Source organism: Acomys russatus, chromosome 4 (genome assembly GCF_903995435.1).
Source record: "Acomys russatus chromosome 4, mAcoRus1.1, whole genome shotgun sequence".
NCBI classification, from domain to species: Eukaryota; Metazoa; Chordata; class Mammalia; order Rodentia; family Muridae; genus Acomys; species Acomys russatus.
The window spans coordinates 16849738-16976216 of NC_067140.1; the positions used below are offsets into that span (position 1 = coordinate 16849738).

The 126479-nt window shown below is 49.6% G+C and overlaps 3 protein-coding genes across 4 annotated transcripts; 2 read left to right on the forward strand and 1 right to left on the reverse strand.

Moving 5' to 3' along the window:
* Positions 1-19812: 19812 nt before the first annotated feature.
* Positions 19813-67987, forward strand: Slc9a8 (solute carrier family 9 member A8). The gene is given in 17 exon segments (XM_051143833.1): positions 19813-19832; positions 23188-23248; positions 23250-23367; positions 31458-31538; positions 36740-36798; positions 38790-38873; positions 40688-40789; positions 41748-41782; positions 46676-46819; positions 50889-51027; positions 53261-53366; positions 58377-58493; positions 60715-60797; positions 62344-62455; positions 64999-65219; positions 66740-66886; positions 67797-67987. Coding segments are annotated over 17 exon segments (1731 nt in total). The 5' UTR covers positions 19813-19818; the 3' UTR covers positions 67905-67987.
* Positions 67988-75659: 7672 nt separating this feature from the next.
* Spata2 (spermatogenesis associated 2) lies at positions 75660-79584 on the reverse strand. Its single transcript, XM_051143834.1, has 2 exons — positions 79095-79584; positions 75660-78471 (listed from the first exon to the last, which is right to left on the reverse strand). The coding sequence occupies exons 1-2, from the start codon at positions 79410-79412 to the stop codon at positions 77245-77247; spliced, it is 1545 nt and encodes a 514-aa protein (XP_050999791.1). The 5' UTR covers positions 79413-79584; the 3' UTR covers positions 75660-77244.
* Positions 79585-93880: 14296 nt separating this feature from the next.
* Rnf114 (ring finger protein 114) lies at positions 93881-107074 on the forward strand. 2 transcript variants are annotated; one of them, XM_051143854.1, is made up of 6 exons: positions 93881-94052; positions 97729-97879; positions 101656-101762; positions 101989-102103; positions 104647-104754; positions 106849-107074. In XM_051143854.1, the coding sequence occupies exons 1-6, from the start codon at positions 93910-93912 to the stop codon at positions 106912-106914; spliced, it is 690 nt and encodes a 229-aa protein (XP_050999811.1). In that variant the 5' UTR covers positions 93881-93909; the 3' UTR covers positions 106915-107074. The 2 variants fall into 2 exon arrangements, with proteins under 2 accessions (XP_050999811.1, XP_050999812.1); XM_051143855.1 differs by having other exon boundaries at positions 101992-102103.
* Positions 107075-126479: the final 19405 nt, after the last annotated feature.

Genomic DNA, 126479 nt, shown 5'->3' on the forward strand with positions numbered 1-126479 from the left:
CACATGCACCATGCATGGCAGGTGCATGAAAGTCAAAAGACAACTTGTTGGAGCCAATTCTCATCTCCAGGGACAAAATTCAGGCTGGGCGGCAGCAACTGCTTTCACTTGCTGAGCCATCTCCTCAGCTCAGGAAGGCTTGCTTCCTGCTGAGACAAACTAGTGAGGCCTAAAGTTCAAAGGTCCCCATGCCTGAGTCTCCAACCAGGAAACACTGAGTCCTGGGAACACGAGGCAGCACCTGAAGGCAAATCATGTGGTCTCCACGTGTTGACCTCATTCTGCTCTAGCTGAGGTCACTGTCGTGGGTGGTATGGTTTCCCCACCCATCCCCACCCCCACCCCTTGACTCTCACGGTTCTCACTCATGAGAGCCCAGGGTGGGGGTGGGGGTGGGGTGGGGTGGAGTGGGATGGGGTGGGGTCCCATCTAAGATTTTGTCTCAACTCCTGTGTGTTGAGAACGCATTTTGTGAGAAGATTTTGTGGAGGAAGGCACTCCCCTGGGAGCAACACTTGACCCATGATTGACAGAAACTGGTGGCTCCCTTTGTCCTCAAGTGAGTGTACTACTTCATGTCCCAAAATCCCCAGTGCACTGAGCCCAAGAGTCCAGACTGGCAAACTCCTAAGTGGCTGCTCTTAGGCTAGCTCTCTCCCTCCCATCTCCTCCTCCTACTCTCCAACTGAGTTTCTGGGGTTTGTCAGTCTCCCAAGCAAACTGCTTGCACACAAACACGACCCCCCACACACACACACCCTCGCCCCACCCACCCCCACTCAGATCTAGTTCCTAAGGTTGGTTTCTGACCTGCACAGCTGAACCACTCTAAGGAGCACCAAGTACAGGCATTCTTTATATAGAGGACTCAGTGACTAAGAGCATTTACTGCTCTTGGAGAAGACCCAAATCAATTCCCAGCACCCACTCTACATCCTGGCAGCTCACAGTCACCCGTGACTCCAGCTCCTGGGCACTCTGAGACCTCTGGCCTCCTCCAGTACCTACCCTCACATATGGACACGCATAATTAAAAATAAAATGGTGGCGCACACCTTTAATCCCAGCACTAGAGAGGCAGAGGCCCTGGAACTCTTGAGTTCTGCGCCAGCCTGGGATATCGAGTGCCAGGACTGCCAGGACTACATAGACTCTGTCTTTAAAATTGCCTCATAACTGCATTTTCTCCCAGCCTGCTTTGCGCCTGAAGCAGGGCATGTGCCATAGAAGGTAACACGGTGAGTACAGCAGAAAGACCAGACAACAAGGAAATCCCTCCCAGGCTATTCCCGAGCAGGATGCAGATGCTGCTTCCTCCAGTCAACTCCTGCCTCCTCCCGGGTCCATTCATCACCAAGCTCGGACATCTCCCACCCTTTCATCAGCAAGGCCTCCAGATAATACCACTCGACGTCATCTTCCTGTCCCTGACCTTTGAAAGAGAGCTATCCACCAGGGACCTGTGATGTATAGACTTTGATGTGCTTTCCTGGCACAGAAACAGTGGGAACAGAGAAGTTCCCGAAAGTTCATTCATTTATTCACTTGTTTACCCGCTTATTCACTCGTTCTGAGAACAAATACTGAATGCGCACTGGGCGGGGAGCTCTGTGTTGCAGACAACAGAGTCCACCAGAGGACTAAGGCTGTCTGTAGCTCAGTTGCTGGAGTGCCTGCCGAGCAAGCTTAAGTCCTAGGCTCATTGCCCAGTACCCCAATAAGCGAAGCGCGGTGGTACATGCCTGGGATCGGAGCACGTAGGAGGAGGGGGTAGGAGGACCCAGTTCGAAGTCCTTTTCAGCTAGGAAGGAGTTTGAGGCTAGCTTGGGCTACATGAGACCCAGCCTTAAGAGCAAAAGAATCAAGTAAAGCCAGCTGAGAGGAAACCAATTCATTAAAAGCAGTAGAGGAGCTGGGAAATGGCTCTGGGGTTAAGGCCTTTTGATTTCCCAGCATTCACGTGGTGGCTCACAACCGGAACCCCAGCCCTGGCGGAGTCTGGTCTTTGCAGGCACCAGGTGTGTAAATGGTGCAAAAATATACTTGGCAGGTGAGCACACCATACACATAAAATGCAACAATATTTTAAGTTAAAAGCGCTGGCGGCAGTGGCGCAGTCCTTTAATGCCAGCAGAGGCAGGCAGATCACTGAGTTCAAGACCATCCTGGTCTACAAAGTAAGTCCAGGACAGCCAGAGCTGTTACACAGAGAAACCCTGTCTCAAAAAACAAACAAACAAACAAACAAACACAAAAGGCGCTGGAGCTGGAGAAGGTGGCACACACCTATGATCCCAGCACTTTGGAGGTAGAGACTGGGATTGCAGAAAGTTTGAGTCTGTCCTGAGCTACATAGTGAAACCTGTCTCCAAACAAGGCAGGACAGGCACACACTGACGGATGAGTGCCTGCATGTTAAAGACACCGCAGAAGCAGCAGGAGCCTTTTCCACTGCTGCATGGTCCAGCAGACCTGCCGCTGCTGTGCCAACGCCGCCTCTGCTCAGGGCTGGAACCCAGAAAACATTTTATGCCTTTTTTTTTTTTTTTTTGAGACAGGGTCTTGCTGTGTATTTCTGGGTGTCCTGGAACTCACTATGTAGACCAGGCTAGCCTCAGACATACAGAGACCTACCTGCCTCCTCTTTCATAGTGCTGGAATTAAAAGTATGCCCCACCATACCTGTCTTTTTTTACAAATTAATCTTAAAATTATGTTTATTTAGTATATATGTATTGTATTGGAGATTGAACTGGAGGCTTCACATATTTGAGACAAGATTTCTTCTACTGACCTATGTATGATCTAGGTCCTTTTCTTAAATTTTTTATTTTTATTTTTATTTTTTTGTCTTTTGAGACAGTTTCCTTGTGTAGCCTTGGATATCTAGGACATGCTTTGTATACTAGGCTGGCCTTGGACTCACAGAGATTCACCTGCCTTTGCCTCCTGAGTGCTGGGACTACAGGTGCCATCACATCATGCCAGGCTTATTTTTTTTTTTAAATCTCTCTATGAATCTCTGAATGGCCTTGAGCTCACTGGATATAGCAAGCTGGCCTCAAACTCACAGAGATCTACCTACCTCTGCCTTCCAAATGTTGGGATTATAGGCTCCCAGCTAAAAAAGTATTTTAGGGACCGGGCGTGGTGGCGCACACCATTAATCCCAGCACTTGGGAGGCAGAGGCAGGTGGATTGCTGTAAGTTCGAGGCCAGCCTGGTCTACAAAGTGAGTCCAGGATAGCCAGAGATACACAGAGAAACCTTGTCTCAATAAATAAATAAATTTAATTAAATAAAAAAGTATTTTAAAAATTACCCTGTTTTGGCCTGGAGAAATGGCTCAGAGGTTAAGAGCACTGTCTACTCTTCCAGAGGTCCTGAGTTCGATTCCCAGAAACCACATGGTGGCTCACAACCACCTGTAATGAGATCTGATGTCTTCTTGTTGTGGGCAGGCACACATGTGGGCAGAATACTGTATAAATAATAAATCTTTTTTTTTTTTAACTACCCTGTTTTTAAGCTGGGGGTGATGGTGCACGGGTTTAATTTCAGCACTCAGGAGGCAGAGGCAGACAGATCTCTGTGTGTTCGAGGCCAGCCTGGTCTACAAAGTGAGTTCAGGACAGCCAAGGCTACACAGAGAAACTCTGTCTCAAAAAAAAACAAAAAAACAAAAAAACAAAAACAAAAACAAAAACCAACAAAACAAAATGGAAAAAAATTATCTTGTTTCCTTTTGTGTTTTTGTTGGTGTCAGTATGTCACCCGTATAAGGATACAGTTTTTGTTTTTGTTTTTGTTTCTGATCATTATCACTAGGCCCACAGTCCTCCAGGAGCCTAGCTAAGTATTCAATACACATCTGTTGAATGAATACTGTCCTGTACTCAGCAGGCTTACCTGAGTTGAACAGTGCCATGGCAGACTCTTTCCTGGGTCGAAAGTGCAACTCTGCATCAGTCTCTGAGAGGCATGTAGGAGTCTATAGATAGAACAGAACACCAAAGCAAACCTGAGTCACCAGATAAGGCAGAAGGCACAGGATCTGGTAGCACAACCTATAATCACCATGTTTGAGGAACTGGAGAATGGAGGAGTCAGGGGTTCAAGGTCATCCTCAGCTATATATGAGTCTCTTGTCTTAAAACAGAAACACCACACCAAACCAGATGGAAATGACATTAAACAACGTAGGAATCCAGTGAGTCAGGACCCTTTCCCCCTCCACTCCCAAATATAAACAGGTATGGGACAGAGGAGGGGACCTAAAGGACCCACCCAATTCTTAACAGGTTTCTCATGTTTCAGAGAGCAAGAACTTGAGCAAACAAGGGCGGCTTCGTGTTCAGGCAAGAGCTACTCAGACAATACAGTCCCCAAACAGGAGGACAAAGGCCACTCACTATTGCCACAGTACTGCAGAGAGGTGGGGCTGGCTCACCTCCCACCCCCAAGTGGGATCAACTTGCCTTTCTGATTCTGAAAGTAACATTAGCTCATTATTATAAGATACTTTCTTTTGAATTTGTGTGTGTGTGTGTGTGTGTGTGTGTGTGTGTGTGTGTGTGTGTGTGCTTAGGAGGCCAGAAGAGGGCGCCAGATCCCTTGGCTAGGTTGATCTACAGAGCGAGTTCCAGGGCAGCCAAGGCTACACAGAGAAACTCTGTCTGGAAAAAAAAACCAAAACAAAATACCACCAACAAAACCCAGGGGCTGGACCATGATCTGTCAGTTGAGTGTTTGTCTGACATACATGAAGCCCTTGGGTTAGGCACCCAGCACTGCATAAAGCCAGGCTCAATGGCACATGCCTGTAATCCCAGCACTTGGGCAGTAAATAGAGGGACGAAAGACAGGATTCCAGGTCATCCTAGCTACACATAGAATTTCAAGCCAGCCTGGACTGCCTGAGACCTTGTCTCAACACCCACCACCAACAAAGAAACCAATTAGCAACAATTTTAAACAACACAGGGAATGTTAGGAAGTGCAAAGATATGAGTTCAAAGCAGTTTCAAATTATCTTGGACAGCATTCACTGCTTAAATCAAATTTAAGCTTGGAGGTGAGTCTGTGCTTTGATTCCACACTGCCGGCTGGGGTATCCTGAGCTACACACTGTATATGCTCATACTGCACCTGTTCACACTGCACCTGCTCACACCGCACCTGCTCACACCGCACCTGCTCACACCGCACCTGCTCACACTGCGCATGCTCACCACTCTCTGTGTGTTGACGATCCACCTGCAAGTCACAAAGTCCTGAGTCCTGTGTGCTATGATGAACAATGAGGAAACCAAGGAACAAAGCAGTTGAGTGAGCCGTGCACTGTCACAGGTGCAGGTGACCTAGCAGGGATTCAGGTGCAGGCATTCTGATCTCAGGTCTCCCATCTCTCATTGTTTCCCCACCACCACCGCCACCCCTCACCCTGTGCCACCATCTTTCCCTGTTCCTATCCGTGGCCAGGAGGCTGCATTGACTCCCCTGTTGGTGGGAACTGGGGTTTCCTGGCAGGAAATAGAAACTCCCCTCTGGGTCTTCGCTGAGGTGAGGAAGCTGTGGCCAAATGTCATTGCGTTCTGACCAGGAGGGACAGTGCAGCTCCTTCACAGAAGCAGCTCAGGGTTGGGGGAAGCATCCAAAAAGTACATGTATAACAGGCATGGCTCTGAGAAACCTCATGTGTAATCTCATGAGCTTGCTCACTCCAAATGGGGGGGCCACTGAGGTGCAAAGAGGTTAGGGATGGTAGTGCTGTGATCCGACCCCGACACCTGGTTCTGGCTTCCCATTCTGATGGACAGCTCTGTGCTCCCCTTGGCTCCAGGGAGCTGGCAGCTCTGGCCCTCTGAGCAAGCCGCTGTCAGTTCTGAGCAGAAGGCAGCAGGACAGAGACTAACATCCATTCTCTGTCTCTCTGTCTGTCTTGACATTGCCTCCTGAAGCCCAAACTGAAGATTAACTATGTAGCTGAGTTTGACCTTGAACTTCTGATCCTCCTGCCTCTACCTCCAAATGCTGGGATTACCGGTGTAGGCCATCACATCCAGTTTATGTGGTGTAGGGAATCGAACCTCTGGCTTCTTCATGTACGCTGGGCAACAGCTCTACTGACTGAACTACATACATTGCCAGCCTGCTTTTCCTTTATTGAGACAGGGTCTCATGTAGCTGTGACCAGGGTCTGGATGGGGACTGGGGTGGACAGTAAAGTGCTGTGAATGAGAGTTCTCAGAATCGGTGTTCACCTTGCACCTACCTTTCTGAAAAGCCCAAAAGGACTTCAGTGGTTATAGGGAGGTTGGACTGTTGTAATTCAACCAACCTTTGACTTAAAAGCCTTTTGTTGAATCCGTGTCAGCTGACATCCAGTGTAGCTGTTGGGTAACTGTTTAAAATGTACAGACACCATGTGTTCACCAACTGAAAGGCTGAGTGTCACCAGATAGCATCTGACGCCAGTAGCGCAGATTTACTGGCTACCTTATGTTGCCACCAGTGTATTTTAAAACTGTCTTGATTTACGACTTTCTTCGTTGTTACGATAACAACTTCCTAAAACTGCTTCCACATTGGAACATGGAATGTGAGGTGGTGTAAATGTTTGTCCCTAGGTCACACAGTCCCTGGTATTTGGCTCCAGAATACATTCTGGCTGCCTTTGAGGAGAGAGCTGTTTTGTACGGGCCACGCTCTGTCACTCACAGGGTGGCGAGCAAGGACAGTGCCAGTGAGAAATGTCAGCGCAGGGCCCTCGCCTCCTGTGACTAAGCAGGCAGGGCAGGCTGGTGTCTTTTTACTTTGGGAAAGAGAACAGGCAGTTGGTCAGGCAGGGGCAACGGCTTTGCGTTCCTCCTTTGTCTGTCCCCAGTGTGCCTCAATACACTCTGAGGGACCTTTTAAAATTAATTAGATAATTGATTGTATTTTACTCCAGGTCAGATGTAGCCCAGGCTAACCTCAACTCTCTGTGGACCCGAGGATAACCTTGAGCGCCTGATCCTTTATTTATTTATTTATTTATTTTACAATATTCTGCCTCCGTGTGTGCCTGCATGCCAGAAGAAGGCACCAGATCTCAGTATAGATGGTTGTGAGCCACCATGTGGTTGCTGGGAATTGAACTCAGGACCTTTGGAAAAACAGCCAGTGCTCTTAACCTCTGAGCCATCTCTCCAGCCCTCCTGATCCATTTTCTATGTGTGGCATAGGCCCCCCTCCCCACATCAGGTTCCTTTTTCACTTTTGGCCTCCACAGGCACCAAGCATGCATGTGATACACATACACAGGTGCAGACAAAACATCCATACACATAAAATTGAAAACTGAAAAAAAAAAAAAAAAAAACCACCAAACTTCAGGCGTGGTGGTGCAAGCCCTTCCTCCCAGCCTTGGGGGAGCAGCATGGATCTCTGTGAGTCTGAAGCCAGGCAAAGCTGTATAGGGAGATCCTGTCTCAAAAACATCAAAAAATGTTGAGTGTGGTAACTGGAAGACTGATAAAACGTGTAGGCCAGCCAGCGCTACATGTAAGCACACAGAGAGGAAGAGATTTGGTCATGGTTTTTCTCTCCCTTACCTCTTCCCAGATCTCCCCTCACCTCTCACCCACGTTCTTTTTTTTTTTTTTTTTTTTTTTTTCTCCCTGAGACAGAGTTTCTCTGTGTAGACTTGACTGCCCTGGACTCCCTTTGTAGACCAGGCTGGCCTCGAACTTGTAGAGATCCCCGGATCAAAGGCACACAGCCGATCCCAGGTTTTGAAGATACCTGAGGGACGTTCATGAGCCCTGCATCCCAGTAGCCCCTGGAGGCTGGAACAGGCAGAAAGTGGGAAAGGAGATTACGCCTGGCTCTCCATGAGGGACGTGGCTCTGCTTGTCCCTTCAGTTTAACTCTGGGAAGCCGCTAAGCAGGAGAACCAGGAACTAATGCATCTGGGTGTTCTAATCCCTTCATAGCACATCCTTCACTGGTTTACTGCTGTTTGTTTCAGACGGGGGTTTCTTTCTGTAACTAACCTGGCCTGGAGGTCACTCCGTAGTCCACCCTGGACTTGGATTTACTGTTACTATGTAGTCCAACCTGGCTTCAAACTCACAGTGATCCTCCTGTTTCAGCCTCCTGGTTGTGGGGATTACAAGCATGAGCTGCTTTGTCTGACTTGGGTCCTGTTTGTTCTTGAGATATATTCATTTTATTTGACGTGTATGTGTGTTTTGCCTCTCTGTGTGTCTGTATGACACGTGTACAGTGCCCTCAGAGGCTGGGAGAAGGTGTCTGGTCCCCTGGACCTGGAGTTAGAGGTAGATGCCTGTGAGTGACCATGTGGGTGCTGGGAACAGAACCCAGGTCTTCTGAAAGAACAAGTGATTTTAACTACAGAGCCATCTCTCTCTCTCTCTCTCCACTCCCACCTCCATAGTATTGTTATTTATTTTGGCAGAACTGAAATTATACTCAAAGCCTTACACATGCAAGGCAAGTCCTCCACCATCAGGGTACAGTCCCAGCCTAGTTTCTTTTTTTCTTTTGGTTTTTTTGAGATGGGTTTTCTCTGTGTAATAATCCTGGCTATCTTAGACTCACTTTGTAGACCAGGCTGGCCACAAACTCACAGAGATCTGCCTCCTGCGTGCTGGGATTACAGGTGTGCACTTCCACACTCAGCTCCCCCCGCACCCCCCACCCCCACCATCCCCAGTTTCTAAGCACTGGAAAAAGAATAATGAGCAGCTGCAATGTGGGTTAAGAGTATGTCCTTCCAAGCTGGGCGCGGTGGCGCACGCCTTTAATCCCAGCACTTGGGAGGCAGAGGCAAGCAGATCGCTGTGAGTTCAAGGCCAGCCTGGTCTACAAAGCAAGTCCAGGACAGCCAAGGCTACACAGAGAGATCCTGTCTCAAAAAAAAAAAAGAAAAAGAAAAAAAACCAAAAAAAAAAAAAAAAAAGAGTACGTCCTTCCAGAGGCTGAAGAGATGGCTCAGTGGTTAAGAGCACTGGCTGCTCTTCCAGAGGTCCTGAGTTCAATTCCAGCAACCACATGGTGGCTCACAACTATCTGTAATGGAATCTGATGTCCCCTTCTGGTGTGCATGAAGACAGAGCGCTCATATACATAAAATAAATAATCTTTCAAAAAAAAAAAAAAAAAAGCACGTCCTTCCTTGGGCTGCTACAAGGACTGAGGAGTGACTTAGCACAGCACAGTCCAAGCAAGGAATAGATGATCGAGGGCAGAAGATGAAGGCCTTCTTCAGGAAGTGTGGGATCATAGAGATAGAAACTCAAAAAGAAAGGAGACAAGAGCGGAAGGGGCAGAGCAGGGGATGAGGGAAGAGACACCTGGTCACAAGAAGTCCTTAGAGACATGTATAAGTCCTTAGGACCTAACGATAAGCAAACCTACTGTCTTAGGCACCATGAAGAAACTCCGTGACCACCTCAACTCTTAGAAGAAAAAGCATTTAACTGGGGGCTTGCTTACAGTTTCAGAGGCTTAGTTCAATATCAACAGGGCAGCAGGCATGGCAGGCCTGGTGCTGAAGAAGTAGCTGAGAGCTACATTCTGATCCATAGGCAGGGATAGAGAGATACTGGGCCTGGCATTGGCTTTTGAAACCTCAAAGCTCATCCCCACTGACACACTTCCTCCAACAAGGCCACACCCCCTAATCCCTCTCAAGCAGGTCCACTCCCTGATGGCCAAGCATTCAGATATATGAGCCTATGGGGGCCGTTCTTATTCAAACCACCACATCTGTGATCCCAGCACTCAAGGCCATCAAGGTGCTGTCACAATAAAACAACAACCACAACAACAGCAACAAAGACAAAAATAAATGGGGTTGGGGTGACAACGTGAAAATACAGGGTTCTCACCTCAAAAGGGAAATGAGATAGTTTATTCTAGGGCCAAATATGAATGGCTATGACCCAGATTCAGGAATTCAGGTGTCCCCAAACTCCACATTCCAACCTGGTTACACTGAATGATGAATTTCTTTGTGTATATGAGGGTTTTGTGTGTGTGTGTGTGTGTGTGTGTGTGTGTGTGTGTGTGTGTGTGTGTACTGTGAGTGTACATGGTGTTCTTAGAGGCCAGAAGAAAGTGCCAGATCTCTTGGAGCTGGAGTTTCAAATAATTGAAAGCTACTATGTGAGTGCTAGAAACTAAACCTGGGTATCTACAAGAGCAGCAAGTACTTTGTAAAAATTTGTTGATATTATTATTTATTATTGTTGTTATTACTGTTTTTCAAGACATGGTTTCTCTGTGTGGCCCTGGCTGTCCTGGACTCTCTTTGTAGACCAGGCTGGTCTTGAACTCACAAAGTTCCACCTGCCTCTGCCTCCCACGTGCTGGGATTACAGGCATGTGCCTTTGTTTGTTTGCTTTTCAAGACAAGCTCTGGAACTCACTCTGTGGATCAGGTTAGCCTCAAACTCAGAGATCCACCTGCCTCCGCCTCTGGAGTGTTGAGGTTAAAGGTGGGTGTCCCACTACTGGATGCAAGCCAGTACTTTTAACTACTTAGCCATCTCTCCATCCCATACTTTATTTTAGTGTATATTATGTATGTTTATATATTAATTATTTATGCATTACTATATATCTTATATGTAGATAGAGAGATGAATAGACTACAGGCTGGAGAGATGGCTTAGTGAGTAAGAACACTGGCTACCAAGCCTGATGACCTGAGATTGGTCCCTGGAACCTACACGACAAAAGGAAAGAGATTCAACTTCTGCATGTTATTTTCTGACCTTCACATACATGCTGTCCCTGATATGTAAGAACATGATAAATAAATAATATGAAAACAATAAAAATAGCTGGGCTTGGAGACACATGCCTTCAATGCCAGTGCTTGAGAGACAGAAGCAGGCAGATCCCTAGGAGGTCAGTGAAGTCTGTTCTACAGACTATGATCCAGGACAGCTGGAATTTATTACATAGTGAGGCTCTGAGTCAACAAATAAATAAATATTCAAAATGTGAATTTTAAAAAAAGAAAGCCATAAATCAAGACACTTTTCTTTCTTTTCTCTTCTTTCTTTCTTTTTTTAATGAGACAGGGTTTCTCTGTGTAGCCTTGGCTGTCCTGGACTCGCTTTGTAGACCAGGCTGGCCTTGAACTCACAGAGATCAGCTTGCTTCTGCCTCCTGAGTGCTGGGATTACAGGTGTGCGCCACCACCACTCAGCTTTTCAAATATAGTTGTGGGAGCATCAAGTAGACCGAAGGTTCTCAGCCTTCCTAAGCTGCAGCTCTTTAGTACAGCCCCTCATGCTGGGGTGACCCCCACAACCATAAAAATTATTTTTGTTGCTACTTTGTAACTGTAATGTTGTTACTGTTGTGCATCATAATGTAAGCACATGATATGTAACCCCTATGAAAGGGTCATTTGACCCGCCCAAAGAGGTCAGAGACCCACGGCCTGAAACCGCCAGAGGAGGCACTTGCAGCAAAGCATGTACACAGGCCCGTTTCACAGGCCTGGGGTGCTAGAGTGGACGTTATTAGCTTTGGGCTTGGTGGAAGCCAGGATTCCTTTAATATATCCCAAGAGCATTCATGTGACAGTCACAAGGGTGTTAGGTCAGGCACAGATGTGGGCAATGAAGGGCTATTAAGGGAGCTTACTATATCCTGAGGTAATTTGGCTCAGGATTTGCAACATTCCAGCCTCCCCACAGTCACTGAAGTTTAATTAGTTACCCGTCCTTTGTAGAGCAGTCAATGTAAGTGCCGTTTCTTTCCGGGAGCTTCTCTTCACAGGGCTGTAACTCAGCGGGCGAGCGCTCGCTCGCTCGCTTGCTCGGCATGCATGAAGCCCTGGCTTTGTCCCCAGACTGCGCAGAACGGCCATCATGGCACACACCTGTAATCCCAGTAGGATCGAGGGCTCAAGGCCACCCTCAGCTATACAGCTCAAGGTCATCCTTGGCCACAGAGCGAATGACAGAGTGTTGGAGACTAGAAGGTGGCTTATTGGTTAAGAGCACTGGCTGCTCTTGTAGAGAACCCAGTTTGAATCCCAGCACCCACTGGGCTGCTGGCAAGCACCTCTAACTCCAGTTCCAGGCGACTAGACACCTGCTCCTGACCTCTATGGCCGTCAGGCATGCAGGGAAAACACAAAAATCTGACACCCACACTTTACTTCTTGGATGTGTGTGTGTGTGTGTGTGTGTGTGTGTGTGTGTGTCTACAGCTCATATGTGAATGGCCACCTGTGGAGGTCAGAGAACCACCTGAGAGAGTAGGTTCTTGCTTTCCATCATGTAAGCCTCTGAAACAAGCTCCTTAGCCTATTGAATCATATAACCAGCCAAAATACTGTCAATGTGTGTGTGTGTGTGTGTGTGTGTGTGTGTGTGTGTGTGTGTGTGTTACCATGTAGCCCTGATAAGCTTGGAATTTGCTCTGTAGACCAGGCTGGCCTGAAACTCACAGGTGCTGGGGTGACAGGCATGTGCCACCGTATCTTGTATTGGATTCTTTTTTCCTGCTACCAGGGGACTGAGCCTAAGCCCCCATGAGTGTTGGTCAAGAGCTCTACCCCCCAGCTCCAGCCTTTCAGTACTTAAAGGTTTTACCATAAGGGGACGATCCTTTAGGTGTTTGCCCCACAGGACACCAGGCCCCAAATCCTACAGTCTTTCCGGTTAGCTCTTTTAGAGACAAGCCACCCAGTCTGAGCAGTCAGGGAGGGCTCCCAGTGGCAGTGACATTTCAACTGAGACAACAAAAGAGCTTAATGACAAGGAGGGGACTAGAAAAAGCCAGGCAAAGAACACAGGCAAGGCAAGTCCCTGGAGCCAGACAGCAGCCTTCTAGGGAGGGGTGCTGTCCCAGCAGCTGCAGGCTAGGGCTCCGGCAGTGTGGAGGTCAGCGAGGCTGGGAAACCGGGCATCCTGGCGCCACAGCAGGCTGAGCTCTCCTGACAGTGATCTCTCCACCTGGCACAGCACACGCTCAAGTTCAATGGCCCTATTTGTCTTCCTGGGGCAATAACCTAGGAATAGGTGAGAATAGCCTGGGACTTACCCACAGGCCAGAGGGCAGGTTTGTAGCAGCCTGAGGCTTGGCTGAGGCTGGCACCAGGCCCAGCATGGGCTGGGAGGCCCATGACCTTCACAAATCCCAGCTCAGCCTTGATTGTAGGCTCTGTAGCAGACAGTGGGTGGGTAGAGGGGCAGCCCTCAGGAAATTTCAGCTAGGTGGGGTTTTCTGTGACTAGAAGAAGAATGACAGACAGACAGAGTCCCTGTCTCCACCCTTCACAGCCCAGTCAACGCCCCACTAAGCATAGTGCTAAGGGATGAAAGGAGGCTCTTGGGGCCCCAATTTGGAGGCAGCAGGGAGCAGCAGAGTCATTGTCAAAGCGAGACTGCACATGAATCCCAGTCACAATAGTGGCCCGTGTGACAGCAGGCAAATGGCTTGGCTTCTCTGTGTCTTTTGGATATATTAGTGTCTGCTGGGATGATTCCTAAGGAATTAAGGAAACAGTAGTGCAGCAAGCACCACACCTATGGGTAAGGACTCGGTGTCAAGCAGGCAGATCTTAACCGCTTGTGTCAATTGTGTTTTTAACAACAGCCCTAAGAGGCCTTGGCAGATGGAGGGCTGTTTCTGCCAGCAGGCCCAACCCTGCCTTCAGTCTGCACCAGGAGGCCACCTCTTGCCACTATGTCTACCTGCCATCTGCTCAGTGTGGGTCAAAAGCACAGGTCTCCTGGTTCAGGGAGTTTCATCACATGTCCCCATTACCAATCCACTTTCCCTAAGGAGCCAAGGCTGCCATTTCTCTTCTAAAGGAAACATTCCTATGACACAGGGTCTCTCTACAGAGCCTTGGCAACTCACTGCTTAGACCAGGCTGACCTTGACCTCACAGAGATCTACCTGCCTCTGCCTCCCAAGCACTGGGATTGAAGGCATGTGCCACCACGCCTGGCTGACTTCTTTTTCAACTTTTATTTAGAGCTGTGTGTGCATGTGCATGGTGCATGTGTGGGAGAGGGTTGTGACTCATGCTGCAACGCATTGGGAAGTCAGAGGACACTACAGCGTGCATTCAGAAGTCAGAGGAGCTGGGTGGTGGTGCACACCTTTAATCCCAGCACTCGGAAGGCAGAGGCAGGTAGATCCCTGTGAGTTCAAGGCCAGCCTGGTCTACAAAGCAAGTCCAGGACAGCCAAGGCTACACAGAGAAACCCTGTCTCGAAAAACCAAAAAATAAAAATAAAAAAAGTCAGAGGACACTGCAGCGTGCATTCAGAGGTCAGAGGATGACTATACAGCTGGTTTCTTCTTCCACCTTTCTACAATTCTGTTGGCTCAAACTCAGGCTGCCTTCTTGCTAAGAAGCACCTTTTGCTCCCCAGATCCCCACTTCACTTCCTAACATACCCAGGATGAACTTATTTATTCTGTGGGGCTGGGAAACAAAAAACAAAACAAAACAAAACAAAGGCTCAGCTGTTAAGAGTACCTGTTGCTTTGGCAGAGGACCTGGGTCCCATTCCCAGTGCTGGCATAGCGGCTCATGTCCATCTGTAATTCTAGTCCCAGGGGACCCAAAGCCCTCTTCTGACTCCTGGGGACAACAGATTTGGAAGCCTGGCTGGCCTGGAGCTGAACATTTAACAGCAGGATGACCTTGACCTTGACCTTGCGTCGAGATCTGCCTTCTGAATGGCAGATACTGACAGGGTCTTGCTACACTGGCCAGATTGGCCTCAGCCTCCAGAATGCTGGGAGTACAGAGAAGTGTGGCCATGGGGTGTGGCTGGAGACACAGCTCTATACTGTGACCTGCAGCCTGTGTTCTTTCCAGACACCTCCTCTCAGGTAAATCCAGGAAGAATTCTTTTTCTCTTTTGCTTTTGGGATAGGGTCTCATGTAGCCTCAGGCTGGCCTCAAGCTCACTAAACAGCAGCCAATGACCTTTGATCGTCTGAGACGTCTGCCTCAGTCTCCCCAGGGCTAGGGCTTGAACCCAGGGCTTCATGCATTTAGGCAAATGCTCTACTAGATGAACTACACGCTCAGCCCCAAGATTCGAAAGAAACAAGACCTTTATTTACTGTGTGTGGCAGTTGTACCTGCTACCGCATGGCACATGTATGGGGGTTAAAGAGCAAAGGTTTTGTTTTGTTTTCCCTTCCACCATGTGTGGCCCAGAAATGAAACTTAGGTCCTCAGGCTTGGTAGCAGGTGGATTTAACCCATAGTCATCAGCTGAGCCCCAGGATTTTTGGCTTCGCCACAGAAAAAAAATTTAAAGATCAGTATAAAGAGGTATTTCTGTGTGTATGCACAGGTGTGCACATGTGTGGGTCACAGGGCAACTTTCAGGAGTCAGTTCTCTTCTGAAGGGCTTGGCATCGAGCATTTGTACCTGCTGAGCCATCTCACTGGACGCTTAGAGATTTCCTTTAAAATCGGATTTTAAGAAAGGCACCAGGGCCGGGCGTGGTGGCGCATGCCTTTAATCCCAGCATTCAGGAGGCAGAGGCAGGTGGATCTCTTGTGAGTTCGAGGCCAGCCTGGTCTACAAAATGAGTCCAGGACAGCCAAGGCTACACAGAGAAACCCTGTCTCAAAAAACCAACAAACAAAAAAGAAAGGCACCGGGAAAGGGTAAGACAACACCTGAGAGTGTGGGTGTGAGCTTCACAAGAGAGCTAGCTGTCTTTACAAAGCTCAGCTAACCGGTGGATCGGAAGTCAGGGCTCTGGGGGTGTGGTGGTGGTGGAGGAGCTAAGGAACTTCCTGGGTGGATGACAATGTAGGGTGGTTGGTTCCGGACATGCCAGGGACAGGACTGTAGCTGATTAGGTAACGCCCACTTTCCCAAGGGCTGCCAAGGGAATTCGGGTGTTTTCTCTGTCACAGAAGTCTGGTGTCTATTGGGAGAGTCCCAGAAAATATCCGAGTAGAGAGTGAGACCAAACATACAGTAATTTATGCTCAGGCCTTCCGAATGGTTAACTGCGGGGGGGGGGGGGGGTGCAGAGGCAGCTCAGCATAGGGTAAAGCCAAGCCTGAAGACATGAGGTCAGGACATAGAACCCCCACAAAGGTAGGAAGCGACTCCACAAAAGTGTCCTCTGACCACCATTTGCAGGCCCCAGAATATTTATTTGTAATTTTTTTTTTCTATTAACATTATGGGTGCTTTCGCCTGCATGTTTATCTGTGCACTATCTACATGCAGTGCCTGCAGAGGCAGGAAGGCAGGGCCAAATCCCTTGGCACAGGAGTTACAGCTCATTGTGATCCACCTAGTAGTGCTAGCATTTGAACCCAAGTTCTCAGGAAGAGAAGCCAGGGCTCTTATCCACTGAGCCATTTCTCTAGTCTTTTTAAATATAGTCCTGGCTGTCCTGGACTTGATTTGTAGACTAGGCTGGCCTCGAACTCACAGAGATCGGTGCCTGCCTCTGCCTCCTGAGTGCTAGGATCAAAAGCATGCGACACCACACCCGGCTATTACCACATTTTTTGTTTTGTTTTGTTGTGGTTTTTGAGACAGGGTTTCTCTGTGTAGCCTTGACTTCTTCTGGCATGTTCTGGAAGAACAGACAGTGCTCTTAACCACTGAGCTATCTTTCCAGCTCTTTTATTTTGTTTTTTGTTTGTTTGTTTTCCAGACAGGGTTTCTCTGTGTAGGCTTGGCTGTCCTGTACTTCGTAGACCAGGTTGGCCTCAACTCAGAGATCCATCTGCCTCTTCTTCCCAAGGGCTGGGATTAAAGGCGTGTGCCACGACACCTGGCTCCATAAATAAATCTTAAAGAAAGAAAGAAAGAAAGAAAGAAAGAAAAGAAAAATCTATTCTTTGGGCTGGAGAGATGGCTCATCCATTAAGAGCACTGGCTGCTTTTCCAGAGGACCTGAGTTCAATTCCCAGCAACCACATGGTGGCTCACAACCATTTGTAATAGAATTTGATTACCTCTTCTGGTATGCATGGAAACAGAGCACTTATATACATAACTAAATTATATATGTGTATATATATTTTTTGGTTTATCGAGACATGGTTTCTCTGTAGCCTTGCCTGTCCTGGACTCACTTTGTAGACCAGGCTGGCCTCAAACTCACAGGGATCCACCTGCCTCTGCCTCCTGAGTGCTGGGATTAAAGGCGTGTGCCACCACGCCCAACTCAAATAAATAATATTTAAAGCGAAGAAAGAAAGAAAATGCCCTACAGCTGGATCTTATGGAGGCATTTTCTCAATTGAAGTTCCCTTCTTTCAGATTGTGGGCCCTTGTCTGCAGGTGGAGGAGATGCTCCCTCCAGGTAAGCTTCCTGCTTGGACATAGCGGAGCAGACCCCCCTACTGATAACAACCCGCCAGACCCAAATGTGTTAAAAAGATAGTTCCTTGCAGACCCTAACCCACACAAAAGGTGTCAAAATCTGGCTCTTTGAAGAAAAACGTATCAAAGGAGCCCTGGAGACAAGCCCCACCCACCCACCCAAGTGTCCTGGGAGTGTCTCCTGCTATTCAAGTAGCTTGGTCTAAAAACCCAGAGGTTGGAAGGTTTGGACTGTACTCCTCATTTCTCTCCCATAGCTCTCAGTCTTTGTCTTTCTTTTATCTTTAAGCTTAGTGAATTAAAATCTAGTTATTTGACTCGTGACTTTTTTATTTTAATCAAGTGCGGTCTGGCCTTTCACAAGCCAGAGGCATCCTTTCCCTTCTGAAAGGGGGGTAGATTTTTTTTTTGTTTTTGTTTTTGTTTTTTCAAGACAGGGTTTCTCTGTGTAGCCTTGGCCATCCTGGACTCACTTTGTAGACCAGGCTGGTCTCGAACTCACAGCTGTCCGCCTGCCTCTGCCTCCCGAGTGCTGGGATTAAAGGCGTGCGCCACCACGCCCGGCTCAGGGGGGCAGATTTTTATTGTCTCAACCTAGGGCTGAGCGTGGCTGCCCTGAACTCCCTCCCTGCCCAGAAGGCCTTCTTCGTGACTCGTTCTCAGGACACAGCTTTCTTCAGCTAGCCTCCAGAAGGCTGAAGAAAACTCTGTGACCAGTTTCTCAGCCCAGCCTCCTGGAAAAGGAACCCACATCAGATGACTCTAGCTTGTGTCAAGTTGACATAAAACTATCCAGCACACACTCAGAAGGCAGAGGCAGGTGGATCACTGAGTTAGAGGCCAGCCTGGTCTACAAAGCAAGTCCAGGACAGCCAAGGCTACACAGAGAAACCCAGACTGGAAAAACAAAACAAAACTATCCAGCCTGGTGTTATGTGTGTGTGTGTGTCATAGAGCACATACGGAGGAGGTCAGAGGACAATTTGCAGGAGCCAGTTCTTTCATTCTACCACAAGTGCCACAGGAATTAAGCTAAGGTAACATTAGGCTGGTGGCATTTCGGCAGTGCCCTTTTAACATTCGTATTTGTTTCATAGCCAGGCTTGTTGGCCCAGGCCTTTAATCCCAGCACTCAGGAGGCAGAGGCAAGAGGATCATTGTGAGTCTTGGACAGCCAGTACTACACAAAGAAACCCTGTCTTAAAAAACCCAGAAAGAAAGAAAGAAAGAAAGAAAGAAAGAAAGAAAGAAAGAAAGAAAGAAAACAAAACGTCTTTGTGGGCAGTCTTCTTGGCAAAACTTTTCTTTATCTTGCCCTGATTCCTGGCTTACTTGGTCCTCTGTGTAGTCTCAATCCCACAAGGTACATCTAAGCACGCAGCAGTAGGTCTCTACTCAGAACTTGGGCATGTTAGATCAACAGAAGACCACCTGCCTACCACGCATGCTGCCTGGTTCAATCCCTGCAAAGAGAAGATAGATGTCTGAGTTGGGGTGTGCGTGTCTCACCTTCAAGTCCCAGCTACTCAAAGGCTAAGAAAGAAGTGTCATTTTCTGGGGAGGAGGGCAGAGCTATCATTTATTCAGATTTCCTAAGGTTAATTAAGGGGAAAAGAACTACCCAGGGTGGGAGGGGCTCTGGAGGAGACTACCAAGAAGGTCACTTAAAGAATTCAGCAATTCCAGGCCTGCCTTACGCAGTCTCAAAATACAAAGTTAGCCTCGGTGTTGAAAGCCTGGTGGTTGTTAAATGGTTGGCTATGCAAGCCATGAGGACCTGAGCTTGTTTTCCCAACACCCACACAAAAGCCAGGAAGGCTGCTTGCATCTGTACCAGTAGAGCTAAGGAGGCCGGGGAAGGAGAATGTGTTGGCGGTGGTGAGATAGCTCAATGAGTAAAGGAGCTGCTGGCAAGCCTTACTACCAGAGTTCGATACCACGGACCCACACGGTGGAAGGCGAGAATCAAACCCCTCAAGTTGTCCCCTCATGTACACAGACGCCACATGTCTAATGTTTCAAAGGCCCTCTCTGCTTACTCTTCCCACATTCAGGGAAACTGAGGCTGACTCGGAACGCGCCTCCGAACTCCCTCGGTACGGCCCGCCCAGAGATTTCTTCGTCCATTCTCAGCCCTGTGAATTCCATGCGGAGCGGAATCACCGCTGAGTCACCCAGATTTCTGAAGGGTTTCCCCCAAATCTTCCCCGCTTGGTGACCGGAATAAATCGAACTGCCTGGAAGCCAGATCGTCACATGGCTTGTGCCGAACCGGCAAACGAAAAGTCCCAGAAGTTATCCCACTCTCGGGCCACCGAGAGGACCAGGTAGAGGGTTACCCTGGGAGACCAAGCCCCGCCCCTGCCCGCAGCGGAAGCCGGAAGCAGCCGCAGTCCCCTCTAGCCCCGCGGCGCCGAACTCTGTAGTCTCGGAAGCTCGCAGGATTGGGGAGAAGATGGCGGAGGAGGAGTGAGTGCTCTGCTCCGGGTGGCGGAGTCGGCAGGGCTTGGGCGCTCGGGTGGAGTGGTTCAGGCTCAGCTAGCCGGGGTCAGCGGAGGGCGGGATGAGGACTCTGGCCTTGCGGCCTCCCGGAGACCAGGCATTGGCTGCCACGCGTAGGCCCATAGGGTAGCCAGGCGGAAGCCGAGAACATAGTTCCCACTCTGTTTCCGGTTATCTAAGGGCTCCCAAGCGCTCCCCCTCCTCCAGATAAGCCCCTCTCATTGCCACAACCGGCCACTCGCATCCTCCTTAACCACCAGCAAGGTCCAGTGTTCGTGTCTGTCCCCAGCAGGTTTCTTTTATGTTTTGTTTTGCTTTGTTTTGTTTTTTCGAGACAGAGTTTCTCTTTGTAGCCTTGGCTGTCCTGGACTCGCTCTGTAGACCAGGCTGACCTCGAACTCACCGAGATCCGCCTGCCTCTGCTTCCCTGTGTGCTGGGATTAAAGGCGGGCGCCACTTAAGCCCTACTTCCCAGCTGTTTTCATTCATTCATTAACTGCTAGTTGTCTGCTTCCTTTGGCCTTGGCTGTTGGGAGCGACCATTCTGCTATAATGAGAGACTTTGTGTAGACAGGGTGTTTTCAGACCCTGCCAAATGCTTGGAAGGAAATTGGGTAGTATGGGGGTCGAGGAGCCCGCCCTAGCAGAAAGACATCTTGTGACCCAAAACTTGAAACCACGGAGTTCAAAAAGTCTGAACCAGGAAGGGGCTGATGCTGGTACTGTTGCTCAGGGAGTCCCTAGTTCAGTCAGTAGGCCTTCCTGCACAGGGAAGGGAGGGGTGAGTACGTTAGAGTGGCAGGTGGTGGGCAGTGTCGACAGCAATTTACATGAGGCCCGATCTAGCGCTTTCTGTGTTTGTGCCGCTGCTAGCGCGTCTTTGTACTTGACAAGACACCATTTGCTGTGGTGTTCCGGCTTTAGTCTTTGAAATGAGCCCCTGAACATTAACAAAGAACTCCTTAATAGATACTGAACTTTTACTGGGAGCCACTCAGTTACCAAGTCATTAACTCCCGTGTTATGAGTCTGTGCTGTCACAAACACTAATCTTAGGCAGTACGAGACAGAAGTGGTAGTGACGTAGAGCCAAATGGTTTGTTTTGGGCTGTGGCCTTGAAGCTTGGTCAGATTATGGGGTCTCAAGAGATGATGTTACTTACTTCCTGGAGTGAGGCAGTGCTCAATGGATGCCACTTGTCACAGTCACAGCCAAGTCACTACTACACTAGTTCACAGACTTAACAATGAGAGCAAGGAACAAAGCCTTGAGTAGAGTTGGGTGTCCCAGAGCAGGCAACCTGAGCCCTTTGAAATTCAAGAAGGGTTGCGTAGGGTAGGGCATTCTGGGCAGAACAATTGGGCAAACTCAGCTAACTTCTTTAGTCTACAGACGTAATCCCAGAAGGGCTGGGATCCAAGTCAGCCTTAGGTGACTCTGCCCAAGGCCCTGGGTTCTATCCTTAGAAACACACAGTGCATCCAAAATCCAAGGAGAATGTAAACTAGGAAAGCACAGGCACCAGGTAAAGAGCATTGACCTTAGGGTGTGGGGACACCTCAGTTCTACTCTAGTAATTTATTTATTTTTGAGACAGGTTCATGTAGCCCACAGAACAGGTCTTGAACTCATCACTGTAGCCCAGGGTGACCTTGGCCTTGAACTCTTGCCTCTGCCTCCCAAGTGCAGGGATTAAATTGCAGGCAAGGGAGTTGCAGGGCTAGAGAGATGGCTCAGAGGTTAAGAGCACTTACTGGCTGCTCATCCAAAGGTCCTGAGTTCAATTCCCAGCAACCACATGGTGGCTCACAACCATCTATAGTGAGAGCTGGTTCCCTCTTCTGGCTTGCAGGCAGATAGATCACTGTAAACATAATAAGGAAATAAATATTTTAAAAATGAATTAAGATAAATATAATAATAATAATAATAATAATAATAATAATAATAAAAGGCTTACAGGCATGGGTTAACATATACCCTGCAGGAGCCGGGTGTGGTGGTGCATGCCTTTAATCCCAGCACTCGGGAGGCAGAGGCAGGCAGATCGCTGTGAGTTCGAGGACAGCCTGGTCTACAAAGGGAGTCCAGGACAGCCAAGGCTACACAGAGAAACCCTGTCTCAAAAAACCAAAAAAGCAAAAACAAAACCATACCCTGCAACCCTAAGTTCAAAGGACAGACAGCATACCCTTGTCTCCCCTAGACAAGGTTTCTCTGTGTAGCCCTGGCTGTTCTAGAACTCACTCTGTACAGCAGGCTTGAATTCACAGATCCGCCTGCCTCTGCCTCCTGAGTGCTGGATGACAGGCTTGCACCACCACCACCCACCTGCATTTCCTCTATTGTTGCTTATGGTGAGAGAAGGGGACCCACTGACGATTGACCGACCTCTAGAGTCTGGTGCATGCTCAGCAGGCACTGTTGTTTCTTTATTCATTTATTTGAGACAAGGTTTCACTGTGCAGTTCTGCTTGAACTGAAACCCTGTGTCCACAGGTGCAAGCTTGTTCCATTCCCCTGTCGGCGTTAGAGGCACATGTCACTGTGCCCAGCTCCCCTGTTGGCGTTAGAGGCAGGTGCCACTGTACCCAGCTCCTCTTCTACTTTTTATTTTGAGACAAGGTTGCACCAAGCTGCCTAGGCTGGCATTGACCTCACTAGCCCTGCGGGCTTTAAATTTGTGGTCCTCTTACTTAACCAACACTTAGTAGCCTACGGGCTTTACATTTTTGTTTTGTGTGCCCATCCTAACATGGAGCCCAAGCAGGTGTTTTAGCTGAAAACACCCTCAAACTCTTGATCCTTATCCTCTTCCTCCTGAGTGCTGGCACTATAGGGCTGCGCCACTCCACATACACCTGGTTTATGCAAGACCAGGGGTCAAACCCACAGCTTCCTGCAGCACTTCCTGAGCCACATCCCTGGTCCTAGCCTTTTGGTTTTTTGGGGGTTTTTGTTTGTTTGTTTTTTTGAGGCAGGGTTTCTCTTGTAGTCCTTGCTGTCCTGGTCTTTGTAGACCAGGCTGGGCTCGAATTCACAGAGATCCACCTGCCTCAGCCTCCCCGAGTGCTGGGATTAAAGGCGTGCGCCACCATGCCTAGCGCCTTTTGTATTTTTTTCTCTACAGCCCTGATCCCCTTCTTCCTGACCTCTGGATGGATGGCTATAGTCAGAGACTATGCCACCTGTGTGCTGTGGAGGTGGGACTCTTCCCTTCCTCTTCAAGGCCTGTCTGCTGTTGGTACCATTACGGCTTTGCCAAGTTCTCAGTCAAGGTGTGTGTTTTGATTCCTTGATGCATTTCTTTATCTCCAACAGGTTCTCCAACACAACCCATGAGAGCCTCAACTTTACCTTTCACACTACCCTGGGTGTTACCCACGAAACTGGTGCTCCCGACACCTGCCAAGCCCATCCTTCCGGTGCAGACTGGAGAGCAGGCGCAGCAGGAGGAGCAGTCGAGTGGCATGACCATCTTCTTCAGCCTTCTTGTCCTAGGTGAGTAAGCCCAGAGGTGTCTGTTACCTGTCAAGCTTTCTGTGGTTCCTGACTTCAGAGCCCTAGCAGTTCTAAAAAGCCTTCAGTGTAGTGTCCTAGGTTGAAAGAATTTTTTTTTTTTTTTAAAGATAGCCTCTGTGTCCAGCCCCTGACTGACATGCAACTCACTCTGTAGACCAGGATGGCCTCGAACTCACAGAGATCCACCGGCCTTTACCTCCCATTTTGCTGGGATTAAAGGTGTGCACCATCACCGCCTGGGCAAGAAAGAGCTTGGGTCTGGACTGGTGTGGTGACTTGTACTTGCAATCCTATTGCTGGGATGGCAGAGACGGAAGGTCCTGTGGGTTGATTGGGATCAACTAGTTAGTCTGCCTGAATCGGCGAGCTCCAGGTCGATTGGAGACCTTGTTTCAGAGAAAATGGGAAGCATTTCTGAGGATGACACCCAAGATGTCTTCATGGCTCCGCAAACACCTGCCTGCACACTGGGGTTTTAAAGATGCAGCCAAAGCTGCATAAACACTTCAGAGCATCCAGGGAAGAAAAGGCTTAGGGGTTGTGTCTGAAGTTCATGCTTCGTTGGACAGTTAAAGCTTCATTTACTGCTCTGCTGCTGTCTGTTTGTTTGTTGTTGGCTTGTTTTTCTTCCCACTTTCTGGAGACAGAATTTCAAGATGCTCAGCCTGGCTTTGAACTCACTATGTAACAACCAGCCTTCCAAGTGCTGGTATGGGTGTGTACCACCACCCCAGCCTTATTTACTCTCTGTTTTTCTTTGGTGATAGCAGAGTCATGTTTTGGATTAGACCTTCCCGGGAGAGCAGATGGCAGAACTGGGTTTTGAGTATTTCTTTTCTTGAGACAGGATCCTGTGTAGCCCAGGCTGACCTCAGACTTGGAAGCTAAGGATACCTGGACTTCTGATTCTTGTGCCTCTACATTCTCATAGCTAGGATTACAGGAGTGTACCTCCATGCCCAATGAGTATTTCTCTGATGTCTGTTAGTACTAGGTTTTGAAAACAAATACAATTTTTTTCACATTTATATTAATATGGTCAAATAATTAAACACCATAGTAATGACTGGTTGGTTAATTGGTGATCTTTTTTTGTTTGTTTGTTTTTTGAGACAGGGTTTCTCTGTTAATTGGTGATTTTTTATTTTTTCGAGACAGTCTTGCTTTGTAGCCCAGGTTGGCCTCAAGCTCCCAACAGTCTGCCTGCCTCTTCCTTTCCAGTGTTGACACAGAGGCGGGCAGGCAGATGCCACCACACCCTGTCTTTTGTTGCAGCCCTAGAACAGCAGGTCTTTTATCGGATTAGGAAATCTCTAGTGTATTAAGTTTTCTTTGAAGGTGTAGAGTAGTCACTTAGCTGTTGTCAGGTGCTCTGTTAGAGGCTATGAGGGGCCTGCCCGCAAGGACTTATGAAGCCCTTTGTTATGGAGGGTTAAGCACAAAGCCGGTGAAGGTCACTTTCGGGGTGTGGGACATTTAAGAGTAGCCTGGCTGGTGACCGTGAGCCAGCCTCTAGAATGTGCTTTGAACCCCAGTCTGTAGTGCTAATCCCCCAGGCAGAAAGGGCTGCACAGTACCCAAAGGTACTGTGTGTTCATTGGCTCCTTTTTTGTTCGAGGCAGGGTCTTACTATGTAGCCCTGCCTGGCTACTCTAAGAGATAGCAACCTCTGCCGTCCCAAGTGCTGGGATTAAAAGTGTCTGCCACCATGCTGAGCTTCTAGGATGCTTTTGAACTCTTGAACCTCTTGTCTCCAGTTCTTACTATACCTGACAAAAAGACATACTTTTCCTGTGTCCCTGTGTATCACCAGCCACTCTTGTTATTCAGACAAAGTCAGCCTGATAAGGGGAAACTATTAATATAATCCCAGCACTCGGGAGGCAGAGGCAGGTGGATTGCTGTGAGTTTGAGGCCAGCCTGGTCTACAGAGCAAGTCCAGGACAGCCAGCGCTACACAGAGAAACCCTGTCTCGAAAAACCAAACCAAACCAAACCAAAAACCAAAAACAAAACAAAAAAAACCCCAAACAAACAAAAAACAAAAAAGTGGGATCTTGGACCTTCTCACTATACGTGAGGAGTTTAGTAAATATAGTGCTGAAATGTCTGCTCCATTAGGACATCTGGAAGAGTCCAGAGCAGAGAGAAAGAGAAGTAGACCTCATGGTCATGGCTTTCTGAGAGAGAGGCAAGGGAAGGGAGGTTGAGTACTTATGGTCCAGGAAGTGAGCCTGGGCTTTGATATAAAACCACAGTTGTGGGCTGGAGAGATGGCTCAGAGGTTAAGAGCACTGGCTGCTCTTCCAGAGGTCCTGAGTTCAATTCCCAGCAACCACATGGTGACTCACAAGTATCTATAATGGGTGTCCTCATCTAGAATGCAGGTGTGCATATAGCCAAAACATTCAAATACATTAAATAAATAATCTTAAATTTTAATAAATAAAACCACAGTTGCATGTCAGTGGAGAGCCTTGTGTTTCTTCTGCCAGAGCAAGGGGAGGAACTGTTTTTGGGAACTAAAACCTGTTTACAAGCTCCTGAGGAATGCTGGCTTTTATCTAACTGGCAGAAGTCCTGTCGTCCAGCTTGAGCTCGTGTCTGGATATGTGGACTGCCTGAGACCTGGCATTCCAGCCTTTTGTTGAAGCTAAGGGGCAAAGCAATGTCTGAGTGCTTCAGTGCAGGGGCCAGGGGTTGTCTGTGGCCCAGAGAGGCTGGGGTGGGGGTGGGGGGATATAGGTAGTGGCAGGAGACTTGGGAGATTCCATCAGAAGCAGCTGGTTCCTTGGCAGAACCTGAAGACACAGGGACTGGTCATTGGTCAGACTTATTTACATCCGCTCCAATTCTGAAGCAAGACCAGCCGGGGCTAGCGAGGCGCTTTGGAGCAGTTTGCAGCCCAGAGTTGATTCCTGGATGCTGTCTGTCAGCTGAGTGAGTCTGCTGGACAGATACCAACTAGGGAGGTGTTAGCATGATCACTGTGTGACATCCTCCATGGAGGAAAAGCAGTTAACAAGGTCTGTAAACAGCTGGAGCAGACTCATGCTTCTGAGCTATAGCAGAACAAAGCTGAGAAGTCACCATGTGACAGGAGTGTGAACCGTTCTCTGTAGGAACAAATGGAGTCTAGAACAGCCAGGGCTACATAGAGAAACCCTGTCCTGAAAAACCAAAAAAGGAAGAAGAAGAAGAAGAAGAAGAAGAAGAAGAAGAAGAAGAAGAAGAAGAAGAAGAAGAAGAAGAAGAAGAAGAAGAAGAAGAAGAAGGAGAAGAAGAAAGGTTATGCTTTAGCAAAAGTTTTTAGAGATATTTGGAGGGTATTCAGAGAATTAAACATTGAGATTATACTGTCATTTTTGAGCTAGGAAACAAAACCAAGAGAAGGCCTAGGAGACAAGCAGCAGTAATCCCTATGGGAATAGTTTACTTTTTAGCTGTTTTTAAGCACATTGTGTCTTTTCCTGGAAGGCTCTGTTTTGCTTTCCTTCTCCCTGCCTGTGTCAGGTGGCCCACCCAGCCTGGGACAGAGACTTTGGAAGGAAACAGGCTTGCTTGCCTCTGGGTCGGGAGGGCCAGTCCGAGCCCCAGCGTCGTCAGCTTTTTCAGGAAAGTGGAACCACATATGGTAGCTTGTAATATTGTCCGTACCCAGAAGGCATTTGAATCCCTGTAAAACAGAGTTTAGTGATCAGAGAGAGAGACTGGAGCAGAGAAGGCTCAGAGAGAAGAGACCTGGGGGTCATTTACTTGTGTGGTGGCGGAAGTTGTTAGAATCTGAGAGACTCTGGAGATCCAAGGTGCCATTAAGACTGCTGAGCTAGTGCGCCCAGGCGAGGCCTTCTGCAGGAGGACATTGAGGCTTTAATGGAATCTCTGAGTTGAAGGAGGGAGAGAAATTAGAGAAGGCGGGTGGGGAGTCATGACTCTAATTCTGAGTGGGAAGAGCCTGTGGTTAGAGACAGGAGCAGCTGACAGCAAGCAGGAAAGAAGACTTTCTCAGAGGAGATGGAGGAGGTGGGAGAGGCCAAGGGAAAAAGGTCACAAACAGGAGCTCTGCCAGAGGGAGGATCCCAGCCTCATTGAGCCCAAGAGGGCACAGCGGGCCTGATGCGCCTGCAGGACTTCTCTAGAGTAGGCTGCGGGAGCCAAGAGAGACAGAGAACAGGCTCCAGCAAGCCAGGCAGAGGGACAGCGAGCAGGCAGCTCCTAGTGTGAGGTAAGAAGACAAATGGTCAGTCAGTAGCTGTGGTATACTCCAAAGGTCTCTGGGTCAGTCCTGAATTCAACACCAAATGTAATGATGGCACAGAGATTACTAGCCCGGACTGCTCCGTGGGTAGAAAGGTTTATTGGGGATCCAACTGCCAAAGCCCTTGGGAGTGGGAGGGCAGAGAGATCAAAATGGTGGAAAAGCAAGCAGATGTTGTATGGCAGCAGAGTGAGGCCCTGAGCAGATGCAGCCTGTTTGGACTCACTAAGAATTAGGTGCCCTTGCTTGAGATGTTGACCGTCCAGGGACGCTTTGAAGGGAGGTCCCTAGAAGATTAAGTGTGGTTCCTTACAGACCGGAACCCAGTTTAGGGAGATCTGCTTTTCTGGTAAACAGAAACTTGCCTAAAGGCTTGTTTACTTGATAACAATCCTTGTGTTTAACCATCCAAAGTCCTTGTATAAACTGATATGCCCCACCATAGTATAGTTAAGAAGGAGGCTTTTTATTGTAGATAGGAAGGAGAGGGAGGGAAAACAGCCAGAGATATCCGGAAAAGTCTAGAGTAGAAGGAAAGAAAAGTATGGACACACCCAGGGCTGTTTGTGAGAGGGGCTAGAACATAGAGAAAATACAGGTGGAACAGCGGAGCTGTAAGGAGGGTAAGCACCTGGGGGTCGGGGGGAGGCCGGTAAGCTGGGCAGAGTTCAGGGTGTGAGAAGAGGTGAGAAGGACTAGGAGGCCAGCATGGGCTTGGCCATGCGAGTAGGTACCACAGGTAGCCATTTGTCCCTTCTGCCCAGTGAGGAGGGAAATGGCTCCTTTCGGTACCTGGGACCCAGTTTCACAAGTTCCTGAGGAATGCTGGCTTTTATCTAAGACGAGTCTAGATTGAATTCACTGCCTGTCTTTTGGAGTTTGGGGAACTAGAGTTTCCTTTGGCCCTAACATTAACCACTAAAGTATCCCCATTCCGTGATGCTTGTCACTGCCATCTGCTTCTAGAAAACTGCTATCACCCAAGAGGAAACCGCTGGTAGGTAGTCTCCACTGACGAAATGAGCCAATGTAAGCCAAATTAAAGTATAGATCAGGTTTATTGTGGGCAGCTCTTAAGGCAAAGTCCATTGGCCTCAGAGAAGCAGAGCTGTTAGATGTATTATACCATCTTAAAACTCAGGAGCTGGGCAGATAGGAAGCCGCTAAGCTGTCTTGTCTACTTTCCACTCAAAATCCCTGTGAGTGTTTGCACATGCTCCACCTGGGCTGCGTCTGCTCCATCAGGCCGGTCCTCAGAGCCAGCTGCTCTCGGCCACGTGCTCCTGGTTACAGTAACCCATGGCGACCTGCTCCTTTCTCTTCCTCCTACTTTCTCTTCCTCATGGTCCTTCTGTGACCCCACAAGACCTTGAACCTCACTCTTCCTCCTCTCTTCTCCACAGTGCAGGCTGTGGCAATTTTATTAGCCCATCTGGATAATTTGGGAACAAAGTTCATTTTGGATACGTGAGAATTTGCTCCTAGGACAGTAAGGCAAGAAATTAACATTTGAATACGTGGTAGCGCCACATCAGCCCCAACAGGCGGAGTCATAATGTCTTCAGGATTCATCTGTGGGGCCCGGCAATGTAGCTTAGTGGGTAAAGACACTTGCTGCCAAGCCTGACAGCCTGAGTTCAGTCCCCGAGATCACACATGGTAGGAGGATGAGAGAAAACTGACTCCTGCAAATTGTCCTCTGACCCCTACATAACCCCTCCTGCCAGTAAATAAGTAAATGTCATTAGGAAAATATTTTGAGACTGCATCTGTGTTACAGGAGAGTTCATCCCTTGCTGTGGCCCCAGAGTCGGCAGTGTGTGTCCAGTACTGAATTTACTCATACTGGGTCCACTCAGGTCTTCTCTACCTTTGGCTGCTGTGACCATGTTGCTATGAACACTGTAGGTCGCTTGTGTGCTCGCTTCTGTTTGTTTGCATGAGTCCCTGGGAGGGAATGGGGCCTGGAGCTATTTTAGGATTTCAGTCTCCACTTCGTTGCCAGTGGTGAAGCCCTTCCCATCATTACTGGCCTTTGTTTTTGAGCCACGGTGTCACTATGTAGCCATGGCTGGCCTAGAACTTGCAACTTGCTATGTAGATCAGATCTGCGTGCTTCTGCATCCAGAGTGCTAGAATTAAAGACATGTGCCACCATACCCTGCTTATGTCACTCTTTATGTGGTGCTGGAGAGGGAACCAGGGTTTGTGATTGCTAGCTGGGCTGGACTCTCCCCACTGAGCCACACCCCCAGTCAGAGGAAAGGCTCCCTCTCTTCTTTCCCTCTCTTCCTTTCTTTGCTTGTCCCTATGTGTGTGCCTGCTATTGTCTGTGCCTGCAGGTGCACGCCTGTTGCAGCACACCTGGGAGGTCAGGAGGCAGCCTTACTCGTCAGGCATCGCCTTTCTGTGAGGCAGCATCTCTGCCGTCCACTGCTATGGTTGCCAGTCTCCCAGGCCTGCTAGCTCCCAAGTGTCCTCCTGTCTCTGGCCACTGTCTTCCCAGGTGAGCACTGGGGATTATAGATGCGAATGTTATTGCTGCTATACCTTACATGGGATCTGGAGATTTGAACTCAGGTCCTCAGGCTTGCATGGTAATGCTTTACATTTGGAGCCATCTCTAGCCCCCCTAGTAAATGCTGTATCTTAACCTTTGAGAGATTGTTTGTGTAGATTTTGTGTGCAGAGGGGTGTTACACGTGCTTGCCACTGTGTGGAGGTTAGAGGACAGTGCAGCAGTCACTTCTCTCCTCTACCATGTGGGTTCTAGAGATCATGTGTAGTTGTCAGGCAACAAATATTTTGGCCAACATAGCAGCCCTTAAATTAATTTTTAAAAATTATTTCTTTATTTTTTTATTTTATGTATATTGGTGTTCTTTCTGCATGTATGTATGTGTGAGGATATCAGATCCCCTAACACTGAAATTACAGACAGTTTGAGCTGTGTGTGGATGCTGGGAACTGAACTTAGGTCTTTTGGAAGAGCAGCCTTATCTGCTTAGTCATCTCTCCAGCCCCTAAATTAACTTTTTTTTACCCCTAAGACAGGGTTTCTCTGTGTAATAGCCCTGACAGTCCTGGAACTCTCTTTGTAGACTAGGCTGGACTCGAACTCACAGAGATTCTCCTGCTTCTGCCTCCCAGAGAGCTAGGATTATAGGGATGTGCGCGCGCGCGCGCGCGCGCGCGCGCACGCACGCACGCACACACACACACACACACACACACACACACACACACACACACACACATTTGTGGGACTAGAGAGATGGCTCAGGAGTTAAGAGCACTTGCTGCTCTTGCAAGGACCTGAGTTCAAATTCCCAGCACCACATGCCTGTTCACAGTGCTCTATAGCTTTAGTTCTAGGAGATCCAGTGCCCTCTTCTGGCTTCCATTGGGTACTGCATTCACATAGTGCGCATACATACATGCAGGCACTCACATAGGAAATAAAAATATTTTTTCATTACTTCTATTTATGTGGGGGGGAGGGCAAATGCACAACCAGAGGTCTGAGACAACTCTCAGAAGTAGAGTCTCCTACATGTTGGTCATGGGAATTGAACTCTGCTTGTCAGGTTTAGCAGAAAGTGCCTTTGTCCGCTGAGCCGTCTCTCAGGCTCTACAAGCAGTCTTTTGTGTTGTTGTTAAATAAAGGAAGAGGGCAATAAACATAAGACCAGCGCTCACTGTGTGCTTGCCAAATGTCTGGCAGCCTGACTCCCCCAAGGTAGCCACTGCCCCCCAAGCTTGCTGTGCTTTACCTGGTGGGGCTTTTAAACAGTGCCTGTGCTTCTCATAGCCATCTGCATTATCCTGGTGCACCTGCTGATCCGGTACCGGCTGCACTTCCTGCCTGAAAGCGTGGCTGTTGTTTCTCTAGGTAAGTGATACTGGAGGTCCATTCTAGAACACTGCACCCATACACAGTAGCACTATCTCTCCTGAGGCCACCTATCTGCAGCTCGACACAGGGCCTTATGTCCATTTTACAGAGGAGGTGACAAAAGGCCCCTTAGTCACCCAGAGGCTCTTTGCCCTTCTGCTTCTCACCACCCTCAGGGCATGGTGACTTACCTGCCAGGCCATCGCAGTGTCCAGCTCCACTGACTTTGGTGGTTGTCATTTAACTTCAGAGTCACTGTCACAGCTAGAAGGGCCCTTGGCTTTACAGCTGGAAGATGGCTAAAGGCTCCTGTAGCACTGGAGCGGCCCTCTCTCCCTCTTTCTTTCTTTGTATAGCCTTGGCTAGCCTGGAACTTACAGAGACCTGCCTGCCTCTGCTTCCCAAGTGCTTGCATTAAATTTATTTTTGTTTTGTTTTGTGGTGTTTTGAAAGCTGAGGTTGTTCACAAAGTCACTCTGTAGCTAAGGCTGGCTCCAAATGCGAGGATTAAGGCTTGCACCACCAGCGCTGCCACTTCAGATAGTATTGGTGCAGGCTGAACTGCTGGGCATGCTGGAAGCACACTCTCTTCAGGTCCTTGCTGCTTTGCTCTTGCTGTCTATCTCTCTCCTTGCCACTGATGCTCACCTTTGCCTCTCACCTCACTGTGGCTGCTTGTAAGTTAACGTGCTTGGCCACGTAGGAATTCTCACCCAGCAGAGCTGTGTTCACGTTGAGAGGGAAATGAACATCGAGACTGTGCAGCAGCCCAGCCTTCCCTCTCACTCCTGCCTCTCTCTGCCAGCCCTGCACAGACTCCTCGTATCTTTCCTGGACCTATAGTCATGCTGAGTGTCTAGCCTTGGGGCTATCTTGTGGCCATCTTAATTTAGGTTCCCCATCCTGCATGTTTTAAGAAAAGACACATGGGCTGGGTGTAATGGTGCACACCTTTAATACCCGCAGAGGCAGAGGCTGAGGCAGGGGCAGGAGGATCTCTTAAGCAGAAAAGGGTGCCAAGACTACCCATGGCTTAATTTCTTTTGATCTCCTCATGGGATGGGTCAGTTGCTAGGTAACGCTATCTCTGGTGGGCAGGAGGAAATGTGGCCATAAAACTGGGTCTCTTATCAACTCTATCTCAGATGGGACCCGTGGGTCAGTCACTAGGCAACGCTATCTCTAGTGGGGCTGTTCTTTGCAACTGGCCAGATTATCTGCTGTAGGCCTATTTCTCAACCTTTGCCCCAGTTACCCTGAAAATCCAATTTTAGTTCTTCTGGTATCTCACACATACACATTAAATGTTGGTGATTGCGGGACACAGTGGCGCACGCCTATAATCCCAGCACTCGGGAGGCAGATGGATCTTTGTGAGTTCAAGGCTAGCCTGGTCTACAAAGTGAGTCCAGGACAGCCAAGGCTAACACGAAGAGACCTATCTCGGGGGGAAGAAATTGTGGGTGACTGTAGCTCTGACTCCAGCACTGGCCCTCAGGTTCTCAGCAGACATGGCTGCCTAGCAGAAGCCCTTTGTCCCTTGTTTCTTGGGAATAGAACCCTAATGTGTACTTGGGTTTTTTTGTTGTTGTTGTTGGGTTTTTTGTTTTGTTTGGTTTGGTTTGGTTTTTCAAGACAGGGTTTCTCTGTGTAGCCATGGCTTTCCTAGACTCTCTTTGTAGACCAGGCTGGCCTCGAACTCACAGTGATCCTCCTGCCTCTGCCTCCCAAGTGCTGGGATTAAAGGCATGTGCCACCCTGCCCAGCTTGTACTTGGTTTTTTTTTTTTTTTTTTTTTTTTTTTTTTTTTTTTTTTTTTTTTTTGGTTTTTCGAGACAGGGTTTCTCTGTGTAGCCTTGGCCATCCTGGACTCACTTTGTAGACCAGGCTGGCCTCAAACTCACAGCGATCCGCCTGCCTCTGCCTCCCGAGTGCTGGGATTAAAGGCGTGCGCCACCACGCCCGGCGTGTACTTGGTTTTTTTTATGCTGGGGACGAACCCAGGCCTCACAGGCATTAGGCAGGCAGGCAGGTGCTCCCCCCCCCCCCCCCCCCCCGAGCTAGATCCCCACCTGCCTCTGCACCGCTCATTTAGTCAGGCATCTTTCTGTGGGGCCCAAGGAGGAAGGAATGCTGTGATTGGTTGAGATGGGTGAGACTGTGGGCTAAAGGGAAGTATGCTGGGGTTGTGAGGTTCGGAAAACATTCTCCGTCCTGATAGAGTGAAGAGAAGCTAGCCTTTCCTTTCTTTGCTGCTGCCCTCAAGGCTGTGATGCCTGGAGCGCTGGCAGCCATCTTGCAATGACATGGCTCAAGACAAAAGCGGGAATACTGAGTATGGCCACGGGGACTGATAGTAAGGTCAGTGTCTTGGTTGTGTCATTGTCCTCATGAACTGACAGCCCACAAGAACCTGAAGCACTGCCCGTTACAGGAATAATAAACAACTATTCCTACAGACTGTTTAAATGCCATGTCCTCCTGCTTGCTGCTAAACGTATCTTGATTAGCACCAAACTCCTTCCATTAAAGGATCAGAGTGACTGTTACACTGACTCAGACAGGTGGGAGTGCAATTACACACCTCTGGACTCACACAACCAAAACCTCACACATAGTGGCAGCTTCCCTGGGCTAATGGAGGCCCCTGGACCATATCACTCCTGGTCCTGTTGCTTTCTTTCTGGCCTCTTTGAGGCAGACTGCTTAGTTAGCATGAGAAGGCTGCCCCTGCCGCTGTTCCAGACCATAGGCTGAGCCTGCCTGCCACTCAGATTCAGGCTGGGCTAGAACCAAAGCGGCACAAGTGGTAAAGAAGGCCTGTGCACAGGTGGAGAGTACATCTGAGAGCACTGCAGTCCACACTATTGCTTATGACGAACGTTAGAACTTGAAGTGGTGATGGAGCAGACAGAACCATCTGTATCCCCTAACTCCCTGGGCTGGCACGATGGCTCAGTGGGTAAAGGTGCTTGCTGCCAAGCCTTCAGCCTGAGTTCGATCCTGGCTTCCACATGGGGTGGAAGGAAAGAACGGACTTCTCCAAGTTGTCCTCTGCGCTCCACACACTGTAACATGGCTGCCTCCCTCTCCCTGATAGAAAATGAAAGAAGGAAGTTTTAAATGACTTGGCATGGAAAGAACATCCTCTCCTGCTGGAGCGTGGTGTCACAGTGCTGAGGCAGCCCCTTCAAGAATGTCCAGCTTTTGTCCAAGCACAACTCCACATGAAGCTGAAAAGAAGCAGGCCTGAGTGTGCCCTTGGGTACACCTCCAGTGGCAAGTTACATGTGGCCTGAAGTCGTTTGTGCTGAAGCTAAGTGTTCTAAGAGTAGTTCCTGCACCTCCACTTAGCATTTCCCCTTCCGCTTTATTGTGCTTTGAATGAGAGCCCGGCTGTCTTTTTCCCTCACTGTAGAGACAGTTTCCATTGTACTTCTTAAAGATTTGTTTATTATGTATACAGTGCTCTGCCTGCACATACACCTTCAGGCCAGAAGAGGCCATCAGTTCTCATTATAGATGGTTGTGAGCCACCGGGTTGTTGCTGGGAATTGAACGCAGGACCTTTGGAAGAGCAGTCAGTGCTCTTAACCTCTGAGCCATTGCTCCAGCCCTCCATTGTACTTCTTTTTTCAGAGTCAATATACCTTCTTTATTTTTTCTTCTCTTTTTTTTTATTTAATTAATTTATTCAGATTACATCTCAATTGTTATCCCATCCCTTGTATCCTCCTGTTCCTCCCTCCCTCCGGCTCTTACCCTACTCCCCTCCCCTAGGTCTGTGGCTGAGGGGGACCTCCTCCCCACTATACCATTGTACTTGTTAAAAGGATTCCCTGGTCCTTTCCCCCAGCTTTCTGGATATCTCTGTATCTTGGCACATTACTCACAAGAACAGAAATGACTCAAAGACAGCTGTGTCACCCAAAACCTCCCTGCATTGATGACAGCTCACGGAGCAAGACCTGGAGTGCACTTTATCTGCGGTGCTCAGCTGACTGCTGCTTCTTCCAGACAGCTCATAGCTTCTGGGACAGGGAGGGTCAGGTTTTTAAAAGTATGGCCCCTGGTAGAAGGCCACATATCCAAGACTGTATATGGGCAGCATATATGGACTTGATGGTTTTGTTTGTGTGTGTGTGTGTGTGTGTGTGTGTGTGTGTGTGTGTGTGTGTGTGTATTTCAGGACAGGATCTCACTATGTAGCTCTGGCTGGACTGGAATTCACTATGTAGATCAGGCTGGCTCTCAAACTCAGAAATCCACCTGCTTCTACTTCTTGAGTGCTGGGATTACAGGTGTGAGCCACTATAGCCCACTGGTTTTTGGAGACAAGGTTTCTCTGTGTAGCCTTGACTGTCCTGGAACTGGCTCTGTAGACCAGGCTGGCCTCAAACTCAGAGACCCATCTGTCTCTGCCTCCTGAGTACTGGGATTAGTGGTGTGCACCACCACCTAGTGGCCTGCTGATTAAAAAAAAAAAAAACAAAACAAAAGGAGAGGACACAAAGTCGGATAACACTGCAGAAAATAAAGAAAAAAACAAAAACAAAACAAAACCAGAGGTGAGAGGATGAGAAGTTCAAGGCTATCCTTAGCTATATAGTTTGAGGCCAGTCCCCAAACCGGCTTCAACCTGCCTTTCATTATAACCCACACCCAGCAGTTGTAAGTGTGCACCCTTGCTGTTGTGCACATGTAGAGGACAAAGGACAACTTTTGGGGTTTGGTACTCTTTGTAGCATGTGGGTTCTGGGATAGAACTCAGGTCATTGGGTTTGGTGGCAAGTACCTTTGGTACCAACTGAGCCACCTCACCCACCCACCGCACCCCCACCCTCACCCCCATTTCTGATTGTTAGGAATAAGAAGGAATGGTGTAGGAGGTGTCTGGTTTCCGCGCTTCTGCCGATTTTCATGCCCCTGGGCGGTACAGGAAGAATGAGCAGCATCAGGTCGGCTTTTCTTCGCCCACATATTTTAGATTTTGCCATGGTGTGTTTGCCTGAGATATAAGTGGGAAACTCACCCTGACTTATAGCACTTCATGGTAATTGCTATGCTTGGTTTTCAGACACAGACCTGCAGGCGCCTAGGGCATCTTGCTGTATCGGGGACCGCTCAGCCTCTCGAGGACTGCCTGGTCCAGCCAAGTAGCCTTGTACTAAGTTTCCACTATTGCTTTTTCCTTCCAGGTATTCTCATGGGAGCAGTTATAAAAATTATAGAGTTTAAAAAGCTGGCAAATTGGAAGGTAGGTTTGATGTAATCACCGCTTTTGCCTGTCATTGTGTGTATGTGGGTGTGTGCGCACATGTGTGGAGGCTAGAGGTAACAGACTTGGGGTCACACGTTCCTCACTGGCCTAGAACTCATCATGTAGGGCACAGAACCCAGGCACCCTCATGGCTCTCTTCCCTGGGTGCTGGGATCCCAAGTATGCATCATCTCTGCCTGTCTAGTTCCCCTGACTTCTGAATGCTGAGATTCAAGAGTTGTCACCATACTCAGTTTAGGTTGGTTGGTTGGTTGGTTGGGTTTTTTTGTTTTTGTTTTTAAAGTTTTCTCTGTGCTCAGACTTATCAATCCTCCTGCCTCAGCCTTTTGAGTAGGTGGGACTACAGGTGAATGCCAACCTGCTGGGCAGTCCCTTGTTTAATTTGGTGCTGAGGTTGGAGCTCAGAGTCTTGAGCACGCTTTACAACTGAGCTGCTGCCCAGCCTACACTTGCTGCGATAAGTAGATTAGATGCCAGTAAGTCAGGGGCTGCTCAAGAGGCGGGGCCTAGTACAGTAGCCGGGGCTACAGACTGAGCTGCTCTGAATACTTGGATTTGAAAAGACCCAAGTGAGCGGATCGCTGTAAGTTCGAGGGCAGCCTGGTCTACAAAGTAAGTCCAGGACAGCCAAGGCTACACAGAGAAACCCTATCATGAAAAACCAAAAAAAAAAAAAAAAAAAAAAAAAAGAAAGAAAGAAAGAAAAGAAAAGAAAGAAAAGACCCAAGTGGAAGTGTAAGCCAGGCGATGGCTGTGGTCAAGGATGCTTGCTTTGGCTGGGCTGTGACTGCACACGCTTTTAATCCCAGCACCCTGCAGGCAGAGACGGGCAGATCTCATGAGTTTGAGGCCAGGAGAGCCAGGGCCATACACAAAAACTGTCTCAAAAAAAAAAAAAGTGCTTGCTCTGTTGTGAGGACTGGATCCCAGGGCCCACACTGGACTAGCAGTTCACAAACGCCCAGTTACTGCTCTAGAGTCTGACCCCTTCTTCTGCACATAAACAGACACACCTTTATGATACTGATTTATGTTTTGTCTGCATGTGTGTCTGTGCACCACATTCGTGCTTAGTGTTCACAGAAGCCAGAAGAGGGCGTCAGATCTGGAACTAACAGTTGGTTGTTAGCCTCCGTGTGGGCGCTAGGAATGGAACCTGAATCTGCAAGAGCACCCAGCGCTCTTAACCTCTGAGACATCTCTCCAGCACCAGGAACAGATCTTTTTTTAAAATGAAGGAAGCAAAATTGGATTTTCTTGGTTTTGTCGTTTTGTTTTATGACAGGCTCATTGTGTAGTCCTGGCTTCTTAGAGTTAGGTATTTACCAGGCTGGCCTTGAAATCACAAAGATCCTCCTGCCTCTGCCTACCAAGTACTTAGATCAAAGGTATGGACTGCCATGCCTGACAAGAAAGCAAAATTTTGAAGGTGGGGAAAAGCACTCAGTTTCTTGATCTGTAGGGTAGTGGTGCTGGATCCATATTGCTCAAGTCCCAACCACAGTCTCTCAGACTGGTCTTGAGACATGGCCAAAGGCACATGGGACCTCTTTGTGGGGTCATCTCTGGTTCTCTGTGTTCTTTTCTGACTCACAGGATGCTCTCTTAGCCCAGTGAGCGTAAGGCCTTGGGTTCAATTTCCAGCACCAAGAAAAACATGAAACCATGTAAAATACATTGTCTGTGGGTGTGTGCCCTTGTCCTCGGTTTCTGTCTTTTCCTCACTATTCAAAGATTCTATTTCCAAGTTAGGTCACAGTCCATACTTCCTAGTGTACTGGCCTGGGGCAGAGGACACTGCAACCCCACCGAAAGAGCTTCCCCCCGCCCCCAGAGCTCCAGGTGTTCACCCTCTGGAGCACCCTCATGACTTGCAGGGGCATAGGCCTCCTCAGCTCTCTGCTGACTGACGGGTACTTGACTCCACAGTTCCGCTCCCCTGAGTGTGCTCCCTTTTGACTTTACAGGAAGAAGAAATGTTTCGTCCCAACATGTTTTTTCTTCTCTTGCTTCCTCCTATCATCTTCGAGTCAGGGTACTCACTGCACAAGGTAAGGCTCACCTGGAGCACTGCCTTGTGGGGATGGCTACCCCTGTCTGTGGGGTGCGATCCCCAAGAGTTTCGTACACTTTTACAGCAGTAGCCCCTGGTGCTCAGCACAAGTGTTCTGAGCTTCTGGGCGAGCATTGTGGAGGCCATGGACATCAGCCAACTACAGAGTTCACTGTGGGGCTGGAGAGATGGCTTTGAGGTCAAGAGCACTGTCTGTTCTTCCAAAGGCCCTGAGTTCAATTCTCAGCAGCCACATCGTGGCTCACAACCATCTATAATGAGAACTGGTGCCCTCTTCTGGGATGCAGGTGTACATGCAGGCAGGATACTGTATAGTATACATAGTAAATAAATAAATCCTTAAAAAAAAAAACTCGGAGCTGGAGAAATGGCTCAGAAGTTAAAAGCACTGGCTGCTCTTCCAAAGGTCCCAAGTTCAATTCCCAGCAACCACATGGTGGTTTAAGACCATCTGTAACGAGATTCAGTGCCTTCCTGTGGCGGGCAGAATAATGTATAAATAATAAATAAATCTTTTTTTTTAAATTAATGATCTCACTGTTTGGCCATGGGTGGCCTGAACCTCACTATGTATCTGCTTCCTGAGTGCTAATATTAAAAGCCTATAAAAAACCATCACCTCTAGCTACAGGACATCGTCTGAACTGTTGAGGCATGTCTGCCCTAACCCCCACACCAGAAGACACTCTTGAAGTGAATAGCATTCTTGTTCATTGAAAGCCTTGGTGGTGCCTCTTGGGTGGAGTCTTCCTTCATCATGTGGAAACTATTGCTGTGTTGCTTGGACTCAGATAATTTCTCTGTTGTGGTTTGGGTTCTTTTGAGACAGGATCTTACATAGCCCAGGCTGGCCTGGAACTTCCTATGTGGCTAAGGGTCCTTGAGGTTCTGATCCGCCTGCTTCCACCTCCCAGGTGCTAGGATTACAGGTGTGTGTCCCAGCACCTGGTGTATGCCGAGTTCTACAGGAAAGAGAAACTGGGGTAAAGGGAAGCTCAGGACTGCAGAGGTTAGGGTACGGGGTGGGAGTGAGAAGTGCTGAGAGGAGCCAGGACTCTGTGGTGGGCACTCAGAGGAGCCTGCAGCCAGCCATTTGTCCCAGGTTTCTTTGGGACCTAACAGACCATGGTCCTGATCTTTGAACTTAGGAGCCTTGAGTGGGAAACTGTGATAGTATAGATTTTAGACTGAGACCAAACATGCACCATGGTTGTTACTTTCCACACCTGTGTATTGGGCATCTTCCATCTGACAGATGCCACTGTTCCTACTGAGCCTCCAGCCTTGTGGATAAGACAGATGTCAGTCAGCTGTACATAAGTGAGTGCTGAGTGCGGCTACCATTGGGAGAACATACAGATCCCTCCTGAGAGCTAGCTGGGAGACAAGAGCAGGAAAGGCCCCTGTGCAGAAGCTTTAGCATAAGGTACACAACGCAGGATCCAGATGCATCCCAGGCAGAAAGATGGCATGCTGCCACATGAAGGCACAGGCCTCTCCCAGGCTCCCCTGCATCTCAGGTGTAAGTGGCAATCAAGGCAGGCAGCAGCAGCAGCAGCAGCAGCAGCAGCAGCAGCAGGTGGAGCATTTGCAGACGCAGTAGACAGTAGAGCAAAAGGGACTGGGGACAGCTGAGGCCAGTTAGCTCTTGCTTTGGGTCAAGGTGAGGGAGGGAAGCAGGACAGGCAAGGGTGCCTTGGCCTGTGTAGGAGTCCTGCCTTGGAGAGGGCACAGCTGGAGGGAGAGGGGTACAGCCTCACTGCTCACCTTCTGCTCCCCAATTGCTCCCAGGGGAACTTCTTCCAGAACATTGGCTCCATCACCCTCTTTGCTGTCTTTGGAACGGCAATCTCTGCTTTTGTAGTAGGCGGAGGGATTTACTTCCTGGGTCAGGTAAGAAAAGCACACACACACTCTTCTCCCTTGCCCCACCCCCATGACCTTGATGATCTTCTATTGGAGGGTAGTGCAGTGTGGGACAGAACCTCCAGGCCTGAGCTGCCTGGCAGGGTATGCTTTCCTAGGAGGAAGTCCTGCTCATGCATGTGACCATGGTATCTGGAATTGAGGGGACTCTAAACACCCCAGATAGTTGATCCTACTTGCAAACTGCTCTCTTCCCTTGGAATGCCTCGAAGCAGAGGAGCGTGCAGTACCAAAGTTTGAAATGACGCAAGTGGCAGTTGTGTTCTCAGAGCAGCTGCAGCAGGGCTGAAAGTTGCTCTTGAATGAAGATTTGCATTGAAACCAGAGCTGGCTATGGCTCTGTTCTCTCAGTTTCCGTGGTGCTCCCGCCATTGTCAGCCCCTTTCTGAGGCAGTAGCCCATGCTCTGGGCTTTACATCAGCTTACTTCACCTAGAATGAATCCCTCGGATGGTGGCGCTCAGACTGTTTGTTGTGCCATTTGTAGAGAGCTTAGTGATGCTGAGAACAGGCCACGCTGAGAGTGCTGGCAGGTGGCTGTGAGTGCTGGCAGGTGGCTGTGCACAGGGCTGTCATTTCTCCTGTTAGCACAACCCACTTCTCTGCTCAACAGCCAAAGTCAAGTCTGCCCTGAAGCTTTCCTAGGTGCTCGGCTTTGCCGTGCTCCCACAGGGTTAGGTAACAACCTTTGGAGCAGGGCCCATAGCTGCTAGATTGGGAGAAGAGCCCTGCGCCATGCCAGGGCTCCCACATGCTCGCAGTAGCCCTCGGGGGACGGGGAGGAGGCTGTCCTATTTTCCATGGGGACCAAAGATAATGTGCTTATTAACTGATAAGAAAGCACTGATGGACACGTTAATCTTCCTGGCTCTTCTCCAGGGAATTTTTTTGTGTGTGTCTGTGTGTTTGTGTGTTTTATTTTACAGGCTGATGTAATCTCTAAACTCAACATGACAGACAGGTAAATCTTTCACACTGTAATTCCCTCATCGACTGCTCTCGAGGCCGGGATGTTTTCTGCACGCGGCTTCCTGGGTGTGGTCCTTTCCGACTCCCCTGCCTGGCTTGCACTGTTTCCAATGTAGAATCTATTCTGAATATATTTGTCTCTGAAGTGACTCAAAATTATATCAATACTTTCGAAGACCCCTGGTCATAACACTGCTGATTGAAATGATTGTTTTCACTTAAGCTTTGGAGGGAATATACTCTGTTTTTTTGTTAAGAATTGTCTTCTAAGCCTGGCGTGGTGGTGCACACCTTTAATCCTAGCACTGGGGAGGCAGAGGCAGGCAGAACACTGAGTTCGAGGCCAGCCTGGTCTGCAAAGTGAGTCCAGGACAGCCAAGGCTACACAGAGAAGCCCTGTCTCAAACAAACAACAAAAAAAGAATTGTCTTTAGAGCCTGGGGCTGTATATACAGCCAGTGGCAGAGCCTTGCCTGTCATTTATGGGGCTCTGGATTCAATCTCCAATACTGCAAAAGCAAATAATAAAACCTTCATTTTTCTTTATAGCTGTTGTGGAAGGGAGGTTGTCTTCCCAGTAAGTGTGGACTGGGAGAGAGTGGGGTGAGAGCCTGGACTCTGGGTTTCCCACCAAAATGTCCCTGTGGTGGACACCCTCTCAATCTGAAGCCGCTCCAACAGAAACTGGTCGCTCTGAGAATCTTAGTCCACTGGGGAAAAGCAGCTAACACAGCGGTGTTTGAGAAGGCCCCAAGATAAGGTTTCAAAAGGCCCAGGCCTAGTGCAGCCCAAGAGGTTTGCAGTACCGACGTCACTCTCCTGTGTCCACTCTCAGCGCCTGTCCTGTGGCCAGTGGGAAGCTGAGGAAAAGGGCTAGGGACTCTGCTCCAAATGGTTCCTGAGAACTGAAATGTCAGGCTTTAGCTACAGGGTAGCACCTTGGACTAGACCCCTGAAGCGTCGATGAGAAATGGGCCACTGAGAAGCTTCGTCCACAGTCCCCACTCCTTACTCTCTCCAGGCAGGGATATAGGAGGGTTTTTGGTTTGTTTTTTGTTTTGTTTTTAAAAAAAAAAAAAAAAGTTTTCCTTTTTTGTGACAGGGTCTTAACTCTGTGGCCCAGATTGCTCTAGAACTTAGTATATAGCCTAGGCTGGCCCCAAACTTGAGGCAATCCTCCTGACTCAGCCTTCCAAGTGTTGTGATTTTAGCCGTGTGAACAGCTCAGAAAGTTGGATACATAGACAAGCATCCTGAGTCCCCTCCTTCCTGCAGGAGCCCGAAGTACCACAAAACCAGTACCTGGTGTTTTCTCGGTGTGCTGTACGGAGGGAAGTGCCTCAGCACCCTTGATATTAAGGGGTTGCTTCCTGCCTACTCGGGGTGGGGGGGTGGGGGCGTGCTCTAGAAGAAGCACAGTGTTGATCAGTGTCTGAATGGACTCAAAGCCAATAGCCTCACGTTCGGTGGAGAGAGCCCAGCCAGCCTCACCCTGTGCAGGTGCGCCCTTTCTGTTGCAGTGCTGCCTGTAGGGTGGGGCCTGCTGTCCAGGGCAGCAGAGCCCTACCAAGAAAGCTGCCAAGGCAATGGCGGTTTGACAGTGGTCACAGGCAAGTACTGCTGAGGGGGACAGCAATCCACAGCTGCTTTGGATTGTTGTGTGGACATGTGGCCTGCAATTACTGGATAGTTAAAAAGCTTTTCTTTTTCTTTTTTTTTTTTAAATTCATTTATTTATTAAGTATTCAGTGTTCTGCCTGCATGTATACCTGCAGGCTGGAAGAGGACACCAGATCTCATTATAGATGGTTGTGACCCACCATGTGGTTGCTGGGAACTGAACTCAGTACCTTTGGAAGAGCAGCCGGTGCTTTTAACTGCTGAGCCATCTCTCCAGCCCTAAAAGCTTTTCTTATGCTGGGGGTGGAGCCCAGGACCTCATGTGCAAGGCAGATGTCGTATGTGTGTGCTGTTGCTCTGCTTTAAAACAATGTGTCTGCACTTGTTCTCAGCCAAGAGTCAGAGAGCACCCTTTCCCTACATGCACACAAATGTGTCATTTAAAAAACCAAGTCTGTAGGTGATTATGGGGATTTTTCCAGTTTTGTTTCACTTGGCTTCTTTTTGGATGGTTTTTGTGGCTGCCATGGTATCTCTCTTAGACCAGGCGACTCTTGAACCTTATTTCTGATCCTCCTTCCTTACCTTCCAAATGCTGGGATTATAAATGCCTACCACCATGCCTTGCTTTGGTTTTGTTGCTTGTTTTTTTGAGACAAGGTGGGTCTCACTATGTAGCCCTGGCTGCCCTGGAAATCTCTCTACAGAAGGCTGGACTTGAACTCATGGAGCTCTGCCTCTGTCTCCAATTTGCTGCCATTAATGGTGTGGCACACCCAGCCCATTGCTCCATTTTTTGAGTGTCGATGACACCACTTTCCCCACACTCCCACAGGCGGCCTATCGTGGCTTCTGCACTCCAGAGGACACAGGCATGACTGGTGACATAGACCCAGCCACAGATACTTCTGCTGGTGAGGGTTTGCCCTGAGCAGCTGTAACACCTCATCAGCACAGACTTTTCTCTTTCTTTGTTTTTATTTTCTTTGTTTTTACTTTTTTCCTTTTGCATATCCCTGTTCCTCTGAGTCCTACAGTCCTGTCTCTCTTTTCACATTTTGCTAGTAATACTTTTTGTTTTTTCAAGATAGGGTTTCTCTGTGTAGCCTTGGCTGTCCTGCACAGCCTTTGTAGACCAGGCTGGCCTTGAACTCACAGAGATCCACCTGCCCCTGCCTCTGTGAGTGCTGGGATTAAAGGTGTGTGCCATCACACCCAGCGGTAATACTAACTTTTGAGGGAGAGAATAAAGGAACACATTTTTAGCTTGAGCCAGTTGCTTTGGGTCCTGGCCATGGATGTGGAACCACAGCTGGCCAGGCCTCTTGAGGCCTCAGGCTCATGGTTAGAAAGACCCCAGCCAACTGAGGTGTGACATAGACATGGGAGACACTGTGCAGCCTGCAGCCCCCTCCTCAACTGCATCACCAGCATCTGTGTTAGCGTTTCCTCTGTCCGTCCCTCTCCATGCGTGTCTGTGGGCCCTGATCCTGGTGCTGGGACCATAAGAAAGTGCCTTGGCCAGGCTTCTGACTGTGCAGCTTCAGCCCAGTAGGAAGGCTCTAAAGCAACAACAGAAAAGGTTGTTGGCTCAGGGCTGAAGTGTCTCACACATGACAGCCCTAGCTTAGCATCCTCCAGGACACGTTCTGCTCAGGGGCCTCAGACCAGCTTTCCCCTTGCTGGTGTCCACTCCCATTTGCTTACCTCATGTGGAGCACAGACAGCTCCAGGCACTCCTCACCAAGGGTCAGTCTGCTCCCAGTGACCTAGTAAAGCTAGTCCAAGTTTGTGTGCTGTGCCCACCCCCGGAGCCCCTTGCTGCATAAGGATAGACAGTATAGGACAGCTTCCACAGGCTGTGGCTGCCGGGCAAGGAGACGGGAGGCTGTCTGCCTGATGCACTCTATGCAAAACCCCTGCAGAGTGCAGCCCACTGCCCCTTTTAGGACACAGTTGAGCCGTTAATCTTCCTTGATGTTACTGTGGGTGATCAGGGTGGAGAGGAGGTGGAGAGTCTGGCCCTGGGTCTCGGTGGCAGTGCAGGGTCTGAGGGCCTTGGCCACCTGGCTGCTGTGTGGAGCTGCCTTCCCTCATTCCTCTTCTCTACCTGACTACCTATCTTTTATCTGTGGCTATGTCCTGTGCCCAGCACAGATCCTGAGAACACAGTAAAGAGAGGGCAATAGGCATCTGGGGAAGTATATTGGTCACCTTTGAGGGAGGCAGAGTTTTATTATAGGAAGTGGGCATCCTGTGGGGTCTGGTTCTCTCCTGGCTGCCTCAGACTCTTGCATGCATCTCTCCAGGAGCTGCCACCATATGGATTGGCAATTGGGGGGTAGGGTAGGGGGTGACTGGCCTGCTTCATGGGCTTCCTCCCACCAACAGCAAGTGTGTAGAGCTACTCAGTGACGCCACCAGAGGAATCCAGTCCCTCCTCCTCCTGCTGGTCACGCTTCCGCTCATAGCTCAGGCTGGCCTGGAACTTGCTGTGTAGCTGAGTGTGACCATCAGCTCCTCACCCCTTCAACTACACCTTGTGCTGGGGTTACAAGTGTGTACCCCGAAGCCTGGTCTATGATGCTTGGGCTCAAACCAAGGGCCTTGAGCATACTTGCCAAGCCTTCCCGCCCAGCGCACAGTGCCGTTTTCTAAGTTGGCCTGGGCTCTGCTTCCTGCTACACCTGCCCTCCAGGTAGCAGCACTGGCTCTGAGCTAGACAGTCAGTGGGAACAGGCTTGGGGCATGTGCCCATGTGCTAAAGAGATACTTGCTGGTAAGCTTAGGCAGGTGGCCAGTACTGGTGGCAGTGAACCTTATGACCCAGTGCTGCCTGTGAGACATGAGGGCCCAGGCTGTATCCTTCCTTGGCGGCTGGCTTTTGGCATGTTCTTTGATGTTACAAATCTGAGTAGAGGCCAGGGTTGGTCACAATTGGCACAAATGACCTGATGGCAGAGCAGAGGTCAAAGCCAATAGTTTATAGGACTTTCTGGCCAAGAAAGCTTGGCAGTGCATCCTAGGGTAAGCAGATTTCTGTGCCGCACTAGCTAGAACAGAGTGCAGGGCTGCTGCTGGGAAGCCAGGCACACTCAACACTGCGACTGGGCCTCTCTGCTCCCGTGCAAGGCAGGGATGAGTGGGGAAGCACACCCTCTCTCTGTTGGCCCTTCAGCTGCCATCTCAGCATCACATCTGAAGTGCAGCTCTGTGGGCCCAGCACCGTGCTTCACAGACTCTGCCCTTGCTTCTCTCCTTGCAGTTTTGCATTTGGCTCCCTGATATCTGCAGTCGACCCAGTAGCCACTATTGCAATTTTCAATGCACTGCACGTGGACCCCGTGCTCAACATGCTGGTGTTTGGAGAAAGCATTCTCAACGATGCAGTCTCCATTGTCCTCACCAAGTAAGTAGAAGAGAGTGGAAGGTTCTGGCAGCACACCCGTGTCAGTATGCAGGTCCTGTGTGAGCGGCTCAGTACTGTCTGTCTGCATCTTGCCACTTTAACATGGGGTCTGTGCCACAGGAGTATGTGTCAGCCAGGCCGCTACAGGGATTGTGTCTGTTTTCTGACCTCTTTGTTTCTCCTTTTTTTTTTTTTTTTTTTTTTGTTTTGTTTTGTTTTGGTTTTGGTTTTGGATTTTCGAGACAGGGTTTCTCTGTGTAGCCCTGGCTGTCCTGGACTCACCTTGTAAACCAGGCTGGCCTCGAACTCACAGCGATCCACCTGCCTCTTGCCTCCCGAGTGCTGGGATTTAAGGTGTGCGCCACCATGCCTGGCTTGTTTCTCATTTTCTAAGGGCTTCTCAGAGGTGACATCCTCAGGTCCTACTTTATAGCCTCTTTCGCAGTGGGTCTGGGGTATGCTCCGGTGGGTGACTTGTGTCAGCCGCGTGAGGGATTAGTGTTCGGGAAGCAGTGCTGGGTTAGTGAATGCAACCTGGGCCAATGTTGAGTGTTTGCTCTCCCCTGTAAGACTCTGGTGCCATGTCCAGCTTCACAGAGACAGGACAGACAAGCCCTGCCCTCAGTCAGCAGTTGATACCTGGCACCTTCATGCCCACGGCTGAGGGAGGGAAGACGCAGCACAGACAGACCTGAGGGTGTTGCTGTGGGAAAGGTGCTTTGGAAGCTGCTACATTGTTTTTTGGGTTTGTTGTTGTTGTTTTGGGTTTTTTCATTTAAAGCAAATATGCATTTATTTAGCTGTGAGGTGGTGGCGCAACCCTTTAATCCCAGCACTTGGTAGGCAGAGGAAGGTGGATCGCGTTGTGTTCTAGGCCAGCCTGAAGAACTAGTTCAACTAGGGCTGAATAATAAAGAGGCCCCCGTCTCAAAAACAAAAAAAAAAAGAGAGAGAGAGAGTTCAAGGTGATCCTTGGCTACATAGAGAATTTGAGGCCAGCCTAGGCTGTCTCCATGTGATCCTGATGTGTGGGTCTTTTCTCTCAGGGTAATTGTAGATAGCAGTTTGCTGCCAGCACATGGGTGCTGTGCTTGGGTGGGCTGACACCCCAACATTAGGCTGTAACTTTTTCCGATGAGCACAGTTGATTGTCTAAGGTAACATCATTGACAGGGAATCTCTTTGGATTCACTGACATGTTTGTCCACTGTCCTCACACTGGCTTTCTCTTAAAAACCCTGTAGTATTAGTTAGGAAATGGTTGAGCATCGTGATGGAAGGCTGTCTTAGTTATGGTTCCATTGCTGTGACGAGACACCATGACCACAGCAGCTCCTATAAAGGAGAACATTCACTGGGGCTGGCTCAGTTTCAGAGGTTTGGTCTATTGTCACAGCGGAAAGCACGGCAGCGTGCAGGCAGACATGGTGCTGGAGAAGGAGCTGACAGTTCTACATCTTGATCTGTAGGCAGCAGCAGGAAACAGTGTGCCACAGTGGGCAGAGCTTGAGCATAGGAGCATAAGAGATCCCCACATCCCCACAGTGACACACTTCCTCTAACAAGGCCACAGCTCCTAACAGTGCCATTCCCTATGGCCAAGCATTCAAACACATGAGTCTGTGGGGGCCATTTGTATCAAACCACCACAAAGGCCTTTCTAGCATTGACAGCAACTATTCTTCTTCTGTAAGATATTACTTGAAAGTTTAACTTAGTTGGAACAATGTTTGCCCATCATGTACAAAGCCCTGGGCTCAATCCACAGTACCACATACAACTGGACAGCACCCATCTGTAATCCCAGCACTTGGGAAATAGAAGCAAGAACATCGAAAGTTAGAGATCATCCATCCTCCACTACAGAAGGAGTTTGAGGCCAGCCTGGGCTACATGGGACCCTAAGTCAACATAACATTATATTCTAGAAGCTCCTTAGCTCTGGGGTTTGCCTTCGTCTCATGATGCACATGATGATGCTGTGATGAGGGATGCCTACTTGGAGGTGAAGGCATGAGCTGTTTCCATGGTTAGTGGTGGAACTCAGTTGCTTTGCCTCTGTTATCTTTGAAGAAAATGTCCATAGGAGAATGTCAGCTTTCCCAGGCCTCTGTAACACAGCTGCCAAAATAAAAAGATTTTTTTTTTTTGAAATAGGAAAAGATGTCATTATTACACGTCTACTGGAAGAGTGGCTTTGGAGGCTACCCAGCGCAGCCCTGCAGGTGGCTCTGGATTGCATACATGCAGAATGGGCCACCTCCTTTCCACTGTCATCGCCACCTCCATTACCTGTGCTAGTCAGATTCCAGCTGGATTTGACTGACTTTGTCCAGAGTGGGCCAAAGAGAAGTAAAATGTGAGAGGGGGGCAGGAATGCCATGGAGGATTCCAGAAGGCTGTCTTATGCCCAGGTCTAAAAGCCAGTGAGCATTTTCAAACAGAAGCAGAAGAACAGGGATAGTAGGCTGGTCCCCTTTTCTCTTTTCTTTTTCTTTCTTTCATTTTTTTGTTTTTGTTTTTTGTTTGTTTGTTTGGAACTCAGAACACGTTTTTCAGCAGTTGACCCTCAGGTCTTCTGGGCCATCTTGGTGGTCCCGGAGGACATTTTTTATCTGTGAGACCTCTTAGAACCGTATCATGTTCCTCTAGCCTGTGAAACTCACGAGCCATTCGAGGTCACCTGGCCAACCTGCCCTTCATCAGACAGCATTCTTTCAGGTAGAGTACAGTTAGTGAAGCAGGATGGTTCATAGTTATGTCAGCTGGTTCCACAGGCACGCACTGAGTGTCTGATAGGCTGAGCTGGGCTGGATGGAGAGAGCCCCACTGTAGCCAGCACATGCTCTGAAGGAGAAACTGGCCCATAGGGACCTGGAAATGGCTTGGCCTCTGTGACCAGCTCAGGGAAGGAGGGGACTGTCCTAAGGGACAGGTGAATTAACAGAGCCAGGAAAGACCTGCTGGGACACGTTAGTGCCCATGTAGGCCACCACAGAGGGGAGAGACTAAGTAGAGAGGTGAGGGTGGTGCTGACACTTTAGAGCAGCTAGTATCTTGGCAAGTATGTTTTAGGGGGACCATTTCAGCTACTGATGCAGACCCGGGTGGAAGACAGATCTGGGCATCCTTAGAGAGGGGAGAAGGATGGATCCAGGTTGGAGAGCAGGAGGCCCTTTGCAAGTCTGACTTATCAAGAGCAGCTCTTTATTAAGAGAGCTTTTCTCTTTGGGGACAAAGCAGCTGTTGACCTGCTTCCCACAGCTGCTTTGCTGACACAGTGAAAGGGAGCAGCTTCTAGCTCCTCTCAGGGCTCCCTGAGTCCCCCTCTTAGCCTAAAGCTCTGACTCCCTCCCTAGCCTCCAACCACCCTGACTTCCTGCCAGAGCCCCCGCTGGAGCTCTACAGTAGGACTCCTGTGCTCAGCAGCTGGCAGCTGAGGCTCCAGGGTGAGCCACCGACTCTTCCATCACCAGTAGGCCCTGCACTAGCTGCTGCTCTCCACATCCTCCCCAACCCGAATCCTCCATGCACTGGGCACTCTTCCCTCAGCCTGAGAGGCCTCTTATATGTCTTCATGTTGAGACCCCTGTATCCTAAATGGAAGCCTAGCCTGTGCTGCCTCAGGAACCTTACTAGATTGCCCCTAACCTGGTCTGAGTAAGATGCCTGCCCCATTTTCATGGCTCTTAGCCCTTCCCCCTCATTATCCAGGGCAGCTTCTGGAAATAGCCTTTGCCCTCTCCTCTGAGCCTCAGAAACCACCTCAGAGCCTGAACAAGTAGTGACCATAGAAATCTCCAGTGGAAGCCAGGTGTGGTAGCACACGCCTGTAATCCCAGCACTTGGGAGGCGAGGCTGGTGGATCTCTGTGAATTCGAGGCCAGCCTGGTCTACAAACTGAGTCTAGGACAGCCAAGGCTACAGAGAGAAACCCTCTCCAAAAAAAAAGTCTCAAGTGATGGGTGAGTTGAATGGCAGGAAAGGGAATTCTGGGAGAGGCAGTAAATGATGCTCAGCTGATTCTAAGGACTGCACTTTGAACTTTTCTGTTTTTTTTCTTTCTTAGCACTGCTGAAGGTCTAACAAGAAAACACATGTCGGATGTCAGTGGGTGGCAAACCTTCTCACAGGCTCTTGACTACTTCCTCAAAATGTTCTTTGGCTCCGCAGCACTTGGCACACTGACTGGCTTGATTTCAGCATTGATATCCTTTAGCATGGCAGCACAAGGCACAGGGATCAGACTTAGGACTTTACTTGCTGTTTTCTCCACTTCCTCGAGGGCCCAATTTTAATGTAAAGTTTTGTTTAAAGGAAGTTTTTTTTTGTGCTGAGCTGTGGTTTTAGAAACGCTTTAAGCCTAAGGACTCATATTTAATCTCTGAAGTGTCAGGCCACTTATATTTCTCCTCAAGGCTGGTCTTGAGCTTGGTGTCCTTCTGAGATGACAGGCTTGCCTGTCACACTCTAGGACGCCATTTTCTTTCTCTCTTTCCTTTTTTTCTTTCTTTTTTAGACAGGGTCTCTACATAGCCCTAGCTGTCCTGGAACTCACTATATAGACTAAGTTGGCCTTAGCTCACAGAGATTCCCATCCACCTGCTTCTGCCTCCCGAATGCTGGGAAAATGGCAAGGATGCCGTTTTCAGAACCACACTGTTGGGTGGCAGATTTGATGTAGCATTCTCCTGGAGGATGTGAACCAGGTGCAGATGACAGCATTCCATCACTGCTTGGTTTTCACATCCAGAAAACAGAGAAGTTTCTTAGAAACTATAGGATGTTTTAGATTTATTTTTTACTGGAGAGGTTATGTGCATGTGTGTGCAGAGCCCAAAGAGGCCAGACGATCCCCCGGAGCTACAGCTATTAGGAGTTGGGAAGGGGTGTGGTGGCACAGGGCTTTAATCCCTTCCCTCTCTGAGTTTGAGGCCATCCTAGGCTACATACTAAGTTCCAGGACATCCAAGGCTATGGAGAGAGGCTCTGATTTAAGTAAAAACAAAAAACAAAAAAAGCAGTTGTGAGTTGTCTGATGTGGGTACTAGCAATTGAACTCAGTGGGGTGGGCCTTAACCATAGAGGCATCTCTGATCTCTAGCCCAAAGATGTGAAGCTGTGAAAGCCTCCTCTGGAGAGAGTTCCTGTGGAGGGATGGCAAGGCTTTCAGAGACATGCCGTCATGTTGTTTGCACTGTATGTACTGCTAACTAGTGGATGATTCCTTAAAGCAGTGTGACTCTTGCTGCTGGTGACAATTTATCATTTAGAAATAGGACAGGCTCCAGCGGGTTCTGCAGCTCTCAGGTCTCATGGCCCTTCTGGAGCAGTTTGTCCCTCAGATAGCTGGAACACTCCTCCCTGGTTCCACGTATGTTTCCCTCTATCCTAGTGACATTTGGGGCTGTTCCTCTGGCCAGAGGCTGAAGGCTGATGCAGTCTGTTGACAGCTTTGTGCCAATAAGCAGGATAAGAGAGACTCTGTCAGTGCAGCATTTCCTCCAGGCTCAGCAGTTGAGCACTGTCCGCTCTTACAGAGGATCCAGGTTCAGTTCCCAGTACCTCATGACAGTCCACAACCCCCTGAAACTCCAGTTCCAGAGGCTCAGTCGCTTCTTCTGACCTCTGTGGGCCCTGTTACATATATGGTGCACAGACATGCAAGCAAAACACTCACACACATAGACTGTAAATTTGTTGTTGTTGTTTGAGGCAGGGTTTCTCTGTGTAGCCTTGGCTGTCCTGGACTTTGTAAATCAGGCAGGCCTGGAATTCACAGCCATCTTCCTGCCTCTGTCTCCCTGAGTACTGGGATTATAGGCATGTGCCACCATGCCTGGCTAACATTTTTTTTTTTTTTTTTTTTTTTTTTTTAAGGAAGAAAACCAAAAGTATGTCAGAGATAGTGATGCACACCTGTAATCCTAGCATTCGGGAGACCGAAGCAGGAGGATTCCCGTTTGAGGCCAGCAGGACTGTATAGCAAGATTCTGTCTGAGAGAGAAGAAAGAGGTGGAAGAAGGGGCAGAGAATAAAAGGACAGCGGCAGCAGGGAGGTGGGGACTGGTATATGTTGGAGGCGAATTGGCTGCCTTCAGGGAGTGTAGACTGTAATGAGGCAGGTACATGGGAGCTCAGCTCCAGGCAGGGCCTGGAAACGCGGGCCTCTGTCTCCAGGGGCATGAGTGTGCTGTTCTGCATGGGCAGGAAGACAGGCTTTTCAGTAGGCACTGAGTCCAGTGACCTGTGTCTGCAGCCCCCGCCCTCTAAGTCAGCATTTCTCAATGTCTTCCTCATTTCTAAAAAGAAGAGAAATTTGTAGTGAGAACTTTCCCAGTGTAACCAGGTCACAGTCAGCATCTTTTGTGCCACTGGTCTCTGGGTCTTGCCACACCCCCATCCAGTGCCCCTGCTCTTCTTCCTTGACACCTGTGCCACGTGCTGAAGCACATTGACCTGAGGAAGACACCTTCCCTGGAGTTCGGCATGATGATCATTTTTGCTTACCTGCCATATGGGCTGGCAGAAGGGATCTCGCTCTCAGGTAAGAAACAGTGCCCAGAATGCTGTGACCACGGCTCAGGGTTTGGACGGGTGGGAGAGGTTTTGTCATGTGAGTTGCTGTCTCTTGGCAGAGACAAAGATGCTGTGATGGCCCCAGTTTTATCACAGGAAACCCTGAGGCTGAGGAAGAGTAGGTACACTGCCCAGTGTGGGTAAGGGGTCGGGGTGCAGGCAGAAGGGTCAGGAGTTCAAGCTGACCCTTGGACATAACATGTTGGAGGTTAGCTACATGAGTTCCTGCCTTAGAAACAAACAGTTCAGCAGAGGCATTTGCCACCAAGACTGAATCTCCATACACACACACACACACACACACACACACACACACACACACACACACACACACGGCAGATAATATAGATAAAGGCAGGAGCTGGAGAAAGGTTCATTGGTAAAGTGCTTGCTATGAGAGCAAGAAGACATGAGTTTGGACCCCTATTGCTCAAATAAAAGCTAGGTGTAGTAGCATGCATGTGTCTCTAACCCCAGTACTAAGGCGCTGAGACAGGAGGATGCTGGCCAGACAGTAGAGCAGAATTGATGAGCTCTATGTTCAGTGAGAGACTCTGCCTTACAAATTAGGTTAGTGGAGGAGGAGACTGATGCCAGCCTCCAGCTCCGCATGCACATGCATAGCTGCATGCAGACGCCCACATGAGTATGTGCACACAGTGCACACAGCAGCAGATCAGAACAAAGCACACACGCTGCTCTCACAGCTGGGATTAGAGCAGTCATGTCCTGACGCCTGAACTGATGATCAGAACCTGCTTAACCAGACCTGCCTCAGTGGGGTCGTCTGACTATTAGGAGTGGGCGGGTGCACGTGTCTGTGTATGCAGAGACCTCATGGCCAGAGTCCTGAGTTGTCCCTTGGCATGCCCCTCCGAACTCTCCTGTAGCCCCAGAACTGGCCAGGTGTCCATACTCTCCCTTGGCCCAGGGTGAAGTGCTCTGGGCCATTTCCAGCATTAGGAGTCAAGTGCACAAAGTGCACAAGCTGTTGGTCAACCTCAGCATCCATGCGTTTATCCACACAGCGGAATAGTAAACACAAAAGAAATGTAAACATTTGCATCAATCACTCTCATCAGATGTTTAGGAGTTTCTGGTAAGAAACATTTCCGGCTGGGTGGTGGTGGCACACTCCTTTAATCCCAGCACTCGGGAGGCAGAGGCAGGCGGATCGCTGTGAATTCAAGGCCAGCCTGGTCTACAATGTGAGTCCAGGACAGCCAAGGCTAATACAGAGAGACCCTGTCTTGGAAAACAAAAGAAAAACATATTTCCATCATCTCAGAAGTGGAGATGGGCCTGCCCAGCTTGGTTGCATCTGCTGATGAAGAGCTGTGCATTGGTCTTGGCAGCCACTGGTCCTCTCCCACATCAGATGTTCGTGGTTTTCTTACCAGCCAGTTCAGTGCACCTTGGCCACTCTTTGCCTAGACTGCCCCCTGCTGAAGCTGAGCAGTGCTGTCCTGGGACAGATCCCAGCTGCCCCTGAGCCTTTGCTCTCTGGAGCAGGTCTTCACAGTCCCTCCTGCCAATCACAGCAGCCTCTCTGTGGGATGGCTGGAGTGCTGCTCTGGCTGATGATGTCATTGTAGCTTGACAGCCACTTGGGTTAGCATTCCATCAAGATGAGAAGCGTGTTGATGGTCCGTATCTAAGCCAGCGCTGTGAGCCTGGAGGACCAGAGAGCCCTTCCTCCTAGTCCGTGTGCTTCTTGCTGGTGGTTGCTGCTACAGTCCTGGGCAGCGGGGCCAGGGCCTCACATGCGCTCAACAGGCAGCTTACCAAAGCTGCACCCCTGCCTGCTGTCACTTTTTTGTAATTTTTTTTTTTTTTTAGACCTTTTATGTTGTTTTTTGAGAACAGGGTCTGTTATGAAGCTCTGACTGCCCTGAAACTGATCACAGACTCACCTGCCTGCCTCCCAAGTGCTGGGACTAAAGGCGCATCACCAGTGCCTGGCTAGATTGTGCACCACATGAGTGCCTGGGACTTGTGGATGGTTGCTAGCTACCACGTGGGTTAACAGGAGCAAACGCCGAAATGTTGCAAAGCAAAATTTTATTTTTACAGCCGGGCCAGATTTAATGTTCTCTCCAGGAATAGGAGAATGAAGTGGCCCAGACCAGATACGGAAAGGCTTTTTTTTTTTTTTTTTTTTAAATGGCAAGTGATTTTAAAAAAGAAAAAGGCAGAATTTTCAGTTATTTTTATGATCATGGAAAAGGTACATGTTATGGGTTTATGGTCATACAGTTAATATGACATGAAACATTTTATGGTCAGTCAATTCTCAAAGCAGTGGAAACAGTTTGCAATGTGTAATTCACAAGATTACAGAGGAAGAATGATTTTTTTTGGTTTTGGTTTTTGGTTTTTGGTTTTTTTGAGACAGGGTTTCTTGATGTAGTCTTGACTGTCCTGGGCTTACTTTGTAGACCAGACTGGCCTCGAACTCACAGACATCCACCTGCCTGGAAAAACAAATTTTTTTAAAAACCCAAGTTGACCTCTAGCTAAGGACATGGTTAAAATTTAACATTATTTGACTAAAAAGAAAAATGGAGGGGCTGGAGAGATGGCACAGAGGTTAAGGGTGCCACCTGCTCTTTCAGAGGTCCTGAGTTCAATTCCCAGAAACCACATGGTGGCTCACAACCATCAATAATGAGATCTGGTTCCCTCTTCTCGCATGCAGGTGAAGCTGGAGAGTGCTGGGGGTTGTCTGTCCAGTGCAGCAGGGACTGAGTGGGGCCTTAGGGCCTGGGAAGCCCACTTTGTACTCAAGAAGCAGCAGAGCAAGCCCTGCCCCTTCCCTTTTCCCAGCTGCTCTGGCTGTCTCCTTGTCTGTCCCCTTTTGTAGGCAAAATGGAAGTGTTAAAGAACGTGCTACTTCTTGGCAGGTTGGAGGTAGAACATTCTAGCCCTTCTGTCATGTACACAGCAGAGCCCTGTGGGGATTTCAAAGAGCAGGTGGTCTGTTCTACAGAGCCTTGCATGTGGCCAGCGCAGAGGCTAGTGTGTGACACAGCTGTGTGATCTTTGCCTTGGACAAGTGCGGTTAGCCAGTTAAACGTTTTCTCCAGAATTGTACAAGTGAGTTAAAACTTGGTTTATAAAGTCTGAATTTCAGTTTATGTGTGTTGGCATCTTGTTCAATGGCTTTTAGAAAAACTTCAACTTCTTCTGCCTAGATGGGCCTCTGATAAAAACCTGTGTGGAGCCTCCAAGTGGCAAGGAGAGCTGCTGCGAGGCACTGGTGGGGAGAAGTCCTGGGGGAATTCAGTTATCCTCTGAGTAACAGCTCACTCTTGGTCTGACTACGGGGAAATTAAAGTGAAAGTATTTTTGTTGTTTTTTGGTTTGATTTGCTTGTTTCTGAAGACAGGGTTTCTCTGTGTAATCCTGGCTGTCTTGCACTACCTTTGCAGACCAGGCCTGCCTCTGCCTCCCCAAGTGCTGGGGTTACAGGCATGCACCACCACATCTGACAAGTGAGAGTATTTTAAAGTGTTGTTTAGCTGGGCGTGATGGCGCACACTTTTCGTCCCAGCACTCAGGAGGCAGAGGCAAGTGGACCGCTGTGAGTTTGAGGTCAGTGAGTCTAGGACAGCCATGACTACACAGAGAAACCCTGTCTCGAAAAACAAAAACAAAACAAACAAAAAAATTCCGAATGTTCAATTTTACCAGTAAAGACTTGGTAGCCAGGAAAAAAAAACCCACGACTTGATGCGGAGTGAAAGCTTAACTACCTCAGAGAGGCCGAGAAAGCACCCAGCTGACCTTCCTATTTAGCTCACATCCCAGGAAGAAAAAGCCTTTCTTCTAGTCAGCTCATGTCCCAGAAGGAAAAAGCCAAAGCCCTTTCTTCTCCTCAGTGTCTTAAATACCCTTCTCTCAGTGTCCCTGTCTAACTCGTGTCAGCTGTTTTCTTGCTCTGCCTCTTGACCTAGTGTTAACTTTATTGAATTGTTTACAGAAAGCTTTTGGATTAAAGGTATGCGCTAGGGCTGAGCCACTCCGGAATTACACACAGGTTTTTACAGTTCACAATCTTGGGGTTCACAATGGGATCAAATACCGAGAAACATTAAAGGTTTATCCAATGGCCCTACCCTTTACATCCAGTTCTTGGGCTTTTCACCCATAAATACAACACAAGCTTCTCATCTCAGCCTTTAAGCTAAGGGGAAGTGTACAGTGACACACCACACAGCTATTGAGCCTGGTACTGTGATGCTTAGTTCACACAGCTCATCTTCCACTCACCCCTGGCTGTTGTGGGAGTGACTGAGAGGAAGCTACCTGGCCAGTGTCATCAGCTGGCAGAGGGAGGAGCTGCCCTGGCCATTTCTCTGTAGCTTCTGGAAGGCCTAAGATTGTGTTTCCACCCACACTCCCAGTCGCCCCTTCTCTCCCCTGCCCCCTCTGTTCCCACCCCAACCCCTTCTTCCTCACTTTCTTTGTCTCCTTGTTTCAAGCCAGAGTTTCATGTAGCCCAGGCTAGCCTCAAACTTGGTATTTAGCCAACTTCTGGTCTTCTGACATCTGGGATTACAGATGTGTGTGCCATCACATCTGGCTTATGCCCTTCCAGGGAGGGACCCAGAGCGCTCTGCCTACCAACTGAAGCTGCGTCTGTCTCTCTGTAATCGCTTCTCTTTTCTCGTGTGTGGGTGTTTTGCCTGAATTATTGTGTACACTGCGTACCTGGTGCTCATGGAAGCCAGAAGAGGAAGTAGAATCCTCTGGAATTGAGTCACAAATAGTTGAAAGGTGCCTTGTAGGTGCTAGGAACCAAATATGGGTCCTCTGAGAGAGTGGCCAGTGCTCTTTACCTCTGAATTATCTTTCCAGCCCCTTGCATTTTCTTAAACCCCTAATATTTGGGGCTTGGGGAATTTGGGGAAGCGATGTGTGATCTGCACATCTGGCCCTGCGCCTGTGTCATGCGCTGCCCTCTGCCTCTCTCCAGGCATCATGGCTATCCTGTTTTCTGGCATTGTGATGTCACACTACACACACCACAACCTCTCCCCAGTCACCCAGATCCTCATGCAGCAGACCCTCCGGACCGTGGCCTTCCTGTGCGGTGAGTCCCATCCCTGACTGGCCACACAAATGGGGGTTCCTGCCCTGCCTGGGTGTACGCTAGGATTTATCCCTGGCAGCAGGTTTCCCAGAATTCTTCCAAGTCCAAGCCAGTACTGTGCCCCTACCTCTAGGGCTGTCTCCTCTGGCTTTGTGATTCCATAAAAGACATAAAACACCTAAGAAATGGATGTTTGGTGTCTGCAGTTTATGGCCCAGAGTAGAACTGCTGCTAAACACCGCAGGCGTATAATATCCACAGACACTCATTGAAAATGATGCTGAGGATGGCTAGATGATTCCCACCTCAGTGCTGGGGTCTCAGGGTAAAGTTTCAAGAGCTTTCCAGCTAGGGGTACTGTAAGGTGTTTTTGTTTTTTGGGGTTTGGTTGGTTTTTGGTTTTGGTTTTGGTTTTTGGTTTCTTCAAGACAGGGTCTCTCTGTAGCCTTGGCTGTCCTGGACTCGCTTTGCAGACCAGGCTGGACTCAAACTCACGGTGGTCCGCCTGCCCCTGCCTCCCGAGTGCTGGGATTAAAGGTGTGCGCCACCACCGCCTGGCCCAGCACTGTGAGTTTGTAAGTGAGGGTGTCCTAGTACCAGAAGAACTCCGGAGCTACACCCCCTGGGCTAACATGAGGTCTTTCTGTCAAGCAGTGGCAGTTGGATCTTCCTTCCCCTCCATCTCTCCTTGAACCCACTCCTGTTCACACCTGAGTGAAGGTATCACCTCTAGCCATCCTTTTAAACCACACACACACACACACACACACACACACACACACACACACACACACACACACACACACCTGGGGCTAGACCTCAGCTGCAACCTGAGCATCTCCTCCTGTTGAGGGGCCCTGTTTCACTTTGGAGCCAGGGTGCAGGGCAGGCTAGGGAGAACTTTGCCAGAGAGCAAACTAGAAGACAGACCCTAGTGCCTGGTGGTCATTTGACCCACGGTTTTTACCAGAGAGCCTCAGTCAAAGGTTCTGACCCAGCGCTCACAGGGCAGGGAGCAGAGAGCAGCACCTCCTTCACCTTCGGTCCTGCACCCAGACCAGCTTCCCAGCCAGCGTTTAGTTCTGGAGCTTGTGTAGTCACACGTTTCCTCTGAAGCGCTAACACAGCATCCGTGGGAATTCACCAGACACACCCTTTCTTGACCAGCTCCACCATGAGAAGTTGCGCCAGTGCACCTGGCTGTTCTGATGGAGCTTGCATTGCCAGAAGTAGCTTACGTGGCCACCCTGAAAGGATGGGTTAAGTTGACCACACATCCCTGTGTCGGGGAGGAGTGGAGGAGGTCTGAATGCACGGGCTTGGGGGATCAAGTATCAAGAAGGCTCCTCAGGGAGGGGAAGGCCGAGCACCCACTGTGGGCCATGGTGAGGAATGCACAAGCCACTGCAAACTCCGCTGAGGGATCTAAACAGCCTCAGCAGCTTATGTTTACTCTTTAAAATACAGTCCTTGTCTCCTTAGATATTGGACTCTTTTGGGCCCCATAATTTCATCAGGAACCTGGAAATTTGTGAGGTGCTGTTTTCAGCACACACAAGTAACTGCTTGCACACCAAGTACAGCCCAGTCTGGAAATGAGTCTTTCCTGCAAGCCCTGTGGATTAGTTGTCTCTTCTGTACTTTTGTTTTTCGAGACAGGGTTTCTCTGTGTAGCCTTGGCTGTCTTGAACTCCCTTTGTAGATCAGGTTGGCCTTGAACTCACAGAGATCTGCCTGCTCGTTAGCTGGCTCTTGAACCTACTGAGAGTTAACTAAAGGACCCCTTTCTCATTTGTCATGTGGCACCAACAGTCACGTGCTCAGAATTTTTGCCACTTTGCTACCACACAAGGCCCTAACTGATGAGTGTTCAGCCAATGCACTAGTGGGAGCTGTTTATTTGCATGCAGGACCCGACAGCTAACTCCTAGTGTTTGGACATTGTTAGTAGCAGGGCCTCACTACCTATGTGATAGGAAGGAAGAAAGCCAGCCGTGGTGGCTCACCATGCAATCCCAGCACTCTGACTGCATTCAAGGCAAGCCTGGACCAAACAGCAAGAACCTGTCTCAACCCATCCACCCTCTGACCTCCCAAAAGAAGACTGAGTACCAAGTCTTACTACATGGCTGTTGGTGTGGCTTTGGGGATACTTGCATAAGTTACTATGGATTGTAAGAAAGGAACTGAGATGAATAATCCATTCTTTGGTTTCTTTCAGAAACATGTGTGTTTGCATTTCTTGGCCTGTCCATTTTTAGTTTCCCTCACAAGTTTGAAATTTCCTTTGTCATCTGGTGCATAGTAAGTATTTTTCTTGTTTTTTTATTGAATGGCTTATTTCTAGAATAGTAGCTACATGGTCTGGAAGTATTTATGTAATTAATGCTAACAGTTCAGAGTCAGAAGCTACAGAGACATGCTTTTGTTGACAGTTTCTTTTGTTTAAAAGATCCCAGACATAGCCAGGCCTGGTGGCACACACCTGTGATCCAGGCACTCTGGGAGGCAGAGGCACATGGATCTCTGTGAGTTTGAGGCCAGCCTGGTCTACAAAGGGAGTCTAGGGCAGCCAAGACTACACAGAGAAACCCTGTCTTGAAAAACAAACAAAAAGGATCTGGACACCATCCATTTTCAGTGTCCTTGGGTGGTATGGTTTCCTTTAAACAGTACACTGTTAGGCAGGAAATGACAGTGGGTGCCTATGACCCAGCACTTGGGAGGTGGAAGCAGGTGGAGCAAGAGTTTAAGGACTGGACAGCTGGGTGGTGGTGGTGGCACGCACGCGTAGATCTCTGTGAGTCCAAGGCCACCCTGCTCTATGTAGCAAGTTCCAGACCACCCAGGCTATACAGTAAGATCCTGTCTCAAAAAAGACAATAAAAGGTTTTAACTACATGGCGAGTTCAAGAACAGTGTAAGCTTGCACAGCAGAACCTGTTTCAATAAAGGGAAGGAGAAATGTGATCAACTGCAAGAGATCCCAATTCTCTTGGGTCCTCTGGAGCCCTTTCTCCATCCCCATTGTGACTGACTTCCCTTTAGAGGGCTGCCTCCCTGCATCAGTTCTGCCCTGTGAATGTAGGTGCAAATCTCAGGGAAAGCCAGGGGAAGGCCGTTCACAGAAATGTGCTTTTTTGAGTTCTGGATCCAAACCAGGGCCTTGTGTACAAGCTGATGCTTGGCCCCCAGCCACTCCCCCACCCCATGGAGCTGCAGTTGGTTAAAGCTAAGAAGCCTTTTCCGGGGCTTTGCCCTAAACAGGCCCAGGACCTGAGCCACCTTTGTACTTTTGGGTGGGCCTCCCTTAGCCCACTCTCCTTGCTCCAAGGAGCCAGACCCCAGAGCAGAGGCAGAGATGCCTGGCTGCTGTAGCCTCTGACCCCATAATGCCCCCAGTAGGAAAAAATTAGCCTGAGCCCACCCCTTTATGGAGTCCTGATTGTTCCTTGGCTAAACTCTAGATAATGCTGGGAGCTTGGTAGTGCTCACCTCTGTTCTGGGGCTGTGTGACTACAGCTTGCTAGTCTCTCTTCTTCTAGCATGTAAGACAGAGCTGCTCCTCCAGAGGTCCTGAGTTCAATTCCCAGCAACCACATGATGGCTCACAACCATTTACAATGAGATCTGGTGCCCTCTTCTGGCCTTCAGGCACACATTGCAGGCAGAGCACTATATACATAATAAATAAATATATTTTTTAAAAGGTCAAACCAAAGCTTCATCCACACAGAGCCAGGGTAGCAGCACACATGTGTGACTGAGGGCAAGGCTGCCTTAGACAGGTGTGTTACACTGGTGTTAGCTGGAAGACGCAATGGATTCCTGAGCACATTGACATTGACAGGTGCTGGTACTGTTCGGCAGAGCTGTCAACATCTTCCCTCTGTCCTACCTGCTGAACTTCTTCCGAGATCACAAAATCACCCCCAAGATGATGTTCATCATGTGGTTCAGTGGTGAGTGCCAGTAGGGGGCGGGCCTGGGCCTGGGCTGTGTGCAGGGCGCCTGGGAAGCCAGGCTCCATCAGGCAGCACCATGGAGTGGGTAGCCCTTTTCTCTCTCTGGGGTGAGGACACTCAGGTTCCAGGAGAGCAAAGGTCATGCCTAGTATCCAGGGACCCTTGGAGGCAGAGCCAGGACCCCTGGCAGGCCTGTGTGTGTGGTACTAAGGACGGGGATTTGACCCAGGGCCTCTCATGCTAGGCGAGTACTTGGTACTTGGCCCCTTGACGCAGGTGCTGTCCTCCGCCATGCGACGCAGGCTGTTTCTCCTACTTGTCAATCATGCCTCTGGAGATAGTTTGGTCAATCTTCAACTCCAGTAGTACTTTTCTTTTTTCTTTTGTTTTCTTCCTTTCTGTGTGTATGTGTGTGTGTGTTGGTTTTGGTTTTAGTTTGGTTTGGTTTTTTAAGACTGGGTCTCTCTATGTAACAGTCCTGGCTGTCCTGGAACTCACTCTATAGACCAGGCTGGCCTCAAACTCAGAGATTCACCTGCCTCTGCCTCTCGAGTGCTGGGATTAAAGGTGTGCACCACCTCTCCCAGTGTCCTTTAGATATTTAACTTTCTATATTCCTACTTAAGTTTCATTAGCCAGGTGTGGGAGCATGTGCCTTGGATCCCAGCAGAAGCAAGCAAGAGCTCTGTGAATTCAAGGCCAGCCCTGCTCTTCATAGTGAGTTCCTGGCCAGCCAGAGCTACACATTAAGACTCTGTCTCAAAAAATACAATTAAAATAAATATAACTGAAGTATTTCCATGTGGGCTGGGCTACAGCAGCACCCTTCGTAATGTCCACTCGATTTGCCTCATAACTCTTCCTTCAAAAAGGCCTTAATTAGCTAGGCGTTGGTGGCGCACACCCTTAATCCCAGCACTCAGGAGGCAGAGGCAGGTGGATCTCTGTGAATTTGAGGCCAGCCTGGTCTACAGAGTGAGTTCCAGGACAGCCAAACACAGAGGAACCCTGTCTTAGAGAGAAGAAAAGAACAGCAATAAAAACAAACAGAAAGGCCTTAAAGTGAAAACTGTGACCCAAGTACATTGGCACTTAACTGTAATGCCAGCTACTTGAGAGAACAGGGCAAGAGGATTTTTAGCTTGATTCCAACCTGGCTGACCTGAAATTTGAAGTGTAGACCTGGTTTGAACTTGCAGCCATCCTTCTTGTCTCTGCCTCCCAAGTGCTAGAATTGCCATCATTTAAACAGAGTTCCTCCCAGTAAGAACCAGTGCTGCCCACCCAGCCCCACCAACTCCCACCTCTTCACCCTGTCCTCGTTTTCTCTATTCCTGCCCCTTCTGCTGTGCTGGCTTCAGCCCCAGCTTCAGGCTCCCTAGTCTCCCACCCAGCACTTCCAACACTGATCTCAGACAGGGGCATCCTAGGACCTGGCCCCATCTTCTTATGAACCTGTGGTCTGATGGTCCTGGGAGCTCTTCCTGGTCTGGCCATTCTGTCCATCCAGCTCTTCAAATCAGCCCTTCTCTGGAACCCAGTTCCTACTCCTCTCTATCTGTGGGAGCCATGGGCCACAAGTTCCTTAGGCTCAAGTCCACTGCCTGCCTGCTGCTTGGCTTGCCCTCCCTTTCATGGGTAGTAGCATCGTGGGTTGGCAGATACAGCCCCATCACTGGCACTGGCTGGGCACGTGTGCACACTGAGCTTATCACACACGTCAGGTACCCTCATCCTGTGACCCTTATGGATTTGGAGAAGCTACTCTGCTGTAGCTACTACCCCGGCTTATGTCTCTGGATCCCACCCACTCTGGCCTCGCTACCACCTCAGGTGACTGCTGCAGCAGCCAGGTGCTGTCAGAGGCACATGTCTGAGGCACCCCGTTGTGGTCTCTGTTCCCAGTGATCCTTCTCCTGAATTGAGTGTTGTTTACTGCCTCTCCTAGCTGCTCTGGGAGCACCTGCAGGCAGGGATTGGGATCCCCTGCTCTGTGTGCGTGCTGCAGATCAAGCGTTTCTCAACTCTGTCCTCCTCACCCTCACTTGATTATTGCCAGCAAGCTCTGAAGACAGACACACCACACCCTTACTGCTGTCTGTGTCTGCAATGTGGGCCTGAGCGGGACGTTTCTTCTCCAGCCTGGTCCCTCCTCACCTGTGTGCTGTGGAGAATGGTAGCACCTGCTAGGCAGCTTTCTGTGGCAGGCAGCACTAACTGCACAGAGTACCTAATTGGTGGCCTGGGGCACCCAGGGAGGACTCAGCCACCATAACTATTATATGACAGATGATGGGTCCCCAAATACACCTGCTACACAGCAGCATGGCTGTAGTCATCTTGCCTGGAACCAGTTCTTACAGAACATGCAAGGGACTTGAGCCTGGTCTCCTGCCACTTGCCCCCATCCTGGGCCCCTCCTGTCAGATCCAGGTCCCACTATTAATGGTGAGGTGCTGAAGCCTCCTTGGAGCCACTTCCTTCTCTCTCCACTTCCCCTCTTTCTTGCATGGCTCTGAATCCCCGTTTGCTGTTGCCAGGCCTTCGAGGGGCCATCCCCTACGCGCTGAGTCTGCACCTGGGCCTGGAGCCCATGGAGAAGCGTCAGCTCATTGGCACCACCACCATTGTCATTGTGCTCTTCACCATCTTGCTGCTGGGTGGCAGCACCATGCCCCTCATCCGCCTTGTGGATATCGAGGACGCCCGGGTGCGCCGAAGGAGCAAGAAGGATGTCAACCTCAGCAAGACCGAGAAGATGGTCAGTGTGCTACGGGTCCTGGTGCCTGTTTTCCAGAGAGGTCAGGTCAGGCTTCTTGGGGGCTGGTGCTTGCATCTGCGTTTGCTTGCCTCAGGGTCGGCAGTGCAGGCCTGAGAACAGGTGCAGGGCCTGGCTTCTGAAGCGTGGGTCTTTGGGGTAGGGTGTGTGCCAGCCTTGTGACCTGCTGAAGCCACAGTCGCCGAGAGCTGATGTCATCTGCAGCTCAGGACATCTGAAGTACAGCCTGGTCCTGTGTAGGACTCCTGGGTACCTCTGCCGCCAGGAACTGAGCCAGAAACCCAGGTCAGGGAGCAAGAGCTTTCAAATTAAGCATCCCTTGGTGTGCATTTACATTTGATAGAGGCCAAGAAGATGGTGGCTTGTGGGAACTGTGAGCTCAGGCTCTGAGCATGGTGGTATCCTCGAGGGCAGAGGGGTTGTGGGTTTAGGGCTAGAAGTGGTCAGGGGTCAACCACACTGGAAGCTTCAGCTTCTTGTGCCCTCCTGTCCTCCTCTACTTCACACGAGCCATCTCCTGCCAGGCTACTCTCAGGCTCTGACCACCTTGCAATGGCTCCCTCCTCTGACTCCTGACCCATCATTTTGTACCCCCACCCCATCCCCTCCTCACATTCCTGAGATGCACTGTCCTCTAGTCTTCCTGTTTAAGATGTACTTGGGAGTCAGGGCCTCTCCTCCAGGAACCTCACTGCAGGTCTTCTCATGCTCAGAGGCCTTCCTCCCCAGCCTCTCCTAGCTGACCAACTTGCTTGGTGTATTATGCTCTGGTTTTTTGTTTTGTTTTGTTTTTGTTTCCTTTTTAAAAGTGTGTGTGTGTGTGTGTGTGTGTGTGCGCGCGCGCGCGCGCGCGTGTGTGTGTGTGTGTGTGTGTGTGTACACACGTGTACGCCCATGAATGCAAGAAGAGAGCATTAGATCCTCCAGAGCTGGAGCTATAAGCATTTATGAGCCAGCTAACTCAGGCGCTGGGAACTGAACTGGGGTCATCTGGAAAAGCAGCAAGCATTCTGAACCCCTGAGCCGTCTTTCCAGCCCACTCCTGCTTTTTGAGACAGGCTCGCTCTGTAGACTAAACCAGACTTGACTATGTTGTAGCTCCAGCTGCCTTGCAATCTTGTTGTCTCCACCTCCCGAGGGCTGGGAGTTACAGATGTGAGTCCTGTGCAGATGGGCAGACTACCCGGTCTGCCCAGGTCTTCAGAGCAGCAGCAGTAGCAACAGCACTGTGGGCTTGTCACATGTGCAGAAATTGCAGCTGAGGCTCTCGAAACTCAGAGCTTGACTAGGCATTTCCATTTCCCTCTGCACTGTAGGTCCAAGCCAGCAGGGCTGTGCAACTTTGGAGACTCCTGTGTTTAAATCTTGTTGCCATTGGGCCTTCCTGCAGAGAGTAGGCTTTAGGGGCCTAAAATAGTCTGTGCCTGTGATCACCTGTATGCAGGTGGCAGGAAGGCAGAGTGGCTCCCAGGGCTACTGACACTGCCTTCTCTGTTCTACAGGGCAATGCCATCGAGTCAGAACACCTGTCTGAGCTCACTGAGGAGGAATACGAAGCTCACTACATCAGACAGCAGGACCTCAAAGGCTTCATGTGGCTGGATGCCAAGTACCTGAACCCCTTCTTCACACGGCGGCTGACACAGGAGGTGAGTGTGTCATGCATCCGGTTCCTCCCCTCAGAGTTGCAGGAGCAAGGGGTGGGGAGGGGAGCAGCTGCTGAAGGCTGTGAGCAGCCCAGCTCCACCCCTGCTGCCTTTCCTTACACACACACACACACAGACACACACACACACACACACACACACACACACACACACACACACACACACACACACACACACACACACACACACACACACACACACACACACACCCCCACATACACACACACACACACCATGGTTTGGCTTTCTCTCCTGCCCTGGGGACATGGATCTGCTTCTGATGCTGAGCCAAGAAGACACACACACACACACACACACACACACACACACACACACACACACACACACACACACACACACACACACCCCACATACACACACACACACACACCCCACACACACACACACCATGGTTTGGCTTTCTCTCCTGCCCTGGGGACATGGATCTGCTTCTGATGCTGAGCCAAGAAGCCTCAGACAGACCTGTGACCCTGTTCTTTTGGCAGTAGCTGCCTCCTACCTGGGGTGGGCGGGGCTCTCGTAGCTGCTGTCCCTTTCTTCACAGCCTGTGTATGATAGCATAGCACCTCACACCCCCATGAGCACCATGTCCTCCAGCAGCTAAGCAGCAAAGCATGTCATCTCACTTAGCAGTTGGGGAGACCGAGGCCCAGGGAAAGGAACTCACATACACAGGGCAGCGTGCTGCAAAGCTGCCACAAGCCCAGACATCTAATTCCAAAGGCCAAGCTTATAACATGCGTTTTTCTTCCTGTGCCTCTCAGTTCTCGGAATACCTTCCTGTTACCTCCAACTCAGAGTTTCACAGCAGCCTCTTGTCCCCTGGCCCTGTCACTGACTCACTGACAGTCTTCTTCCATATGTCTCTCAGGATCTCCACCATGGGCGCATCCAGATGAAGAGCCTCACCAGCAAGTGGTATGAGGAGGTCCGCCAGGGACCGTCGGGCTCTGAGGACGATGAGCAGGAGTTGTTCTGAAGCCACAGTACCCCGGGCCTGGAACAACATGCCTCATGCAGCCTCCTCAAGACAAGGTGGTAGGCCAAGGGCTAGTTTTACATAGGAAGCTTCAGGCCTTTGGAAGGTTCTGGCTTCAGAAATGTGATTGGCCTCCATGACTCATGGAACCAGACCTGCCTCAGGTTTCTGGGCCTGCATAGGATGGTGGTAGCCAGCCTCCTTTCTACTTCTGTGCCAGGCCAGAGAGAAAGTTTTAGGAGACTGATTGCGTGGCTCATACCATGCCTGGGCCATGCCTTCCTCACACCTCTGGAGCAGCTATTGGCAGGCACTTTGCCATTTATCTCTGAGTCGTCAAGGTGCCTTGGTGGCGGCGGTGGCAGCTGCAGCCTCGACCTGGTGCCAAGGCCAAGAGACTTTGAAAGCCTCATAATCCCTGTCCTGTGTCCTGCGCTCTCTAAGAGAAAGGCTGAAGGACGCTTTATCTTGCCGTGAATTGGCGCATCCCAGTCTGCCTTTGGGCAGGCAGCTGCGGCCCGCCTGTGGGCATAATGCAAATGTTTACAAGGGTGCCTGGCAGGGGCAGCCTTCCGGCTTCCAAGAAGGGTGTTGGCCTGTCCCCTGGGTTTGGAATGCTCTCTGAAGAGACAAGCTGGAAGCACAGGGCCCTTGGGGGCACCTTTCTCAAGTGTGGGAGTCACCTCCATGTCCTCCCTCTCTCCTTTCTGCCACTGCCTCCTCTCTTTCATGTCCTCTACCCAGAGGCCTCTCTCTAGACCCTGTAGTGGAGGCTCCTTCTACCTAGCTGCTGCTCAGAGCCCAGTGTCTTTTACCAGTCCCTGAAGCTTGTATCCTCTGTCCTCCATGCCAGGGCCCTAGCTCTGCAAGACACTAGAGCAGTGGCCAGAGCAGAACAACTGAGGCCAGGGCTCCCCACTCTGGCCACTTGGGACTCCCCTGACTTTGGGTCACAGAAACACATGCCCTTGCATGTCTCAGGGTAAGGCAATGGTTCCTGCCTGATGTCCTCACCTGCCCTTTCCTAGCTGCTGCACTCCACCCATCCATGGCGACTTCCCGTGTGGCCCTACTCCTTCCTTGCACCCCAGGCAGCTTAGGACACAGTGGCCTGAGTGGGCTGTCTGGAGGTGTTGCCCACCTTGGGTAATGTGGTTCTGATGTTGGGCAGGACAGCCAGGCCCTCTAAGGCTCTGCCACATCACTGTGCTGCAGGAGCTGGTGGAGTTGGAAGCATGCAGTTTGCTTCTGTATATAATAGTCACTTATCCTTGGTAAAGCCGAGATGCAGTCCTCTCCCTTAGTCCTCATCTTAGCCCTGGGATGGAGCCACCATGGCCTGTGCAGTTGTGGGCTAGGGGCTGGGCTCAGTCTGGATTGTTCTCTTTCCCAGAACTCAAGTTCCATCTCTGATGAGGTTGCTTTCCAAGCTTAGTGGCTGGCCGAGACTTTTTAACCCTTCACACTTCATAGATTAAGCAGTGAAGAGTTGGGCATCCTTCAGTTGGCCCTTGTCACCAGGTCTCGTGTCCCTGACACATCACTCTTAGCCTCCCATTTCAGGCTGAGACCTGAAATGAGCTTCCTGGAGCTTAGTGAGATGATTGCAGCACCAGCCCTAAGAGTCATTAGGCCCCCCTGCCCCTTGCTGGGGAATGTGGGCTTAGCACCCTGGGAGAATGCCCAGCCCTCCAGGGCCCATGGCCAGGGAGCAGGGTGCTAGAGGGAATTTTTCAGATATTTTACCTGGCAAATTAATTGCTGCTGCCACCTTCTCAGACCTGCTAGTCCTGTTGTGTGTGGTGGTGAATGTGAAAATGGTAGAACATGACCCAGTTATGCTGCAAGGAACAGGCCAGCTGGGCACACAGAAGGAATAATGAGGGCCGTGGGTGCTCTGGATACTTGGCATTTTAGCCAGTGGGCAGGCCCTACCCTGGACCTCCTGGCGGCCCATCCCTGCAGTGTATGTAGTCTGTTGTCAGGATAGGTGGCCTGCTTTCTGCAGTGCTATGGCCACAGGGCCCCTCCAAACAGCCACATCCAGCATCTTGACAGCATGAGGAGCTTGTGCAGTAGAATGCCAAGGCAGAGAGCCGCCCTAACACCCATCCTAAGGGCTGCCAGTCCACGTGCCCGTGGGAGGTTCTGGGCCTGGCAGCTGCTGCCCACATCCCTCCTCCCTTAGCTGTGGAGGTGGGTATGGTGGCGGTCAGCTGCTTCCAGCTCAGATGTGAGGAGGATCCAGTAGCTGTCTACCACCCACCAGGCTTCTAAGATGCTGTGTGGAGACAAGAACCCTCCCCATTCCCTCAGAAATAGCAGCTTGTTTTCTCTGCTGGCTGGTGCCCAGGAAACCAGGTCCAAGCGGCAGCAGGCAGCAGCGAGTTCCCGCAGAGCCCCAGAGCCAAGCTGCTAACTGAAACTGCATGGGAAAATGAGGCAGTGAGGGCCTTCTGATGACCCTCCTTCTCCTCCCTGCCTTCCCACTTGTCCACCCAGTTTGAGAGTAAGGAGGTGTCATGGCCGCCTCACCCAGGCACCGTCGTGTGCAGTGCTGGCGACCCTGCTTCCACCAGAGGGTCTAAAGGCTCTCCTCACAAACCTGGTTCCTTTCTTCTGTCAGTGGAGGGTTTGGGGAGTGTTGTGATTTAGGGAAGCTGGCAAGGAGCCCTGTGTTCAAGGTTCCTGGGGCTTTGGCTGCTTTCTGGGAGGGGCCTGAGCAGGAGGGAAGTGTGTCACTCTTCTGGAGCTTCTCTCTTGCCTGCCTGTCCCCCTCACCCTCAGCACTGAATGGGGGTCACATTACTGGATAGTTAGAAATAAAGTGCTGCAGAATCAGAGATGACCTCTGTTGTGTCAAGTGACTTTGCAAACCTAGATTTGCACACTCCTAGATGTGGCTCTGGGTCCCCACAGCTCTCCAGGACAGCGGCAGGCATGTTCCAAGTTCAGTGCTTAGGAATTCAGCCTCTGGGCGTCAGTGAGCAACACTTGAGGCAGAATGCTCTTGGGTGCCAGGAGCCCATTGCTCCAGGCCACTCAGGACCTGCTGCTGGTTGGCTGTATATGTCTGCAGAAAAGTGGAGAACTTCTCCAGAGAATCTGAACAACTGAGGAGCCATAGCCTCTTTGGTCCACAACACGAGAAGGCCTTATGTGAGGTCCGGAGTCATCGCATGTGGGCACATTTCTGAAGTAGATGCTGCCAGCACCAGACACTGGAATAAGCAGGGCCTGCCAGCAAAGCCCGGGTTTTCTGGTTTCTTCCAGCCACCAAGAGAGTGAAGTGACCCCTGTATCTACTGGGTGCCAGCCACAGGCTGAAAATGTACCACAGGATGTAGGGCGTGAGGCCCCTCTGCTTACCCTGCGTAGCCTGGGCCTACAGGGAAGGCTGCCTGAGTGTGACATCTCACAGGAACTTAACCGGCCTTGAAGTCAGGGAAGACACTGAACAAGACTACATCCTCAGGATGCCCTGGCCTTGAGGACCGCTAGGAGATTTTCTTAGTAGTGTCAGCCTGGAGGAAAGGACTCAGTCCCACTGAAGGATACAACCTGAGCAACTCCAGAGAAAGCCTTCAAGGTAGAAGGAAGAAAAAAGGAGGCCAGAAAAAGGATCCCAAAGCCCTCAACCTACCCCATCATGGAACTCAAAACAATTTGAGAAAGACATTTTAGTGCACACTAAAAACATGCTGTAGCCAGGTGTGGTACTGTGTGCCTTTAATCCCAGCACTCAGGAGGCAGAGGCAGGTGAATCTTTTGAGTTTGAGGACAGCCTGGTCTACAGAGTGAGTCCAGCACAGCCAGGGCTACACAGAGAAACTCTGCCTCAACAAAATAAAACATGCTATATGGAATGCAGAGGCAGGGGAATCTAAGTTGGAAGCCAGCTTGTCCTACAAGCAAGTCCCAGGCAAAGAGTTCCAGAACAGAGAAACCATGTCTCAAAAAAGGTAGAAGTACTACCAACATCCTTGAGATCTCTCTGGTGTCCACCAGTGCTTTCCCTGGGGCTTCAGCTGTGAAGACCTTGGTAAGAAAAGGACCCCTGACCCAGCATGGCAAGACAGAGCAGCACCCTGGGGAACTGCCCCATCCTTTCCCTCCTTATATGCAGGTGTAAAACCTGGACCTGCTTCCGTCATTCCAAGGCCCAGAGGGGAGATGGGGCTTCCTGAGGATGGCAGAGCTGAAAGCAGCTTTTTGGTTAGTTGGTTTTTTTGAGACAGCATTTCTCTGTGGCTCTGGCTGTCTGGAATTCCCTGGGTAGACAAGGCTGCCTGCCATGAGCAGGAGTCACAGGTAGTCGTGGTACAGTGGAACTGAGCTCCTGTCCTCTGAGAGCAGCAAGCACTCTCCACCCCTGAGCCTCTTCCCACATGTGTGGGTTCTGGGGAACAAGTCAGGTTCTTATACTTGTGAGGCAAGCATTTAATCAGATGAGCCATCTCCCCAGAACAATTTTAGTTTTGCATGAAGCAAAGGCATGGTGGAATGTAATGGTCCAAGCATTTGGGAGTCTGAGGCACGAGAAGTCTTCAAGTTGGAGACCAGCCTGGGCTCTATGGTGAGCACCAGCCAACAATGACTAGAAATTCTCATAAAACCAGAAAGAAAATGTATGTGGTGTGTGTGTTCCTTCAGTTGTGTAAGTTTTCACATGTCTAGATCCACCACACACCCCACAGGGAGGTCCTTTTATATAGCGATAGAAATGATCCTGTTGCTAACTGAACAGAACTGGAGTGCCCCATGTTAGTGCGAGTGAAATGACAACTGAGCAGGAAATAAGAGACCTTAGTAAGCCTTGACTCTCCCAGGGGGCAGACTCCCACACGCCTGTGCTGAAGGTCTGTCTCATGTGTGCTGAGCTATGCCAGAGAGCCACCAGTACATGCATAACACTCCAGATTAGCTGGAGGGAAAGTAAAACTATGGCTACTTGGATTGATACAGAAGGAACATATGGCCAAATTTCAGGTGCTTCCCTAAGAAAAGCACTCAGCAAGCCAAGACTAGAGGATGGTCCTCAGCATAGAAAGGGCTTGTACTAGCTAGTTTGTTTGTTTTGTCACCTTGATACAGTTGTCGTTTAGGAAGAGGAAGCCTCAATTGGTAAAATGTCCCCACCAAATTGGCCTGTGGGCAAGCCTATGAGGGCATTTTTCGTTTGTTTGGTTTTTGAGACAGGGCTGTCCTGGAACTCTCTTTGTAGACAAGCTCACAGAGACCCACTGCATCTGCTGGATTAAAGGCTCCCACCACCATGCCCAACTTTTTTTATTTTTATTGAGTGCTTGAATTAAAGGTGTGTGCCACCCACCGGCCTATGGGGGCATTCTCATGATTGATTTGGGAGGACCCAGCCCTCTGGGTAGTGCCACCCTTGGGAGGTGGTTCCAGATGCTTGGTACTTTAAGCCAGCGCAAGCATGCAAGCAGACCAGTAAGCACGCGTCGGTGGCCATGCAGGAGGATGGCCTGGACTATTCAGTAAGGCCCTGTCTCAAACCCCTCTCCATTCTCACTAACTGGACTCAGGATTATTTAAAAACAAAAAAGGGACATGAAGTAGGGAGGGGAAGTGATGAAGAAATTTGGGGGGAGGGGTAATATCAAAGCACCCTATGCAACTGGGTGGTGGCACATGCTTTTAATCCCAGTACCCAGCAGGTAAGAGGTAGGTGATCTCTGAGTTCAAGGCCAGCCTGCTCTATAAAGGAAGTTCTAGGACAGCCACAGAAACCCTGTCTCAAAAAAAAAAAAAAAGCTGGGAGCAGTAGCACACACCTTTTAATCCCAGCACTTGGAGGAAGAGGCTGGCAGATCTCTGAGTTCAAAGCCAGCCTGGTCTACAGAGTGAGTCTGGACAGCCAAGGCTACACAGAGAAGTCCTGTCTTGAAAAACCAAACAAACAAACAAAAATTCCTACCTAATGGGGCAAAAGAGATGGGTCTGTGATTAAGAGCACTGGCTGCTCTTGGCGAGGACTAGGATCCATCCCCAGCACCACATGGAGGTTTTCTTTTTTCTTTTTCTTTTTTTTTTTTTTTTTTCTTTTTTGTTTTTTCAAGACAGTGTTTCTCTGTGTAGCCTTGGCCATCCTGGACTCACTTTATAGACCAGGCTGGCCTCGAACTCACAGCGATCCGCCTGCCTCTGCCTCCCGACTGCTGGGATTAAAGGCGTGTACCACCACGCCCAGCTCCACATGGAGGTTTTCAACCATGTACCTGTTAACTCCAGGGGATTCCACACCCCCTTCGGGCCTGTATACACACACTGCAGAAACATGAGAGGCAAGCACACATACACCTAATTTTTTTTTAGATACAGACCTTATAAGTTAGAACTGGCTTCTGTGTGACCCATCAAATCCCAGATCACCCTCCACACAGGCCCAATATGTCAGAACCACGCCAGGCCTTTCTCACATACTCATCTTGCCCACTGAGGGATCTGACCTCAGCCCACAGTGGTACCTCAAAACACATGCAGATAGGAAGGAATCAGGGAAAGGCAACCAATTCTTAAGAAACCAGGAGACTAGAGCATGTGACAGGGCAGGATTGGAGTAAGCAAAGCTCAGGCACTGGCAAACCAGCTCCTATGAAAGTCATATCCACGAGCTCTGGGTTTAATCGAGATCGTGCCTCAGTGAGGGGCTTTCATACATGCATATGCACACACACAAAAATGGAAAAGCAAAAAACTGGGACTCCTATGTTCTGAAGGGCCATCTTAGTAACAAAGACAGTGGCGATTTAAAGATCTGTGTGGGCTAGGACAGACTAGTTCAGTGGCGTCAGTTGTCCAGCATGCCCAAGGCCCTGGGTTCATTCCCCCTGTGCCCCTAATCAGCATCCTGTAGTATGGGGGAGTTGAGCTTGATGCAACTACATGGGAAAATGTAACATTTTTGTGTATGGGTGTTTTGCCAGAGGGTGCTGGATCCCCTAGAACTAGAGTTAGAAATGATGTGAGCCTGATGTGGGTACTAGGAATTGAACCTGGGTCCCTGGAAGAACAGCCAGTGTTCTTATCCATTGTGCCATCTTACCATCTGTCAAGATAACTGGCTTTTTAAGTTTAAAAAAAAAAAATCTTTGGCCAGGTATGGTACAACATGCCTTTAATGAGAAAAATCAGGAGGCAGGAAAAAGGAGAGGGGCATCTTTAGTACTGTCTGCAGCCACCAACCACTTCTCCTGGAGAACACAGCCCACTTTAGGGAAATGGGCAGCATTGATTCCTGGCCTGCTTCCCATCTTCCCCAGATGACCAGGTAGTATCTGAGTCCTGTCACTTGAGCTAACTATAGCAGCATCTAGGCCAGAGCTTGCCACACAGGAGGGAAGCCACAGAAGGGCTGTAACACGAACACTTCATTTAACAATGGAAGACACTTTATTTAGTTTTTTAAAATCTCTCAACATTTCAACTCTGTAGAAACCAAATGCAAAATATGTGCATTTTAAATTAGCATATACTCAACTACCAGGATCACAGCAATCTCCTATAGTGAGACACTAGGAGGGGCGAGTCTGCCAGTCTGTACACAGGATTTCTTGATGAAAAGCACACTGCACTTCCTCAGGTGGCCTGTTGTCCACCTTGAGAGTCCCTGCAATGCTGGAGTAACTGGAATGAAAGCTAGAGCTCTCAGGAGTGGGCCAGGCTCATCCGTTCTGCAGTGTGGAAGGACCATCAAAGACGGCTTCCCAGGGAGGCCAGTCTCTTAATATTTCCAATGTCAGCTGTATGTACACCTATCTACATGTGATCTATCAGCTAGAGATTTTAAAAAGAGAGCCATATAAGATTTGGAAAACCTTAAAATCACTCTAGTGAGTTGGAAAAACACCAGCAAATTCACAGTGGCTCAGGGTTTGGCTAGAATCAAGCCTGCTCTAGAGCTCGAGTGCCTTTGGGAAAGCCCCACTTGCACATAGATCCCAAACAACATATCACAACTGCCTATGGCTAAAGTGTGTAACAGTTCAAAAGGAAGTGATAAGTTCAAATTCCTGCCCTATTCCTGCTCTACTCCCCAAAAGGGAAAAATCAGAGGTGGGTAGTTTTTACCGGGAAGCGTGAAAGCTGTCTGAGTAGCATCTGTGTGATGGGCACACACCACCTCTGCCCACTAGTGCAAAAAGACTAAGAGCCGCTGCTGACAGCCCTGGGGACCAGGGAGGAAGGCGATATGAGGGTGGAGGGGATCCACCTGGACTTTCTTCTGAGGAGAGACTCAAGGGTTAGGGTACAAGATTCATGCTCAGCAGGCACCAAGACCAGAGCTATAGATGTGAGGGCTGGGGTCCCCATGTCACTGGGGTCACTGCACAGACCTCAGCACCGAGCTAACCCCCCACGTGCACACCAGAGGTAGGTGTATATTTACTTAGGGAAGACAGCAGCTCTCTACAGCCATGGGAAAGGAACGTGGGCTTTGTCAGTCCCCTACCGTGAGGCTTTCTCCACCCTAGCAAGTGGAGGAAACGCCAGGAAAGGGCATTCGGTCCCCCTTGGAAGACTAAAGGACCCAGGGCACCTTTATAAATACCATTTATCATTAATTTTTCACCATGTTGAAACACACAGCAAGTTGAATACTCATTTAAAAATAAACCTCAAACTCTGTATGTACAGTACAGTACAGGGGGGGATGGGGACAGACACGCAAACAGTCCTGCTGTGGAGTCCACTTTCCATTTGCCAAGCAGAGCTCACCAACACTGGGCTGATAGAGTGAGCTGGCAAGATTCAGCTAATACTGGACTTGGCTCCCCTTTGAGACCTGTTTGGGGGATGGGGTAGGGGTAGGGGTGGAGGCAAAGGGCAGGGACATCTGCCTAGGGATCCTTTTATCAGGGGAACAGGAAAAGAGGCGAGCCATCAGAGAGGCCCAGTGTGGCAGGAGGGCTCATTTCACAAGCCAGCAGGCCTCCAGCTCGCCACTCCTGGTGGGCATTTAAAGGGGACCCAAAGGCTCCTCCCCAGTCCAAGCTGGCTTTACAGTGGGTGAGGCAGGTGTGGCAAGAGTCCCCACTTTTCAAAGGAACCAGAACCAAAACCCAAACCCAAGCCAGCTGAGCAGGGAGTGGTCAGTGAAATGACTGAATGGAAGTGCCACCCTGTCCTACGGCCACACAGCATGGCCGAGTGGAGTGTCAGGTGCTAAGTGAACTCCTTTGTGACAGAGCAGTGACTCTGGCTGCCTCCATGGTCAAGCTCGGGTCTCTGCTTCTGGTGCTGCTCTGACACCTCTTGAGGGGACCAAGCCAGGTCAGTGGTGTAGCCCTTGTAGCGGAAGATGGGGAGGCAGGGCCTATCTGTACACGAGATGGGAGAACGGGGTGGATTTGTAGTTCAGCTGGTTGTTGGGCATGAACTTGTGCAGCTCGCTCTTCCTGCAGCAGGGGTCGTAGTGGTAGGCGCCGAGGCAGGTGTCACAGGAAACTTTTGAACACTGGGTGCAGGTGTTGGTGGCACCTGCACGGTTACAGAAGCCACAGCGGGAGGTGGCTGTGGTAGAGGGCTTGGGCTTTGAGTGAACAGGTGGCAACCGGTCAAGGCCCTGAGACTGGCCCACATACTTCTCCCGCATAGGTGTCCCATGGGCCAGGCTATCATGAGCAGAGGCCTTGCTGGGAAAAGCACTGGGCTTAGAGGCCAAAGAACAGACAAGTACACTGTCACAGCGCTGACAGAGGGAGGAGCTGCAGGACAGGCCACAGTTTTGGCACTTGGAGAGGGCAGACTCTTTGGTGGGGGGTGAACGCTTGTGGTAGATGGGGTGGGCATCATTTCTGACCAGCCATACATCTGGCCGCAAAGCATCCTGCCTCCGGTAGGTGGCCCTGGATTCTGAATCCGTATACAGGTCCACGTCTTCCTGAGTGGAAAAGTATGTACCACGAAGCAGGCCGAGGCCATTGATGGGAGAGATGGAGGGAGGGTCATCAGGGCTACCATGAGGGGAGCTGGACATGGTCAACAATGAGGGGGACGGACGGATGATCTCATCCTTTAGGTCATCCCCTACATCCATGGCCAGGGGCTCCTTCCGCAGATTGAGAGAGGCCTTTGAGGGGGGCTTCCTGCTCTCCCAGTAGCTGTCATAGGCATCCACCGACCTGGAGGGTTTGGTCACCCGGGGCTTGTAGTAGTCCTTGGCTGCCCGCTCGCTGGCTGACTTCTGGAGTGCTACGCGAGCCATGGAAGTGGTCAGGTGCTCCCTACTCTCCGCTCGCCGCCGCAGGGCATCTGAGCACCCACGTGCATCCTCTGTGCTACTCTTGCGCTCAGTAACCACGTCCAGCTCCGAGTAGCCCTTGTCCTTCACCTGTGAGTGGATCCCCAGCATCTGCTCACACTCGACCTTGGCCAGGAAGAGCTCAAAGGAGACCATCTTCACCTGGAGGGACTCCACAAGCTCTTTAAGTTTGTACGCAGTCCCCAACTCAGGCTCATAGCCCATGAACCTCAGAATGGCTCGGATGTCCTCCTCCAGCAATGTGGACTTGACATAGTAAACAAAAGGGCCTGTGTAGGTCTAGGGAGAGAGTGGGTAGAAAAAAAGAGGCATGCTACAGAGGCCTGTTCAAACCAAATGTAGAGCGGGACTAGCAGGGAGAGATGGGGAGCTTCTGCCCGCAGACCACAGGCGTAAGAACACACTAAATACACACCACCAAACAGACATGCATGGCCGCTGTGAGGCCAATGAGGCCATCAGCTTTGTATGTAGTATGAAGGCTCTTTTCCACATGAGAAAGCACAGGGGATGGAATTGTAGGAAGTGTGACACTAAGCCCTGAGAATGTCCCTTTCGAGCCTTCTGTCAAAGTTTCAAGAACACATCAGGGCTGGGGATGGAGCTCAGGGATAGAGCATGCACCATAGGTTTAATGCCCAGCATCATAATAACAAACAAATGGAACATGCCAGAATTCCAGCCCGGCTTAGTGCAGTCTCTACCACCACGCCCTTCCCCTGCTATGGAAAGTGCAGAATCTTCTCTCAACACTCCCCTAAACACACACACACACACACACACACACACACACACACACACACACACACACACACACACACACACACACAGCCCATAGGCTGACAACAGGGGCACATGCACTCAGGAAGGAGCAGCAGGCAGAGGCGGCCATCCCACCTCACCTTGATGCTGCGGAACTCCTTCTTCCAGGGGAACAAGAAGAGGTTGATGGCCACCGTCTCCAGCATGCTGAAGGCGCAGTGCAGAGCCCTCAGGCTGGAACTGCTCATCGAGCGGAGGGAGCTCTCCACCACCTCATAGAACTGGATCAGCCGAAATCGACACAGGGGGTCCACCTTGTGCAGGCTGAGCAGGGTGGCAGCTGCCACTCGCAGGCGCTCATCACTGCCAGGCTGCTGCTTGCCGGGGGTGGAGTCCACTTTGCCCTCATGGAACTGCACGTACTTCCGGAATAAATCATCCTTGTACTTCGTATCCATTGGCCTGGGCTTCCCCGTCAAACCCAAGGGCTACCTCATCTCCCCCATGGCTCTGGGACTGGAGGCTGGCACATCACATGAAGAACTGGCATGGTGCCCGTGGACCAGCTCATGCTCTGAAAAGGGGGGAAAACAAGAAGCCATCACCCATCTGACTAGTCCCTATTCCAGCACCAGAATGCTGAAAAAGCCGGGCGTGGCGGCGCACGCCTTTAATCCCAGCATTCGGGAGACAGAGGCAGGTGGATCGCTGTAAATTTGAGGCCAGCCTGGTCTACAAATCGAGCCTAGGACAGCCAAGGCTACACAGAGAAACCCTGTCTCGGGGGGGGGGGGGGCCAAACCAGAATGCTGAGGAAAGCAAAGCCAAGAGCTGGCCCAAGCTATGCTGGCTCTTTAGCCCAGATGGTCCCCATGTGCTCTTCCACCCAACAGATACAGAACACATACTTGGTGCAAGGTGAAAACAAGCCAGGCCATGATCTGCAGCTCACCAGCTCCCAGGAATGACTAATGCCCCTGAAGGCAGGGTTCAGGGAAAGGGAACACATTTGGCCTTAGTGTCACAGAAGGAGGAGTTTGGGAAAGCCCCGAGGCAGAGTTAAACCTGAAGCACTGCCAGGCCAAGGGTGTGATGCCAGAGGTGGCAGCAGGGAGATGCTGAGCAGGCGCTACAGAGCATTCCCAGGTACGAAATCCCTTACTCCTGATTAAGTGGGACACAGGCGCTACCATGGCCCCTGAAGACAGGCATATATTGAGAAAATCACCCAGGGTCACAAAACTCCCAAGGTGGAGCTGAGATCAGAGTCCAGGCCCAGCCCACCATGCCCTGCTTTCCTGGAATAGGAAGGAGCTTGACACCAACAGAAAGGAGACTGCTAAAGACCAGGCAGCAAAGAGGGATGGCTGCTCCTAATGGGGGAAGCTGGGTCTGCACTGCTCTATGTGAGGGACCCGGGGTCCCACTCCCAGCAGGACACAAGGACACACAGCCAGGGTTTCTGTGAAAAGCCACGTAAGTCACAAGCATTTACTTCAAGGATGTGGAGAGGACTATGGAGACCAGGCAGACTGCTTTCCCATTCAGCTTAGGAGGGGCCACAGCCAGCTGGGAGAAGAAAAGTGCTGAGCTGGGGTGAGGATGCACAGCAGCCCAGCAGCTCACAGGTGACCTCGGGTGAATACAGCGACACTCAGTGTCCACACCGCAGACAAACATGGTGCAAGAGGGTACACAGGCACCAGTGAGGCAGCAATGCAGGGGCACACTCAGGCCAATCCCTTAACACTCTGGTTCCTTTTTTCATGAATCCAGATCAACACACACAGCTCTGCACAATGTGGCTAAGTAAGGAAGGCCCTGTCAGACTTTTCTGCCCTGGCAAGGAATCCACCCTCAAGACACCAGGCTTTCTCAAGAAGGCTCTGGTAGAGTAGGTGTGAACTGTGCCTGACACTTTCTTGGCCAGACTCCAGAGTATGGCTGGTGAGGACCTAACTTGAAGCCAACTTCTGCACGCTGCTCAGGTAGGGCTGAGAGCCTATCAGCATGGCTAATAGTGGGGAGGGTAAGGGACTGGGCTGCACCTTGGGGGGCTGGGGCTGGGGCTGGCCTGTGGGGTCCTCTAGTAGATCTGTGCTCTGGCTACAATCACAGGGCCCACAGGACCACCCTAGCCTCAGTTAAGCCACAGCTCAGGGTCTCTAGTTTGGGATGATGAGTGGCAGCACCAACAGTGGGGTAAGGTGGAATATGTAGCAAAACTGGGGCACACACTGGGTCCGGTGGCACACAATGTCATTCCAGCACTCAAGAGAGAGGATATAACTGCCTGGAGCCCCTGACAGTCTTGGTTACAGTGTGAAGTCACAACAAACAAACACAGGAGGACCCGAATGACCCTCTTTCACCCACTGCCTGTGGTGGTACCCTCACAGAAGTTCAGAAGCAAATGGCCCTGGAGAGAACAGAAGGGCCCCAAGATGAGTGCTAAGTTGTGACCAAGGCCAAGGCCCTGAGGTCACACTTGCCTTCACAGCAGTCTAACCTTCCCTTAAGCGACAGTCACATAATCCCTTGCTCCTCAGCTGCGCCAGGCTGACTCTTGGGTGGCTGGTCACTGTGCCCTGCAGGCTTCAGCTCCAACACCGAGACCTCCTGCTGTGTCATGTCGAGTAAACCCCACCTTCCCAGCCACCCCCACCCCGACTCCCCGTTTCCCTGAGATAGCCACTGCAATCTGAAATTATTGGCTCTATGTGCTCTTTTACTAGCTTACTCTCAGTCCCTCCCCATAACCCGTAGCTCCCACAAAGGCAGAGATCCCCACAGTACTTAACATGGATGCAGTTCAAGGTAGACACCTAATGCAACTGGCCCAATCAACAATGTAAAGAACACATGCACACAAAGTGACCTCCAGTCTCTCAGCAGGGCCACAAGAGCAGCTGGAAGATGAGTTGCAAATATGCATGCCATGCAGCCTACAGCCTGTGCCCCTGACAACTCCAAGACCAATGGCTCACAGGGGTTTTACAAAGCACCCACCTTCAAGCTGGGTGTGGTGGCGCACTCCTTTAATCCCAGCACTTGGGAGGCAGAGGCAGGCAGATCGCTGTGCATTCGAGGCCAGCGTGGTCTACAAAGTGAGTCCAGGACAGGCAGGACTACAAGAGAAACCCTGTCTTGGAAAAAAACAACAAAAACAAAGCACCCACCTTCTGCCTGGCCTGGTTATTTATGGTGGGGGACAGGATAGCAATGGCCACCAGTGAAGAAGACAGTCTAAACCAGTTCTAGCTAGAACAGCTCAGCAGCCGCCTAAGCATGCATATCCTCTCAATACCAACTCTCTGCCAGGCAAAGAGGACACACACAGCAGCTCCCTGTCTAAGAGAAGCTTCCCTCTCTCCTGCTTCAGAAGCACGAGCTGGTCTTTGGTCAGTCTTAAAACCAAAAGGGAGATCAAGTCCTAGGGTGGCTCAGTGCAGGAGTCCCGGCCTAGCATGCATGAGATCCTAGATTCCATCATAAGCACAGCACAGGGTCTCCCACTAGGAAGCAAAGACAGGATCCTGATGAACAACCAGCCTAGAAGGAATAGGTGAGCTCCAGACTCAGTGAGAGATGCTGTCTTAAACTATAAAATGAAAAGCTGGGCATGGTGGCACCCACCTCTAATCCCAGCACCCACTTGGGCTGCAGAGATATATGGATCTTTGAGTTCAAGGCCAGCCTGCAGAGAAGTTCCAAGACAGCCAGGGCTACACAGAAATAACCTATCTCAAGGTGGAAGGCAAGGTGGTAGCTGGAGAGATGGCTCAGTAGTTAAAAGTACGGCTGCTTTTTTTTTTTTTTTTTTTTTGCAGGGGGGGCGGTTGGTGTTGGTTTTGGTTTTGGTTTTTCAAGATGGTGTTTCTCTGTGTTAGCCTTGGCTGTCCTAGACTCACTTTGTAGACCAGGCTGACCTCGATCCACCTGCCTCTGCCTCCTGAGTGCTGGGATTAAAGGCATAAGCCACCACTGCACGGTGCACTGGCTGCTTTTACAGAGGACCTGGATTTAATTCCTAGAACCCACATGCGGGCTTACACCAGTCTGTAACTCCAGCTCCAGGGGATCAGACACCATCCTTTGGGAATCAAAGGTATGCACATGCTCCAGATACACATGAAAGCAAAACACCCAACCACATAAAATAAAAATAATGAAGAAAAAAAAGTGTAAAGATAAGAGAAAGTCATGCAACCTCTGGCTTCCTCTATAGATACATGCACAGGTGTGAATACCTAAGTACACGACACAGGGCTGGGTAAGAGAAAGAAACAAAGAATAGGGGTCTGTATGTTCCAAGGGACATGGCAGAGCGCCACTTTAATCCCGTCTCCCATTTCATCCTTACAGCAGCTGAGGAAGCAGAGACCCAGCTGCAATCACTGTCTGCGGCAGAGCCAATAGGGCCAACAGGTCCCAAGGCCTGGCTTTCTCCCATTCAGCTCACTCATTTCTGGTACCAATTACAAAGGGGTCAGGATATGCAGGTCCCTATGCTAGCTGTTCAAAAGTCAGTAAGATCCATAGGATAACCCCAAAATTAAAGAGGAAACTGAGCACAGAGAGTCAACTCACCTATCCTAAATTAGGGGGCTAAGAAGAACTGGATTTGAGACCTGAATTTGAATCTAATCGTAGGCAAAAGCCATCCTGCTGCATCTTCTGGGTAAGCTCCTTGAAAGGCCTTGTCAGTCAAAATGTCCTGCATCCAGGAAGCAAGCTGGTAGTAGCAAAACTGCCATCTTCCCACACCAAATGGGCTGGGAGAGCCACCAACCTCTTTATGATGTAAGCTCAAGAGCCCAGAAGCGAGGCTGGCCACAGAGCAGCCAGCAGTGAGGCAGTTACATCATCCCAGCTGAATATATTTCCTAAGAATACAGGCTGCCTTGTGGCTGGCCCTAACTGGTGTCTTTTCTGAGCACAGAGCCAGCAATTTATTCCCAGCACTCTCGAAAGCACAACAAAAACACGTTCTCTGCTAAACACAGCCTGGTTACAGGAGAACAAGGCAGCCCAGCGACAGAAGCTGTTAATTTCTCCAAGCAACCCAATGACTGGAATGCCAAGCCGTATCAAGCTGGCAGGGGGAAAAAAATACAGCTCTGTGAATATCCGGAACACGGAAGCAGAAGGATGCCTAGCGCCATTGGTTCTGGGTGGCACCTCCTGCACCCACAATCTGGGCCCCTCTGTAAAGCAAGTCAGCGTAGAGGAAGCTAGTGCACGGGCGCCTTACCAATCATTATTCTTTTTTTTTTTTTTCTTTTCTTTTTTGAGACAGGATTTCTCTGTGTAGCCTTGGCTGTCCTGGACTCGCTTTGTAGACCAGGCTCAACCACTATTCTTTAAAACAGCCAATGTGGAAAGCCGGATTCATTTAAAGTTCGGCTGAATAGGACCAAAACAATTGGGGAGGTAGACCACTGGCCCGACTTTACTTCTGCAGGCTCAGTCAAGGATGTGACCCGTGGCTGCACGGAAAGGCACCCCCTTCCTGTACCGGCAGGTGCTGTTTGGATCCCAGTCCTCCAATGTACATGTTTACACACCCCTAGTCCAGCTGCAGCCGCCAAACAGGATCAGGGATGTGCCTCTACCTCCACTCTCTCTGCCCAACCTCTAAGCATTTATTTCTCAGCAAGAGGCTCCCAGACCCACCCACAGCATCTCTTGCTGGCTGTAAAACAATACAGGGTCCCTACACCTCTAACTGGCCTCCAGAAACACTGCCACGGAGGACTTCCAAGGCTCTTAAAACCACCTGGGCTGTGCTCGAACCCGGCTTCCCTCATCGCAGCTGCCTCTCTTGGGGGTTCTGAAGGAAGCCATATCCCCTTCTCTGCAGGGGACATAAGCCTGCAACAGCTACACCCTGCTTTGTGAGCCGCCTGCCTCAGACCACCATAGCAGCTAGGAAAACGCCCAGGCTTAAAGGAAGGAGCGTCCCTACTGGTGGGGTCTTTTGTCGGTGGGCTGGGGACCGAACCCAGGGCATCGCACACGCTGGGCAAGCTCTCCCCAACAACCCTGGGTCTGCCGATGAAATACCGGGACCTGTCATTAGACACCCTGCAACGCCAGAGTCCTCTCATTCCACGCCCACCGCGGCCCCGGAAGGCCGCCGCGTTCCTCTTCGCAGACCCGAAGACCAAGGCTCCCGAGGCGGACAGACTCAGCCAAGGTCACTCGCTGAGTCCAAAGCCAGGTCAGCCTCCCCTCCCGGCTGCGAGCCACAGCGCGGTGCCTGCCTCCGGGAGCGTCGCGGGGCGCGTGTGCTGTCGCCCCGGAGCGAGCGCTGCGGCCGGCCGCCCAGAGCAGCCGCGGCCGCGGGAGCGGAGCTGATGGCCTGGTCCGCGACAGCGCGCGCAGGGACCTGCCCTCCCGCCTGCCTCGCACTTACCCGCCGCTGCTCGCCAGGAAAGCGAGCGCCGCCGAAACACGGCCCGCACGGCCCCGCACAGCCCCACCGCTCCCGCCGGCTCCGGGGGCCGAGTCCAATACCCGAGCAGCCGCAGCCCGGAAGCAGTCAGACAGGAAGTGACGTAAGGAGGCGGGCCCTGAGAGAGGCTGGAGCGCGGCTGCGCGCTGGGACTGGGAAGGAGCGGCGGAAGCCGGTGCTGGAACAGGTGAGCGCGAGGAAAGGAGAGGCGATGGCCCGAGGCGGCGGCCAAGCTCTTGTCCGCGGAACTCGACCTCAATCCTAGGGACTATCAGAACCCGGAAGCAAATAAGCTGGAAGTGACGCGCGGACAGACGCTGGTTGACCGGGTTGTCATGGAAACACGATCTAGCGTGAAGAGATTTTTTTCCCCCTACCTCGCTGACTTTCCCTTGGTCCGGACAGTGCTCGAGAGCCGGCACTGACGTGGGGACCCGCTATCCCATTTCTAAGACTGCACCGCGACCGGGCGTGGTGGCGCACGCACGTAATCAATCCCAGCACTCTGGGAGGCAGAGGCAGGCGGATCTCTGAGTTCGATGCCAGCCTGATCCACAAAGTGAGTCCAGAACAGCCAAGGTTACACAGAGAAACCACGTCTTTAAAAAAAAAAAAAAAAAAAAAAAAAAAAAAAGCACTGAACCGCGGAGGGTAGAGAGCGAAAGCAGAGGCGGAGGTCACAGGAGACTGGAGAGGGCCATGGGTATTGCTGCTGGCGACCGAGGTTAAGATGCGTATTGCAACAGCATGCAGACTAAAGGTGCTGTTACTTAAGCGATGTCATTGTCCCTTGTACAATAATTTTAAAATATTAATTGCAATACATTAGGACTATGCATACAAGAATACAGGCTTTTCAAGTAGACCATAAAACCTGGAAACTACCAGCCTCTGATCTTCTGCTGTTTACACATTAAATATACTCTGATCTGTGAAAGAAAAAAAAAAAAAAAAGATGTGGGTGGGGCTCAGGAGACCGCTCAGCGATTAGGAGCACTTGTTGCTTGCAGCCGTCCCCGGCTTCCGTTCCCAGTACCCACGTAGTGGCTTACAGCTATCCATAGCACCGGTTCCAGGGGGTCTGATGCCCTCTCTGACCTCCGTGGGTATCAGGCACGCACGCAGTGCACATACATCCATGCAGGCAACACGCTCATCCACGTAAAATAAAAATAAGTCGCTACATAAGGAAATGGGAATCCATTATTTCCATTAATCCATAGATGCCTCGTTCTGTAATCCTAACTCTTCGGAGGGTTGAGCCAGGAAGAGTGGGAGTTTAAGGTTAACATGAATAACTTAGCGAGCTCTTGCCTCAAAAAAAAAAAAAAAAAAAAAAAAAAAGGCTGAGGCTATAGCTCGGTACTAGAACCCTTATCTGCCTTGTGTGTTCTCGCTGGGTTCGGTTCCAAACAAGAGAGAAGGAGGGTGGGGAGACTCCCCCTGTTGACTTAACTCATTGCTAGCTGTATTTCCTTGAACAAGCTACTTAATGTCTCTCAGCTGCATAATACTTGTTAAAAGCAATAATAATAATGACAATAGCAGCTATCTAGTGAGATGTATGCAGAATGAACTACAGACACACAGCTTAGTACACAGTGGGCACTGACTAAGGACCTAAGGGAGTTGTGTAGACAGGTAGCCTCAGCTAGTCTAGAGGTCAGTGTGTATTTCTGGTGGCCTGGAACGCATGTGTGGCACCGGCTACTGTCTGTCTTGTGGCGATCAGCCTGCCTGTCTCCTGAATGAAACTGGTTTCTTAGTTCCTTAATCATGGAAACCAGAGGGGCAAGAGCAATCTTCCCTGATTCCCTGCAGGACCCGCACAGTCTATCTACACTGGCTTAAGTCTTGACAGCTTGCCACTTGACTCTCATAGGCTTCTCTGTTACCTGCACCCCCCTGAGAGAGCAACTTGCAGAGGACCTGAGTTCCCCAGAACCACATGCCAGTCCCGGGGAATTAACACGCTCTTCTGGCCTCTGAGAGCATTGCATACATGTGATGCACAGGCCAAAAACAAAACACAAAACCACTTGTACACAAGAAAAAAAAATTTTTTTTTTGAGACAAGGTTTCTCTGTGTAAAAGCCCTGGCTGTCCTGGACTCCCTTTGTAGACCAGGCTGGCCACAAAATCACAGTGATTCACCTGCCTCTGGCTTCCCAGTGCTGGGATTAAAGGCGTGCACCACCACGCCTGGTGAAATAATTTTTTTCTTAAACTCAGAGATACTTTTATCTGTAGTAAACCCCTAGTGTTTGCCATGCACATTCTTAAAACACGGAACATTGTTTGCCATTGGCTGGACTTTGTTCTTTCCGGATAGTCACATTCACTCTGTGGACCAGGTGGCCTTGAACCACCAGCCTCTGCCTCTGTCAAAGATGAGGATTACTACACCTTGCTTTTTCACCCCTCTGGCCTCTCCACACCCTAATGCCTGGTTGTGGGTGCCCTTCCTGGCACCTCTTCCCTTACCTGTCTTGCTTGCTCGTGTCCAGCCCCAATTCAGTCTTGTTTTCTTTCTTTCTGGAATTCTTTTCTTCTTCCTCCTCCTCTTCCTCCTCTTCCTCCTCCTCCTCCTCCTCCTAGAATTCTGATTTGTCCAACCAAAGACTTAAGGCCTTTCTCCTCTGGATCCCCACAACCCTCTTGTAATTTTATCTCAGCTCTCCAAAGGTCACATATGTATTTACCTGATGTCTGCACTAGGCCCCACGGTCCTTTTTACCTGTATCCCTGGGAGCTTTGTGCACATCTGATCAGGAGCTGTCTAACTGGTGTTCTGTGTAGGAGTCACCCTCGGAGCCACGGCGGCATGAACAAAGTAAAGCCAGTGGCCTGCCCAAAGCCTGGTGTAACCCACAGGCCACTGCTCCATTAGGTGATCCAGTTTCATTCCTAGCTCCTGCCTTAGGCTTCTCACAACTGTGACTCACTCCAGAGGAGCCAACACCTTCTTCTAGCTTTGCCTCTGAGAGCACTAGCACAAGGCAGACACATAATTCACAGTAAATAAATAAATAGAGCTGGGCATGGGATCACACACCTTTATTGCCAGCACTCTAGAAGCAGAGGCAGGTGGATCTCTATGAGTTCCAGGTCAGCCAGGAATGTTTAAAAAAAAAAAAAAAAGGAGGTCAAACAGCAGCTGGGCGTGGTGGCGTATGCCTTTAATCCCAGCACTCAGGAGGCAGAGGCAAGAGGATAGCTGTAAATTCGAGGCCAGCCTGGTCTACAGAGCAACTGCCAGGACAACCAGGCCTACAGAGAGAAACCCTGTCTCAAAAAAACAGTGTATGTGTCTTTAAATAATAATAAGAGCCAGTAGTGGTGATGTATGCTTGTAACCTCAGAGCTTAGGAGGTAGAGGCAGGAGAATCAGGAGTTGAAGGCTGCCCCTGCCCACACAGCAAGTTGAGGCCAGCCCAAGCTACATGAGGCACTGTCTCAATTCCCCCCCAAACTCCCCTCCCGCCCCAAACAACAAAAGGAAAAAAAAGCACTCTCAGCAAGTATGATAAGCTTGCATTTTCACATGAGAGTGCCAAGAAAGTCCCTTCCACCTCTGTGATTCTGTGACAGCCAAGAGGGAAGCCCTGGTGATGGAAACACCTGACATTTCCCGTCAAAAAGACCCAAGGTCTCAAGAGAGGCACATTTCTCATCTTTTACACAGATGAAGACTTGTGACTTCTGGGCTTGGTATCCAGACTTCATTACATAACGATTAGCAGGTTACATAATGGCCATGTGACAACAGTCAGACACCCTCACTTCCCAGGAGCCAACACTCTACTTACCTCTTTTCAATTTTAATGTTTTTTTAGTTTTTGTAAATCACAGAAGTAGCACACAGAACAAAAACCAAAAGAGCTACCCTGTGGCCCAGCAGTGGGCTACCCCGTGACCCAGAAGTGGTCTACCCCGGGACCCAGCAGTGGGCTACCCGGGGACCCAGCAGTGGGCTACCCCGTGACCCAGAAGTGGGCTACTCCGTGACCCAGCAGTGGACTACCCCGGGACCCAGCAGTGGGCTACCCGGGGACCCAGCAGTGGGCTACCCCGTGACCCAGAAGTGGGCTACCCCGTGACCCAGCAGTGGGCTACCCCGTGACCCAGAAGTGGGCTACCCCGTGACCCAGCAGTGGGCTACCCCGGGACCCAGCAGTGGGCTACCCCGTGACCCAGCAGTGGGCTACCCCGGGACCCAGCAGTGGGCTACCCCGGGACCCAGCAGTGGGCTACCCCGGGACCCAGCAGTGGGCTACCCCGGGACCCAGCAGTGGGCTACCCTGGGACCCAGCAGTGGGCTTTCTTGGCCTCTGTGAGAGAAACTTGAGTTCAGGAAGCATGGCTACCATAGCAAACAAAGGGGGTCAGTTCTTTTTTTTGTTTTGTTTTGTTTTTTGAGACAGGGTTTCTCTGTTTAGCCTTGGCTGTCCTAGACTCACTTTGTAGAGCAGGCTGGCCTCGAACTCACAGCCATCTATCTGCCTCTGCCTCCTGAGTGCTAGGATTAAAGGCATTGAACCACCTTGCCCAGCCTCAGGGGGTCACTTCTAAAGAGCGGAAGGTGAGTGGTGTAGCTGCTTTACCAACCTGTACCTGCAGAGGATGATGGGATTCTGTACAATGCCTCAAAAGATACCTTGCAAGGAAAAGACACTGCAAGAACGGCAACAAAAACCAGCATTGGCCAGCATCGGTGAGCACCACAGCCAACCAGAAACAGGAATATGGATCAAATGCCTATTTCCCTAGTCCTCTAGTCCTAGCACTTGGGAGGCTGAGACAGGAGAACGGCTGTGAGTTCAATACCAGCCTGAGAACTACACAGGGAGAAGTGGTCTGGCTTGAGAGGCACCGAGGCACTCAGCAATTAAGAGCCTTTGCTGTGCTAGGCATGGTGGTGCTCACCTTTAATCCCAGCACTCGGGAGGCAGAGGCAGGCGGATCACTGTGAGTTCAAGGCCAGCCTGGTCTACAAAGTCGAGTTCAGGACAACCAAGGCTACACAGAGAAACTCTGTCTCGAAAAACAACACAAAACCAAACAAAAAACCCTTGCTGATCTTCCAGAGGACCAAGTTCCCAGCACCCACTACAGTCACCTCTAACCAAGCTCCAGGAATCTGATGCTCAGTTGCACATAAAGAAGAAATCTTAGGCCAGGCATGTGGCAAACAAGCCTGTAATCCCAGCACTCGGGAGGCAGGCAGATTACTGTGAGTTCAAAGCCAGCCTGATCTACAAAGTGAGTCCAGGACAACAAGGGTGACACAGAGAAACCATGTCTCAGAAGACAAAAACAAAAACAAAAAGAATAAATCTTGTTTTAAATTATTTTATGTGTTACGGGTGTTTTGCCTGCCTGTGTGTGTATGTAGTACATGCAGAGACCAGAAGAGGGCAGGGTGTTCAGATCCTTTAGAACTTGAGTTACTGACATGTGGGTGGATTTCTGTGTAGCTCAGGCTGTCCTGCTAGAGCTCACTCTGTTGACCAGGTTAGCCTTGAACACAGGGAAATCCACCTGCCTCTGCCTCCAGAGTGCTGTGATTACAGGTTTGTCAACGCTTATTTTTATGTGTATGTGTATGTGTGTGTCTGACTCTAAGTCTATACCACATGCATGCAGTGCTGGCAGAGGCAAGAAGAGGGCATCAGATTTTTAAAAAAGATTTATTTATTTATGTTTATGTGTGTTCTATTTGCATGTACATCTTATGACAGAAGAGGGCGTTAGATCCCATTACAGATGGTTGTGAGCTACCATGTGGTTGCTGGGAATTGAACTCAGGAAGAACAGACAGTGATCTTAACCACTGAACCATCTCTCTCCAGCCCCCTAAACCTCAATTTCTTAACCTGTACTCATAGTCCCTTCCTCAAGGTTATCTTGATTTGGTTTGATTTGATTTCACTTTTAGAGACCGGATATCATGTCATGTATCCCAGGCTGGCCTAGAGCTTGCTACGCAGACAAGGATGGCCTTGAACTCCTGCCTCTCCTGCCTTTACCGCCCCATAACTGGAATTAGAGGAGTGTAGCACCTTGCCCAGTTTGTGTCACTCAGGGTCATATATACTAGACAAATACTCCATCAACCGAACCACTCCCCCAGTCCCCAGAAGCTTATCCTGCCCAGTGGATAAGATACCACAGGAAAGAACCTCACCTCAGCCTCACAGGGAGGGAGGGATGGAGTCTACAGCAGGTTTTACCCTGTGAGGTTTACTGTCCTACTACAACCTGAATTTGCTGGAGGCTAATGAGGCCATATGGTTCCTGGATTGAGCAGTCATTGACTTGGAGGAGCCTGTCACCCCCTAGCAGGCACATGTGTTCTCTGGCTCCTTCACAATCCATGAGAAAAGCGGTCTTCCCCTCTCCTCCCTATATAAACCCAACTGCTAGTGTTTCAAGTCCTCGGAGCACCCCGAAGTCCAAAGGTAACTGTTGCCTAAGAGCTGTTATTACCGGGGATCCACCCTGCCCAACCCGCCTCCAGGGAGACGTAGCTCCCAGGGTTGGATCCTGCTACTGCTTAATTGCTCTGAAAACAGTACCCAGAGGTCATGGCTTTTGCTATATACTGTACAGCCCTCAAGCACGGCCTTCAAAGGCCATCTGCAGAAAGCAAGCATCTTTGCCCTTTGAAGCAAGCAAGAGAAAGCCACACTCATGTCCTTGTGGCTACCAACGTCCCTTGGCAGGGAGAGAGGTGAGCTAGGGGCAGGAGAGATAATTCAGCAGTCAGGAGTATTCACTGCTGAGGACCAGAGGATGAGAGTTCAGATCCCAGCACCCTCATAGAGTGGTGCCAGCGACCCCAGCTCCTGCATACATCGGTACATACACACATATATGAATTTTAAAAAATCTTTTGAGAAGATGAGGTGGAGGAGAAGGAGGAGGAAGACAGAAGAAAGCAGGAAAGCAGGCAGGTACAATACAAGTACAGTAGCTCTGGGCCCGAAAGGCCTGAATTCAGATCTCAGCTCTGCCACTTTCCAACTGTGTGACCATGGACAAGCTATGTAGCCTCTCTGGACCTCCATTCCATCCGCAAAGTGGGACTAACTGTATCCCCAAGAGTGCCGCCAAAACTAGAGGTCTAATATGTGATGTCAAGGAGAGAGTGAACACTCTTCATGGGTCAGGTATCACGCATCACAGCCTCAGTCACAGCTGGGGCCTCATGCATGCCGAAGCACAGTCCCACGCAGAAGTGCAACTTTAAAAACAAATTATTTATTTATTATTGTGTATAAAATGCTCTGCCTGCATGTACACTTGCAGGCCAGAAGAGGGCATTAGATCACATCGTAGATGGTTGTGAGCCACCATGTGGGTGCTGGGAATTGAACTTATGACCTCTGGAAGAGCAGTCAGTGCTCTTAAACGCTGAGCCATCTCTCCAGCCCTGAAATGCAACTTTTTAAAAGCACTTTTTTGTTTGTTTGTTTGTTTGTCACTTCGGTTTTTGAGAAGGGGTCTCTCTATGCAATCCAGGCTGACCTCAAAGCTCACAAAGTTCTGAACTTTACAAGTGCCATCATGTATCCCAGGCTTGCCTCACACTCACTATATAGCCCAGGATAGCCATGAACTTAGGCTCCTACTGCCTTCACTTCTCAGGTGCTGGTGACTATGAGTGTACACTGCCATGCCTGGCTTACCCAGTGCTGGGGATGGAACCCAGGAATCCGTGCGCAATGCTAGGCAAGAACTCCACCTGTTAGGCCACACCCCAGCCCTAGACACTGTACTTTCTGGGTAATCAACCCCTTGTTGGTCTTTGGACTCAGTTGCTCCCAGTACCCAGCACCTAAAATTATTGACTGGTCATTCAGGGTCCAGTGTCTTCCTGATACACTTCCTGCCAGTCCAACCCTCTGTCCTATTTTATTTTATTTTTCCAGGCTAAATACACGCCATAGGCAAGGGGCAAATAGGCAACTCTAGAGAACAGGGGAGATTAAGGGAGGTGGTGTCCACCTACAGGCCAGGTGAATCTGTGAGATACACATGCACCCTCACTGGGTCACAGGCAGAAAATCCTGCCTCCTTTCCAGTCAGGAAAAACCTTGAGAAATCAGATCAAATCATCTGGCCACACCTGGCCGTGCAATCTGTTAACTCCTTCTACTTGGTAGGCTGAGGTAGGAGGTTCAATGCCCACATGGGCAAGGTGGGACATTAGCTAAAGTGGGTCAACTGTAATAACAATACACACTCGTGGTCTGAGTTCCTGTCGGGGAGCGGTGTGGACAGAGTGTGGCTGAGTCTTTCAGTTCTCACCAGGCTGCCATCCACAGAACGCGATGGGCGGTTGCTTTTAAGGATTTGTAGGTTGTAGGCTCCGCCCATCTCTGGTCTTTGCGCGTGCGCAGACGACGACGGCCCCGCCCCCGGCGCCCCGCGCCTGCCCCCTCCACCTCCCCCCCGCGGCTCTTTCTCTCAGCGCGACGCTCCTCAGCGGCAAGATGGCGGCGGCGCAGCAGGAAGCGCGTGAGGGAGCCGCGCAGTTGGCGAGGCCGGCGTTGGAGACTGACCCCCTCAGCCGCTTTACGTGTCCCGTGTGCCTGGAAGTGTTCGAGAAGCCGGTGCAGGTGCCCTGCGGACACATGTAAGTCGCGGACGCCTGACGGGGAGGGGGCGTGGAGCGACGGCGGCCGGCGGCGTCTGGCCGCTCCCCTCGAGCCTCGCCGTCGCGCCCTACCCGGCCGCGGACGGTGCGTCCAAAGAGCGCGGGAAACGGCGGGGCGGTGGAGGGACGCCGGGCGGCAAGTATTGACGGCGGGCGCCGGGCCAGCCCTGAACAAAAGGGAAGTGTCGGGAGGCTCGGCCTTAACCGTGGACGGGGTGCGGGGTGCGCACGGAGGCGCGCCTCACTCGGGTTTAGTTAAGCATCCCGTGGCCCGAAGCCCGATGTCACGGTCCACGCAGCTGCAGCCGGTTCAAGAGTTGAGCGAGGATGGCGTGGGCTTCCCTAGATGCCGTGACCACATAACGGGCATTTGAATTCCCTCCTCGCACGTTCTCAAGAGACTGGGGATACAGGACCACCTGCTTCATTATCACTCCGTGGCCCCGCCCACTGACTGTCACCTAGGCGTCGGTCTTCATAACACCACCCGCACCCCCACCCCAAGCCGATCACCCTTTGGGACCCACTCCCACTTGCTGTCTTGTGCGCAAGAGCCTTTTTTTTTCCCCCCAGGCGAATAAACCGGAAAGTGTCAAGGCTCGCTTGGGGCAGCCGCACCTGCCAGGCTAGCCCCAGGTGCGTTGCTGTCTATGCAGGGCGAGTCAGGGCCTCCCGAGCAGCATGGGCCTCTTCCTGAGCTTCTTCCACTCGGGGTTCAGGGTTCAGGCTTCGCGTCATGGCTTAGATGACTTCCCTCTCTACTCTGCTCGGGCGGCTTTGCTAGCGTTTTCGTTACACACAGAACAGCGTGTAGGAATCCAAGAAGAGGGCACCATGTCCTTTTTGTCCCTTGATGTAAATTAAATCGTGCTTGGCGCACTGAGTACCCCCAGACCCCTCGCAGTCAAATCACTGGCGTGTCTGCCTGCCTGCTGTGTGCTGGCTTTGACCCTCAGGTTTACAGCCCAGGAAATTGATGGTAAGTAGTGGCCAGGGAGATGGCTCAGAAAGGTGAGGGCTCTTGTCACCAAACCTGATTACTTCAGTTCACTCCTAGGGCCACATGGTAGAAGAATTGATTCCCAAAAGCTGCCTCTGATTTGCAACTGTCTTCAGCGGCATACACATTCACGAGTACACACGCATAAATTTGTTTTAAAAGTACTAATGACTGTTAAAACTATGGTGTGGATTCACTGCAGTAGGAGAGCCTTACAAGAGTGGAGGGGTGGGGTTAACATTTGTGAAAAAACTTAACCTGATTGAAAAGCAGTAGAATTTGAGGCTTCCTTGGCTTTTCCCTAGTCAGAGGGGCAAGGATCGGTGCTGGCATAGCAAGCATTACCAGCCCCAGTGCTCAGCAGTCTGATGCTGTCTGAAGTCAAGCACACCTTAATGGGAGTAGCTGAAGTCTCTTAGCCTCCTTCAAGTGGTTTGTGCACTACCCAGTTGACTTGTAGTGTTTGCCTTTGAGACCAGAGAGTCCCACAGCTGTAGTTGGGGATTTGATTTTCTGAAAAACAGTTCAGGCCCTGTGGCTACACCCTTTCTGGTCTGGTGGAGTACAGATAGCTAGATCCTAAAGAGCACTGACAAAAAGGCTGAATTAGGAACATGCCCATTTCTAGGAAGTAGAAACTGAAAGTCAGTACAAGTCACAGGCAGATGCTTTTACCTATGTGCTGGCTTGGTTTCCTCGGTAGTCCTGAGTGATGACTATTGTGTAACTCAAGACCGGCTATTGCAAAGGCCCTGCCTGCCCTGCCTTGCCTTTCCTTTGTGTGATCTGCTACATCACTGCCCCAAAGGCCTTACTGTCTGCACTTGACACCTCCTTTGTGTTCGTTGTCATCGTGCATCCAAGTGTTTTGTTTTGTTTTTTAATATTTATTTATTTATTATGCATACAGTGCTCTGCCTGCATGTACACCTGCATGCCAGAAGAGGGCATCAGATCCCATTATAGATGGTTGTGAGCCACTATGTGGTTGCTGGGAATGGAACTCAGGACCTCTGGAAGAGCAGCCAGGTGCTCTTAACCTCTGAGTCATCTCTCCAGCCCACATCCAGGTTTCTGTGGCCTGCTGCTCAGTGTCACCTCTTCAGAGGTGCTTCCTGTGATCACCCAGCCCAGCTCGCCATGGTATTATCCTGGTTCTTCATCACCGTATGAAACTATATGTTTTCTTCAATTTAAGAATATAGCAAGCCAGGTGTGGTGGCACACACTTTTAATCCCAGCACTTGGGAGGCAGAGGCAGACGGATCACTGGGAGTTCAAGGCCAGCCTGGTCTACAAAATGAGTCCAGAGCAGCCAGGGCTAATATAGAGAGACCCTGTCTAAAAAAAAAAGAATATAGCATCAGTCAGGTGTTGTGCTGTGTACCTTTAACCCCAGCACTCTGGAGGCAGACGCAAGGGGATCTCTGTGAGTTCGAGGTCAGCCTGGTCTACAAAGTGAGTCCAAGACAGCCAAAGCTACACAGAGAAACCCTGTCTTAAACAAGGAAACAAAAAAGAATATAGCATCATAAAGGAAGAGACTTGGTGTGTCTCCACTCTAGAATTTTGCCTAAGGGAAATGATAAAGATTTCTTTTTTAAAAGTTTAAAATGGGTCAGTTCTGCTGTATATACATATCCTGGGCTCTTCTGCCAGATTTTGTTAATGTAACCATAAAATTTGTCTGGGTGGTTAAGCGGTGCAGTGCCCTGTGCCACAGTAGCCGATGTTCTGTGAGTCAGCAGCTGCTACCTCTGCTTCTGGATCATGGTGTTTGGGCTCTTGGAGTACATGAGAATTTTCAGCCTTAGGGCCCCCTTCCCCCAACAGCGTCTAATCTGCATGATCTGCACTATTTAATTTGCCTGTGAGTAAAGTTCCCTTGGCACTTTTGAATTTGGGGTTTGATGTTGCTGGTTTTGTGTTTTGAGACAAGGTCCCTCTATGTAGCTCTGGCTGTCCTGGAACTTGCAATGTAAACCAAGTTGGCCTGGAACTCAGAGAGAACCTCCTGCTTCTGCCTGCTGAGTGTTAGGATTAAAGATGTGCACCACCACGCACAGACTGAAAAAATACTTTTGTAGTTTGAGAGCATAGAGCGCTCTTCTCTGTCTGCCAAATGCTCTCTTAAGGCTGATCCAGAGGCTGCCTCTGATGCCTGACCAGCCCTGTTCTTGGGTTATAACTAGCTCCATTGGGTTTGTGTGTTCCATAATGCTTTGCTTTTACCTCTGGTAGTAGCAGTTCCACTTACTGTTTCACAGGTGCTAGACACCAAGTTAAGTGTTTGCTGTACATAGTCCATTCTGTAGCAGTCCTCCAGGTGGGTATGAACATCTTCCATTACACACAAGACAGTGGGCCTCAGGCAGCCCCTCCGAGACTCCTAGGACGGGAACTAAGCTTTGAAGGCTCAAGCATCGTGCCTTTCTCCCGATAGCAGGGTGTGTGTGTGTATGTGTTCTCCATAGTGTCCCCAACCCCAGCTACAGGTTGTTTTGTTTGTTTTTGTTTCTGTCAGTATTTTATTTGAATAAGAGTAGGGAATATGCTCTTTGAATCCATTATTCATTGGTGTCTTTTAAAAAGTTGATCCACTTTTGTTGTCTTGTGTCTTTGCATGACAGAGGTTCTCTGTATGTCTTGTTCTAGCTTTTGCTCTGCATGCCTGCAGGAATGTCTGAAGCCGAAGAAACCTGTCTGTGGGGTGTGTCGCAGCGCTCTGGCACCTGGCGTCCGAGCTATGGAGCTCGAGCGGCAGATCGAGAGCACAGAGACTTCTTGCCATGGCTGCCGTAAGAATGTATGTGGACTTAACTTGGAGAGTCCTTGTCTTTTGGTGATGAGATGGTAAAAGCTAGTGCAAGTGTCTGCAGTTAGAGCCTAGGTACTGCCTACCAGCACCAGTGCATGCCTGCTGTGTGTGATGGTAGCTGTGCTGCTGGGGGATTTGTGGGGGGTGGGTGTTTTCACAACCTTGCTGGGTTTTAATTTTTCATGAGTTGATTTAGTGATTTATACATTTTACCTTTGAAATCCATAGAAATAAACCTCCACCCCCATAAAAGACCTGTCTTCAGCTGGGGAGTGGTGCACACCTCTAATCTAAGCACTTGGAGATAGAAACAACGAAGCTAGGAGCCCTAAACCAGCCTGGGCTACTGAAGCCCCACCTCAGAAACGACAACTCTCATGTGTGCTTTCTATTTTAATTAAAATATAAGGCATTTCATGTTTTTACGATATATAATGTATGTATATTTTTTTAAGTTAGTGACTCAAAACATCTGGGGAGTGCTTGACTATCATGCATGACGCCCTGGGTCCCATTCCCAGCACCTTCTGGACCACACAGATGTAGTGGCACACACCTAAAATCCCAGCACACTCTGTGTGGTAGCAGGAGGGGCTGAAGTTTCAGGGCGAACCTGTTATGCATGAGACTGTCTCAGGAAAGCAAAAAAATCTTCACTGAACTCAAAGGAAAGCTTCATAGTCTTGTTGCTAGAGTCATAAAATGTGCTGGTTCTGTTTTACCCTTTGAGAGAATCCTGAGTCTGGGATGTGAGGTGGAGGGTGCACTAGTAGTCTCTACCTACTAGTGGGAAGGGCCCGTGCTGTCTAATTACACAGGGCTACCATACTGTGTCGTGTACTTGCTTACACTGCTCACTGCTACAAGCACAGATAATTAGTACTTTACCTTCCTTATTGGTTTTTAAGTCATTACAATTTTGATTCCAGACAGTAAAAAGATATAAAACACCACCACTGTTTTTTCCTCCACAGAGCCCTCTGGAAAAATGGGTCAGTGGGGTTGCATACTGGTGACCCTGGCACTCAGCTACGGGAAGGGTAGCTGGTCAGTGCTTCCTACCTTTAGAAAACATCAATGTAAATGTTTACACAACACCCTGCACCCTGCTGCTTAGTACATTCTTTCACCTTTTTTATATTTGAATTTTTAAAAAAAGATTCATTTATTATCATGTATACAGTGCTCTGCTTGCATGTACTCCTGCAAGCCAGAAGAGGGCGCCATATCACATTACAGATGGTTATGAGCCACCATGTGGTTGCTGGGAATTGAACTCAGGACCTTTGGAAGAGCAGGTGGTGTTCTTAACCACTGAGCCATCTCTCCAGCTCCATATTTGAAATTTTTTGTTTCAGTTATAGATAGCATTTTTTTTTCCTTTCCTTTCTTTCTTTCTTTTTTTTGGTTTTTCGAGACAGAGTTTCTCTGTGTAGCCTTGGTTGTCCTGCACTTGCTTTGTAGACCAGACTGGCCTCAAACTTACAGGGATCCACCTGCCTCTGCCTCCCAAGTACTGGGATTAAAGGCATGTGCCACCACACACAGATGTTGCTAGATAGCTCAGAACTTGGTATATAGACCAGCTGACCTTGAACTCGAGAGTTCTGCCTACTTCTGCTCCCAGGTGCTGTAATTACAGCTGAGTCCTTTTTTGTTTATTTTGACAGTGTCTCAACGGATATCCCTGGCAGACTTGTCTGTTGGGTTTGTTTGGTTTGGTTTGTTCTTTCTTGTTTTGTGGGTGTGGGTGTTGGGGGGAGTGAGACAAGGTTTCTCTCTTTATCTCTCTGCCTACCTCCCCATATATCTATATGTATATATATATATTTTAAGATTTATTTATTTTATATGCATTGGTGGTTTGCCTGCATGTATGTCTGTGAAGGTACCAGGTCCCTGGTCTGTAACTATAGACAGTTTGGAGCTACTGTGCAAGTGCTGAGAATTGAACCTGGCTCCTCTGGAAGACCAGCCTGTGCTTATAACTGCTGAGCTATCTCTCCAGCTTCCCTTTTTATTCTTCTACTCAGTCTCATGCAGCTTTAGCTGGTCTCAGATTCAGTAAATCCAGGCATAACCTTGAACTCGAAACTTAGAGCATCATAGTGTAGATGCCATAGGATGGGTGGATGTATCTTCTCCCCTTCATCTTACAGAGAGTCTTAGTACCGGGGTGTGCAGTGAGCTTTTTACAGTCTCCACAGGTTTGTTCATTACTCCTGACTACACCAGTGAGCAGAAGCCAGGCTGCTCAAGTTCTTCATTATGCCAAGTAGAGAACTGAGTCTACACTGGGCAGGCTCCTAGGTCAGCTGAGTCTGCTCTGGTGGGCGCCTACAGCTCTAGAACTGGAACCTTCATCTCCTCACACTTTCTTTATTTCAAATCTCAACAAACTGGCCTCCATTTTTTTCTTTTTTCATGCAAGCTTTTCTCCCCTGTGTGCTCCAGTTTTCTCCATTTTCAAGATTAGTAAAGCTGTGTGTTAGTGGCACACACCAGTAGTACCAGCACTGGGAAGGTGGAGGCATGAGGATAGAAAGTGCAAAACTAGGGGCTAGAGAGATGGCTCAGAGATTAAGAGCACTGAATAATCTTCCAGACGTCCTGAGTTCAATTCCCAGCAACAACATGGTGACTCACAACCATCTATAATGTGATCTGAAGTCCTCTTCTAACATGTAGGTATACATGCAGGCAGAGCATTGTATACATAATAAATAAATAAATCTTTAAAAAAAGAAAGTGCAAAGCCAGCCTGGGCTATATGAGACCCTGTCACAAAACAGTAAAAAGTAGTGGTTGCACAGAGGGCATTACCCCCAAAGAATTGCCCACTCCTTCATTTTGTATCATTTTTAAGAGCTCCCAACCAAGTGTTTTAGTGTGTGTCTATAGGTCTCTACTAGGAAGGCTGAGACAAGAATTTCTTCAGGCTGACCTGGGCAATAAATCAAGACCATGCTGCAAAACAAAAATTTATCTGGAGGCAGACCAAAATACTATTGAATTTTTGTTGAGGTTAGGCTAGTTTGAACTTGGTAGTCCTGCCTCACCCTCCCCAAAGTCCTTGAGTTTACAGATAATGTGCCACTGTGCCTGGATAAATATGAGTCTAGGGCCAGCAAGAAACACTGCAGGTAATAATGCTTGTTGTCTAACCCTGAGGACCTGAGTTCAGCACCCATGGAAAAGACAGGTGCAGTAGCTGGATGTGGTGGTGCACTCCTTTAATCCCAGTACTCGAGAGGCAGAGGCTGGTGGATAGCTGTGAGTTCAATGTTAGCCTGGTCTTAAAGAGTCCAGGACAGCCAAGGCTACACAGAGAAGCCCTGTCTTGGCAAAACAAAAGACAGGTGCAGTAGCATTGGCCTGCCTTACTTCCTAGTGAAAGTTCTTGTCTCAGACAAGGTAGCAAAGTAAGAACCAGCACCTTGTGGTACTCTTGACCTCCACACACACAGAAATGACACACACATGCACAGAATAAAGTGTGGAATACTTTTAACATCACTTGGGAAATGTTGGTAATCAGAGCGCAAATGGTGGGGAGAGTGACCTCACAGTAGAAGCAGATATAGGCAAGTAAAACAGCAGTCAGGCATAATGAAGAACTTAGCAGCCTGGCTTCTGCTCACGGGTGTAGTCAGGAGTAATTCAGAGGTTCAGCCCAGTGTGTGGGTCTAGTGTTCTTGCCCTTAGCTTGAGATAACATGTTGTGAGCGTCTCACTAACTCTTGGTCCCACTCTTTCTATTCAAGTTCATCCTGTCTAAGATCCGGGCCCACGTGGCTTCATGTTCCAAGTACCAGAATTACATCATGGAAGGTGTAAAGGCCACCACCAAGGATGTGTCCCTTCAGCCAAGGTAATGACCTATTCTCCCTGGAAAGATGTGGGATGCTTGTGTTGTTGGGAGGTGTAGGTGTGTGGATTTAGGGAGCTGGAGATGTGGACAGGCTCTGGGTGAGGATGTGTTCGTGTGTTAGTTGTGCTGCTGATATCAAAACACTCAACTCTTGGTTCTTTGGAGTGTCTAGTGGTTGAGATGGTGTGGAAAGAGCTCTCAGGGTGCTTTTTATCTCACCTCCCAGAAGTGTCCCAAACCGGTACACCTTTCCTTGTCCTTACTGTCCTGAGAAGAACTTTGATCAGGAAGGACTTGTGGAGCATTGCAAACTGACTCACAGCACGGATACCAAGTCTGTGGTAAGAATTAGCTTCTCTCTCTCTCTCTCTCTCTCTCTCTCTCTCTTTCTTTTTTTTTTTTTTTTTTTTTTTTTCAAGACAGAGTTTCTCTGTGTAACCTTGCTGTCTGGACTCACTATGTAGACCAGGCTGGTAGCTTTTCTTTTTTTGACTAGGTAAAAAGTCAGACCTACAGAAAATGAGCAGACCGTATAATAAAGTCTTACCCTTCACTGTAGGAATAGCTTAAAATCTCTCTTTTTTTTCCCTTACATCTCTTTCTCCCTTCTCCACCCCAATCCCTTCCAACACCCAACACCAGGTAGGAGGAAAAGAAGGTTAGTGTGGAGAGGGGGTGTAGTTTCCCTTAGCTCCTTCCTGCTGCTTAGGATTGTCGGGCTCCCTGGGGCAGGTCCAGTCCTCGTTTCAGGAGTCTCCAACTTCTTTTCAGACTGCACCAACAGCAGCCAGGGGCAGCAGGGGAGCAGCAGCAGCCTTGATCTTTCCTAGAGCCCCTGGCCTCTCTCTGGGTCTGGCATTTATTCCCACTGGCAAAGTCCACACCCCTGCACTGGGCATTTCCCAGCTGACAAACATCAGGAACAACAACAAAAAAAACATCAGAAACCCTCTCTTCCTCCCCTCCCCCCTCACACCCCCAGGGTTTCTCTGTGTAGACTTGGCTGTCCTGGACTCACTTTGTAGACCAGGCTGGCCTGAAACTCACAGTGATCCATCTGCCTCTGCCTCCCGAGTGCTGGGATTAAAGGCGTGCGCCACTACACCTGGCCTCCAGGAGCCCTCTCTTGAAGCAGTTATCAATTGTGGACAAACTGGAGCAGCCTGGAATTAAAACAAAAACGTGTTTACGTATCATAAGCAAAAACTTCTACAGCACTTCACATTACTTAACAATTTGCCAGTTTGCTTAACCATGTTCTATATATGTATTTTTTTAGTATTGTTTTGTTTTATTTTTCCTAGAAACCCCTTGCTGTCCTGGACTTGTTTTTAGACCAGGCTGGCCTCGAACTCATAGAGGTCACCTGCCTCTGCCCCCCAAAGTGCTGGAATTAAAGGCGTGCACCACCATACCCAGCTTATGTATGGTTTTTGATGAGCCATTTAGGAAGAGGTTACAGATATACTGTGACCTTTTCCCTCTAAGAACTTCAGCATGTATCTTAACATTTTCTTTAAAAATCAATTTAACAGAAAAAAAAGTCAGTCTCAGGAGGCTGCGCTGGCCTCAGACTCACTGTGTAGCGGGTGATGCTGAATTTCTGATTCTCCTCCTCCACCTTCCCAGTGCCAGGGTTGCCAGCCTGAGCATCATGCACAGCTCTGCATATTTTGGGCTGTTGTCCTGGGGGTCACACCCAGGGCCTTACCTATTGTGGACAAGTGCTAGACCAGTAAGCCATGTCACTAGCCAGAAGCTGTCAGGGCAAGTGTAGGTGCTGTCAAAACTGGTGGTCCAAGCTCCCCGCCCTTTTCATGATTGAGTGCTTTTGTTCCTGGATCAGTCAGAAGGGAAGTGAGAGAGCATGTACTGCCTCCTTACCTAGCTAGGCTCACAGCCTGACAATTCCAACACTTACTAGGGGTCTACAGTTGCTCAAGAAGAGGCGGCCAGCTCCAGCTAAGGAGTGTCTTCAGGTTCTGTAGTGAAAAGTGACCTCTCACAGGCCTGGAAGTTGGGAGGCCACAGCCTGAGTAAAGGCAAGGGAGTATGTGAACTGGGAGAGCTGACATGGAGTTGGCTTGGATCCAAGGAGGCAAAGTTAAGCTATATGAGTTTAAGGAAGCTATTTGCCTCCTGGACTCAGGTGAGGAAGGATGCTGCCCATTGAGTCCAGTGAGCTGAGCAGAGCAGGGAATCCAGAAGGGCAGAGTTAGGAGCTGCACCGCCTGCGATGTCCCAGTGCTGCTTCAGTCTCACCTGAGCCAGAGCAGCATGTGCTGAGGGCTACTCTGCCATTGCCCCCAGGTCATTCCTGAAGCCCAGGCTGGCCTTAACCTCCCTTCCTCCCTGGTGCTGAGATTACAGGCACGTGCACTATACCTGTTCAGATTCTTTTTTATTTTTTTAATATTTAATTTTAATTTATGTGTGTTGGTGTGAGGGTGTCAGATCTTGGCATTACAGACAGTTGTGAGCTGCCATGTAGGTGCTGGGAATTGAACCCGCGTCCTTTGGAAGAGTAGGCAGTGTGCTTAACCACTGAGCCATCTCTCCAGCACCCCCAGATTGTCTTTTTGTGTGCACACTGTAGGTCTCATGCCTGTCATCTGGGCCTTTACTTTGTTATCGTTCATGTAAAGCTGGAGGTTTTACCTTGTTGGGAATCAATCATCTGTCATTTAGGAGCCTTTACCCATCCCCACATGTCATTTGAATTGAATAGACTCAGTGTTTTCTGGGTTGCTTCATATTTATGAAGCAAGGTGGCTAGGCCTTGTCCCTAGATTTGTCAGTAAAGCTGTTGTAGCAGCAAAGAGGGCTGAGCAGAGGTCATAGAGGGACTCAGGCATCAGATTAGTACCTTGCTTCCTCCTGACAGGTTTGTCCCATATGTGCCTCGATGCCCTGGGGAGACCCGAGCTACCGCAGCGCCAACTTCATGGAGCATATCCAGCGCCGCCACCGCTTTTCCTATGACACATTTGTGGTGAGTCTGCACCCACCCCAGGGGGCAGCACTGCTGCTCAATTTTCTGGAAGGGGGTTGTCTATGGTCCCTATTCTGGATTGAGGAGCTCTCAGTCCCGGGGGGAAGCTGTACAATGTTTCTTTGTGGATGAGTGGGTGGATGGGTTTCAGAGTGAGACTTTAAATGCCCTGGCAGTTTTCTTTTCTTTCTTTCTTTTTTTTTTTTTTTTGTAATTTACTTTATATATATGAGTGCTTTGCCTGCATGTATGTTTGCGTGCCAGAAGAGAGTATCAAATTCCAGTATAGATGGGTGTGAGCCACCATGTGGCTGCTGGGAATTGAACTTAGGACCTCTCGAAGAGCAGCCAGTGATCTTAACCTCTGAGCCATCGCTCCAGCCCCCACCCTGACAGGTTTCCTCTCTTTACCCTGCCTCCCAGTTTTGCCTACTTTTGCTGCTCGTGATTTTCCCTTTAGAGAACTTAGTTGGATTTCACTCAGGTCAGCTGCCTGTGAATACGAGGTAATGGATAGAGACCCTCCCTTCATGGACCTTTACCTGTCGGCTGACCTTTACCAGCTGACAGGGTGTACAACTCCAATTGATGGCTGCTACCTGCAAGTACAAGTGTGTCTATGGGGTATAGCCTTTGCCCTCATGCAAGACATCCTGAGTTCTATCCCCAGCAGTGTAAACACAGCAGCACAAACCAGGGCGAGGCTAGAGTGGTAGTAGTGAGTATACACATAATGAAAATATGTCTTTTTAAAAGATAGCATACAGGCCAGGTGTGGCGGCACACATCCTTAATCTCAGAACGGGGGAGGCAGAGGCAGGCGGATCGCTGTGAATTTGTAGGACAGCCTGCCTGGTCTACAAAGCAAGTCCAGGATAGCCAGAGCTACATAGGGAAACCCTGTTTTGAAAACAACAACAAAACAATAAAAGATAGCATACCTTAGCTTGCTGGCACACTCTTGTTTTCCCAGCATTTGGGAAGTGGGGGCAGGAGGATTAGGAGTTCAGGACCAGCCCAGGCTACATGAGACTTGTTTCAGAGGGGAAAAATAATCAAACATGTAGTCTTGGTCTGATAGTCCTTGGAACAGATGTGAAGACTTGACCTTTCACTAACTAAGAAGGTGAATGTTTTTCCTAAAACTGCTCAAGCAGAATTTTGCCTTACTGAAGACAGTTGTTTGGCTATAGTGTCCACTGAACTTCTTTGCCTCCCAAATCCCTGCTCTCTTTTGGGCACGTGAGCCTTTTATGAACAGTACTACTGTTGAGTTCTGTCTGCATGTGTTTGTCTGTTACTGCACCCATGAGCTAAACTCAGCATTTGAGTATTTGTGCCAGGTGTGTGTGCTATCTGGGCCACTCAGTTTACATTGAGAAAGGAGTTTGGTTTTGGTCTTACTTTTGGCTTTTTGTTTTGTTTTTGTTTTGCTTTTCGGGACAGGGTTCCTCTGTAGCTCTGGCTGTCCTGGAATCACTCTGTAGACCAGGCTGAAGTAGGGTGTCTCCACTTGGGCTAGACTGGCTAGTGGGGCAAACCCCTGTGATGGTGTGCCTCCTGTTTAGAGCACTGATTACCGGTGTGCACCTTAGTAACCTCTTTTTATATGGGTGATAGAGAACTGAACTTGGCTTCTTCTGCTTGACACAGCAAGTACTTTAGCAACTGAGTCATCTCTGCCGCCCCAAGTATTGTTACTTTTTTTTCTTAGATTTAATATAGTAATTTTATTTCATGAGTGTTTGCCTGAATGTCTGTCTATATACCACGTGTCTGCAGAGCCTGCCAACGCCAGAAGATCTTGGATCCCCTAGGACTGGTTGTGATCCAGTATGGGTGATGGGAACTGAACCTGGGTCCTCTGGAAAAGCAGCCAGTGCTCTTCACTGAGATGTCTCTCCAGCTCCAAACTGTTATTTAATAATGAAGACAGCAGAGATACTGAGAGTTGTCATTTGCCCAGTTCCACAGCACCTAAACAGTGGCTTGGGGTCCTTAGCAGCCCTCTCTAGACCCTCCTGTGAGGCTCCTGCTGAAAGTGAATCCTGTGGGTGTGAACAGCTACTTAGCTGCTGTCTTTTCTGCCCTCAGGATTATGATGTTGACGAAGATGACATGATGAACCAGGTGTTGCAACGCTCCATTATCGACCAGTGAACAGGGTCCTCAGTGTGGCCTCATTCTCGAGCTTCCATTACGCATTAGGTGTGAGCCCTGACTCCTGCTCCTCACATGTAATGCAGATCTGGAAGTGAGCCGTGGCACCGGACAGGCTCACTCCTCCCAGGGTGATGGGGCCCTAGGGCAGAGCCCTGTTTCCTTTGGGCTCTGCAGCATTGTCTTCCCCACTGTTAACCTTGTTTGTCCCATGTCTGTTTTCACTGCACCTCAGCTACTGCCTCCTGTAAGAAGTCCAGCTTCTTGTTTCACATTCATCCTGTTGTCCAGTGTTCATCTCTCAGGTCCTCCCAGCCAGCCAGGACCTTCCCTGGGCCATGAATAGCACAATAAAACAGAGACTCCTTCCATTGGCCCTGAGGTGCGATGGGTTCTGCAGTGTAGTGTGCCAGGGCTGCGCTCCTCTTCTCCTGGGTGACACTGGGGTTGCGCAGTCTGATGGTGGAAGTTTTGGTTACTGCTACTTTCCTACACCTCCTGCACATTTGTACAACTGGCTGGCTTCTGTCTTAAATGCCTGACGGTGCCTTTTAGGATAAGGTATCACCATAGAACTGTAGTGGAAATGTTGGGTAGCAAAGGTGGAGTGCATTCATCTACAAGCGGGGAAAGGTGGGGTGTGTGGCTTCTAGTTTTCTTTCATGCTGATGAGTGTTCCCATGTGGCTGGGTCACGTGCCCCTCTTTTGAGTATCTGCTGACATCCTTGCTCTGAAGTGTGAAAGAGCCCTCTGGTGATGCAGGAGGGAGAGCGTTGACTGTTGTATGTACTGTTTGGTAACCTGATAAACCTGTTGTTGTTATAGAGCCTCTTGCACAAGTGTGTGTGTTTTAAATGCCGTGGCAAAGTGAGGGTCATATCCATTCATCTCTTCCAAAGCCTTTGTTGAGAAGTTAAGAAAGTTAGGCCTGCCACAGTTGAGAGAGGCAGGCTCCTGGAGGCTGTCTTAAGCAGCAGCTCTGAAAGCTGGAAGTCCAGCACATTTTACAAAGTACAAAGATGGGCACCACCAGGCTCATCTGCAGGACAGACCCTCTTGACAGACCTAGGGCTTGGGCAAAACCCTTTCCAGCTATGTGGCTCTCGTCCAGCTGGGACTGCATGCAGTAGTGTGCTTTTGATGCTGTACCTCCCCGGTGGCGCCTGCACCTGCCCAGGAGAGCTAACTCAGATGCCTCAGGACCAGCAGAGTCGGGCAGGATTGTTTCCCCAATGTTACTGTTTGGAAGGGCCCAGATGTTAAGGATTCTTCACTGTACCCTCTGGAAAGGTTTGCTCAGGAGATGAGTGGAGGAAGGTTTGACAAGACCTTGACTTGAGGAACTAAGAAAGGCACAGCTGTGCCACAGTGCATCAGGAGCCTCTTGTCCTGCATCACACTCAACTGTTTCTAATATAATGACTTTCCAGAAAGTGTGGTTATGTTCTAGCTTTTACAAGGTGAAATATAAATAAATTTCATAATTTATCCAACCAGTAGGCTGTAATGTTTTCCTTTTTTATTTTATGTGCATGCATTGGCATTTTGATTGCGTGCATGTCTGTGTGAGGGTGTCAGATCTTGGAGTTACAGACAATGGTGAGCTGCCATGTGGGTGCTGGGAATTGAACCCTGGTTCCCTGGTAGAGCAGTCAGTGCTTTTAGCCACCCAGCCATCTCTCCAGCCCCCGCTGTAATGTTTTCATGTAAACAGATTTTCTGAAGTCTGGGACCGGCAGCCTCTAGAAGGTGGTTGTTACTCCAAAGGCACATTCTTGTCTGGCCCTGAGTCAACTTGGCATCTAGTCAATTCTGAGACTTCTGCAGCTGTGCCTCATGTGTCTGTTTTCTCTGAAAAAATGAGCAGACGTCTGTCTGTCCCATCTGTGTCCCCTCTTCAGAGGGGGGAATTCACAGTAGCAGGCCAGGCTCTAGACCTGCAGCTGCAGTGACTTCGCTGTGACACTTAAGGGGTTCCAAGGGCTCAGTCTTCACGTCCTTGAGTGTAGGCGCTGTGCCAGTTGCTGACCCCTCATAAACTGAGATTGTGTCTAGGGACCCACCTAAAGGAGTGAACAGCCCTGCACTGGGTGCTGCCTACAATCCTAGTTCCCTCCTGGCCCAGAGATCTCAGCACCTCCTGTCTCTACCTTGACCTTTCTCTTATTCCATCATGGAATGGAGAAGAAGTACCTAGTCCAGGCATCCGAGAATGGCTCATTTCAACGTCACCAAGGACTACATTACATCCCAGTTGAGTCCTGGACTCTAGTTACAAGTCAGTTTTCATTTATGTCCATTTGTTACCTTGAAGTCTGTTAACACTGGAGGTAAAATCTCTTGTAACGAACAAGTTCAAAGGTGACATTTGTCCAGGCATGGTGGCACACGCCTTTAATCTCAGTACTCAAGAGACAGAGGCAAGCAGATGGATCTGAGTCCAAGTCAGCCTGGTCTACCTGAGTGAGTTCTAGGCCAGCCAAGGCTACATAGTGAGACTGTCTGAAAGATTTGAACTTACAGCTGAGTCCAGAGGCCTAAGGTGACAGCATGTTATTTACCCATGAGGCACTGTGGTGGAGGGCTGGGGAGAGCAAAGACAGGACTATGTGGGGTCAGTGGAGGAGACGGCATGGGTAGGGAGTGGGTTAGAGGATCCATTGGCTGAGACCAGAGCATTGGAGGTTCTGATGGACATGGCCCAGCTTAGATGCAAGTGAGGATCCTTGATGCATGGAGAAGACCAAGAGGCAAGCGCTGAACTAGTCATAGTGTGGTTGACACTTGTGGCCTCATTGGGTCAGGTGGAAGATACAGCATGAAGGCGAGAAGTGGGGAGTGATTTCCATGGTTGGCTTTTGAAGATAAGTATTGGTGTAGAAGTTGAACTCCAAGGGTAATCTGGAAGGAAATCAGTTTTTTTGGGTTTGTGTGTGTGTGGTTTTTTGTTTTTGTTTTTTGAGATAAGGTTTCTCAGGCTGGAAGATGGCTCAGAGGTTAAGAGTGCCAACTGCTCTCCCAAAGGTCCTTAGTTCAATTCCCAGTAACCATATGGTAGCTCACAACCATCTAATAAATGATCTGATTCCCTCTTCTGGCCTGCATGAGTACATGCAGGCAGAGCACTGTATACATATTAATAAATAAATCTTTAAAAAAAAAAGCCAGCCGGGCGTGGTGGCGCACGCCTTTAATCTCAGCACTCGGGAGGCAGAGGCAGGCGGATCGTTGTGAGTTCTAGGCCAGCCTGGTCTACAAAGTGAGTCCAGGATGGCCAAGGCTACACAGAGAAACCCTGTCTTGAAAAACAACAACAAAAATTCTCTGTGTAGCCTTGGCTGTCCTGGTCTTGCTTTGTAGACCAGGCTGGCCTCGAACTCACAACAATCTGCCTGCCTCTGCCTCCTTGGTTCTGGGATTAAAGGCGTGTGCCACCACACCCGGCTGGTTTATTATTGCTGTTCTGGGTTTTGTATGGTGTGTGTTGAGAGAATGTCACCCTACAGTCCAGGTTGCCTCTAACTCTCAGCAATCCACCTGCCTCAGCCTTCAGAATGAAAAAGCTAGAAGCCAAATGCCACTGTCCAGAAAGGGCAGCCCTCGAGTTCTAGATTCCAGCACATAGCAAAAGGCTAGCCTGGCTCTCTGGCATGCCCCTCATCACCCAACTCCCTCACCATTCTATCCTTGGTCTGAGTCACAACCATGTGTGAGTGCACCTAGACTTACCAGCCTCAAGCTACCCAGTCCCACTGCATCTGGTTACTCAGGAATTAACCTGAACTTTTCTTTTTTAAGATTTACTTATTACTATATGTACAGTGTTGTGCCTGCATGTACACCTGCAAGCCAGAAGAGGGCATCAGGTCACATTATAAATGGTTGTGAGCCACCATGTGGTTGCTGGGACTTGAACTCAGGACCTCTGGAAGAGCAGTCAGTGCTCTTAACATCTGAGCCATCTCTCCAGCCCTAACCTTAACTCTTGTACCTCAGCTCCCTGCTATTTCCAAATCAAACTCCTGAGCAGAGTGTCTTTTTCCCATCCCCCCAATCTCATCGACTCTGCTCAACGGCCCACACTCTCAGTGACTGACCTCAGATTGCATTCCACCGCACAGCCCAGAGGGTCCTCCCAAAATCCACATGACCCCTAGCCAGACTGGCCTTGAACTCACCGTGTAGCAGAGAAGGATTAGGAACTCCCATGTGTAGAGATTGCAGCCGTGGGCTTCTACACCCAATTCTGCTTTAGTTTCTATTACTGGAGACCAAACCCAGGTTCTCATGCTTGATCATTCTGCTTTTTCTCCCATTTAAGACTGTTGCACTGTGTAGAAGAGGCTGGCCTCAAATCAAAATCCTCTTGCCCCATGGCTGTATTTGGCCTTGAGTAGGCTTGGTAAAAATCCTTAGAGTTGGGAGAGTGGGCTGAAGAGATGACTCGGTGGTTAAGAGCACTAACTACTCTTCCAAATGGACCTGGGTTCAATTCTGAGCAACCACATGGAAGCTCACAACTGTCTGTAATTCCAGGATCTGATACCTTTCCACAGACATACAAGCAGGCAAAACACCAGTGCACATAAAATAAAAAAAATTTAAAATTCCTAGAGAGCCAGGCATGGTGGCACACACCTGTAATCCCAGCACTCAGGAAGGCAGATGGATCTCTGGAGTTCAAGGCCAGCTTGGTCTACAAAAGCAAGTCCAGGACAGCCCAGGCTGCACAGAGAAATCTTGATTTGGAAAAACAAAACAAAATCCTAGAGTTAACTGGTGGTGCACACCTTTAATCCCAGCACTCAGGAGGCAAAGGCAGGTGGATCTCTGAGTTTAAGGCCAGCCTGGTCTACAGAGTGAATTCTAGGACAGCCAGGGCTACACAGAGAAACTCTATAAGAAAAAGAAAAATAAAAATAAAAAAATTCTGGAGGTTGGTGAGACCCACTGTTTGCTCTTTCAGAGGTCCTGAGTTCAATTCCCAGCAACCACATGTGGCTCACAACCATCTATAATGTGATCTAATGTACTCTTCTAGCATACAGTTGTACATCCAGATAGAGCTCATATAAATAAATAAATAAATAAAATATTTTAATAATAACAAAAATACAAAATAAAAAAATTCCTAGAGTTGAAATGAACTGTGTGGGGCCTTTCCTCTGGTTACATACCTCTCTAGGGCAACTCTTCCATCCCCCAGTGAGAGCCAGACACAGCCTGCAGGAAAGCCTGAAGGGCTGGTGTTGCCCCAGAGTTCTGAGCAGGCCTATCCCTTTGCTGAAGTACTAGGGCTGGGGGTCCTGCTGCCTGGTGGGCTTTGTCTACCCAGAGCCTCCCTGTGGTCCGTGATTGCCCTCTGGCCTTTGGTGGGCAGGTACTTGACTAACACGTTCCAGGAGCCCAGGGAGGCCTGATGAGGCCAGGTCTGTAACAGGGAGGGCCTCCCTTCCCAGCCTCTACCATCACCAGCTGTGTGTGACCCTCGGTTCTCCCATTTCCGCCCCCCTGACAAAGGAAAGTCCTGAAGTGACTTCCTTCTAGGTGTGTAGGAATCTGCGAGGTAATCCAAAGACCTCGTGGTGCACCCTTGGGACCCTACCACTCCGGTGGAGGCCAGAGGATCAGAGGCCAAAGACGTATTCAGGCCAAGCTGGGCTACACGAGACTTTGAACACCTCTCGCCATAGCAGTATTTTTTTTCTTTTGAGCAGTATTTTTCTCTTATGTAGCACTGGCTGTCCTAAAACTATCTTGACCTGCATGCAGGCTTCAAACTAGAGATCCACCTGCCTCCGCCTCTCCTGGGATTAAAGGAATTCATCACCATGTCCAACTAGGAAGTTCATTTCAATAAAATTATTTTTTTAGACAGGGTCTCCTGCATCCTGGGTTGATCTAGCTCTCTAGCCGAGGATGACCCTGAACTGATTTCCGTGTCTCAATCCCAGGACTGAGGTTATAGGGTGCACCACCTGGGCATGATTGCATGATGCTGGGGGGGGCTCAAACCTGGGCCTTCAGTTACACCAGGCAAGCACTCTACCGGCTAACCTGTGCCCCCAGCCCTTTGTCTGTTTTGTCTTGCCGTCTGTATACAGGATTTCATGTATCCCAGGACCCTCTTGTCCCTACCTCCCAACCTCGGGATGACAGACATGTCACTCCAGCCTGTTAGGAAGTGGTAGCTTTAGTGGCTGCATGGCACTTCTGGGTTCAGGTGGAGTGTGCTTGTTTCTTCAGTGAGCTCTCCAGTTTGACCCTGCTCTAGTGGGCACTGCAGGGAGCAGACTGCAAATACTGTGTTTGCCCTGTCCTCTGTCTGCTTGGTCAACAGGAGAGAGGCTGAGGCAAGCAAGCCTAGCAGGACAGTGAGAGGGAGACTAAGCACAAGATAGGGGAGGTACCAGGAGCTCTTCCTGAGACCCACCAGGCAAGGGGTCCCCAACAGCCTGCCACACAGCCTGCCACAGGAATCCGAGCAGGAGAGCGACTCAGAGACTTAAAAAAAAAAAACCAAAAACAAAACTAACTTTTAAAATTATTTTTGGGGCTGGTGAGATGGCTCAGCAGTTAAGAACACTGGCTGGCTGCTCTTCCAGACGTCCCGAGTTCAATTCCTAGAAACCACATTGTGACTCACAACCATCTATAAAGGGATCTGATGCCCTCTTGTGGCGTGCAGGTGTACATACAGATCACTCATATATTACATAAATAAACACATTTAAATTTCATTTTATGTACATTAAGGTTTTGTTTGCATGTGTGCTTCTGGGAGGGTGTAGGATCCCCTGAAACTGGAGTTACAGACAGTTGTGAGCTGCCAGATAGGTGCTGGAGATTGAACCCAGGTCCTCTGGAAGAGGAGCCAGTACTCTTAACCACTGAGCCATCTCTCCAGCCCTTAACTTTTTTTTAAAGATTTTTTTTTTTTAACATGCATTGGTGTTTTACCTACATGTCAGTGTTAGGGTGTCACATCTGCTGGAACAAGAGTTACAGATAGCAAGCCGGGAGTGGTGGCACATGCCTTTAATCCCAGCACTTGGGAGGCAGGGGCAGGAGGATTGCTGTGAGTTTGAGGCCAGCCTGGTCTACAGAGTGAGTCTAGGACGGCCAAGGCTACAGGGAAAAACCCTGTCTTGAAAAAAAAAAAAAAAGAGTTACAGATAGCTGTGAGCTGCCATATAGGTGGTAGGAATTGAAGCTGGGTCCTCTGGAAGAGTAGCTAGTGCTCGTAACCGGTGAACCATCTCTCCAGCCTGTGACTCAGAGACTTTTAGGAACACATTTTACAGGCAAATGTTTACGCGGCCAGACTGTCAGTAGCAAAGAGCCTGTTCCTGGAGAGAGCAATGTGGGGTTTTGGCCATGGCTGATGGGCTCTGGAGTGAGTGTGTGTGTGTGTGTGTGTGTGTGTGTGTGTGTTTGCCCGTGCACGCACACGCTCTCAAGCTTGTGTGTTCACATGTGTGCATATGTGTCATAGTTAAGTATGAGTGCAGGTGCTCATGTGGATGTTATAACTTGACACCCATTCTCTTCTTTCCTCCAGAAATTAAAATCTAGTAATCAGGCGTGTATGGATTAACACTTTTACTCAATGAACCATCTTGCTGTTCCAGGAGTGTTTTTTTTTTTTTTCCAGACACGGTTTCTCTGTGTAGCCTTGGCTGTCCTGGACTAGCTTTAGAGACCAGGCTGGCCTCGAACTTACAGAGATCCACCTGCCTCTGCCTCCCGAGTGCTGGGATCAAAGGCGTGCGCCACCACACCCGGCTCCAGAACTGTTTGTTTTTGCTTGGAAGGTCTTGTGTTACCTAGGCTGGCTCTGATCTCCTCTTGACCTTCCTACCTCCACTTTTCAAGTTCTGGGATTAAAAGTGTGTGTCACTTGTAAAACTGAGGACCCCACCCCCCACCTTTTAAAACAACACCCACCTCCCCAGTGCTGTGATTACAGGTGTAAGCCACAACACCCTATTGGAACTAGTTTCTAAATAGATCCCAAGATTTAACAAATGAAACTGTGGGAGCCCCCAGTTAAATCTGAGTCTCAGCTGAGGAGTTCTCTGTAGTCTTTTTTTTTTTTCTCGAGACAGGGTGTCTCTGTGTAGCCTTGGCTGTCCTAGACTCACTTTGTAGACCAGGCTGGCCTCGAACTCACAGTGATCCACCTGCCTCTGCCTCCCAAGTGCTGGGATTAAAGGCGTGCGCCACAACACCTGGCTTCTCTGTAGTCTTATGCTAAGAACTTACTCATCGATATGAAATTCTTTTTTTTTTTTTTTAAGATTTATTTATTATGTATACTGTGCAAATTGGATCACATTATACAGATGGTTGTTGGGAGTTGAACTCAGGACCTCTGGAGGAGCAATCAGTGCTCTTAACTGCTGAACCATCTCTCCAACCCCTCAATATGAAATTCTAATTCAGCTTGTAAGGTCTGTGTTGTATCTGGCAAATCTCTCTAAGCTAAATGGTGGAAGGATGAAGTTAGCACAGGGCTCCTCCCAATGAGGGGAGTACCACCCCAGCTGCACAACCTTTTAAGTCCAGATGCCCACCCCCACCACTGCATAAGCTGGGTGTGGTGGCGCGCACACCTGTGATCCCAGCGCTACATTCAGAGACTGAGGCAGAAGTCCATGGTCATCCTCGGCTGAGGAACCCAGTCTCAGAACTCAGGGCTCCTGGGCCCTCTGCCCTCAGCCTCAAAGCCTTGATGTCCCAAGCATTCTCTTTTTGGGAACAGCCACCTAGCTGTTCTGAGGCATTATAACTGTGCCACTTGCCCCATCCACAGCCTTCTAAAGGATACCCACACCTAAGCTGGGCTTGCCTGGTTTACCCCAGTCCCCCGTCCTGTCAACTAGGCCTGTGATTCATAGGTGACATTACTATCCCTGAGCTCTTTGTCCACTGGGAAGATCTGTAGGTCCAGCAAAGGCCTGTGAACAGGATTGATGAGGCTTCAGGGACAGGTCTGGTGGCCTGAGCAGGGTTCGGATTGAGTCCAGAAGCTAACTGTGACCCTGGAAAATCACCGGCTTTCATGAGAGTGACCAGAGGAGGGAGATGAGAGAAGGTAATGGAATCAAAGTACATTTTTACCTATTATACAAATTACATTGACATTTCATATTTATATGTACACATATTATGTATATAATTGTGAAATAATACTTTTTTTTTTTTTCAAAAGAAAAACACTATTTTCCCCATCTCTTTTCTTTCTTCCCTTCCTTCCTTCTAGAGTTTTTGTTTTTTTGAGACAGGGATTCTCTGTGTAGCCTTGGCTGTCCTGGACTCACTTTGTAGACCAGGCTGGCCTCGAACTGGTAAAGATCCGCTTGCCTGGGCCTCCAGAGTGCTAGGATTAAAGGCATGTGCTACCACACCCAGCTTAGAGTTATTTTCTTCAAGGAAGAGGCATACTGTGTAGCCTAGGCTAGCCTTGAACTTTGGCAAGCCTCCCTCAGCCTCCCTGTACTGGGATTGCACTACCATGTTCAGCTTTATTTTCAAATTGTGTGTGTGCTTGTGGGTGCAGGTGCCCCAGAGCCCAGACCAGACCCCCTGGAACTGGAGTTACAGATGGTTATGAGCTGCCAGACATGGTTGCTGAGAAAAGAGCTCTGGTCTTTCCATCTCTCCACAGCCCTCTACTCTTTGAGACAGGTGGGGCTCTGGCGGTATTGACCAGCCTGGTCCCAAACACCTAGGCCCAAATACACTTCTTTTTTCTTTTTTTGTTTTTTCTTTTTCCCAGTGTTGCCTTATGGGGGAGGCGAAGTTCAGGGATTAAGCTCAAGGATTTATGCAAAGGACACTTAAACCCTTGTTCCTCCCCAGCATCCCACATTTCTTCCTGGACCGGTGCTCTTGCCCTCTGTGGTTCAAAGATTTAGGAATAGGGAAGCCGAGGGCCTGTAGGAAGGCCGGCAATCCTGGAAAGATTGCATCGGCTGTCAGGAGAGCTTGGAAAGGCTCAGCCCTGGCTGAGGCCCTGAGGGCCCATGAGCATCTGGGAGGCGGTTTGAGAGAGCATGGCTGAGTGAGCACCAGAGAGAGAGCTGACTTCAATCTCTGGGGCACCCCCAAAAACCCACAAAAGACAAAGCATATAAACAGGACTGCTTTCTGTCTGTCTCTCTGTAGGGGACTTCCTGAGGCCCCCAGGCTCCCCTGTTCTCTGTCACTTCTGCATAGCAGGCCAGGGCTGCCACCTGAGCGAGGTTTCTGCAGCTGTCATCTGCAGCAGCGTAGACCCTGTTCAGCGCATACGACCCAACAGCGATGAGACACACACACTGTCCTTGTGGAGATGGGGTGGAGAGGCAGCTGTGGGCTTTATTTATTTATTGGTTTGTTTTTGTTTTTGCTTTTTTGAGACAGGGTTTCTCTGTGTAGCCTTGGACATCCTGGACTCACTTTGTAGACCAGGCTGGCCTCGAACTCACAGAGATCCACCTGCCTCTGCCTCCCTAGTGCTGGAATTAAAGGCGTGTGCCACCACCGCTGGCTTATTTAATTTTTAATAGCATAAATTTTTAATGTTTATGAGTGTTTTTCCTGCAAGTATGTCTGTATACTATGTACATGCAGTGCCAAGTTTTTTGTTTGTTTATTTTGTTTTGCTTTTTTTTTTTTTTTTTTTTTTTTTTTTTTGGTTTTTCGAGACAGGGTTTCTCTGTGTAGCCTTGGCCATCCTGGACTCACTTTGTAGACCAGGCTGGCCTCGAACTCACAGCAATCCGCCTGCCTCTGCCTCCCGAGTGCTGGATTAAAGGCGTGAGCCACCACGCCCGGCTTGTTTTGTCTTTTTGAGACATGGTCTCATGTAGCCCAGCTGGGCCAAGGTGATCCTTCTGCCTCTGCTGCTTAAAGTGCTCAGATTACAATTGTGTGCTGTGCCTGGCTTGAGGCTTAAGTCATAGAATTCTTTCTTGGAAGTGCACATTAATTAGGGTTTTTGAACTCAGATAATCCTTCAACCCACCACAGGCACTGTCTATAAGAGGCATTCTTGCCAGGTGTGGTGGTGCACACCTTTAATCCCAGCACTTGGGAGGCAGAGTCAGGTGGATCCCTGTGATCACCTGTGATCTGGTGTGGTCTACAAAGTTGGCCCAGGACAGTCAAGGCTACACGGAGAAGCCATATCTGGGGGAGAGAGAGAGAGAGAGAGAGAGAGAGAGAGAGAGAGAGAGAGAGAGAGAGAGAGAGAGAGAGAGAGAGAAGCATTCTTAGCTGGAGGGCCACGCAACAGCCAACCTTGGAGTAAATCTGGTGCGGGAAGAAGGGGGGGGAGGGTCAGTGCCTGGCCTGCTTGCTTCAGAGGGGGCTGGGGAGCCCCTTGACTCTGGGAAGCTCTGGATGCTGTGTCGCTGGAGCATGCCCAGTGACAAGGACCTCAGGGTGGCAAGTGGGATCTATAGGGCCTTTTGAGCCTTGATGGCTTTTTGGGAGATTGGAGTGGGGCAGTTTGTGCACACAAGGAAGGTATCAGGGCTCAGCATCTGGAAGAGAGTCCACTGACTGCTTGTTGCTTGTTTTAAGATGTATTTGTTATCATATTGGTGTGTGCTAGTGTGCACGGCCACAGCGCTTGTGGAGGGCACTGGGCAACTCTGCAGAGTCCTTTCTCTTCTTCTGCCTTTAGCCTGGGGCACCAGGCAGCGAGTACCCTTACCTGCTGAGCCATTTCCTGGCCCTACACTGTCACTTGTTTAACAAATCCTTGGTGGTGGACTTCCCACTTCAAAATCAACACCAGCAGAAGCTGGGGATAGCTCAGGCCATGAGAACACGTGCTGCTCTGGCAGAGGATCTGAGTTTGGTTCCCAGTACCCACATTGGGTGTCTCACTAATTCCTGTAACTCCAGCTGAGGGGTTGTGGCGGGGAGCGGATGCCTTTGGCCTGCAGTGGTCTCTGATCTCACATGCACATATTTACACACACACACACACACACACACACACACAAATTTTTTGAGGCTAGAGAGATGGCTCAGTAGTTAGAGCACTGGCTGCTCATGTAGAGGACATGGGTTCAATTCCCAGCACCCACATGGTGGCTCACAACCATCCATAACTCCAGTTCCAGGGCAACGGATGTCCTCTTCTGACCTCCAATAGCAGCAGGTACTCAGTCAGGCACGTACATATGTGCAGGCAAAACACTCCTATACAGAAATCGGGCTCACGCCTTTAATCCCAGCACTTGGGAGGCAGAAGCAGGTGGATCTTTGTATCTTTGTGAGTTCGAGGCCAGCCTGGTCTACAAAAGCGAGTCCGGGAAAGCCAGGACTGTTACACAGAGAAACCCTGTCTCCAAAAACCTAAAAAAAAAAAAAAAAGTTAATAAGTAACATCATGAATATTTGCAAATAATAACAACAGAAAGAAACCACAAATCAGATGGCTGAGGCTGTAGCTGGGAGGCAGAAGTCTTGTCCAGCATACAGAGGCTCCGGGTTCAACCTCCACTGCTGCAAAAAGAATGTATACAACTTAAGACAAGTAACATAGCAAAGGTCTTACCCCACCCCCCCCCCCCCCTCCCTACCTGGAACCACTCACTCCTCCAGGTTCTAGTCTTTCTGGGTCTCTAACTGCCTCACAGTGTCTCCTTCTCATATGCGAATGACTCATTGTGAGGGAATCACCTAAGCTAAAGCCCTGCAGGTCCCTACTTCTGGAACTTCCTTCTACCTGGCTAGAGGGTGCTGGTCCTCATGTGGGCCTCTTTGGAATGCTATGGGGGCCCAACTGGAGACGTAGCTCCCCCACAGAGCCTCCAGCAGGTGGGGAGGATCTGTTTTCTTCTTGTTATTGTTGTTTTGTTTGGACCAGGGTTTCTCTGTGTAGCCTTGGCTGTCTTGGAACTCACTCCGTTGACCAGGCTGGCCTTGAACTCAGAGATCCACCTGCCTCTGTTTTCTGAGTGTTGGGATTAAAGGCGTGCGCCACCACATCCTTCAGGAGGGTCTGTTTTCTAATGATGGAGATAGAAGCTGAGGCTGAACCTCCGCGCCCCCCGCCCCACTGCCTTCTCACTGTCCCCATTGTCCTTCCGGTCAAGGTCAGTTCTGCCCCATCTATTCCTTCATCTAATGGATAGGCCAGTCAATCAGTCAGCGGCACTCTGGGAAACTACAAGTTCCTGGCCAGGCCTGGTGGTGGGACAAAACCCCAGGGTCTCCAAGGACTCCCAAAAGGCTGAGGCAGGTCAAAGGTCAGCCTGACGAGAACTTCCACACAATAAACAGTAAGAGAATGCGGGGGGGGGACCGGACACAGGACTGCCAACCCAAAAAGGTGCCCGCTGCCCCGACACCTGAGTTCCATCTCCAGAGGGAAGAAAGTGTGGAAGGACACATGGGACGTGGCAAGCACACTTGCACACACACAAGAATAAAGAAAAGGGGCGCTTGGGGGTGTAAGTTAGAGATGGCTGGCTGTTCAGGCTATAGTGAGATATTGTCTGTACATAAAGAAAAGCCAGGGGTGGTGGGGCATGCCTTTAATCCCAGGGGAGGCAGAGGCAGGTGGATCTCTTTGAGTTCGAAGCCAGTCTGGTCTACAAAGAGAGTTCCAAGACAGCCAAGGCTGTTACACAGAGAACCCCTGTCTGGAAAAAAACAGAAGTAGAAGGAAGGAGGAGGAGGAGGAGGAGGAGGAGGAGGAGGAGGAGGAGGAGGAGGAGGAGGAGGAGGAAGAAGAAGAAGAAGAAGAAGAAGAAGAAGAAGAAGAAGAAGAAGAAGAAGAAGAAGAAGAAGAAGAAAGTTGTTATTAACTGGTGACCAAAAGGACTTGAAAAGTAGTTTAGGGGCCTGGAGAGATGGCTCAGAGGTTAAGAGCCCTGACTGCTCTCCCAAAGGTCCTGAGTTCAATTCCCAGCAACCACATGGTGGCTCACAACCATCTATACTGTGATCTGGTGCCCTCTTCTGGTGTACATACATGCAAAACACTGTATATGTATATGATAAATAAATCTTTATTTAAAAAAAGGAAAAGTAGTTTAGAATACAAAGAAATAGAAATAGTTCTGGGTGTAAATGTCCAGGTTGAGTCAGACAAACCCCAAAAGAAATGAAAGCTGGCTGCACACAGTGCAAATGCCAGCCCAGAGTCCCTAATCTCAGTCAGTGGAGATAAAAAGGAGACAGTAGCTGGTGTGGGCCAAGTTTTGCAATGGAATCCTTCACTCCCTGCTGAAGGGACTTCAGCTTAACCTTTTTGGAGGACATTTAGATGTCAGGTTGGGGTTTTGTGTTTGTTTGTTTTTTATTTTTTGGTTTTTTGAGACAGTGTTTCTCTATGTAACAGCTCAGGCTGTTCTGGACTCTGTTTATAGACCAGGCTGGCCTTGAACTCACAGAGATCTGCCTGCCTCTGCCTCTCAAGTGCTGAGATTAAAGGCACGTGCCACTATCGCGGGTTTAATTTTTATTTTTTAATTTTTGGTTTTTCGAGACAGAGTTTCTCTGTGTAGCCTTCTCGTCCTGGATTCACTTTGTAGACCAGGCTGGCCTCGAACTTACAAGATCTGCCTGCCTCTGCCTTCTGAGCGCTGGGATAAAAGGCCTGCACTACCATGCCTGACTTGTTTTTTTGTTTTGTTTTTCAAGGACAGGGTTTCCTACTGGGCTTGGTGGCACATGCCTTTAATCCCACCACCTGGGAGGCTTCAGATGTCAAGTTTTTATGGAGCACATTGGCCATATCTTCAGCATAGTGCTAGGTGGATGAGACAAGCATGATTATGTGTAGCAGGAAAAAATGGTGCTGGACAGTGGGAGTGGACACCCCTTTAATCCCAGCACTCTGGAGACAGAGGTAGGCTTGACCTCTTAAATGTGAGGCCAACCTGGTCTTCAGAGAGAGAAAGTTCCAGGACAGCCAGGACTGCATTGTGAAACCCTGTCTCAAACAAAGAAAACAAACCCCAAACTCATCCCACCTGAGTTTCCGTAAACAAACTGAGTTTAGCAAAATCCACAGAATAGAAAGTTTGGACTATGGCCTCATGATTCAGGCTGCAATCCCAGACTCTTGGGAAGTTGAGGCAGAAAAGATTCTAAGGTCAATGAACCCAGATCTTATTTCAAGGTAAAAATGTGAGATGGCTCAGAAAGAAAGAAAAATAAATAAATAAAATAAAAAAGCATTTACCAAGCAAGCCTGGCCACCTGACTTCAATTCTCAAAACCCATGACAAGGGGAAGGGAGAAGTGAGACTACAAGGTGTCCTCTGACCTCTACATGTGCGCTGCAGCAGCACACACAGAGCCACCTAGCAGAAACATAAAAGCAGCTGGCTGAAAGTATAGTTCAGTGGTATGGTCATTTTGTTTTCTTTTATTCTTCGAGACAGGGTTTCTCTGTGTAGCCTTGGCTGTCCTGAACTCACTTTGTAGACTCAGAGTGATCCACCTACCTCTGCCTTCCTCATGCTGGGGTTAAAATTGTGTGCCACCACGCCCGACTCTTTGTTTTGTTTTTTTCAAGACAGGGTTTCTTTTGTAGTCCTGGCTGTCCTGGACTCGTTTTGTTAGGCCAGGCTAGCCTCAAACTCACAAAATCCTCCTGCTTCTGCCTCTGGAGTGCTGGGATTAAAGGCTTACACCACCATGCCCAATGTCTAGTCCTTCTTAGCGGAGCCCTGAGTTCAATCTCAGCACAAAAACAAGTGAGCGGAACACCCGCCCTGCGATGGCACAAGCCTGTAATCCCAGCATGAAGCTGAAGCCAGCCCTAGTTACATAGTGAGTTCAAGGCCAACTTGGTCTATGTTAGCTATTTCAAAGCGACAAGCATGGGTTATTAATATATCGCAGCATTGTCTAGCTTGGAGGTGGACATCTTTGGTGAGAAACAGATGCTGTACTAATCAACGCTTGTGTGCACGTAACCATCCCATGCCTCTTACAAGGGGCACATCTGGAGGTCTAGGTTGGAGGGAGACTTTAGTTGACTGTAAATCGCTTTTAGTGGAGGAACACCTGAAGAAATGCAGCCGTGTATTGAAATTTATCCTGCTCCCAGATGCCTTTCCTGATTACATTCCTATGACGGAGACAGAGACGACGCAGGGAGGCAGTTAGGCCAGCAGAGGGCGAAGCAGGCCTGCAACCCCCCCCCCCCACCGAGGGGCGGGGTTAGCCAACAGGGAGCTTTTTCGGAGAATCGCACTTATCAAAAGGGTCTCTTGTAATCCCTGCACTCAGCAGATTTGGGCAAGAGGATAAGGAGCACCAGACTTTGCTAGTGAGACTTTGCCTTAAAAACAAATGAAATTAAACCGGGCGAGGTGGTGCACGCCTTTAATTCTAGCACTGGGGAGGCAGAGGCAAGCGGATTACTATGAATTCGAGGCCAGCCTGGCCTACAAAGAGAGTCCAGGACAGCCAAGGCTACACAGAAGACCCTGTTTCAGAAACAAAAACAAAACAAAACAACAGGAAAAAAAAAAAACAAACAAACAAACAAGAGAAATTGCCCTCGGTGGTGGCGCGCACCTCTAATCCCAGTACTCAGGAGGCATGTGGCTCCAAGCCAGATTAGTCTACTGACTAGGACATCCAAAAGCTCCACAGAAAAACCCTTTCTCGAAAAACAAAAACTCAAATGAGGTTCTGGGGTGTGGTGGCATATGCCTTTAATCCCAGCACTGGGGAGGCAGAGGCAGGTGGATCTCTGAGTTCAAGGCCAGCCAGATCTCCAAAGGAATTCCAGGCCAGCAGGGCCACACAGAGAAACCCCTGTCTCAATCCTCCCTCACAAACAAACAAACCAACAAACAAACCGAAGTCACCTGGGTTTGCTTTGCAAGAAAGTCCAGGCTTCCTCTTGCCTGCACCCCAGAGCTGGCTCCTGTTACCTGGGTCTGACCTAGCACATGGTCTCTCCCTGGGGTGGGTGTCCACTTCAGTCTCCAGCAAGAATGATGAGAACCGCATTGAGGACAACCATGAAGATCCACTCAAACCTAGGCCTGGCAGGGAAGACCTGTTTCTCCCTTAGCAGCCCCTCCTGGGGCTCAGGTACTCAAGGGACGGGAGGAAAACAGGCATCCAGGTCCAGGCAGCAAGTGCCCCAGCACCTGTTCTGACATCCACAGGAGATAGCAGCCACTAAGGTCTCTTGTAGCCCAGGTTGGCCTTGGACTCCGTGTATAGGTGAGGATAGCCTGGGTGCTTTGCTTCCACCTAAAATCCCAGTGCTGGGATTATAGACACACCGCCACAACCAAGCTAGCTACCTAGCTTTATGGTTGAGCCTGTTAGAGGACAGGTAACTTCCACTTGAAGTTGGCGTCTCATACTCAGTGTTAGGCCTGACCCTGCACCCAGCTCTGACCACAGGGTGGGGCCTAAGAGGATGGGAGGGAGTACTCAAGATGGAGGTGAATTCTGTTAGCAAGTTCTCTGAGGGCGATGAGATGTTTTTTGGGGTGGGTTACTAGATATTTGAACCAGAGCCTCCTGAATATTAAGTTTCTTAAAAAAGGATTTACTGCCAGGCGTGGTGGCGCACACTTTTAATGCCAGCACTGGGGAGGCAGAGGCAGGTGGATTGCTGTGAGCTCAAGGTTATTCTGGTCTACAGAGCAAGTTCTAGGATAGCCATGACTAAGCAGAGAGTCTCTTTCTCTCTAAATGTGTGTGAGTGTGTAATATGTACACACGCACATATATATTTATGTATGTATTAATATATATACTTATGTGTGTGGCTGTTTTTACCTGCATATGTCTGTGCACCATGCCTGGGCAGAGCCTGGGGAGGCCAGAGGATGATGGCACTAGATCCCCTGGGACTAGAGTTACAGATAGTTGTGCTGGGAACTGAACCCAGATCCTCTGCAAGACCAGCCAGGGTTCTTGACACAACTGAGCTATCTCTTTACTTCTCCTAATATATATATATTGTGTGTGTTAAACATGTCATTCTAATGCTGGTTGTATGGCTAGTTCATTTGACACAAGTGTTTGCCTGCTAGCGTAGGAAGCCCTGAGTTTGATTCCCAACACAACATAACACTGGGTGTCGTGAAGCAAGAAGAAACAAAACTGAGTGTAGTGGTAGACACCTGTAATCCCAGAACATAAGAGTCGCAGAGGCAGGGCTGGGGGTGGTGACGCACACCTTTAATCCCAGTACTTGGGAGGTAGAGGCAGGTGGATCGCTGTGAGTTAGAGGCCAGCCTGGTCTACAAAGCGAGTCCAGGACAGCCAGGGCTACTACATGTATGTGTGTGTATAATCCCAAGTGCTGGGATTAAAGGCGTGTCTGTGCCACCACGCCTGGCCTTTTTAGAGCTTTTTATTTGCCAGGCGTGGTGGCATACACACGCCTTTAATCGCAGCACTCAGGGAGGCAGAGGCAGGTGGATCTCTGTGAGTTCGAGGCCAGCCTGGTCTACAAAGTGAGTCCAGGACAGGCAAGGCTACACAGAGAAACCCTGTCTCCAAAAACTTGGGGAAAAAAAAAAAGCTTTAAAAAGAAAAGATCCTGCATTTCCCTGACTTTGGTTCTGCGAATGGGCATATCCCTGGGTAATACAACACTCAGTATGTCTGTGAGTGGGCGTATCCCTGGGTTATATAGCACTCGGTGTGTTTGCTTTGACCATCTACAGCTAGCTGCACACCTGATTCTGCCTTTTGCTCACCACCATGGTTTGAGAATCCTTCTGCTGTTGCACGGAACTGTTCACACTAAAACTCCTTCCTTTTCCTCACAGGCTCTCACTATTTAGTCCAGGCTAGCCTTAAATCCCTAAGCTTCCTGCCTTAGCCTCCAAAGTGGAAAAAAATACAGGTGTGTTCCCTAGCCGGGCTGTAGTTATTTCTTGTTGCTGTATAGGCTTCCATTATAGGTGTGCGGTCTCCTCAGTCCACGTTATTAATCCCTTCCACTATTGACGGACATTTGAGTTGTTTTGGGGTTTTGGTATTTTCTCTCTCTCCCCTTTTTTTTTATATTAAGAGCACAGGTGTCAGTCAGGCAGTGGTGGTACACGCCTTTAATCCCAGCACTTGGGAGATAGAGGCAGGTGGATCTCTGAGTTGGAGGCCAGCCTGGTCTACAGATCCAGTTCAAGGACAGCCAGGGCTACAGAGGGACACGGTGCCAGGGTGGTCCTTCTGTTTGGTCTGGGTTTGAAGCTAGCCACCAGTTCTTAGTTTTAGAAGCATCCAGTCGTTTTGTCGTTTCAAATTCGGATCTCAACAACCCCACCCTAGATAATTAAATCAGGATGTGTCTGCAGGTGAGGGCAGGGTGGGGCTTAAGTGTTTTCAGACACTTTTGAGAAGCTTGCCTTAAAGCCCTGGGTGGCAGGCGGCCTAGGAAGGAGGCTTCCTGGGAGTGGGGAGTCACCTGTCACCTGTCAGGGACTGAGTCACACCTTTTCTAAATTGCATGCCAGCATCCATCAACACTTCACCAGGTTTTACTTTCAGACCTCAGACAGGTGTGAGGGTGTGAACGGCCCTTTCCCTGCGGGCTTCATTTGCTTTTCTCTTTTCTCTCCTTACT

Coding starts and splice junctions, on each gene's coding strand:
- Rnf114 (XM_051143854.1), top strand. CDS start 93,910: ATGGCGGCGGCGCAGCAGGAAGCGCGTGAGGGAGCCGCGCAGTTGGCG. Junction 97,880..101,655: donor GCCATGGCTGCCGTAAGAAT/GTATGTGGACTT, acceptor TTTCTATTCAAG/TTCATCCTGTCTAAGATCCG. Junction 102,104..104,646: donor GCACGGATACCAAGTCTGTG/GTAAGAATTAGC, acceptor TCCTCCTGACAG/GTTTGTCCCATATGTGCCTC.
- Spata2 (XM_051143834.1), bottom strand. CDS start 79,412: ATGGATACGAAGTACAAGGATGATTTATTCCGGAAGTACGTGCAGTTC. Junction 78,472..79,094: donor AGGAGTTCCGCAGCATCAAG/GTGAGGTGGGAT, acceptor CTCTCTCCCTAG/ACCTACACAGGCCCTTTTGT.